Source organism: Oncorhynchus clarkii, chromosome 4 (assembly GCF_045791955.1).
Source record: "Oncorhynchus clarkii lewisi isolate Uvic-CL-2024 chromosome 4, UVic_Ocla_1.0, whole genome shotgun sequence".
NCBI lineage: Eukaryota > Metazoa > Chordata > Actinopteri > Salmoniformes > Salmonidae > Oncorhynchus > Oncorhynchus clarkii.
Window position 1 is genome coordinate 48,077,543 of NC_092150.1, and position 144,179 is coordinate 48,221,721.

General features: G+C 42.5%; 1 protein-coding gene across 7 annotated transcripts; it reads right to left on the reverse strand.

Moving 5' to 3' along the window:
- Positions 1–3,601: 3,601 nt before the first annotated feature.
- On the reverse strand, positions 3,602–102,802 carry LOC139406903 (ephrin type-B receptor 3-like). Of its 7 annotated transcripts, none has more exons than XM_071150048.1 (16): positions 102,066–102,802; positions 51,354–51,418; positions 46,834–47,539; positions 41,917–42,072; positions 39,660–39,995; positions 33,586–33,710; positions 31,895–32,057; positions 29,666–29,774; positions 28,114–28,166; positions 26,881–27,003; positions 25,098–25,345; positions 24,101–24,316; positions 22,393–22,542; positions 21,794–21,993; positions 17,874–18,029; positions 3,602–7,639 (listed from the first exon to the last, which is right to left on the reverse strand). In XM_071150048.1, the coding sequence occupies exons 1-16, from the start codon at positions 102,127–102,129 to the stop codon at positions 7,531–7,533; spliced, it is 2,979 nt and encodes a 992-aa protein (XP_071006149.1). In that variant the 5' UTR covers positions 102,130–102,802; the 3' UTR covers positions 3,602–7,530. The 7 variants fall into 7 exon arrangements, with proteins under 7 accessions (XP_071006149.1, XP_071006148.1, XP_071006145.1 ...); XM_071150047.1 differs by having other exon boundaries at positions 46,867–47,539; positions 102,066–102,707; XM_071150044.1 differs by having other exon boundaries at positions 7,329–7,639; positions 22,393–22,578; positions 26,797–27,003; positions 46,867–47,539; positions 102,066–102,707.
- Positions 102,803–144,179: the final 41,377 nt, after the last annotated feature.

Here is a 144,179-nt window from a genome sequence, read left to right on the forward strand (position 1 = left end):
ATATGCACATTATCGAAAAAAACATACATGTATTGTGTAACATGATGTCCTATGAGTGTCATTTGATGAAGATCATCAAAGGTTAGTGATTCATTTTATCTATAGTTCTGCTTTTTGCGACTCCTATCTTTAGCTGGAAAATGGCTGTGTGTGTTTTTGTGACTTTACTCTGACCTAACATAATCATATGTTGTGCTTTCGCTGTAAAGCAATTTTGAAATCGGACACGATGGGTAGATTAACAAGATGTTTATCTTTCATTTGCTGTATTGGACTTGTTAATGTGTGAAAGTTACATATTTCAAAAAAATATTTTTGAATTTCGCGTGCTGCCTTTTCAGCGGAACCCCTTGCCTAGAAAGGTTAAATAAATTAGCAGAAACATTTTTTAAAAACTATTTCTGCTTTGTCATTATGAGATATTGTGTGTAGATTGATGAGGGGAAGAAAAAAAAACATTTAGAAGAAGGCTATAACCTTGCCCATATTGATACAGATGAAAGATGGTATTACAGGCAATTTAACTTCTTGCTCCTACTTGAGACGCAGATGTCTCAAGTAGACACCTGGAAATGCAAATGCGCTACGCTAAATGCTAAATGTACTCGTTAAAACTCAAACGTTCATCAAAACGCACATGCAGGGTATTGAATTAAAGCTAAACTCGTTGTGAACCTAGCCAACAAGTCAGATTTTTAAAATGCTTTTCGGCGAAAGCATGAGAAGCTATTATCTGATAGCATGCAACACCCCAAAATGCCTGAATGCGACGTAAACAAAGATTTAGCTTAGCCGGCACTACACAAAACGCAGAAATAAAATATAAAACATTCATTACCTTTGACGAGCTTCTTTCTTGGCACTCCTATATGCCCCATAAACATCACTATTGGGTCTTTTTTTTGTTTAAATCGGTCCATATATACCCAAAATAGCTTTCTATGGAAGCTGTGTGATTCAGAAAAAGCGTTTCAGCGTTTTAAAACGCTGTGTCATTTTTTAAAATTAAAAAAGTAGACGATAAACTTTTACAAAACACTTTGAAATACTTTTGTAATCCAACTTTAGGTATTAGTAAACATTTATAATCTATCAAAATGATTACAGGGCAATGTGTATTCAATAGCTCCTCGTCTTCAAATCAATGGCTGCCAATGTGCACATTCAAAACATCCTGGTGGAGACCGGAAGAAATTGAATCCAGTTAGTTGGATTTACCAACAAAAAAGTCCCTGGAAAATGACGACAATGGCGACATCGTGTGGAATCTGTAGGAATTGCATGCAGATCCATAATTAATTTTGTGCCCTTTTAACAACTTATGAAAGTGACGCATGGAAATAATTTTTAGCTTTCAGAGAGCAGTTTTTCTTGCGCTTTTCGATGAAACACACGATCTGTTATAGTCACAGCCGTGATTTAACCAGTTTTAGAAACTTCAGAGTGTTTTCTATCCACACATACTAATCATATGCATATACTATATTCCTGGCATGAGTAGCAGGACGCTGAAAAGTTGCGCGATTTTTAACAGAATGTTCGAAAAAGGAAGGGGTAGACTTAAGAGGTTTTAACTTCTTGGTGACAGGGGGGCAGTATTGAATATCTTGGATGAATAAGGTGCCCAGAGTAAACTGCCTGCGACTCTGTCCCAGATGCTAATATATGGATATTAATAGTAGTATTGGATAGAACACTCTCTGAAGTTTCTAAAACTGTTTGAATGATGTCTGTGAGTATAACACTCATATGAACTCATATGGCAGGCGAAAACCTGAGACAAATCCAACCAGGAAGTGGGAAATCTGAGGTTTGTAGTTTCATTTAAGTGATTGCCTATCCAATATACTGTGTCTATACTGTGTCTACTTCCCAAGGCTTCCAGCAGATGTCAACAGTCTTTAGAAAGTGCTTTGAGGCTTCTATTGTGAAAGGGTGTCGAATAAGAGCTGTTTCAACAATTGGACTAGAATGAGGCCAATCAGTTGTTTACTGCGCGGTCACCGTTCCTTCTTTTTCCTCTGTAATGAATACGCTATTGTCCGGTTGGAATATTATTGAAGATTTATTATAAAAAGACCCTAAGGATTGATTGTAAACAGCGTTTGACATGTTTCTACAAATTGTAATGGAGCTCTTTTGACTTTTCGTCTGGATTTTGCGCTCGCACATTGTGCCTTTGGAACAGTGAACTAAACACGCAAACAAAACGGATGTATTTGGACATAAATATGGACATAATCAAACAAAACAAACATTTATTGTGGAAGTGGGAGTCCTGGGAGTGCATTCCGACGACGATCAGCAAAGGTAAATGAAGATTTATAATGCTATTTATGACTTTTGTTGACTCCACAATTTGTTGGGTAACTGTATGGCTTGCTTTTGTGGCTGAACCTGTTCTCAGATTATTGAATATTGTGCTTTTGCCATAAAGCTTTTTTGAAATCTGACACAGTGGTTGCATTAAGAACAAGTTTATCTTTGATTCTATGTAAAACATGTATCTTTCATCAAAGTTTATGATGAGTATTTCTGTTATTTGATGTGGCTCTCTGCAATTTCTCTGGATGTTTTGGAGGCATTTATGAACATGGCGCCAATGTAAACTGAGGTTTTTGGATATAAAATTAACTTGATCGAACAAAACATACATGTATTGTGTAACATTGAGTCCTGGGAGTTTCATCTGATGAAGATCGTCAAAGGTGTGTGATTCATTTTATCTCTCTTTGGTCGTAAAATGGCTGAATGCTTTCTGTGACTAGTTGCTGACCTAACATATGTTCTGCTTTCGCCAAAAAGCCTTTTTGAAATCGGACACTGTGTTTGGATTAACAAGAATCTTTAAAATGGTGTAAAATACTTGTATGGTTGAGGAATTGTAATTATGAGATTTCTGTTGTTTTGAATTTGGCGCCCTGCAATTTCACTGGCTGTTGGCGAAGTGGGACGCTAGCATCCCGAACGATCCCAGAGAGGTTAACAGACTGTTGTTGGACATAAAAGTCTTCAAGCTGTTTTTAAGGAGAAAGAGAATAATGTGGCCTTTAAGGTGGATAGCAAGAACTGGTGGAAGGTGAGTGGGAAGGGAATAAAAAAACATGTTTGGAATACGGTACATTAAAAACAATTACAAAAGTTAAGGCTGGGAATGGGGCTTGTTTGTTTTTGTCCAGATCACTGTCTTAAATGAAGGTGCTGTTGCAAGTATCAAGTAAGACTATTTTGAAAACCTAAGTGCTAGGACTGTGTTTATATAATGTCCTGAAGAGGTGCTTTCAGCAAAACATTGACAGCGCATCAATTGTCTGAAATATGTCAATTTTGTTAAGTAAACAACAGTCGGAAATGTCTTTAATTTCCTATCAGATTTTTTTAGAACTGTCTTTCAGTCTACGTTATGGTTTGCACATTTCTTAAACGTTGTTATAACTGTAAAGATGTAACTTTGTATTTGTCTTGGTATTTATTCTGATAAGAGAAAATGAAGACTGTGAAAATGAATAAATCATGTTGATAGTTTGTTACTTGTAAAATATAATATAGGCCTATGAATATATGAAATGTGTATACAAATTCATCACACCACTCAAAAGACTCAGACTGGTAAATCATTTAATTGCAAAAGGGTATTTTAAAAATATTTCTACAAGAATGCATTTTTTTTAAATCAATTTGTTGTTTTGTCTGCACCATCATTAAATATATCTCAATGCTTTAAAAGAGGAACAAAATAACTGCAAATCTCAAAGGTTTCTTCCTTTTCCTCTCAATATACATATACAACACTTGTAAACATCTCACTTTTTTCGATATGTATTTGGAAAGTGAAGAGAAGACAGGCATATTAAGTGAGTTTGTTTAATTTTTGTATATATATGTATATAAAACAGTGACAGATGAAGAAAAACATTTCTGAAAAATATTCTACCGGAAAATGTTAGGGGTTAAAAGTCGTGGGCTTAGATGGGGTGGAGTGTGGAAGGATTAGGGGATAGGTAGAGGAATTTGAGGCGAGTGTTAACTCCGTATACTTTCAGAGAGATGGGGTGATTGGCACAGAGAGATACTGTGTCTACCATAAATGTATAGTGTGCGGACTGGATTGGTTCAGTAGAAAATTATAATACTAGCACCTATATCCACACACACACACACACACACACACACACACACACACACACACACACACACACACACACACACACACACACACTCCATTCACATGTCAGCGCTAAGCAGAGATACTGGTGTGTAAGATATGATTACAAAAACACAGAATGATGAACAATCGTCAACTCTTGACAATTCAAGGTCCTAAGTATGAAACATCTGTTAGGAACATCTCCCTACAGTGTGAAAAATCTATTTGTTCCAACAATATGTTCAGAGTTGATGTGCAAAGCATTTAGTCATTTTAAGATATGTAGCTGCAGCATCAGAGCTCATCACTCATTCAGCTTTTTTTTCCCCCAAAGCAAAACCAAGACCTAGCACAGCTTCTGCAACAAATCAATAGTTCAACCTAGCGCTGAGCTGCCATTTTTCATGAATGGGCATGTCAAACATCTGATTGTATTCAGCCTTCTCCATTGTTCACATTCATCAACCGAGTTCTATTAAGTCATTGTCCTAGCTGATGTAGCATTTGTACCTCACCTCACTTTTAGAGCATTATTGTTGTTACCACTATCATTATCGTACAGTGCAACTTTTTCGGGTTAGTAAGCCCTTACATGGGACTCATTGAACTGGAAATGCCTCTATTTTAAAAGAAGATTAAATGAAATCAAAATAAGGAACACATTTTTGCATAATATCCTTGATGGCTTCAGAGGTTTCAAAAGAAAGTCTAAAAGAGTAATATTGCAAGACTTGATGCACGGTAGACAACAGAAACTTTCTGGAAAATAATCTGTGGGGACCAGCACTGCAAGTACCACTCTACCTAATACAGGTGGTTCATCCCATCCTTCAGCCCCCATCCCCTCTCCCCTCCTACTATAATACTGATGGTACGGTCCTAGGGGATGCAGCTGCTATCATTTACAATGAGCGCTCCAGATTGCTGCCTGTCTCCAGGCCAAGGTTGTTGGTCCCCGCACTGTACTAATCAGGCAGAGCCGCAGAGCCTAGACAGAATGATTGCAGCCTGAACAGGAAATAAATACAGATAATCATAGGCCGTCCATCCGTATGTCTGCGCTGGACTGTGAATGTATCCCTCGGAGCAGCAGATTGGCCACTGCATTAATCAGTCTGACAAACCGGGTCCAAGGGGCCACTTCTCTGAAAAAAGTGGACCATGGCCCAATCACGGAGGTGCGCACACGCTGAGCCCCTTGACGGAGCTCCGTCTACAGACCCATCGGTTTAAGAATGGTCTCTGTCACAGAGCTATACAGTGGGGGTAACGGACAATATCGAGATGTACAAACACACTTTTCAATAAAATCTCCATCGACCATTGGGTGTGTCAACTGTGTCAGGAAGTTTCATTTGGATAAAGGTGCATGGAAGACAACTACTGACAAGTTCACATGGCTACACAATATAATCTTCTTTACAGATGATTGAGAGAAGGAATGGTACAGCTAAAGATCCAGTCTTGGCGGTCACCAATACAATTTGACCTGAAACACAAGCTCAACATACCCACTAACACACGGAAACATACACTTGAAAGGAGAGGGAGGTTGTTGGTGCAGAGTGTATACCCCTCGTGGTCTAACCACGGTTTACCCCTTGAAATGCTAAAATCATTGCAGCTGTCCCTAACTTCTCTCTACCTTTCCCTTCCTCACATTCTCTCTCTCTCATTCTATTCATCTTCAATCCCTCGCTATCTGCTCATTTCACTCAGAATCAAACGACATCTCACAACAACACTTTCCCAGTTTCTCAAATAGCATTTTGTTTTCATGTTATTTATCTTATTTTTTGTTACAAAACATTACAGGCTGTTTAGAACAACAACAAAAATACATTATCCAATTTTATATGCACATTTTTATAATAATCAATAATTTGCCGAATCCTCTTGGGTCTTTTCGTTTCCTCTTGATTGTTCTTTAGAATAAGTCCACAGTTCAAATGGCCTCTTGTCCAAGTGGGGAGAAAAATAAATACACTGGGTGGAAGTATAGAAATTTAGCTAAAGTTTTAGATACATTATTTATCCAGGTATTAGTAAAAAGAAAGTTACGGTGTCTTTCGTGGTTGTCCTTAGTTTTGTACAATGCATATATATTTCCAAATGTTTGGATTTCAATAAAAAAATGTTAACAGTTGTCCACAGAATATAGCGTAATTGTTTCCGATATAATTGTTGCTTCTTGTCACTGTTCAGTTCATGCGTTAATTCTCCATGGTGGTGATGTAGCTGAAGCTGTATTGTACAGTATTTTGTTACACTCATACATTCGCATACACACAAACACACATACATACTCACGCACAAACACAAGCACACACAAAAGGCTGGTCGTTCTTTGTATTGAGTTGCCACAGTTCTCACCTAGCTCCTCCCTCCCCCATCACACAAAGCATCCAACAGGACTACTTAGCTCTGACCAGCCATCTTGAAACACAAATCTCCCCGAAGTGATGGAACAGAAAAACATAAATGGAAGGCTCATGTAAACAAATTAACAGCAATTCTTATAGTAAGAAAAACACAATTGATGAGACAAAATTAACCAATGGTCCAAAACTTTGAGAACATCCTGAGTGTGAGTTCCCCCAGGTTTTAGAAAAAGGTTGGTTCCATACCTGGTTAAGCCAAACTAATGTGGCCAGCTCCAGCTAAGCAGCTCTCATTTGACCTCTGTGACCCTCTGATTTGCCCTCTTCCTCCATGTCCTTCTTAGGCATGTGCCCTTGTACATAATAATACACCTTCAATATGAAGATGGGGAATAACACACACACCAACAATAAAACAATTTATATCGTTTTCATTTATCATCTTGGTGTCCAAACTTTTTTTGTGTGCAAACGCTCGTTCACGTTTCCTGCTTTTTGAAACACTTTATACTCCGTGTTCATCCTTTTACAACTGTAATGTCCGTCAGGGGGCTTTCCGACAGATGTTGGGGTAGGGTCAAGGTACAAGGAGATAGATTTTCACAGGAGGAAGACTAAGTTCAGGATACAAGAAGTGGGAGGGGAGGGTTTAAGTCCTGGCCAACCTCACAAACACACACGCACGCATGCAAACATCACCCCACACTGAAACAAGTGAGGCACGCATGGGTTATGGGTTCTCTGTCTTGTCTATAGACATTTCTTTTTTACAAAATAATCCTGTTTAAAGTCTTATCGGATGGAAAAACATTGGACTAATAATGTGGAACACAGAAACATAAAATGTTGGCGTGGAAGAAAAATAAGAAAAACACAAGTTCGAGGCACTGCAAGCCAGTTTTGTTCTCGTCTGATTGGCAGAGATGGTCAGGCAGCTAGGGTTTCCTATTGGCTCTCTCTCTGGCACAGTTCCTCCCCATTCTGTCTGTCTGTTGGTCCATCTCAGACCTGGACAGGCAGTGTTTGGTTCATCTGTAGTCTCATGTCCTGAATGCTGCCTAGAATCTTCTTCTGGTGGCCAGCCAATGTCACTCCTATCCGAAGAAGGTCTCTGAGAAGAGAGAGAGAGAGAGAGAGAGAGAGGTCAGGCATAAACAAAAATAGGTCTACTTGAATCCAAATAATTGTTCTGGTCAGGAAAACATTGGGCCCTAATTATAAGATGTAGACAGGGAGTCCTAAGCACGCCTTTCCTACTCACTTCTCAGTATTTGGTATTCAGACACGTAACGCGCTCTACAGGTGTGGCTACCTTGCACGCTCTGAATAAATGTCATTCATCCTGCTGAAAACCCTCACACTTGCTGGCCAACAGATTTTTCTTGTGGAGTTTTCATTCAATAGGCACCCCTTTAAATACGGTGTAGCTTTAAGTTAGAATTTTTTTCGACAGACTAGAATATATTAAGAGAATGGGTTAAATATTGGCTCTCGCTCAGGGGTGCGTGCTCAGTCCCCTCCTGTACTCCATGTTCACTCATGACTGCAAGGCCAGGCACGACTCCAAAACCATGATTAAATTTACAGATGACACAACAGTGGTAGGCCTGATCACCGACAACGACGAGACAGCCTATAGGGAGGAAGTCAGAGACTTGGCAAGGACAACAACCTCTCCCTCAACGTGATCAAGACAAAGGAGATGATTGTGGACTACAGGAAAAAGAGGACCGAGCACACCCCCATTCTCATCGACGGGGCTGCAGTGTAGCAGGTTGAGAGCTTCAAGTTCCTTGGTGTCCACATCACCAACAGACTAACATGGTCCAAGCACACCAAGACAGTTGTGAAGAGGGCACAACAAAACCTATTCCCCCTCAGGAGACTGAAAAGATTTGGCATGGGTCCTTAGACCCTCAAAAGATTCTACAGCTGCACCATCGAGAGCAGTGGTTGCATCACTGCCTGGTATGGCAACTGCTCGGCCTCCGACCACAAGGCACTACGAAAGGCCTAGTACATCACCGGGGCCAAGCTTCTATCCAGGACCTCTATAGCAGGCAGTGTTAGAGGAAGGCCCAAAAAATTGTCAAAGACTCCAGCCACCCTAGTCATAGACTGTTCTTTCTGCTACCGCACTGCAAGCGGTACCGGTGCACCAAGTCTAGGTCCAAGAGGCTTCTAAACAGCTTCTACCCCCAAGCCATAAGACTCCTGAACATCTAGTCAATGCTACCCAGACTATTTGCAGAGCGCCCCCCCCCCTCTCACCCCTTCTTTACACCACTGCTACTCTCTGTTGTCATCTATGTATAGTCACTTTAATAACTCTACCTACATGTACATCCTACCTCAAATAACCAGTGCCCCCCGCACATTGACTCTGTATCGGTACCCCCCTGTATATAGTCTCGCTATTGTTATTTCACTGCTGCTCTTTAATTACTTGTTACTTTTATCTCTTATTCTTATCTGTATTTTTTTAAACTGCATTGTTGGTTAGGGGCTCATAAGTAAGCATTTCACTGTAAGGTGAACCTGTTGTATTCGGCGCATGTCACTAATCAAATTTGATTTGATGTGAAAATATATGCATATTCGTCTCCTTTACGTATGAAAGAAAGGAAACAGTGGTTTAATTAATTCTGAAATTGCCACATTCAGTTCTTCAACGCATGGTAATGTTGGAAGTTTTGTGTACATACATTGCCTTCAGAAAGTATTCACACCATTTACTTTTTCCACATTTTATTGTGTTACAGCCTGAACATAAAATTGATTAAATTGAGTTTTTTTTATTTCTGGTCTACGCACAATACCCCATAATGTCAATGTGGAATTATGTTTTTAGACATTTTTACAAATTAAGTAAAAATGAAAAGTAGAGAACCAATAAGTATTCAACCCCTTTGTTATGGCAAGCCTAAATAAATTCCGAAGTAAAAAAAAAGCTTAACATTTCACATAATAACTTGCAAGGACTCACTCCATATGCAATAATAATGTTTAACATGATTACCTCATCTCTTTACCCCACAGATAATTGTATCTATAAGGTCCCTCAGTTGAGACAGTGAATTTTAACCACAGTTTCAACCACAAAAGACCAGAGAGTTTTCCAATGCCTCACAAAGAAGGGCACATATTGGGGAAAGTATTTTTTTTTTAAAGTTGAAAAAAAGGTTGAAAAAAAGCAGACATTGAATATCCCTTTGAGCATGGTGAAGTTATTAATTTAACTTTGGATGGTGTATCAACACACCCAGTCACTACAAAGATACAGGCACCCTTCCTAACTCAGTTGCACATTGATCTGATACTGGTACTCCCTGTAAATACTGTAGCTCCATTCTTGTGCATTTAATTCTATTCCCTCTTCTGTTACTATTTTTTATTAAAAGTTTTACTCTACATTGTTGGGAAGGGCTCGTAAACGAGCATTTCATCTGCAACATGTAGGGAGTTATTCGGCACGTGACAAATCAAATTTGATTTGCCGGTGAAGAAGGAAACTACTCAGGGATTTCACCATAGTGACTTTAAAACAGTTAGAGTTTAATGGCTGTGATAGGAGAAAACGGAGGATGGATCATTAACATTGTAGTTACTCCACTATACTAACATAAATAACAGAGTGAAAAGAAGGAAACCTGTACAGAATAAAAATACTCCAAAACATGCATTTTATTTTTCCTTTATTTACGTAACTAGGCAATTCAGTTAAAAACAAAATCTTATTTTCAATGACGGCCTAGGAACAGTGGCAGAAGGACCGATGTGTTCCTTGTCAGCTCAGGGATATGAACTTGCAATCTTTTGGTTACTAGTCCAACGCTCTAACCACTAGGCTACCCTGCCACATCCTGTTTGCAATAAGGGACTAAAGTAAAACTGGGAAGAAAATGTGGCAAAGACATTAACTTTATGTCCTGAATACAAAGTGTTATATTTGGGGCAAATCCAACACATCACAAAGTACCACTCTTCATATTTTCAAGCATGGTGGTGGCTGCATCATGTTATGGGAATGCTTGTCATCGGCAACATCTAGGGAGTTCTTTAGGATAAAAATAAATGGAATAGAGCTAAGCACAGGCAAAATCCTAGAGGAAAACCTGGTTGTCAGCTTTCCAACAGACACTGGGAGGCAAATTCACCTTTCAGCAGGCTAATAACCTATATCATGAGGCACTTGACAGAGCTTGAATACATGTTTTAATAATTGTACAGTCCAGATGACTTACCTAGAAAGACTCACAGCTGTAATTGCTGCCTAAAATGTATTGACTCAGTGGTGTGAATACTTATGTAAATTAGATATTTATTGGAAATGAAATACAGAAATTTGACATTTCAAAAAACATTTGTGTGTAGATATTATTTGTTTAAATCCATTTTTAATTCCGGTTTTATTAACATAACATGTGGAATAAGTCAAAGGGTATGAATTCTTTCTGAAGCCACTGTAGAAATATAATAGGGAGAATATTGTACAATAGTAGGCTATACCCTTGTCTATTGCCTGGACTAACCATGTGGCGTGTGATGACACGCCCAAGTATTGCGCCATGCATCAGGTTCAAACGTTTGCGACTTGGTCTGCGTTCCACTCCATAATGATTTAATTAGTGACGTGTTGACAGAGGAAGAAAATTAAGGTAAACAAAACAATGTAATTAAATGGAATGATAATATAGGCTATACCAACAGTAACTAACAGTAAATTGGCAGTTTAATACATGTGGTTATTAGGCCTAATGACGGTCGATACTGACAGTGGCTAATATTTAGCATGATAGAAATAGGAGACAGAGAACATCGGGGTAGCCATTAATTAAAACATTTAAGAATGCCCATTCCTGCAAGTTAAAAGGGAGTACAATTTAAATTCAGCGTAATGGCATAGCATTTCATAAACTTTACTGTGGGAAAGTTGATATGCTTCAGTTTTCTGCCTTATGACTGGTTTCACATTTGTCTCCAGAGATTATAATGTTAAATAGATATAGAGCAAATGTCATTTATATTTACAATTCCTTTATCCAAACGGATTACTCATTTACCAAGCTCTTATCAAAAGTTATTATCAAGCTGTACATTGCAGTGCTTGGAGAATGCTGTTATTTATATTGGAAAAAAGTTAAGTAGATGTTTTTTCCACTTGGAACAGTTAGGTTCGCAATAATTTATTCATGGTTTACTCACTCGTAATGGTGGTGGAATTATTAGGGAATAAAGTCAATGTCAGAATACAGCATATCTGTATACGCACCTCCGCCACACCTTAATTTATTCGACCCTCCCATAGGGCATTACATGGACTCGATTTGGTCCTGCTGTACATACAGCGTACACTACGGTCACAAGATGCAGGCCTCCTTATTCTCCCTAGAATTTCTAAGCAAACAGCTGGAGGCAGGGCTTTTTATGGAATGGTCTGCCTATCCATGTGAGAGACGCAGACTCGGTCTCAACCTTTAAGTCTTCACTGAAGACTCGTCTCTTCAGTAGGTCCTATGATTGAGTGTAGTCTGGCCCAGGTGTGTGAAGGTGAACGGAAAGACACTGGAGCAACGAACCGCCCCTGATGTCTCTGCCTGGCCAGTTCCCCTCTCTCCACTGGGATTCTCTGCCTCTACCCCTATTACGGGGGCTAAGTCACTGGCTTACTGGTGCTCTTCCATGCCATCCCTAGGAGGGGTGCATCACATCATGCCAGGCTTTTTTGCTCTATATTCAACTTGAGCGGGTTGAGTCACTGACGTGATCTTCCTGTCCAGTCTTGCGAGGCATGTGTGGTGGAGGAGATCTTGGTGGGCTATACTCAGCCCTGTCTCAGTTGGTGGTCTGTTGATATCCCTCTAGTGGTTTGGGGGCTGTGCTTTGGCAAAATGGGTGGGGTTATATCCTGCCTGGTTGGCCCTGTTCGGGGGTATCGTCGGACGGGGCCGCAGTTTCTATCGACCTCCCTCTGTCTCAGCCTCCAGTATCTATGCCCTGGGGGCTAGGGTCAGTCTGTCCTATCTGGTGAAATTCTCTTGTCTTACCAGGTTTCCAGTGTGAACTTAAGTATGCTCCCTCTAATTCTCTCTCTCTTCCTCCTCTCCCTGGGGCTCTGAGCCCTAGGACCATGCCTCAGGACTACCTGGCCTGATGACTCCTGGTGGTCCCCAGTCCACCTGGTTGTGCTGCTTCTCCAACTCAAATGTTCTGCCTGCGGCTATGGTACCCTGACATGTTCACCGGATGTGCTACCTTGTCACGGACCTGCTGTTTTCGTCTCTCACTCCTCTCTCTCCCTCTACCCGCTGTCTCGACCTCTGAATGCTCGACTATGAAAAGCCAACTGACATTTACTCCTGAGGTGCCGTCCTGCTGCACCCTCTACAACCACTGTGACTATTATTATTTGACCGTGCTGGTTATCTATGAATGTTTGAAGATCTTGAAGAATGATCTGGCCTTAATGACCATGTACTCTTATACCTCCACCCGGCACAGCTAGAAGAGGAATGTTCACCCCTCAGAGCCTGATTCCTCTCCAAATTTCTTCCTAGGTTCCTGCCTTTCTAAGGAGTTTTTCCTAGCTACCATGCTTCTACATCTCCGTTGCTTGCTGTGTGGGGTTTTAGGCTGGGTTTCTGTATCAGCACTTTGTGACATCTGCTGATGCAAAAAGGGCTTTATAAATACATTTGATTGATTACATTTGATTGACATATGCCAGTAGGTTTAAATGAGAACAAATACAGTTTGCCCTTGTGGAAACAGTTGCAGACCGCAGTTATCTGTGTACACCAATAAAATGGCTTCCTTGTGTAACAGTATAGCTTCTGTCACTCTCCTCGCCCCTACCTGGGCATGAACCAGGGACCCTCTGCACACAGCCACCCTTGAAGCATCGTTACCCATCGCTCCACAAAAGCTACGGCCCTCACAGAGCAAGGGGAACAACTACGTCAAGGGCTCAGAGCGAGTGACGTCCCCAATTGAAAAGCTATTATGGTGCACCCCGCTAACCATTTCACGTCGGTTACACTCACCCCCCTTTTGACCTCCTCCTTTTCCGCAGCAACCAGTCAACAGCATCCATGTAACAGTATAGCTTTCGTCCCTCTCCTTGCCCCTACCTGGGCTCGAAGGGACCCACTGCCTACATCAACAGCTGCCTCCCACGAAGCATTGTTACCCATCGCCGCGGCCCTTGTGGAGCAAGGGGAACAACTACTTCAATGTCGAAGAGCAAGTGACGTCACCGATTGAAACGCTATTAGCGCGCACCACGCTAACTAGCTAGCCATTTCACATTGGTTACACTTGAGTCATGTCAACAAAATGGTGACACTCCTCAGTGCACTGATACCTGGGCCAGATGTAAAATACTTCAATATCCTGGCAGGTGGACGAGAGGAGGAAAATAGTAATGGGGAAGGGAGGTTAATATTTTAACAGTGCTTTATGCCACTGTGGGCCAGCTGGTGCTTTTCACATCACTAAAACCAATCTGCCAGCCAGCCAGCCAAACAACCTGTCAGTCGAGAAAACAAGTTAGTTATTGAGAAAACCAAGCAAGTGAGGAAGTCAGTCATGGAACATTCTGTCAGTAGCCAATCGGTTATTTCTGCAACAGACTGTAAGTCAGTGTGTCAACTAGTCAGTGATCGAGAAAATAAAATAAGTTAGTAATTATGTCAGTCAAAGAACAATCAGTTAGTAGCCAATGACATTCATATAACAGAATAGACTGCCAGTCAGTGAGTCAACTGGTAGGTCATTTGATGGTGATTCGTCTAGTCTTACACAGTCAGTTAGATGACAAAGCTGTCTTGAAAGACAAGACTGGAAGAGAACAGTAATCCATCCTTTCAATCAATCAATCAATCTTATAGCAGTCACCTAGGTTAACTTGTCTTTTAACAGTTTCTCAAACTGTCTTCATAGTTCAAAAGAGAACAGAGAGAGTTCACGCCAAAATGCGAGAAGCAATGGGGGATATGAAAATATGAAAATGACACAAACACAGCAGCCTTATTAAAGAATGGCAGCTATGAAAAAAGCTGTAGCACCTGTTTGGCGGCAGTCAGTTAGACAGTGTAATCTAATCGTCTCAGCGGTGTTAGTTTAACACTAAGGCCTCATGTACTGGATTGTTAGGAATAATATCACAAGGACTCTCTTTTCCGCTCTTTAATTTGTTTTTCCCTTGCCGATAACGAAGGAGAGAGCAAACCACGGTCGGCATCTGGGGGAACGATTAGCAAACCACGAGGGCCCAGCGCCTCTCTGGATCCTCTCCGTTCACACAGACAAAGACACACCTAAATTCAACCTTGTACACCGACACCATGCCCTTTGCAAGTCTGCATGTCTCTGTTGTCCTCTGCTTTTGCACACAGACACACACACACACACACACACACACACACACACACACACACACACACACACACACACACACACACACACACACAACCTCTTCTATTACTTTTACTACGTATTTTGGACTTGAGACTTTTATTGTTATTATTGATGTTGAGGGAGCTAGCACATAAGCATTTCGCTGCACCTTTTGTACCTACTGTAAAGTGTGTATACGACAAATTAAATCTAATTTTATTTTGATTTGACACAAACGATTTTTCCTAAATGAAATCAATTGTGTTTTTGTTTCCATTACAATCCCTCATCACTCCAGCAACGGGGGATAAAATGATCATAAATGCAAGCCATTAGAGGAATTACCTGCCATTAAGAGCAGGAGAGAGCCACTGTACAGCACACTTGTCGGCATGCCAAATTGAAACAAATCCCCTATTATCCACCTAACGAGGATGATATACTGATCATTATTATCATAATTATTTTATTTGATCACAACTGGCCCCGTTTCCATGACTTCTATGACACACATTTCCTGTTATATAAATAACTGTTATATAAATAACGTGCCAAGCTGGCTCTGAAAACGTTGGTCATGTTCATTAGGCCCCAAATGAAAGAAAATTTACTGAAACAGGGAGGGACCAGGACTTGTCCAATGATAAACGTTCCTTTTCATTTCGCGTTGCAAAACCTTTTAACATTTTGTTTCCTAATGAACACGACCCAGTTCTGTGTCAACTCTAGGTTATTATTGCTGGAAGGGAAGGTGTCGTGAGGTAACATGCACTATGGAGGAGTGTTTGTAGTGTCCTTCAAGTCTCTCCAGGATGAGGGAGAAGTGCTTTTTCTCTTATTGTGTTTTCACTTCAGGGTCAATTAATGTTTGTGGACCCGTATCCCGAATGGTCTCTCACTAGTTGTACAACTGACTAGATATTTACCTTTTCCTTTCCTTTCCAATCACATACAATGATAACAGTAACAACTGCAGCCACCATTATTCCCAAAGCGACTCAATTTGTAGTGTTACTAACTCTGGAGAACAACGCTGTGTGAGAACTGGGCCTCTGTGAGTGAATATTTAAATGCAATTTGAATGTCTCCAGTCATGTAGATTTCAAGGGCCATGCTCTCATTGGCACCCTAAGGATGTCTACTCACATAGACATCATGTCTACAATGAGGCTGTTTGAATTCACCTGAGGTTACTTCTATTTGGTTGATTAAAATGGACTATTTCCAAACAACAAGGTGGGCCGACGCCAAAAACAGTGAAGTGGATCGATCTACTGTACGTCGAGGGAGGGGCAGATTGTTTTGCACATGACAATATTCTTATGATTAATGTCAAACTTGTTGCCACCTTCAATTCTTGCACATTTTTTTCAGAAAATGTATTCTGAACAAAAATATAAATGCAGAATGTAATAATTTCAACGATTCTACTGAGATACAGTTCATATAAGGAAATCAGTCAATTGAAATTAATGAATTAGATCCTAATCTATGGATTTCTGGGATCTTGATTTCAGCTCATGAAACATGGGACCAACAGTTGAAATGTTGCGTATATATTTCAACACTGTCTGCTCAGGCAAATTTGCTCAACCTAGAACCAATCAGAACTCCTGTACATATGCCTCGTGATAAAGGCAGCTAATGGCCTGCTTCTATCTAAGATGGAAAAACAGTGCCGGTGTGTTAAGAGGAACTAACATTAACTACCAAAGACTAAATAAGATAATTATTAGTTTTTGAATGCACATTGACCTTTTAGACAATTTATTGAAAACTAGCCAATGTTACAGTTGACTAGCCTAGCCAGCTAATACTATCAACATCAATGTGCCTGCTCAGGAAGCTAGTATTTCATCACTGTCAGTGAATAAAATGTTGAATTATGTTTTGGCAAGATTGTCTCATTTCAAGTTAGCTGCAGGCTTAAATTAACATTAAATCATATGATTTAACAGAAACCCAAATAAAAGCATGTAGATAAATGTGTTTGTGTCATTTATGCTAGAATGGAGGTTCAAAAATGACAGCTGCACAGGCATATTAGCCAATAAATATGGCGTAGCCTACTAGGGCTGTCCCTGACAAAAACAAATCTTGGTCGATCGAGAGTCATCCTATTCTTTTGACAAATCGATTGGTTGAAATGTTTCAACTTATTTTTCCATATATAGACAGAAACCCCATGTGTTTGAATAAAACCAACTACATATGCACTGAGCTTGTCTGATACTTTAAACCTCACTAGGGTAGCGGGCACATTTTTTATTTATTTTTCTGACTAATATTAACAGTGTAAACAAAACTAAATAAATAAGGGTAACAGAGAGTCTGTTCTAAGGAAGAAAATATAAAGCCTTTATTACAGCAGACTAAAAACATGAATGAATTGCAGTTTATTTATTGTTTAGGCTAATTATTCAAAAGCTCCCTTTGCTATTTAATTTAAAAACAAAAATTATTAATTGCATTTCAAAGCATGAATGTCTCATATGTTGTGTTATGGCATGATTGATTGATACAGTAGCCTATATATTGAATTTTTGACATTGCCAACAAACAGAAATGTGTTCAGAAGAAATTAATATACATATATATATAAAAAAGAGCTCCACCCTCGACAGAAATCGATCATCTTGAAAACTAAAGAAGAAAGCTTGCCACGACCCACCGCCTAAGTCACTCACCGCTTAAGTCACTCACCATAACAAGTCACTCTTGCCATATCAATGAGGCCTTTTGAACTGAACTAACCTGAATTGAGTTTGATTCATTTGAATGGACTATTCCTCGATTCACCCAATCACCCTGCTATCTTGCCACATCAATGGGGTCATTTGAGCTGAAACAAACCAATTTGCAAGTGAACCAACTCATGTCTCAATGAAGCCATTTGAACTCAACTAAACCAAATATAATTAATCGGAATCGACTCATTCTTCACTCACTCTGCTGTCATCTGGGCCACGAGATCGAAGGAGGCAAAGCCGGCATTGAGGAAGTTGTCGCGATAGCGGCTCATCTTGATGGCATCCAGCCAGTCTCCCACGGTGGTGAAGGTGGTGTAGTCAGGGACGCATCGGTCGAGCAGAGGCTGCGATGCCCTACAGGAGGGAGGAGGAGAGTGAGACAAAAGAGAGAGGGTTAAGGTCATGCCTCACCTACAGCACCAATGAAACCTCACTCCCAAACCCCAAAAACGCCACCTCGCTCCCTCCCTCGCTGCACTTGTAGGGTCAAGGGTTAATCGCCTCCGTCGCCTGACGTAACCACCTTTGGCTACCGTTGGAGACTGGCTTGGCCGGGCATGTGTGTGTGTGTCTCTTTGGCATGATGACCAATGCTAAAGAGGCAAAAGGTGTGCAAACAACACAATACGGCGAAAGTGGAAAGACATTTCCTCAAGAATCTCTTGGACAGCGTGGAGATATTTGTGGACTGTCAACCTGTGTGTGTGTGTGTGTGTGTGTGTGTGTTTGTGCACGTGTGTGTATGCATACACCTGCAGACACCCAACGAGGCCCTTGGACTCTCCAAAAAACCCAACCACCCCTGATTGATGTCATATATAGGGGGGCCACCTTGCAGTTTTAATAAACAGCAGTGGAAGTTTGAAAAGAGAGGGAGAGCTAGGGTGAACGAAGGAAGGTGGGGGAGAAAAGGACAGAAAGAAAAAAGGGGGAAGAAATAGGAGAAAGAGAACCTCTGTCTCTGTCTAGCTCTCTCTCTGACCGCTCTCTGCTCTGTTGATCCTTGTCGTCTTTTGATGACATTAGATTCACAATCAAAGGTGGATAGAAAAAAGAGAGGGAGCGAGTTAATAAGAGTCAATACAGAGGCTCCATTGAAGGGTTGACTGCTGCAAAGGGATAGGAGGAGTGCTCTTTAACAAGGCCTGCCCTTCAGTGCCCCGAGGGTTTGGGCTAGCCACCATCAACCATCAGACACAGTTCCCTCTTAATAGAGCATTGTTAGCCCCTTTCTGAAGTCTCGTACTGAAGTGGAAGGTGTCTAGCCTGATCCCAGATCTGTTTGTGCTATCTTGCCAACTCCTTATGGTCAGTGGAAAGACAGCCAAAACAGAGGATGTGGAATCAGGCTAGAAGTCAAAGGAAGCCCAAGGCACTGGGAGAGGCCACTAAGACCGTATGTCTCATGTTATGAGGAGCAGTCACCTGAGTGGATACTCCCAAACTGGAGCCCAACGGGCAAAGGTGTTGTGACGGTTTCCTCATGGTTTTTGATAAACGTTTTTTTGTTTGTCTTCAGTGTGAGTGGTGAAAGACACAGATCATTGGATTTTTCCGTGTCAGGCTACATGGGTATGCATTATGAGGCAGACAGACACACCTGACCGCACATCGCCGCCACCCCCCGCACACACACCACACACACGTACCACACACTCACTCGCACATGACAGGAGGACACCTCCACTTGTATTGTATAAACTATAACACGACTCCCAAACCAGTGACAAAAGTTAGCTTAGCTACCGCTAACCACTACAAAGCACTAATGTGCTGGACGTCATGGCAGCTCATCTCTCACTCACTCTTTCGCCATTAGGCTCGGCGGGGGGCACACCTCTCCACTGGCCATTTGAAAATATTTTTTGCAAAGAATTCAAATCGTCTTTTCGCCTCACTCTTAATCTAGCTAAATACTGGCTAATTAGTCTGATTTAAGCTTCCCAGCCATCGCCATAGCTCCAGATCCCCGATGGAATCACCCCCTATTCCTCCTCACCCTCTTCCCCCTTTGGGCTCTTTCCATGAAAACTACAGAGGAATGTAGCACGAGGATATCACTAAATATGTGAAACCATTGATCTAAGAACTTCCTTGTAGGAGCTATGGATGCCTTGAGTGCTTTATTGAGCAACGGTAATTCCACATTTGCATTGACAACCCTGGCCAGTTGTTTGGTGGCTTAATGTTTTAGCTATAGGAAGTACTGTGCACTGTAGGCATTGCTGAGACACTGACTCTCATGCAAGTCAATAAGTAAATTTGGAAAATTATATTTTTTTCAGTGAAAAGTGTTATCGTTGTCGGCATGACTCGGGTGACTCTAGTACCACAGTCACAGATAAAAAATGGCACCGTCACTACTAAACCCTAGTCCAGGGAAAATACTGTATTGCAGTAGACAGAAAACCAAAGAAACCCATTTCAGAGATATATATTTCTTCCTATTCTCTATAATGTAATCCATCACATACATAAAAACATACATTCATACACATATACATACATACATATAGTACCTGTCAAAAGTTTGAACACACCTACTCATTACAGGGTTTTTCTTTATTTTTATTATTTTCTACATTGTAGATGTAAACTATGAAATAACACATATGGAATCATGTAGTAATCACAAAAGTGATGAACAAATCAAAACATATTTTATATTTGAGACTCTTCAAAGTAGCCACCCTGTGCCTTGATGACAGCTTTGCACACTCTTGGCATTCTCTCATTTCAATTAACAGGTGTGCCCTGTAAAAAGGTAATCTGTGGAATTTCTTTCTTTAATGTGTTTGAGCCATTCAGTAGTGTTGTGACAAGGTAGGGGTAGTATACAGAAGATAGCGCTATTTGGTAAAAGACCAAGTTCATATTATGGTAAGAACAGCTCAAATAAGCAAAGAGAAACGACAGTCCATCATTACTTTAAAGACATGAAGGTAAGTCTATCCGGAACATTTGAAGTTTCTTCAATTGCAGTCGCAAAACCCATCAAGCGCTATGACAAAACTGTCTCTCATGAAGACCGCCAAAGGAAAGTAAGACCTAGAGTTACCTCTGCTGCAGAGGATAAGTTCATTAGAGTTATCGGCCTCAGAAATTGCAGCCCAAATAAATGCTTCACAGAGTTCAAGTAACAGACATCTCAACATCAACAGTTTAGAGGAGAACGCGTGAATCAGGCCTTCATGGGCGAATTAATGCAAAGAAACAACTAAAGGACACCAATAAGAACAAGCGACTTGCTTGGGCCAAGAAAGACGAGCAATGGACATTAGACCGGTGGAAATCTGTCCACTGGTCTGATGAGTCCTTATTTGACAAGAACTATCTTGTCTTTGTGAGACGCAGAGTAGGTGAACGGATGATCTCTGCATATGTAATTCTCAACGTGAAACCATGGAGGAGGAGGTGTGATGGTATCGGGGTGCTTTGTTGGTGACACTGTCAGTGATTTATTTAGAATTCAAGGCACACTTAACCAACATGGCTACCACAGCATTCTGCAATGATACGTCATCTCATATTTTGTTTTTCAACAAGACAATGACCCAAAACACACCTCCAGGCTGTGTAAGGGCTATTTGACCAAGATGGAGAGTGATAGAGTGCTACGTCAGATGACCCGGCCTACACAGTCAACCGACCTCAACCCATTTGAGATGGTTTGGGATGAGTTGTACCGCAGAGTGAAGAAAAAGTAGCCAACAAGTGCTCAGCATATGTGGGAATTCCTTCAAGATGGTTGGAAAATCATTCCAGGTGAAGTTGGTGGAGAGAATGCCAAGAGTGTGGAAAAAGGCAAAGGATGGATACTTTGAAGAATCTAAAATATATTTGGATTTGTTTAACACTTTTTTGGTTACTTTATACTTTTGTGTTATTTCATAGTTTTGATGTTTTTCACTATTATTCTACAATGTATGAGTAAATTAGTAGTTGTGTCCAAACTTCAGCAAAATTCCCAGGTTTTCTAGAAATCCAGGTGGGAAGATAACCGGGTTATGGTATTCTAGAAAATCTGTGAATTTGGGGATTTTGCAACCAGCACCAGATTAAAGTAGCTGCTAACTAGGCTGAGATGGGCCAGACTGTCTGACAGTTTATAGGCTTACCCAGAAGATTGCGTGTTGCTGGTGACCACCTTGAGGCTGGCAGCGTTGCGGATGAGCTTGTCCAGCGTTGCAACGATCTGGGAGAATTTAGGCCGAAGGTTCCTTTCCTTGACCCAGCAGTCGAGCATGAGCTGGTGCAGCGCTGTGGGGCAGTCCATGGGCGGGGGCAGCCGGTAGTCCTGCTCCACGGCGTTTATCACCTGGAGGGTTGGATAAGAGTTAGATTGACAAGTGGGATAGAATCAGACCTAGATAACAAAAAATAGAGATCAAATCTAGGGAATATGGTTTTGAATTATGAGACAAGAAAAGGATAAGAAACAGGGTGATGACTGGGGAGAGAAGGGGGGTTTAGAGTCAAGATAAGAAGAGTCAAAAGACAGGGAGAGGGAGGGAGGGGGAAGATAAGAGAGAGCATGAGAAGGGGGCAGGGGGAGAGAGAAAAGGGAAGGGGAACCAGTTAGGAAAAAGGAGGAGTCAGAGAAGGAGAGTGACAACTTGATGATGTGACAGTGTTTTTCGGGAACGTTGAATGTCAAACTAAGTCAACTTAAACAAAGTCAGTTCCAGTAAAGTAAATAAAAGCAAGTTCCACTCACGTCCTGGTTGCTCATGTCCCAATATGGCCTCTCTCCGTACGACATCACTTCCCACATGACGATGCCGTAGCTCCATACATCACTGGCCAAGGTGAACTTCCTGTAGGCGATGGCTTCGGGGGCCGTCCAGCGAATAGGAATCTTGCCTCCCTGTGGATATGCGAATGAGTAGGTGAGAGTGAAATACTGGGGATGGAGTCACACACAGTTACACACATACAGAGGGAGGAGAGGGTGAGACAAACTTACACTGGTTGAGACACGTTTGATTATGATAAGATGCCAGGTAAAACTGAGGTACACAAATACCATACACATACACACATAAACAAACAAAACCCTGAACACCAAGTTCATTGTGATTCATATTGAATGTACAGTACAATTTGTGATAGAATAAAAAATAAAAAGCAAAAAAGAACACAGTGACGAAAAATTGAAACAAACCAATTTATTACCATTCATTCAAGACTTGACATACACTATACTGTACATACAAAGTATGTGGACACCCCTTGAAATTTGTGGATTCGGCTATTTCAGCCACACCAGTTGCTGACAGGTGGATGAAAATTGAGCACACAGCCATGCAATCTCCATAGCCAAACATTGGCAGTAGAATGGCCTTCCTGAAGAGCTCAGTGATTTTCAACATGGCACCGTCATAGGTTGCCGATTTTCCAAAAAGTCAGTTTGTCAAATTTCTGCCCTGCTAGAGCTGCCCCGGTCAACTGTAAGCCCTGTTATTGTGAAGTGGAAACGTCTAGGAGCAACAAGGGTTCAGCCGTGAAGTGGTAGGCCTCACAAGCTCACAGAACGGGACCGCTGAGTGCTGAAGCGCATTGTGCATAAAAATCGTCTGTCCTTGGTTGCAACACTCACTAACGTGTTCCAGACTGCCTCTGTCAGCGCAATAACGGTTCGTCGGGAGCTTCATGAAATGGGTTTCCATGGCCAAGCAGCCACACACAAGCCTAAGATTACCATGTGCAATGCCAAGCGTTGGCTGGAGTGGTATAAAGCTCGCCGCCGTTGGAATCCGGTGCAGTGGAAACACATTCTCTGGAGTGATGAATCACGCTTCACCATGTGGCAGTCCGGCGGACGCGAGGAGAGCGCTCCGTGCCCGAATGTATAGTGCCAACTGTAAAGTTTGGTGGAGAAGTAATAATGGACTGGGGATGTTTTTTATGGTTTGTGCTTGGCCCCTTCGTTCCAGTGAAGGTAAATCTTAATGCTACAGCATACAATGACATTCTTGACAAATGCTTCCAACTATGTGGCAACAGTTTGGGGAAGGCCCTTTCTTGTTTCAGCATGACAATGCCCCCGTGGACAAAGCTAGGTCCATACAGAAAGGGTTTGTCGAGATCGGTGTGGAAGAACTTGACTGGCCTGCACTGACCTCAAACCCATCGAACACCTTTGGGATGAATTGGAACGCCGACTGCGAACAGGCCTACATTTGTGCCCGACCTCACTAATGCTCTAGTGGCTAAATGGACGCAAGTACCCGCAGCAATGTTCCAACATCTTCCCAGAAGAGTGTAGGCTGTTATAGCAGCAGAGAGGGGACCAGCTCAATATTAGCGTCCATGCTTTGGAATGAGATGTTTGACGAGCAGCTGTCCACATACTTTTGGTCATGCAGTGCAGATGCCCACACACACATGCATACACACACGACCAAAGTGTCCTACACACTAACCAGTGAGCTGGTGTAGGTGGGGTCCGTGGCGTCATCTTCGAGGAAGCGCGACAGGCCGAAGTCAGACACCTTACACACCAGGTTGCTGTTGACCAGGATGTTGCGTGCAGCCAGGTCCCGGTGGACGTAGTTCATATCAGACAGATACTTCATGCCCGCCGCGATGCCACGCAGCATCCCCACAAGCTGGATCACTGTGAACTGCCCGTCGTTGAGCTGGCAAAGACAGAGAGATAGAAAGAGAAATATAAGCAAGCATTATACTATAATCTATATTCAATATTTAGCTTAACTGTTTAACATACTTCCATTCCTACCTCTCTTGCTCTCTCATGGTTTCTCTCTCACTCTCTTTCTTATTTCCCCCATATCTCTACCTGTCTCCCATCTAGCTCTCCTTCTGTTTCTCCCTTGTCTTCTGTTTCACCCATTTCTCTCTACCCTCTTTCAACCCTTCCTTCCCTCCATCTCTCTCTCCCTCTATCTTCCGCTCTCTCTCTCTCCTTCTCAGTGTCAGACAATGTTTAATATGAGGGTGAGGCAGTGATTCATAGGCTAGTGAAATCTCTGTAAATGTCGGAGATTGCGAGAGGAGCGGCACATTTGTAAGATACTGACAACAGACAGGGGTTAGGTACATGTTTGGGTACTTTGGCAGATGATGAGATGATTACAGATACACATTTATGTGTTTTCAAGAGTATCAATTCTCTGGCTGTTTTTATATAGTGCATGTTCAATGGATTTAGTCCAGAGATTGACAGCAAGGTAGGCCTTTGTTATTATGAAAACATTTTTGGGGTTACAGTAGGTGGTGTGTAATGTTAGCAACTGTGAAATTATGTTTTCTTTTTGACAAACCCTGAGCGCAATGTTTCAAATAATTTGCTAATTCTAAACATATCCTTGTGCGTGTGTGTGTGTGTGTGTGTGTGTGTGTGTGCACCCATCAAATTATTATTATTTAGTACTGTGTATGTTCCACAGGTTCTCCTACCCTCAAGAAAGAGTCTAGCGCCCCGTTCTCCATAAACTCTGTGACGATCATGACTGGCCGGCTCTTGGTGACCACGCCCTCCAGTCGAATGATGTTGGGGTGGTCGAACTGTCCCATGATGCTTGCTTCACTCAGGAAGTCCCGCCTCTGCCGGTCAGTGTAGCCCACCTTGAGTGTCTTGATAGCTACAATGATCTCACGTCGGCCGGGTAGCTTGCAACGCCCGCGACACACCTCCCCAAACTCTCCTGTGAGAGCGAGGAATGGGAGACAGCGAGAGAGAGAGACGGAGGGGGGAAGAGAGAAAGGATAGAACAAGTGGAGGAGAGTGGGGGAGAGAGGGGAGAGGGACAGTTTACTGGTTAGAACCAAGGAGTCAGGGAAGGGAAGCGGGAGACTGCGAGAGAGAGGGGCTCGGGCAGTGTACGGTGGCTAGGAATGGCAGAGAAAAGGGGGGGATGAAAGGTGAGAGTGAGGGATGGCCGAGGGAGAACTAAAAACGTAGGGAAGAGTGGGTTAGCGTGGGTAGTTTGGGGGTGGTGGTAAAGCTTGATAAGAGAGTGTAGAGGTGGAAGGCTAGAGATATACGTGGGGTAGAGGGGTGGTTGGGGAGATTAGGATTCAGAGGAGTTAGGGGCAGGGGCGGAAGAAGAGGCTGGAGGCGAGAGAAGCTTGGGGTTCGTGGAGGCTTTGCGTTTAGGTCCTAACACGCCAAGCGGGTGCGAGAGTGTGTGAGAGAGAGAGTGAGTGTGCGAGCGACGGAAACAGGGAAGTGAGGGAACGGGGGAGGGTAAAGGGCAGGGGCAACAGGGTTTGAGGATTGTCACTAAAGGCAAAGGCTTGGAAGCAACGGGTTCAAGTAGCAGCAGTAGATGTTAAGCTGTGGTAGTGGTAGTAGAGCAGAGGGGGCTCAGCTGCAGGCGACATACACCTCAAAATCCAAATTCCCATCACCACAAGTCTTCATTCGACTCAGATACATGGCTAACTCTGAGTCGACAACAGTCCTGCAGCTTTTTAGCAAAAGTATTACTAATATTTCAAAATATCAAGATTTTAACTCTAACTAGTACATCAAAAAGGGGCGGAGGGATGGAGCAAGGGTGTAAACAGGAAGGACAGGAAGAAGTAAACAGGAAGGATGACCACAATAAGTGATGTGGTCAAGGGTCAAAGGGACTTTGGAGTGGCCCCCTTTAATAGTGGTCCTCAAGACTCTTAAAGAGGGGGATGGAGTTTAGAGATGAATGTCCTGGCCCTGGAAGGCTGCTGTTCTAGCTTATTGAATAGCCAATCAACTCTCCTAGATGACGATTAAGTCAGGTAGATTCAAGTAGGGGAGCTAATCAATTAAAGGGACTGATTAATGACAGTTGAACAAACAAAATAACTTCCTACTGCAGAGCACATCTCCGGGACCAGGAATGGGCAGTTCTTAGAGGTTAAAGGTTTATTAAAACAAAGAGACAAAAAGTGGGGAAAGGAGGTAGCAATCATTAAAGGCACTTAGGTGCCAACCTAAGGGGGAGCTACAGTTGTGAGTGAAGCGAATTAGGGGACACAACATTTTTTGCAAAGGTGTAAATGCATATTTGTGATTAGGGGGGCTGCTAGTGCTGGGTGGATGGGGGGGGAGCACGAGGGGAGGCGGGGATGGTTTAAGGGGGGGAGATTGGGACGATGAATTGAGTGAAAGTACCGCTTGGCGTGAAGTCCTCTAACGGTATGGCCTGGAGGTGACTAGCATTCTTCCCCCTGTAGCTCAGGAGCTTTTGTTGGTTACCTGCGCCAATGACTTCCTCGATCTTCACGCAGGAGATGTCGATCTCCTTGGCAAACTCGCGGATGGCCTCATTGGGGTCCTCGTAGGTGAAGGGGTCAATATAGACCTTCATTCCAGGTGTGACTATAGGGGATTCAATAGCGGAAATAATCACATGAATCAAGGCAGTCAAGCAGAAATTACCATTCAAAATTATATGTACAGCATTGATTGTTAATCAATTAAATGCATGAAGGCGGCCTACGTGTTGTAATGATAGCTTTGCTTCTAATGATATTGGCTGCATTAACATAAGATGTTACAGTCGAGGAATAACACCAATGAGATCCAAAACCACTACTCTCTCAGAAAAATGAGTTCCAAAAGGGATCTTCGGCTGTCCCCAGAGGTGAACCCTTTTTGGTTCCAGGTAGAACCCTTTGTTGGTTTCAGGTAGAACCCTTTTGAGATCCATGTAGAGTCCTCTACATGGAACCCAAAAGGTTTCTTCAAAGGGTTCTTCCGTCGTCTCAGTAGGTATTAAATAGAACACTGCGGCCCGCCCGCCTGTGGGGAAAACAACCCTTGGTTATCTTGATTACCCAATTGACTCACAGCAAAAATGTCACCTTTTATAAAATGCAGTTTTCTTGTTGTCTGCTTGTTTTCCTCATTTACAAAATTACATTTAAGAAAGTACATGTCTAAAAGATTACTTTTGAACATTTCCTGCTCCCAAGCGTTCTCACTACTTAGAAAAACGTAATATTGTAGGGATTCCCTCATGCCCCTTTCATTGTTTTTTTTACAATGGGGGTCAATAGGAAAGAATGTTTGTTTTCCCCAATTTGTGAGCGTGGTCGAGGGGAATTCCTTCTTATGACACCAAGCTTTATCTTGGCCAGGTTGCAGTTGTAAATGAGAACTTGTTCTCAACTGGCCTACCTGGTTAAATAAAGGTGAAATTTAAAAAAATTCAAAACAGAGTATGGGTTCAGCCGGTTAGGATCTAGACAGCAGCTTTTTTTCCTAAGAGTGTACCAATACTGCCTATATAATCTGTGCCTGTTAAATGACATAAACCATATTTTGACACATTATGTGGAAATAGGATTCTTGTGATATAACTGGCTTTTGACATGTAGTGTGTGGGTATACTGTTAGATGTAGGGACTAAGTCTAGCTGAGAGGGCGGCTGTTAGAATATGGATCATGTGGAAAGCTTATAATGGAGGACAGGCAGTAGAGACTTACTGTACTGCTGCAGTTTCTCTGTGTACTCTGACTCGGAGCCATTCCTCTGCTTCCTGTGGGGCAAACCAGAGTAAAAACACAAAGTCAGTCAAGTACCGTATGGTGCAATACTCAATGGAGCAGGATTGAGTGGAGATGATTTCGGCAATGCCGTGTCATTAGAAATAGAGAATACCACTGTATTGCTGCTCACTACGATATCTTTATATTTGAAACTAAGAAATTGAGAATTTCAGGTAAAACTACAAAATAAGATAATAAATTGGACAGCAAAAGTAGGACTCTGTTTATGTCTGAAATGGCAGCTGAGAGAAAACATAATGGCTCAACTCGAGAAGTGAAGGACAAAGCCTCATCCAATGGCATCCTCAGCTGTCTTCATCAACACCCAGCTTAACACTCCCTCCTGCACGCTGGTTCAGACTAATACACTGTTCACTCCCAATCCCCCCTTATTTATTCTGTTCATCCTCCTCTTTCTCTTATTTCTTCAGTATCAGTCCATTAATGCAGGGGAGATGGCTATAACAGGGCGAAGGGGGTGGGGTTGTTGAAATTACATGTTAATGTGGTTCCTTTGTTGTCTAACCAGTAACCGGGGCAATAATACCCGCCGGTGATTTGCATCTCATTTCCAATTCAAATGCAGTTACGGAATATGCCAAGGAGCCTCTGAGTTTTCCTTCTTTTTTTTCTTCTCTCGTGGCAGATGCTAGCGAGCTAAGCTAAGACAAAGAAAGAGACTATTTAGCCTGACAGGGCCCGGGCCTGTCAGAACGGGCGGCTCACAGTGAACCATGTCACTACGAGAGGCGGATGAGTGCCAACCAGTCGCCAAAAGGGAGGGTATCAAACTTGTATGCTTCTCCAACCTGCAGACTCCCAGTGGCATATGAGTACAGTAGAGTTGAAAGACCACGGCCAGGCTTTTACAAGAACTGAATGGATATTAAAGTTAAATGGACAAATATCCTACAAGTGAATAGGAATCAATAGGGATGGACTGTGTCCAGGTTATTCAGACAGGCAGCGTCCGAGTGCATATACCCGGGAACTCGATGACAAGGCCATGAATGCAGGCCTATTAGCTTCTAGCAGCTGAAGCTCATGCTCTGTTTCGTGGGATAGCCTAGCGAGGGATTGGGAGTGAAATCTGTATGGACTATCCACTGGATAGAGCTAATCTCCTACTCGCAAAACTCTTAGGTGGTAGCCAGTGCAGAGTGTCCCTGTCTTTCTGTTGTGTGTTTAAGGACGTAAACACATTCAAAAGTTGACATTTCCATTTAGTTTTTGTGTGGGTGTTTCAATCTGTAAATCAAATATGCCAGGATTTACCATAAATATGCGGTTTTATCACTTGCTAACATTGCTATGCTAACATTGTTTCATCCACAAACTGAAGTACGGCTTATTGTCAGCTATTATTGTGTGAGCTTGGTCAACTGCTTTTGATAATGAGCGTGGCTTCAATGTCGGACGTAGACACTTTTTCAACGTTATCTAAACAACAATGTGTTCACTGGGTAGTATCGACTATGTTTATTCTCACCTGAGGCAGACGATGGCAATGACGACGACAGCGATAATGAAGACTAGACTTGCGGTGGCAGAACCAACAATAAGGGGCAGCTGCTCTTGAAGAGACTTCTCGGGGTCACCTAGAGGTCAAGAGGTTAGAGGTCAGGGTTACCCATAGGTACCTGTCACCACTATCACATAAATACATACACACTACACCCACACGGCCCTCACACCCTCAGACTAGGCGAACTCCCGACATCACTTTGTCCTTGTGATGTATGCGTGCATCTCCCACCTGTATAGAATGATTTGAGACAGTTTGGTACAGCAGGACAATAATCCTGCTACAACAGGAATTTTTTATTATTATGGGGATTATTATTAGTGAACATTTTTGCAGGGGTTGATACATTTTTCCTAAGGGTAAATCAAGTCTGAAATTTCAAAGTGGAAATTACAAACTTCAGAAGCCTTTTTAAACCTCAAATAAACTCCAAGTAAAAACATTCCTGCATTGCAGGAACGTTTTCCTGCAACAGGGTGATGAAATTAAGATCCTACATCTGTATAGGCTTTCAACTCCTACACTTCAGCTACTCCTAGAAACCACTCCTACACCTACTCCTTGAAACCATATGCTTATGTAAAGACAGGCATGCACTTGTGTTAACCACTCTGCATCAGTGAAAATGGAAAGGCTATTGTCAGTTTGTCAGATTAAACCTTTAGATTCACAATACAGTACTCTAGCCTAACTGGCTCTAATATAAATTGGAATGACAGTCAAACAATGGGAGACATCGTCATAAATGAGGCACCAAAGGTTTATTATTTCAATGATAAGCCTAAAGAAGTATAAACCTTTTGTAAGGCTTTTGAGCCTCTACATATTTATAAGCAGGGGCACAGGGTAAGGAAGTGGAGGTAGGAAGAAAGTGATGTAATATGGTCAGTTCGATATAGGGGGCGCTCTTTTAATTTTTGGATGAAAAACGTTCCCGTTTTAAACAAGATATTTTGTCACGAAAAGATGCTCGACTATGCATATAATTGACAGCTTTGGAAAGAAAACACTCTGACGTTTCCAAAACTGCAAAGATATTGTCTGTGAGTGCCACAGAACTGATGTTACAGGCGAAACCCAGATAAAAATCCAATCAGGAAGTGCTGCATTTTTTGAAACCGCCTCATTCCAATGACTCCTTATATGGCTGTGGAGGAGCTAGGAGTCAGCTTACGTTTTCCACGTTTTCCCCAAGGTGTCTACAACATTGTGACGTATTTGTAGGCATATCATTGGAAGATTGACCATAAGAGACTACATCTACCAGGTGGTCGCTTGGTGTCCTCCGTTGCAATTATTGCGTAATCTCCAGCTGCAGTATTTTTCCATTTGTTTCTGATGAGAAGCCAGCTGCCACCACTGATAGATTATAGAATAGATATGTGAAAAACACCTTGAGGATTGATTCTAAACAACGTTTGCCATGTTTCTGTCAATATTATGGAGCTAATTTGGAAAAAAGTTTGGCGTTGTAAGTGACTGCATTTTCCGGTATTTTTCTTAGCCAAAGGTGATAAAAAAAACGGAGCTATTTCGTCTACACAATAATATTTTTGGAAAAAATTAACATTTGCTATCTAACTAAGAGTCTCGTCATTGAAAACATCCGAAGTTCTTCAAAGGTAAATTATTTTATTTGAATGCTTTTCTTGTTTTTGTGAAAATGTTGCCTGCTGAATGCTAGGCTTAATGCTATGCTAGGCTATCAATACTCTTACACAAATGCTTGTGTAGCTTTGGTTGAAAAGCATATTTTGAAAATCTGAGATGACAGTGTTGTTAACAAAAGGCTAAGCTTGTGTTTCAATATATTTATTTCATTTGCGATTTTCATGAATAGGAAACGTTGCGTTATGGTAATGAGCTTGAGGCTATGATTACGCTCCCGGATACGGGATTGCTCGTCGCTAGAGGTTAATCCAAAAGTGATTTACAATGAACACTTATACAACAGGCTATATGTGGCCCTCGCACGAAGCAAACCCACAACCTAGTGTTGCAAGCACCGTGCTGCTACCAAGTTGTGAGTCACCATAGCAACCACAAGAGATGTGTACCTTTTTTACAGCGTGTGAGAATTTCAGTAGTATTCTGATGCATGCTTGTGTCAATGTCGTCCCTGTATGTGTCTTAGACTGTTTGACAAACCCCAATTTCCGCACATGGGGAGAAAAAAAGTTAATTAATTCATACTTTTTAGGTTGGTGCTGAAGTCGGCGGGGCTGCTATAGCGGCCGTACCCAGCCACTGTGCGGGCCCGGACCTGGACCACATAGTGCGTGCCCGTCTTGAGCCCCTCGATGCGAGCAGAGCTCCTTTGGGCTGTCATGGTGTGGGCAATGGCCTCACCCTGGTCCTGCCAAACCAAACGCACAGAGAAGGGTTAAGAAATGCTTAAAAAATATACTAATCACACAACATCCCCTCAATCATATCATCCATATTCATCGCCTTCCCTCCACCCGCTTTGTGGCACATGCCGTGTCCAACAAATCTCACCGTACAGATGGCGAGAGGCAGCGCGAGGCGAGAATAGATGGAGAGCTTTAATCGGTGGGTACAACACCACAACAAACATAGAGAGAGACACTAACCAGGTATTCCATCCAACCTTTTTTTACCGATCACTGTACCTTTACACAGCCAATCTGTAAATAGCACACCGACTACCTCATCCCCATATTATTACTTACCTTCTTGCTCTTTCGCATCCCAGTATCTCTACTTGCACATTTTCATCTGCACATCTATCACTCCAATATTAATGCTAAGTTGTAATTATTTTCGCCTCTATGGCCTATTTATTGCCTTACTCTTACTCTTCTACATTTGCACACACTGTACATAGATTCTATTTTTATTTTATTTTGTGTTATTGACTGTACGTTTGTTTATGTGTAACTCTGTGTTGCTGTTTTTCTCGCACTGCTTTGCTTTATCTTGGCCAGATCAGTAGTAAATGAGAACTTTTTCTCAACTGGCCTCCCTGGTTAAATAAAGGTGAAATAAAAAATGTAATAAATTATGCAAGTAAAGTCCATGTCAAATAAAACATATCACGTCAGGCCTGATGGAAACAGTAAATATGTCAGTTAACATTCCATTTGTAAACTTTAATAACAGGATATGGTGTGTGGTCCTCCCACTATGGCTCGGGAAAGCATGCAGTTATATACAATTAGGTTATGATGAACTTCCACAGGGTGGTGAAAGTGCATGTTACTGAGCTTGATGCTTCTTTTCCAATGTATATAGAGGGTCTTATTTTGGTGACAAAATTATCGATAATTGGCTGCAGTTCGACAAATAAAAATGATATCGCTTTTATCAATAATAATCATAATCATGTACAGTAGGTAGCCAACCCGCACTGTATCTGCGCGCTGTTGGTTAGAGCGCACGTGCCAAGACCGGAGTGGGCACATTCACTATATAATGCAACATTTATTTTGACAAAATCACCAGTAGAGTTAAACATTTGAGAAAAAATGAAATGTTTTATTAATTACATGGGAATGTAACCCCAAAAGCATTTTTATGCCCACTATGTCATCACCCACAGCCTTTTATCATCAACAAGTCAATTTGATAGAAACAGAACTCAAGTAGCAAAATGTTTTTATAGAGATTTTTGAATATTTGCATGAGGGGGGTAAACAGGAATTGGGAGGGGAAGAAGGAATAAAGGCAGGAAGGAAGGATCAACTAAACGCCCAGCGGACAGAGTGACGGGATTAAGACTTTGTCATAAATGTTGTTGTTATTGTTGTGGTGTTGAATTATTTCCTACGGGGCAATATTATTACAGCATGCAACAGACGCAGAAATAAGACTTGTGAAATAGGATGTGGAATTAAGAAGCGTTGATTTACATTGTTGCTTACCTTCTCATGGTACTTAATCTCGTAATCCAGAATAATTCCATTGGGTTTTTCAGGGGGCAGCCAGGAAAGACTCATGGTGCTCGCTGTGGCCCCCATCAGGTGAACTGTGGGTACTGCAGATGGAGCTGTAAGAGAGGGGTAGAGGGAAGGAAATATGCACTTTAATTCAGTATTGTGTGTTTTTGGAGCTTTACACCCTTTACCCCTATATGCCTAAGCATATTGATGCTTTGCAGGGCTTTGTGATGTGCTGTGCTTGCTATACTTGTTAAGCTATGCAGCCAGCCACTCTCTCTCCCTATAGCTCTGCTGTTCCTTTTCCAGACAAGGGATCTGTGATTCTTTCTCAGCAACGAGGGAATCAATCAACAAAATGGTGGCGCTTAGTATTTGTAAGATCCAATACACACCCTGTGCGGCACACACACATGCACGTGCACACACGCACAAATACATGACCTCACCCACATCAGGTTCATTTCTCAACCCACTCTTTTATTTGTGACCTGTATATGACTACACACAGCAGTCTGTCTCTCACTCTCTTCCTTTCTCTCTAGGCATGTCCAGGCCTGATCCATCCTCACCTCCCTAGTTCCTACCCTATCATTCGCTTTTATTTACCATCCATTGTCACTTCAGTCCTTCTTAAGTATGCTCAAAAATGTCCCCCCTCTTGTTGATTCTCTTCCCCAGTTTCATCTGTCGCTTTTACTCCTAGTATTCTCCTCTTCGTCCCCCCCCTTCTCCCTCTCTCCGCCAATAATCTTTGTTAAACAGTTTCTAATCCCCAAGTCCGGTACTTTGAACCTTTGTTTCTCCTTGTCATTGTCACCACCACCACCCTAGACCTCCCTCTCTCTCACTCCCTCCACTCTTTCTCCCTTTCTTCCCTAACCCAAAGCTCCATCCCCATGTAGTAGCCTACCACCAGCCATCCATTCCTCCCTGAAAATCTCAAACCTCTCCCCATAGACAATAATCCCTGGGCAAACTCCCCAGGTCACTGGGAACCTCCTCCTGGCCGAGTCACTGGGGAGTAACCAGTAACCATGGCGGGCCTCACACGGCTTATCGCCTCTATTTATTTTTGGTTTTAAAAGGTGAATGCGGAGAGTGGCGAGAATGGTAGGGAATCTAAGGATAATCTCATCTGGGTGGTGTCTCTCCTTCCCCCCTGCTGCTCCCCCCTGACCTACACTCCACCTAGGGGGTGCATTGTGTGAAAGTGGGGGTGCAAAAGCTTGGAGGGGAGAGGGTGGCAGGAGGGGATCAGTATATTTTTTTTAATACATTTTCCTGCAATTCTATACTGTTTCTTAATATGTGGAATACATATTATTTGACAGAACACAACAATTTTTCTTAGGTTTTTTTACACAATTTATATTGAAAAATTGTTTTAATGACTAGTTTACTAATCTACCCACTTCCCTGAAAATCCCACCTCCAATAATTCATTGACTGGTCTGAAACCCTCCCAACCATGTGACTCACAAACATCCTACTCCTTCCCCACCCACAGTGATTGATTGACAAGCCAAACTGTTAAGAATGTGGCCAGGATAACGCATGACAATGAGGAAATGAAATCGAAAATGGGAGGAATAATATTGTTTTACCCAATAAGGATTTGAATTTGAATGTTGTAATTGGTTGAGAAAAAGCATTGTTAAATTGTTAGGTTTTCCTTTTCTTTTTGTCAGAAATAACGTGATCACAATAATTTTGTACAATAAAAAATGTGAACATTAATTATTTTTTTAAATGTAAAATAAATGTTTTCTCAATATGGCAATTATCTGGTAGGGTACTGAACAAGAACTATCAACTTGAAAATGCAAACTGGAGTACATACAAAAAAAAATGTGTTACTCATATACCGCCTGCATATGTTATTGTGTAGTCCTAATTTGATTAATAGAAACAAAGAAAAGCACTACATACATATCCTACACAAGTCCTACTGTAGCCTACCTGGAGAATCTTGAATTTTTAAGATGAGAGAAAATAAGAGGGTTTTACATTTGAACAAATCTGTAGCCTGCAGTTACAAGACAAGGCTACTATAAATAATTTTCAAATTGTCATTCTGTTTAATAGTGGCCATTTCAACAACATACCACAGTGAGTAGGCTACATATTTGACAACAACTTGTGAAGAAACATAATAATCATAAAAAGTATGAGAAATAACAAAGGTGTTGTCTCAGCAAGCATAATAATGTTCCAATTTTCCTCAGACCTGAATTTTTTTTGGCGCCATTGTTTGAAGCGCTGTCACCATGAAAATGTTTAAAAGCAACTGAAGGCAATACACAACTTCTCTCTTAAGAAATGGCCTATCTGGCATCAATATGAGTCAGAAACATTGAGTCTATTGTCAAAATTGACGACAAAGTGTAAATAGGAAAATGTTGGTCATAAAGTCAGTCTCGTCCAAAACTGAGTTTTGTAAGTGAGTTAGTTACGACGTACTTGAGGGTTTTGGTATGGATTACTTACATGCCCAATTTTGCCATTTATACCAATTTCCCAGAGACAACACATTGTGGTCCACCCCCAGCTGCCATGTGGAGTTTTTGGACAATGTTGTCAAGTTTGCATCTGGGTGCAACACATGCACATTACATTTTCGCTCAGCAAATAGGAGTGACAATGGGCTTCCATAAAGTTGGTGCCAACCTCCAATGCATTTCAACAATATTGCCATGAATGGAGATGGCCAGGAATGGTATCTGTTCATTATTATATTGGTACCAGCTAGCTATCTACTTTTCATTATACAACATTATTTGATAATGCTAGCAAGCTAGGCTAGCTATGATACAACAGATGTAAGGTGTACTGTAGCTAAGTAAACACATCAAGCTAATGTGTAATGTGATGTAGCATGTCAGAGGAAGATGAGCAAATCTCATGTTAGCTAGCTACCTTGTTATCAGCAGCTAATTGTAGCACATTTGCATTTAGTGTCAATACAGGGCAGGCATTGGATACTAGCTAATCATACGATGTAACCAATTTTCTTTCAAACTTTCTTTCAATAACGGTTGGCAGACACTAGCTAGCCAACTCATTTCATCTCGGACAGATATTGATAACTAACCCAGATTTGCAAGTTAGCTAGCATTTGGGGGTGTCTGCCACAACATGCAAGGTCTCATAAAAGTTTGTGTATTTTCTAGGGCAAAAATAAGTAAAGGATGGTACTTGTGGCTTTGGCTCTGGCAGAAAATAGCAAAACGTATCAGCAAGCATTCAGCAACATACACAGGTGGTTGCATAGAAACAGCATCAGCGTCACTAGCCTGAATCTATTCTGTACTTACAGTTCCTCTATTAGCATATAAATTACTTCCAAACTAGAGAGTTATTTTTTCTCACTATGTTCATTGAGTGATGATATTTTATTTAATTCACAGGCTTCAACCTGGTGGATTTGTTGTTCAGCAGCATCGTGGGAAACCTCCTGCCATATCAGGAGCTGTTACAGAAGTCTGAGGCAGTGGCCAGACACCAGTCCCGGTTCAGAGTAATGGAGGACACCTGGAATTCACCTAACCACCATTGATAATGTAATCAATTCTGTGTGTACATGTGTGTCTTGTATGTTGTAAGAAGGTGACCCTTTCCACTGTGCCAATGGATTACTCCAGGGCCAGAGTGAGAAATGACAACCATGCTAGCACGTGTTCCTTGTGAATCAGGATCTCTGATTGGCTATGTTCAACCGTGTATCTAATGTCTTCTACCATGACTGTATAGTCATAGTATCATCCTTTCAATACATGTGTCACTCATCAAGGACCAAAGAGATGCTTTTGAAATAGAGTTCTCTGACTGAAAGACTGGTTGATACAGATGTCTGAATTGGGAGAGACCTTGCACTCAGCATTAAAACAATACAAGACACATCTATTACTTTTTCTGATCTTTTTTTGTTATTATTTAATCAAATGTTATTATCAATAGTGGGGGACCCTGTGTATTCTTCAAACGTCAGGGAACTCCTGTCTTATACGGGACACCACACAGGAAGGTATAATATTTGCAACCTGTTATATTAGCAGAACCCTGCTTCTACAGTATTATGTGAGGTAATGGTTTATTCTACATGGAGCTGTTACACTTGAAAGTGATCAAAACACTTTTATTTAGAATAGCTACATAACTTCAGCAATTGCACTCTTCTCATATTACTCTGTATGCAAAGCTTCTTCCTGGTCAGTAGCCTTCAGAGTGGTATGAGAAGAGTGCCACTCTCCTCCGTATCACATCTGCCTGTAGTTATTGAACTCTGCCTGCTGGCCCGTGGGTTGAGGCAAACTCAGTCATATCCAGGATGGAGTGTCATGTACTCCACCTCTCCTGCCACCTGACATCACCTGTCCATAACCTGTAATACATTACATAGATGGAAGGAGCTTCATCCCCCACTGAAGACTTGAAGATAGAACCTCACCCAGAGAGCTGTGCATGTCAGTGTGTGGTTAGACAAACAAATCCTTAAATTTGGCCAGATAGACACATCGAATGCCATTCTAGTTCTGGTTAGACAGCAAATGTTGTACTCCACACACAACTTATTTGTATTTTCTAGGAAAGCGTAGTCATATATGTCTTTATAAGAACATCAATATGACATTTACAGCATAAAATGTTTTGTCCACTATACCAAAACCGTGTCGTGCTGGAGCGAAGCAAAACTTTTGAGTAGTCAAAACCATCTTGACGTGACGGGGGGAGGGGTGCAAAATGGAATCTGTTAATTAGTATATCATATATAATATGGACATATCTATTTCAATACAGACTAGCTCAAAACATTACTAATCATTGAAAATGAGAAATTACACGTTTGCACCCATATTTTGAGAGTGGGTCTGCAGCTGCTCCGTTTGCTCCATTGCTCTGGCGTCTATGCCTGTCACCCGTGTGGCACCCGGTGCCCGACCCTTGCGCAACAATGGGGGACTACGGAATCCCCACCGGAGCACCAGGCACAAACAGTGGGCCATTCCCATTCCTTTCGTGGGGCTTTGAGGATGGCTGTGGAGAGGGATAATCCCAGGGTCTGTCTGAGCCTGTCTAAAGAGCAGACACTACATAGAGACCCATACACAAACCCCAGCTATATATCAGAAGATATACACAATCCCTGGCTATTGGCCTACACCAGGGAAAACTCCACACAGAAACCAACACACAACCCCAACTACAAGCAGATTGAGCAAACTCTACATAGAAACGCAAAACCCCAGCTAAAAGGCTTATTGCAAGGGAAACTCAAATCAAAAACCAACAAATAAACCCCAGCTATAGGCCTACATAAGGGTAAACTCAAAACAGAGACCCAGACCCAAACCCAGTCTATATAGGCATACAGCAGGGAAAACTACACAACAATACACAATATAGACATCCACACACAAGCTCCATACAGCAAACCAAAGGCAGATTGCATCGGGCTTGGTGGTGCAGATTACTATGGTGGCCTAGTTACTGAAGATGCTGTGGGTTGACAGTGGGTTGATCATTGTGGGCAGAACAGTGTCGGTTCAATGCCTAGCCATACAAGCAGCACTGCCTCGCTATTGCTATTTGCGGTGGTGTGTGCCGAGCGCTGTGGGCGTGTGAAATTGTCCTTCTGTAAATCTCATTCAAATGTTTTTCTTCTCAATCTTCACTTAAAATACATATATTGTATGTAACCCACACCTACATGCAGAGGAAATGTATCTGAACAAATGTCTGCTTTTACCTGCCTTGTTGCTGTAAATCACTATCTATTTTTCCTTGAAGCAAACATCATCTATTATTGAAAAATGCTTCACCCTATCGTAAACATCACCGATTGTAGCACACTGCCATTGTGCCCTTGAGCACCGCTAACCTACTTCAAACGCTGTTCTGTAGCTGAACACGTTTCACTTCCATTCATTCTCAATCTGTACATGTGCCTTATCTTTTAGGTTAGGAACAACACAAGACATTCAAAAGACAACTGTCCGTTTCACAATGGAACAATAAAGTTTTATTCGATCCTATGGACTAGCCATGGTTTTACCTACCAGCCTGGTTGGTGGTAATGTTGACGGCGGAGAACTGCGGCGTGTATGGGCTCTTATTCGACACGCCGTTGACAGCCTGGATCTCAAAGCTGTACTGGGTGTGTGCCTGCAGGTTGCGGACCGCCACACGACGCTGTGTCAGGCCCAGGTGGCGCGGCGAGATGTCCACATTGTCATCGCAGCGCGAGCACATGCCACGCTCAGGCAGGCACTTCTTGCAGATGATGTTGTAAAAGATGTCACCTCGACCGCCAGAGTCGCGCGGCTCACTCCACTCCAGGACCAGGGAGGTCTCATTGACGTTGGAGATGACGCTGCGCGGCGCAGAGGGGATGGCTGTGGGGGAAGGAAAGAAGAAGAAAAAATGAAGAAAACAGTGTCAATTCATTTCAATTCAAATATGTTTTATTGGCATGACAGAAGGATTGACAAAGCAACAATATTGAACAATTCAACAGGACATGAAATATATTTAGAACAGGGAGTAGAATCTAATAGATTCTATTTCAAGCATACAGGCCAAATGCTGTTGGGAACGGGCAGAAAAAAGTGGATCCACAAAAAGGACAATGCCGGAGTTTAATTCAATAAGAGAGTTGAAAACAAAAAGAAGGGAGGGCCAGAAAGTAATGTTTGGGAAAGATTTGGTGAAGTGGTGCTAGCTATGTTATATGTGAAGATTTTTAGGCGCTATACAAATTCAACAGTCCCAGTCGGGGACTTCAAATAGGTCTATGGCACGTCAAGGGAACTGTAACCTACTGTTCAGATGAGTTAAATGGAAACTGAAATCTCACATATACATAATATTAACCCCTGCAGAATTAAGGATTTCTTACGGTAAAATGATAAATCAAACGTAGGGAAACATTTTGCTCGGGAACAGGAGTGGAGAAATATGATTTCTTTCTTTCAGCAACTTGAGAGAATGCAAATACACTGTTAGATATCATCTGCAGAGGTGCTATCTTAAACAGCATCATAACAGCTGACAGTATTTCAACCACATAACATATGCATCCAATACAAACTGAAATCTTTTCAGAAACATGTTGTGTCGTTGTCATAGATTTCTGTTACTTTACATCCGGTCAAACAGATGTCATTTGGACATCTTGCACAGCAAATCACTCCATTTTTTTTAGCGATTGCTATTTCTCCACAGTCCCTACATGTCTTTGCTCCGCAAAAGAAGCAGAGGTAACAGAGAACTTTACAATCAACTACATTAAAGCATTCATTCTCTCTATTTATGATGTTATTCTGGTGAGCAAGGGTTTAATTACTCTTCTAGGGCAACATATAATGACAGAAGAGAAGCTGCATATATCTAATTATAGACTAACAAATAGTCTACCAAAATGTTTCAAATTATATGCAGAAACATATATAAATCAGGCAAAAAAAATCCTGCAACCCCTGTCAAAAAAACCTTCCACCGTATCTGACTGTAGCCTAGAGCACATTTTCTATATTAGCAGGTCAGGGTCGGTTGCGGGCCTCAGATTTTCACATTATCACTTATAGTCGGGCGGTTGCGAATGGGTTATTAGCAATTGCGGGCGGGTGCGGTCGAACAAACAGCTGACCCGCGCATCACTTACGTGCACGCCTGCCTGTGCACTCCTGTGAGCTTGCATGAATATGTGTGCTTGTGGAAACAGCTAAGAGGGACAAGAGAGACTCTTGGCAGCGGCGTAGCAAATGTTATCAAATTATTGTGGCCTTATCTCTCCCTGCTCTGTGGGAGAATCAAACAAACCTCCTAACAACAAGAGAAAATAGGCCCTCTGTTCACCACAAGTGAAAGGATTTCTCCCTGTGTGTGTGTGTATGTGTGCTCTCTTTGCTCTTAACTAAGACACATCCACTAGATACATTCCTACACTCTGCCAGTGAGAGGTGGCAGCTGCACAGGCGGATAGGCTACGGTGTGCAAAAGGCAATGATAACGTTGGGATAGCACTTGGAAAACATTGGGAGAGTGGCTGTGTTTGTTGTACATGTGGGAATGTTCTCAGGCCCTTCAGAGAGTGCTGATAAAGGTAGTGAGTGAAGGTCATAGTCCAGCGAGAAATTAATCGTTTTTTGAGTGTCTTGAAAGAGGTCGGGAATGGCTTAATGTCTGCAAAAGTGAACACACAACAATACCCACAACCTCAGTGTATATCCAGGCCCTTGGTGTGATAGCATATTGTAATGTGTGTTGTTTGTTTGTGTGTATGCAAGACAGCAACTAAATGAGAAAAAAACGTACTGGTGCAGGCATTGTCAGGTGAGTCTGTGTCTGAGCGGTAGTAGCCGTTTCTGCAGGAGCACAAGCTAGCTGCTCCAGAGCTGGTCCGGCTGTTTGGTGGGCAGGGAGTACAGAAGCCCTCACCCTGTTTGGATTTGAACGTGCCCGGGCTGCAAGCTGAGAAAGGGAGAGATCAAAGGAGTGAGTCCAAAAGCCAGGAACTACACAGATAAGGTGGACAAGATTAACACAGGTGAATGAAAGCACTCATTTGAATCTCAAGAATAGCAAAATTGTACCTGTGTAAAGCTAGGTTGTAGTTGTTTGTATTTGCATTTGCATTTGCCGGTGTGTGTGTGTGCACATTGTCTTGGCACTCACTCTGAGCGTCTGTGATAAACTATGGCTTCCAATAAGATTGACAGCTCTCACTGCCATGTGTGTGTGTGTTTGTTTGTTTTTGTTTTCCTTTTTTCCGCCTCTCTGGAGAACACATCCCCCAGCAACATTACAGGAAGAGGGCATTTTAAGAAACACGCAGTCCTTTGCATAAACCTGTGCACAGATGCACACACTGTCATCCCAAATTACTAACACACCCCTCAGAACAAACACACACACTAGTGTGAAGCCTTCCTCTGAACTCCTTCTCTTATCCCTGATACACACACAAATGTATGCACACACACACATATGCATGCACACAGGCGTACACACACAAATATGCATGTTTGCATACACACATATGCACACTTGCACGCACACGCACACGCACACGCACGCACGCACACACACACACACACACACACACACACACACACTTCCATGACACTTGGGAACAGCCTTCACTTCACCGTAACATGCTCTCAATACTAAGAAGCTTTTCTCAAAAGTGTGTCTATCGTCTTCCTTTTTTTCAAATCAATCCAATTTACTGCAACACTAATGGATAAAATATCTGTCATAGAGTAAATTTGTTCTCAATGCTAAATGGTAAAAGTAAAACATTAATACATAAAATAAATCAATAAATAACGCCTCAAGCAGAGAGCGCATAGTTTCTCTGATGTGTAGTTATAACATTGTCGACCGGTGCCCTTTGTAGACTCCCTATCAATTTTTACAGGGCCTGTTTAGAAGTTTATTACTGATAAGTTATGAGCAAGCATGCAGGACAGGGAAGCATAGCATAGGCAGTAGATGGCACTGATCCGGAACATTCCAGCCGTCTCTATCTCTCACTAAACTGTCTCGTTAAAAGGTGAATAGAGGTGGGTATGTTAATAAAAAAATGGAAGGTGAGACAACAAAGTTGCTTAGCATGACCCGCTATGCCGCTAACTCACTCGTCAATGTCAAGGTTGCTTGGTTTTGGTTCAAACTGTTCATTGCTGTGTTGCTACTGGGTTTGTTTGCTTCCTGTGGAAAGTATCATTTAGAAATGAGGTCAGTGGTAGCACTGTGGGACTGGTTCTTGTCACATGTGTCACCGTTTCGCTGTGTGTGAAGGTATAATATTGGTACAAAGCCGCATTAGCTGCTGAGTGGTGTGCATTAACACTGAGTGTGTTTGTTCTTCCACCATTAATCAGACACCCACATCAACAAAAAGAGCTAACATCCTGGCATGATAACATTTTTACCTCAAATAACATTTGTCTTTTTAGTCATGGTGGTGAACGTGCTAGTTGTGCTTGTGAACTTTGCAACTATGCAAATACTTTTTTCAAGGTCACTATGAAGTTACAATGCGTATCATATTCAATCATATTGTCCTGTTAAAAATATATATATTTCGGTCAATGAGAACTTGAAAAGGCGAATATTCAAGTTTGATGGGGCACTATCCCAACTAAAGCTTCCTCTTTAAACCTGCAACCTGATCAAATTCCTCCTTTGGCCGCCTTTCCTTACAGTTCTCGGCTGCCAATGACTGGAACGAATTGCAAAAATCACTGAACCCGGAGACTCATAACTCCCTCTCTAACTTTAAGCACCAGCTGTCAGAGCAGCTCACAAATCACTTCACCTGTACATAGCCCATCTGTAAATAGCCCATCCAACTACCTCATCCCCATACTGTTATTTATTTTTTGTTCCTTTGCACCCCACTATCTCTACTTGCACGTTCATCTTCTGCACATCTTTCACTCCAGTGTTTAATTGCTAAATTGTAATTATTTCGCCACTATGGCCTATTTATTGCCTTACCTCCCTTATCTTACCTCATTTGCACACACTCGATATAGAATGTTCTATTGTGTTACTGACTGTATGTTTGTTTATTCCATGTGTAACTCTGTGTTGTGTCGGACTGCTTTGCTTTCTCTTGGCCAGGTCACAGTTGTAAGGGAGAACTTGTTCTCAACTGGCCTACCTGTTTAAATAAAGGTGAAATAAAAAAATATGTATATAAAAATGTGAATTATAGAGCTGTCATTCTCATTGAAAGCAAGTCTAACATGCTGACCACACCGCTTGCGTTGCTTGCATGAGCGTTGCAAAGTAAATTTACAGATACATGTTATTCAATCATTGCACCCACACTGCTCGTGCTCGTCAACAAGCAACTACGTGGCCAGGCGCTAAAATAGAACTTGGTTCTATTTGTGATGCTTGATGAACTGCAAGTCCCGCCTCTCCCATCTCCTCATTGGTTTTTAGGAGCATATACCCACGGCCATCTCTACATTGGTTTTTAGGAGCATATACCCATGTGGGTGATTGAAAGATGAACTGATGTCCACACTCCAGATCCCGTCGGTAGTGGTAATGCACCTTAAAGTTGGTTGCCAACCACCATATAAATTCCAAAGAAAAAGAAGAAGCCGGAAGGAGGAGAGATTACTAGAAAAAAAACGGTTACCATTTTATCTGTGGATTAATTGCCAGAGTAGAGGACCTTGTGCATTTCAGGTAAAATAACAACCCAATGTTTATATCCCATGACAAATTAGCTAGCAACAGCAAGCTAGCTAAATTGCCATACATGTTTAATGCTTTTTGACCTGTCCCCAAATATATATCGTTGGTTCAGAGGTTGTTTTGATATTTCAACCTGCGTGTCCTGATCGCGTCTGGTGTGGGTAGACCAAATCAACTTGCGCGCAGTTTGGTCAGCATGTGAGAAGCGATAGATATGTTCTATGTGCGCTATTTCAATGCTTTCCGTGTTTAAGTTTTGTTTTTGCGTCTTTTACTTTCAGTTTTGTACACCAGCTTCAAACAAGTTGAAAATACAATATTTTTGGTTATTGAAAATATATTTCAATAACCACAACAGTTTAGATGGTAAATGATTCACATGAACTGAAATTAGGTGAACCATTGGAATATCTGCATATTGCAGCTTTAAACAAGGTAAGTTGGTATGTGTGAATGATTGAAAGTGCTGATCAATCGCTTCCAGTGAGGTAAGAAGTCATCCCCCTTTGCTTTCATCTTCCCTCCCCTTCGAGCACCACTCCTGACAGGGCGAAGAGGGGGAGAGTGGAGGGGGAGAAGGGAGGATGAGGAGGAAAAGTCAGAAAAAATACTAATCCTGCAGGCTCTTTTTTTTGCAGATCTCTCCCTCCTCTCTCTCACTTCCCATCTCTCTCTGTTTTCTTTCTCTCTCTTTCCTTTCCTTCCCTCTCTCTCTCCCTCTCTCTGTCTCTTACCCTCTTATGCAGAGCAAAGGGCTTAAGGAACTGATTAGGATGTGTGCTGAAATTGGAAGTGAGGAAGCAAAAAATGAGTGGGTTTAAAAATATGGAGCGGTAGGGAAGGTTAAAGAGAAAAAAAAGGGTATTGATTGATTAATATTCATGTGGATGTCCTCACCGTGCCCTGGTGGGGCATTAATGAAAGCTTTAGATAAAGGAAGGGAGGAAGGGGAATACATAAAGAAGGAAAGAGGGGGAGGATAAGGAGAGAGGGAGAGAGAGAGAGAGAGAGAGAGAGAGAGAGAGAGAGAGAGATTTTCAGGTCGAAATACAGAGAAAGTCAGAGAGAAAAAAATACAGAGGTTGGCAGAGAGAGAGAGAGCAATGGCTTGGAAGAGAGAGCAATAGATAGATAGATACTATAGAGGGAAAAAGAGAGAGAGAAGGAGGGTAAGAAAAGACACGGCAGGGAGATTTATCCCCTGTGGTCGACTTGTTTAGAGAGCGTTTTTTTAGGCCCAGTCGCCAAGGCTTTGCGCTTGAGCTGCCAGAGGAGTTTTTAACCACACACCTGCCACTAGATTTACTGTGCCCACTCTCCATTAAAGGTGGGCACACATTCAATAACCTCCATTCAACGCCATATAGGGAGCTAGCTCCGTTTCTGTTCTTCTTAGACTTCAAGATCCCTAAGCCCCCTTCCCTACTTCACATGTTCTACCTTTTTTGATCTCTTTCCTGAATCTCTCATCCCTCTCCTCTTTCTGTTAGCAGGGTGGTATGAAGTACAGGCCTGTGTGTTTTTTTACACATTTGCACACCATGCTTTCACAATCAGCCGTGCCAAACGATAACTGACAGTGGCCTACCTCTCATCTCCCCTGCTCTCCAACGTTGCACTACTCCCCTTCCCCCCTGCCTCCCCACTCTGTCATCAGTACATTTGAGCCCTGGCCTGCTGTTTTAATTCACCTTGGTCTGGACTTCTGTGCACCTGTTATGGCCCTCCTAGATCTCTCCAGTTTGCTCCAGTGTCATATAGGTTACTTACAGCAGCGCCCACGCATTTTATTTATTCATCAACTCACTGTCTGGGAAAATTGAAGTCAGGAGAGTAGAGGCTCAGTTGAGAGAGTGCCACTGACTATATGATGTGTTGTGTTGTGTTTCTCGCTGTTTCATGATAGTTGTGTGTAAATGTACAGTATCTGGATGCATTTGGCACAAAATGGATGCCGTCAAAAGGAACAAGAACATTGGGTGATGACCCAAAAATGGCCGGTAAAAAACTCACCCTGACATTGTGTGTCCTTGATGTCACACTCACCCTGACACTGGGTGTCCTTCATGGCGGGCTCAAACCCATTTGCACAGGTGCACGAGCCAACAGGAACCATCCACTCGCCGTCCCCATTGCAGTATAGCTTGAGAGGCACAGACACCTCGAGAGCGTTAGAGACGCATGTCCCTGGCGCGATGACCAGCGACGTGGCCTCGGCCCCTGTGGCCGTCTCGGGGAACACGGCGAAGTTCGCAATGGTAGTTGAGCACTTCTTATAGAAGACCCGGACAGATATCAATGACATACAAGCCCCCAGGTCCTGGAATGCCAGGTAAAACCCAACCTTGGATAGAGGTCCGAAGCTCCGCACTTTCGTGTTCACCCTTCCCGACTCCAACATGGAGAAACTCTCATCGGGTGCGATGGTGTCCACCTTCACATAGGGGTTCTCCATCCAGAATGGACTTGTCGCCGTGGCCGAGTCTGAGTCGGACTCATAGTAGAAAAGGTTGAAGGTCTCCTTGCAGGAGCCGGGGATGTTGGGGATGCTGTTGCAGTCGCGCACTGTGAACTTCATCTCCACGTAGACTCGGAGGACATCTTTGCGTGGGATGAAGTCACTGCGCAGCCAGTTGTTCTGATTGCTCTCCCGCACGTTGCACACCTGGTACGTCCGGATGGGGTTCATTGCATCGTCGTAGCCACTCACCTCCTCCCACTGTGGATGGAGAAAGAGGGAAGAAGAGAGGGAGAGAGAGGGAATGAGAGAGAGAGATGAGTGAGTGTTAGGGTCAAACAAAGGTCAAATGTCCTATAATGTATGCATTCTTAAACACATTGGCACACATACACACTCTCACACACACATGATAGCTAAGGAATGATGTAAGGAGTGTGTTAAATGTATCCATCTCTAGTCTGTTGGTATAAGCCTTAGGTGTGGATGAAAGCAGCAGTACACAACACATCCAGGGTTTGTGAGGCACATAACATGATGTACAGTGCTCTGTTCTGGCCTCAGATACTAAGTACAATAACCCAATTCGGAGAGAGAAATTAGGTGAGGCGTTAGGCATTAGGAACGGACAGATTAAAGAAAAAATAAGTCAAATTTTCCGTTTGTGCCTTTTCAATTACACCCCGATCGGCGCTGTTAAGTCGAGGGCCTTTTCCACCCACACCGCGGCCTTTCATCTATGGTTACCACGGTGATGAGTCAGGAAACAAGGGACGGCGAATTCATCACAATTACGGTGGAGTGTCAACCCGGGTGCGTCCCAACTGAACAGCACTGGTTGTTTACCTCATTCTCCAGGTTCGTTGTAGTCGCTGCATCGCTTCACAAGCAATTACCCTTCAATTACGGAGCTACGATCCCATCGTCCTCTACAGCTTGCGAAAAGAAACGTGTAACCTTTTCTCTCTTTCCTTCCTACTTCTTTATCTCTCACAGTTGGGAGACAAATACATAAATTACTGAGGCAAAGCTCTGATTACGGGTTTCATTAAATGAAAATATGTATGCAAATTGGCAAATTTATAAAGTGTTATATACAGAAAATACATAAATGGCCTGTTTTTTTTTATGGTATCCAGGTTTAACTTAATGTGTTTCTCAATACATGGCTCCACTTGGCTGAGGATGTTTAGAACGATAACGTCAATCGAAACAAAACAGTCCGTTCAAGTTGGGCCAAATGGAAACATGCTTAGTACTAGAGAATGTCATCCCATACCCTGGGCTTCCTCCTACACTGTAGCTTGAATCTGTGCTCATCTCAAATGTATTCATTTTTTTTTTTACCTTTATTTAGATAGTGGGTTCCTAGGCTGTTACTGGCCCAACGCTCTAACCACCAGGCTACCTGCCGCCACACACTGTATGTGTGAGGTTTGCTGTTTGTATTGCACTGTAAAGAAGTCAGCCAGAGTTGACGCGGGCTATCATTCACACAAAGAGATGCCTCCCTGGCCACCAGTTCATATTTCAAAACTACGTTGCATATAATGACAGGAAATTCTAAACCTATGCTGGTATTATTTTGTGCATTATTTAATTGTTTATTAAATTATATTCTTAGCTAAATACATTACTATTTAATAGTAGTAGCCATAATACATAATACGATTTGATAGTAGTAGCCATAATACATAATGTACTTGCACCATGCAGGGATCTATATATTGTAAATGAGAACTTGTTCTCAACTAGACTACCTGGTTAAATAAAGGTGAAATAAATATGTAAAAAAATTAAAAAATATATGGAACCATTTTGGTTCAGTGAAGAAGAACCGTTAGTGTTCTGATCAAAGAACCCTATAAAAGGTGTATTTTATGTTTTATGGCTACTACTACTAAATACTAAAATATTTAGCTAAGAATATAATTTGCTAAAAATCAACTCAGAGTCAACTCTCAGGCAATATCTCAATAGTGGACAACAACAGTAATGGCAGTCTTTGGAACATGTACAAGAGCCACATTTGACTAGAAAGACAGAAAATAATGAAAGTTTTCTCTCTGAGGCTGAAGACTCTTAATTAGGGGCCTAATATGGATGTAGCGGAGGCAGGCTATTCATCCAGCAGGACCCTCTAGACCTGTGGAGAGAGGGGGGCTTAGCTGAGGATCAGGCCCAGAGAAGGCATTCATTTGTGAGCTATCTGCTGGAGTCGAGGCCGTCGGGGAATCAATAATCACCAGCCAGGTCAATGGGACAAGAGAATGCATGAAGTGTGAATGGGTATTTAGTTCAGTGTAATACATTGCCCAGTGTGCAAGAGGGAGATAGAGGGAGTGTGTGTGTGTGTGTGTGTGTGTGTGTGTGTGTGTGTGTGTGTGTGTGTGTGTGTGTGCGTGTGTGTGTGTGTGTGCATGCGTGAGCGTGTGTTTGTGTGGAGGTCAACCCCATGGGACACACGTACAGCACAGATGCGGATACTTCACGCCAGCCCTGCTTACCAAACCTGAATGAATTAAGTAGGTTGTGTGAAAGAGGGTCAAATTCTTTGGCATCAATTTGGAACAAGATTAATAGTTATGCAAGCTTTACAAGTCAACTCCTTTTTCCTTTTGTCCTTAACAGTCAAAGGCTCTACATTTTACTTTCAGATTCACTGGAACCTTGGTGCAGCCGGAACAGATGATGTGAGGGGGATGTGAGGACTCAGGCCTTCTTCCAGACCTGCATACCAACCAAGGCAGCTAGATAACACATAGTCAAAGATTAGCCATAAATGCTAGTTGTCACACTAGTTTCCTCAAAGCTTAGTGTGTAGCAAAGTTAACATGTGCCTAGCATGTACCAGCCTGTAAGCCCATGTGTGGTCTGCTAATAGAACCATGCTAATAACAGTCATTAGAGCTGTGGGCTCCTGCATGCTACACACTACATGCTGCATAATAAGGGATACACTGTATATATACACTATATATACTGTACTCGATACCATCTACTGCATCTTGCCTATGCCGTTCTGTACCATCACTCATTCATATATCTTTATGTACATATTCTTTATCCCTTTACACTTATGTGTATAAGGTAGTAGTTGTGGAATTGTTAGGTTAGATTACTCGTTGGTTATTACTGCATTGTCGGAACTAGAAGCACAAGCATTTCGCTACACTCGCATTAACATCTGCTAACCATGTGTATGTGACAAATAAAATATGATTTGATTTGACATGCTCTAGGCTACAGGCTGGTTGGTCGCTAGCAACACCTTGTTATCGGTTTCTGTGAAACCCCCTGGAGGCTACATACTGATCCCAGGGAGAGCCATTTACTCCGCTAGAGCTTGGAATTCCCCCTTCAACGGCCATCTGTTTGGGGAGAAATGGCATGCCCAATGTGCACGCGTGCACAGACACAGACACAGACAAGAAAAATCCAGACGCAGACATAAACAGACATACAATACAAGAACACACACACATACAGCTCACTTTACGCACACATTGCACACACATACACACGCTTCCGTATCTTGGGCAAAATGGTATGGGGCGATACTGTCTATCACACATACACAAACATAGGTCAATTTGTATCAGACCCTAGTAGCACCACGCTGCATCACACTGGTGTGTTTGCCTCTAGACCCGGCCTGTTATTGTCATGTGGAGAGGAGATGCCGCTCAGTCTATATCTGTGTTTGTCTTCCTACGTCCACACACACAGCTCTGTAACAGACTAATGTACGAAGCAAGAAGAGGTAGCCTCCCTACACAGAGAATGTGAAAGAGAGACAGTGACTCAGACCTGGACGTGTACCTTCTCACATACCTTCTCTCTTCTCTGTTAATACTGCTGCTGGAGTCACTATAATGAATGTTTTGTTAGGCAGTTAAATAAAAAATAAAAAACTTTACATAGACACACGTGCATACATACACACACATACACTGAAACACAGAGAGACACACATGTGTGATCAAACACACACACACACACACACACACACACACACACACACACACACACACACACACACACACACACACACACACACACACCAACAATTTACCCCAGTTTCAGGATGTGCGGTCCAGGCTAGTTCTGTTGTGGCCCACTTGGTGTCCATTAATGTTTCTGTAAACAGACAAAAGGAGACAAATACTTTAGCGAAAGAGGAACTAACACAGACGAAATCAAGTAAACCTTCAACAGTTACCAAGATAACGGCATCATAAAAATAGCAGTTCCTTCTGAAGTAATCTGCCATAATGAATTCCCCCAGAAGGCATGACCAAAGTAAGCTGAATCCAGCTAACTACCTTGTCCAAGGACAGGACAAGATATTAAGGAGATAGATATTAAGATGGTTACTACCGTTCAGTAAGCTGCTAAACTTGAATAAAAAATATATTTAGCGTGAAAAAACTGCGGAGGAACAAGACATCTAAGTGGGTGATGTTTCATTGCTCATTTTACTATAATTAGACATGTTTTTTCAGGGCCAGGAAACAACCATGAGTGTCATTGAGAGACTATTCCACTTCTTAAGCATGTGCAGATGAGGACACACACACACACACACTTTTTTATTTATTTAACTAGGCAAGTCAGTTAAGAACAAATTCTTATTTCCAATGACTGCCTAGGATCAGTGGGTTAACTGCCTATGGGCAGAACGACAGATTTGTACCTTGTCAGCTTGGGGATTCGATCTTGCAACCTTTTCGCTCTAACCACTAGGCTACGCTGCTGCCCCTTGGTTTATTTATTTAACCTTTATTTAACTAGGCAAGTCAGTTAAGAACAAATTCTTATTTACGATGGCCTACCCCGGTCAAACGCTGGGCCAATTGTGCGCCGCCCGATGGGTCTCCCAATCACGGCCGGTTTTGATATGCCTCTAGCACTGAGATGCAGTACCTTAGACCGCTGTGCCACTCGGGAGCCCCATATACTGTACATAACTTGAATAGAAGGCATGGATAAGGGTGTCATAAACCCCCAGTAGCACAAAAGGAAACCTCTTCACCCAGAAGAAAGGTCAATATACTTAAATTTCCCTCGCGTTTTAAAAACCAGCCAATCCCCTTTCACTCTTTTCTATTTCTCCCACCCTGTCCTCCTACTGTTCCCTCTTTCCATTGCCTAGGCAAACAGTCTCGCTGTGTGAGAGAGAGAGAAGAGAGTGTGTGGGGAGGGGAACACTATAAATTAGCTATTTTACTACCTGGCACTTGGGAAGCAGTACTAAGCAACTGCATGTGTTATTATCCTACCACTCTGCTGTCCTACAAGACGGTAAAGATCATGGAATTGTGCGATACCAAAAGTGAGCCAATGTTTGCATTGGCATAAAATGGAAAGATGTACAGTACCTTTTTTCCACAAAGGCCTTCCTTTTCCTTGAGAACTTTTCTTCTCTCTCTCTATCCTCTCTCCTTTCTCTCTCAATTAAATTCCATTTCAATCCAAATTGCTATAATGGCATGGGAAACTTCTGTTCCAAAGGAATAGAGACATTTCAAATGTAAATTATGTCTATATACAGTGTTGTAATGATATGCAAATAGTTACAGTACAAAAGGGAAAAAAGAGAAATATAAATATGGGTTGTATTTACAATGATGTGTGTTCTTCATTATTTGCCCTTTTCTTGTGGCAACAGGTCACACATCTTGCTGCTGTGATGACACACTGTGGTATTTCACCCAATGGGTATGGGAGTTTATCAAAATGTGATTTGTTTTTTAATTCTATATGGGTCTGTGTAATCTGAGGTAAATATGTGTCTCTAATATGGTCATACATTTGGCAGGAGGTTAGGACGTGCAGCTCAGTTTACACCTCATTTGTGGGCAGCCTGTCTTCTCTTGTGAACCAGTTCTGCCTACGGCGGCCTCTCTCAATAGCAAGGCTATGCTCACTGAGTCTGCACATAGTCAAAGTTTTCCTTAATTTTGGGTCCACATAGGCCTTCCTTTGGCCAGGTATTCTGCCACTGTGTGCTCTCTGTTTAGGGCCAAATAACATTTTGGTTTCGATAAGTTTTTGTTAATTCTTTCCAGTGTGTCAAGTAATTATCTTTTTGTTTTCTCATGTTGGTTCTAATTGTATTGCTGTCCTGATACCCGCTAATTATCAAAATACAGAAAAGAGCGTTAAATTCTACAACCACCTAAAAGGAAGCGATTCCCAAACCTTCCATAACAAAACCATCACCTACAGAGAGGTGAACCTGGAGAAGCGTCAAGTTGGTCCTGAGGCTCTGTTCACAAACACAAACAGACTCCACAGAGCCCCAGGACCAACTTGACGCTTCTCCAGGTTCAACTCTCTGTAGGTGATGTTTTTTTATGGAAAGTTTGGGAATCGCTTCCTTTTAGGTGGTTGTAGAATTTAACGGCTCTTTTCTGTATTTTGATAATTAGCGGGTATCAGCCTAATTCTGCTCTGCATGCATTATTTGGTGTTTTACATTGAGGATATTTTTGCAGAATTCTGCATGCAGTCTCAATTTGGTGTTTGTCCCATTTTATGAATTCTTGGTACATGAGCGGACCCCAGACATCACAACCATAAAGGGCAATGGGTTCTATAACTGATTCAAGTATTTTTTGCCAAATTGTAATTGGTATGTTGAATTTTATGTTCCATTTGATGGCCCTTCTTGCCTTGTCTTTCAGATCGTTCACAGCTTTGTGGAAGTTATGTGTGGCGCTGATGTTTAGGCTGAGGTATGGATAGTTTTCTGTGTGCTCTTGGGCAAAAGTGTGTAGATGGAATTTGTATTTGGGGTCCGGGCAACTGGACCTTTTTTGGAACACCATTATTTTTCTCTTACTGAGATTTACTGTCAGGGCCCAGGTCTGACAATAAATCTTTGTAAGGCACAAATAAAATATCTAGGTGCTGCTGTAGGCCCTCCTTGGTTGGGGACAGAAGCACCAGATGATCTGCAAACAGTAGACATTTGACTTGAGATTCTAGTAGGGTGAGGCCATGTGCTGTAGACTGTTCTAGTGCCCTCGCCAATTCGTTCTCTCTTTCTCTCTCTCTTTCAGTCTGTTTCAAGTGTTCCAGGTGAATTGACAGGACATACAGTATGACATGAAAAAGGGAGCTACATGTAATCTCCTTTTCCGACTGCAAATTCCTGCGTTGAAACACTTATGCTGACAAACGCAGATATTCTCGACCGCATCGAACACAAAGACCTCTCTCTGTCAGTCAGACTAGCTTTGTAGCATCTCTTTCTTTTGAAGAAACATCCCATTTATGTCACCCTGTTAGGTTTGAGTGATAGCATCTGAGAGAAAGTGTCAGTGTGTACATGATAGTATGTGTGTATCCTCTTTGCTTAGGACTTCCCCATCTGACTCACACATTACAGTGTTATTGTCAGACCACTTAGAATCAAGCAACCACACAGGGAGATGATGAGGTACAAAAGTATACAGTGTAAAGCTACTATAGTACCTAGTCTATTAAAACAGACCATGTACACCCTACATTACTGCTAACTTCACTGATAATGACAGTGTGTGACACACACACAGAGAGACAGTGCAAGGAAGGCCTGACTCAGTGTTAACTATGGAACACTCAAGAAAGGAGTGTATGAGCATGCAGTGGCCTAGCCAGTAGGTTCTGCAACTTTCTGTTTTGTTTGAGCTCTCGGCCGGTGTGTAAACAGTATATACTACGGCAAAGCCCCCTCATTGTGCCCAGCAATGAAGAGGCAATGCTGAGTCAATTGGGCAGAGCAATGCCACAATGACCCCATCATAACCCGGATCGTCATCACTTCCCAAAAGGCCAGCAAGAGGGCACACACCGAGTCCATCTTCACTATGGAACTGCAATGCAATCACTATGAACTCGACAGAAATGTTTTCCATACAAAATATAAGACAAAACCTAATTTTTTCCCTTCTTATTGGGCCATGGCAACAAAAAAAAGGATACACAGAGAGCTAAACGACTAACATGCTAGGCAAGAGAGCTCTTAAATCCCTGAACCAAAAAAACTGACAGACAGCTCTTGAAAGAAACAAACATACATAGCTCAAAAGTTTTTTTTCCATCATATCACCTTTTTAGCCCATTTTAACCTTCCAAATGTCCTTTTGAAGTTTTACTATGGGACACCACAATCAGAGAGAGTAAAGCTTGAGGGTCAGACAGAGGGTAAAACATTGATAGAGTAAAGCTATAAAAGGCGGTGTCATAAAGCAGTGTACTACATAGACTGGGGCCGTTGGCAATGGGATAGCAGCCAAACTGACATGCAAATGTATGCTTTTAATCCATCCATCCATCTCTCTTTCTCTACCTCTCTTTTTTTACATCCCTTTATTTCTCTTTCTCTCTGTCATTCTCTCTCACTCTCTACATCTCTTTCTATATCTCTTTATTTACTTTGTTCATACAGCATGTGAAGTTTTAGATCTGTTGACTGTTTAATGATGGATGGTACAGTAAGTCTGGCCAGAGGTAGATGTTTTCCAACCGCCTATACTGTACTGGAAGATCCCTGAGTCATAGGGGATTGCTGAATAAAAGTGTAATTTACAATGTAGGTTAGCTCTACCCTACCTAGATCAGCAATGTGTACAGTGAGGGAGAGGTGGGGAGGAGGAGTGACTCAAAAGCGGTGGTGCTCGCTAATAGCGTTTCAGTCGGTGACGTCACTCGCACTGAGACCTTTTGTGGAGCGATGGGTAACGATGCTTCGTGGGTGTCAGTTGTCTATGTGTGCAGAGGGTCCCTGGTTTGAGCCCGGGTAGGGGCGAGGGGACGGACTAAAGTTAAACTGTTACGCACGCACACGCACACACACACACACACATTAAAATACAGGCTTGCAGGCAGGCACACACACATACAGACTACCCGACAAGGCCGGCCCATATACTCTAATCCCCTAATGACAGAGCAGGCCTAATAACATGGGCAGCCATTGAAACACTCATTCCTATTGAGTCTGAAAAAACACACAAATATACACACACACACACACACAGCACACAGCACACAGGGTTACAAGCCTCTTCAAATATTTCTTTGTTCAAACAACCAGGCATCTCAAAAAAAGAAGAAAGGGGAAGAGGGAATGGGGGGAGAGGCAAAAGCACCATTATTGAGCCAGAAGAATGTGTGCTCGTTTCATAGGCCAAACCTATCTCTAAGGCTAGGAAGAGCAGACAGGTGAGGGATTATCTAGTAGTGTTTTGCTAGTACCTACACATTTTTGTTTTACAGTTGACCTCTCAACAGTTCAGTTACGGGAGGAGATATTTTCTAATTTGGTAGGGAATGTCAATGGATATTTGTTGGTGTTTCAGTAACTTCCTGAATGATAAATGTTGTGTTAGTTTAGTTACACTGATGCTAATTAGCAAATTCTCTAATTAGCTAATTTTCAGCAACTACACCACAGTTGCCTGCAAAATTTGGACGATTATTTTTTATTTTTTTCAACAAACACCGTTGAACACACACTTCAGCGTTTCTGTCTCGAGTCTTTCTCTTTTGCCAGTTAATTATCGTTTTTCTCTCTTCTGAGCTCCTTTGTTGTGTCATTCCAGAGAAACACACCGGCGCATGACAACTCGACTTCAACAAAGGTCAAGCCTGCACCGTCGCCAAACACTTCAGCTCTGTTTAGCCCCAAAAAAGTGAAATGTGTCAACAATAACCAGAGGATCCCCAACGTTAAACGTATTAGTGCTATATTAGCCAAATTGCTTTGTAGGCTGCTTTTGTTGCCGCTGCTTTTATCAAGCCAAGAGGAGAGGGGTGCAGCAGAGAGAGAGGAAAAAAGAGAGAAAGAGAGAGAGAGAGGAAAAATCCTATTTAAATTTGAATGGGGAAGGCAGCCTCTCTCTCTTTGTACTGCAGGAGAGTGCCATGATTAGGAGGGGACCCCCGTTTTGTGCTGAGCCCCCCTGCTTCGGTAATTGGTTGACGGGCTCGATGTAGGTGGCTGTGGTGTTCCCCCTGTTGCCCTCTGTGGAATTCCCTCAAAAGACCCCCTTCTACCCACCCCACTATTCCCCCCAAATCAACCCACCTCCCATGGCACCTCGCCCATAGCCCCCCTACTCTCACTCTCGCCACTTGCTGTCACTCATGCCACAATGGCTGTCACAGAGCGCTTGCCTCTGTGTACTAACAGGGTTCCACTGTCAATGCTGGGCAAATGAGCTCTCTCACTGTAGGGCTACACTAATGAACACAGTCTTCAGGGGCCACACAGTTTGTTGGCCCCCACATTTACTTGGCTTATCAAATGGATTGCAGACTTAATAGTGTTAAAGGTTCCTCTGACTGTTGCCTCATTGCTTGGTTGGCTATCCATTTTTATGCAGCGTTAAATAAATGGTGGCAGTGTGGTGATTACGATAAAATGTGATTAATACATTTAATTTCTTTGGCAGCCTAGACAGCGATGGCAACGGTAAAGTAGATAACGGGATAGAAGCAAAGTCCTTCATGTTTGTTCGCGTCAAAGGGAGTGTAGGGAATGAATGGGGGTCTGAGTTCACGTAGGCATCATGTAGGGAGAGGAGCCGTGGCCATTGGAGTTAAAATGAAGACTGGTGATTTGATCACGTTGGTGCAGTAGTCTCAGACATGGGCTTGTTCTCAAACTGAAACAGCTGAAAAGGGAAAGACTGACTCAAGCACAACATTCCTCTGTTGGTGTGTGGATTTTTGGAGAATGTGTGCGTGCGTGCTTTCAAAAGTTCATGAAGTCTGTACTAGTTCCTGTATTGCCAGTGGAATGGTCTCTTTTGTATTCTCTGCCATTCTTTCTTTCTCTCTCTCTCAGCCCCCCTCTCCACACTCCCCCTTTTCTTTCACTACGGCCTGTAATTACAGAGCAGAGAGGATCTGACGAACAGGTAGCCCCTAGGGCGGCTGTCTGCAAACCAGGTGTGTGTGTGTGTGTGTGTGTGTGTGTGTGTGTGTGTGTGTGTGTGTGTGTGTGTGTGTGTGTGTGTGTGTGTGTGTGTGTGTGTGTGTGTGTGTGTGTGTGTGTGTGTGTGTGTGTGCTCATGTTTGTGGGTAGTACTGCTGATGCTGACAGTATGATGATGGGACTTTAATGATAGTGTTCAGGTCTTGTCTAAGGAGAGGCTAACATGTCTAAGAGAAGACTAACTGCTTTTATGGCCATGTTTCACCGTATGACGTTACGCTGTAGGGCTGCGCAAGCACACACACACACCGAACCCCCCCCTGCTCTGCGATCAAGTCATCCTCAACCCCAAACTGATTTATGACATTCAGACCATGTGATTTCAAATCATCTAGATCCGCCATGTATTGGGCTCTACTTACAGGAAATCACACATTGGCTTGGATTTCTGAGGGACTTGGGATAAAACTTTCTTTCTTAAAAAAACAAGAGTTCTTTCCACTGGACCAGATCTTAAAAGATGAGTTCACAATTTTTTTTAACCAAATTTCTATTTTGATGTAAATGGCATGTTCTAGAAGGGTCCAGACACTTTTTTTGTGATTTCACTTCGTTTTGAGAAACAAAACTTCCTCATTGCTTGATCTGCAGTTTCCACTACCAGCTGTGCTGCTTCTCCATGTAGCTCGTGCTGCTTTTCCGTGTAGCCCGCACAGCACAGCTGGTATGGGAAACCCCTCGAGTCGCACATAATGGAATATGACGTTGTTCAATATTACACAATTTCACGTGTACAACATCTGCATCACTATATTGAGTGCTTTGCCGTTTCTAAGAATGTATTTGGGTGTTTTGGAGCCTTTGTTCATGTTTTTCCGTAGACACCATACTGCAGAACAAGCAATTGCGGGTGGAGGAAGTTTCTCAAAACCAAGTAAAATTGCTAAAATATTTTCTGGACCCTTCATTAACATACAATTTACATAAAAAATAGAGACTTGGTTCAAAAATAGTGAACCAATCCTTTAAAAGGGTTTCATTCCACTTTACCCAATTAAACTTTTCCTGCATTAATTTTTCTTTACTTTTTTAAACTTCTTCAGAGATAATGTTTGTCTTACTACTTCAATCTAGTAATTGCACACATTTTCCATTTCAGCAAACATGAACACAGCGCTGTATTTAGTCTAGTCATCAATCAATCTTCAAATCGGTGTGGGAGTTGTTTTCAAGTAGTCTCCGTCTGCCAGTATGTCTGTTTGATTCTATAATCTGATATTCTTAGCAATGACTCAACTGCCTGGGTTGAAAAAACCAAGGTAGAAGTTTACCCTTACCCATAGCATCTGCATATGGAAATGGAGATCTGAGCGCTGTGTGTGTGTGTGTGTGTGTGTGGCCACAAGTGTGTGTGTGTCTGTACAGCTGTTAGTTGAGCTAAGTCTAAACTCACACTACCTTCAGGCTACGAGACCAGGATTATGATTCATATTTAAACATACAGTTACCACAACCCCTGTGTTTTGATTGATTCATACTACTCCATAATTGCGACAGACAAGCTCACACACTCATTCTCAGGTACACGTTCCAAAATCCTATAAAAAGCCCTCCATGATACTGAAAATAGCCACGTGCTGCATGCTCCATAATATCAAACTGGCCATTACCCAGCTTTCAATCCTCTCTACCATACCTTTTTAACATCACTGACTTTGGTACCCATTCTCACAGCCATTCCCCTACTCCAAACAACATTTCTCTCTTTCATTAACCTTTTAAAACACATAGCGGCCGTCAAAGCTTGGCAGTCAGGTTTGGCTGTCAGGATAGCTAGGTATAAAAGTTGTGTGGCTATAAATGTGTGCTGTGCTCAGGAAGCAGCAAGCTGTCACTTGCACTAATTTAGCCATACAGACAACCAGCTAACTAGCCACGAAATAGAGATGAGAGTAATTCATATTTATCTCTTGGATTTAGGTTATGGTTTGTCATGTTTGCTAGTTACAGATATTCATAGGCTATATATTGCCTCGTTTTCCTATTATTTGACAGCTTGCTTAGCTGTCGTGTTATGGTAGAAGCCCCCACAGTGGAGCTCAAATGATGTTCAGTTGCTGTGAAATTTGTTTAAATGGCCAGTTGCTTGTTTTGTCCTGTTTTTACCGGTGCTATTCATTTGGAAACTGTCCCAGCTTTGTAACTAATTATCTAACTCTGTAGTTGTCTGTCAGGCAAGAGAACGAGAGTTGAGTGTAGGCAACAACATTGTGCTTTGCTCGCGACGCTGTCACTTGATCATCTCACTCCCTCCCTACAAAGACAACCAGCTAACTAAGTCATCTAACCATGGGTCTTGAGGTGTGTATACCATATATAGCCTTTACGGTTATAATCTAACTCTGCTGGTCATCTATGAGCATATTTTTGATTGTCTTTCTGTGTGCTCCATGATGTCTGAATACCCATTAGTCTAAAAAAACATACAATACCAGTCAAAAGTTTTGACACACCTACTCATTCAAGGGTTTTTCTTTATTTTTACTATTTTCTAATTTCTGAAAAATAGTGAAAACATCAACACTGTGAAATAACACATACAGTTGAATTCGGAAGTTTACATACACCTTAGCCAAGTACTTTTAAATTCAGTTTCACAATTCCTGACATTTAATCCTAGTAAAAATTCCACGTCTTACGTCAGTTAGGATCACCACTTTATTTTAAGAATGTGAAATGTCAGAATGATAGTTGAGAGAATGATTTATTTCAGCTTTTATTTCTTTCATCACATTCCCAGTGGGTCAGAAGTTTACATACACTCAATTAGTATTTGGTAATTGAGTAAATTGTTTAACCTGGGTCAAATGTTTTGGGTAGCCTTCCACAAGCTTCCCACAATAAGTTGGGTGAATTTTGGCCCATTCCTCCTGACAGAGCTGGTGCAACTAAGTCAGATTTGTAGGCCTCCATGCTCACACACATTTTTTCAGTTCTGCCAACAAATTTTCTATGGGATTGAGGTCAGGGCCTTGTGATGGCCACTCCAATACCTTGACTTTGGTGTCCTTAAGCCATTTGGCCACAACTTTGGAAGTATGCTTGGGGTCATTGTTCATTTGGAAGACCCATTTGCGACCAAGCTTCAAATTCTTGACTGATGTCTTGAGATGTTGCTTCAACATATCCACATAATTTTCTCGCCTCATGATGCCATCTATTTTGTGAAGTGCACCAGTCCCTCCTGCAGGAAAGCACCACCCACAACATGATGAGCTGTTTAAAGGCACAGTCAACTTAGTGTATGTAAACGTCTGACCCACTGGAATTGTGAATTGTAAATGAAATAATCTGTCTGTAAACAATTGTTGGAAAAAGTACTTGTGTCATGCACAAAGTAGATGTCCTAACCGACTTGCCAAAACTATAGTTTGTTTACAAGAAAATTGTGGAGTCGTTGAAAAATGAGTTTTAATGACTCCAACCTAAGTTATTGTAAACTTCTGACTTCAACTGTACTGTGTGTGTCTGTCTGTCTGTCTGTCTGTCTGTCTGTGTCTCTCTCTCTCTCTGTCTCTCTCTCTCTCTGTCACTCTCTCTCTCTCTCTCTCTGTCACTCTGTTCCTCTAGGTCAGTGAAAGTGAGGGAAGTGATGTGGAAAGTCAAGGCCCAGCAGCAGAAGGCAGGGAGGAAGACGAATTAGAGATGATTGGAGTGATAGAGATGTGGAGTGAGGAGGGAGGAGTGGAGCGAGAGGAGAGTGAACGGAACATTGAGAGGTAGAGGAGGAGGAACAGAAAGAGGAAGAGGGAAAGCACACCAGTGATGGGAGCCTACGTTTCCATGGAATGTGTCTGCCCCAAGTCTCTGGCTCCCGAGTCGCGCAGCGGTCTAAGGCACTGCATCTCAGTGCTTGAGGCATCACTACAGACACCCTGGTTCGATTCCAGGTTGTATCACAACCGGCCGTGTTTGTGAGTCCCTTAGGGCGGTGCACAATCGTTCCAGCGTCGTCCGGGTTTGGCCAGTGTAGGCCGTCATTGTAAATAAAAAAATTCAAATAAAAGAACAAATTGTTAAGTCTCACCTCGTACCACACAGCTTACGTTGTGCAATTTGTCTGTTTCATTTGTTGAATTTGGATCTGAAAACTGCAGGTACCTACTGTACATAGCTTCTCAAAGCGGTTGCGCAGCATATTGCTACCTATGTATGGTACCCTGAGGGCGGCGTCAGTAGACTAGTGTGGGCGACCCTGCAAAGGCCCCTTCCCAGAAACAGCATGCATTGGTCCTTGAAGGCATTCAAAATGCAGCTTGTGCATTCACTTTGGGATGGCTACAGTGGCAGGAAGCGGTGAGCCAAGAGTTGGGCACATGGAGGTTTGGACCGAGTTGTCACTCAAACCACTACCTGGTGTAGTTTGAAGGGCGCAAGAGAGGGTGTGTGGTATGCATCTGGAGTGGACGCAGGGCAGAGAGTGGGAGTTGTAGAAACCCCCTTTGTGTGCTCTACATGTTCTATTCCACTTTGCTGGATGGGGCTGTGCTTCCAGAAGTCCCAAGACATGTTGTAGGCTAAATGCAAACACTAAAGTGACCAGTGTGAAATAAGAATTTGTCCTACAAATCTTATACGGAAATTGTGTATTTCTTTTCGGATTGTCTCTGAACAGTAGTTATCTGTCTATCTAATACATTCACTGAATTAACTGAATTGTTGTCAAAGTAGGCTACTATTTCTACATTTTGTTTGAGGCCTGGTCTGTACTACATGTTATTGAGAGAGGTTATCTAGATTTGCAGGTCTCTGAATAGCTGTTTGCATTTTTACATTTTACATTGTTACAGAAGTAAGTGTCATTGTCAATCATATAGCCTACTTAGAATATTTCTGAATATTGTCCTCTGGTCACATTTTTGATTATTTGTTCAATATTTATAAGTATAATATATTTTGCATTGGTCATTTTGAGTGAGTCTTTACACAATAGAAAACACAATGAGTGTTATGAGTGTTATTCCTATTGACATGAATGTGGTGTCATATTAAAGAAGAAGTTAAAAGAAAGTTAATTTGTAATTGTCATTTGTTCTTGTTTTTGAGCTATGCCTGTTTGTATGAAAATATTTGGGAACATTTGCTTTATCTTGAAAATTCTCAGTAATCTACAAAAATATTATAGAATTCTATTGGGGTCTAAAGGGTTAAATGTGTTTCCAAAAAGGGGAATAGGGTGGTGGAGTAATTTATTGGATAACATAAGGGCGTAGTGATACGCTTTGATTTGTTTCTTTGTCTGGCCCAAACGGCTTCTGATGAATCCTCAATAGATCTAGCTAATGAGCAAAGCTGCTCGCCGTTAACAAGCCCTGATAAGAGGCATATGAGGAAGTGTGGACAGGAATATATGAGGCCTCAAGCCCCGGGGCTAGTTCTGTCTGACTGTCTCTGTCTGTGTGTATGTGTGTGTGTGTGTGTGTGTGTGTGTGTGTGTGTGTGTGTGTGTGTGTGTGTGTGTGTGTGTGTGTGTGTGTGTGTGTGTGTGTTTAAATTCAACTGGCACCTCTCTCTTACAGGGATTTTTGCTTTTAAGTGTGTGGGTTACGGTTGTGCCAAACCTCAGTGACACCGTCCCGACATATTTAGATCACAAACAAACACTCAAAATGCTTTATCAGCCAATATAATCCAAGAGCCAAGAATCTCCCCTTAGTTCACCTATACTCAAACCATCTCTCTCTCTCTCAATTCAATTAAATTCAAGGGCTTTATTGGCATGGAAAACATATGGTAACATTGCCAAAGCAAGTAAAGTAGATAACAAACAAAAGTGGAATAAACAATAAAAATTAACAGTAAATATTACACTCACAGAAGTTCCAAAATAATAAAGTCATTTCAAATGTCATATTATGTCTATATACAGTGTTGTAACGATGTGCAAATAGTTACAGTACAAAAGGGAATATAAAATAAAACATAAATATGGGTTGTATTTACAATGGTGTTTGTTCTTCACTGGTTGCCCTTTTCTCGTGGCAACAGGTCAAAAATCTTGCTGCTGTGAAGACACACTGTGGTATTTCACCCAGTGGATATGGGAGTTTATCAAAATTGGGGTTGTTTTCGAATTCTTTGTGGAACTGTGTAATCTGAGGGAAATATGTATCTCTAATATCTCTTTACATGTCTCCTTCATACAGTATATATATATATAGGCATGCTGCAAGGAGGCATGAGGACCGCAGATGTGGCCAGGGCAATAAATTGCAATGTCCGTACTGTGAGACGCCTAAAACAGTGCTACAGGGAGACAGGACAGACAGCTGATCGTCCTCGCAGTGGCAGACCACGTGTAACAACACCTGCACAGGATCAGTACATCCGAACATCACAATTGCGGGACAGGTACCGGATGGCAACAACTGCCCGAGTTACACCAGGAATGCACAATCCCTCCATTAGTGCCCAGACTGTCCGCAATAGGTTGAGAGAGGCTGGACTGAGGGCTTGTAGGCCTGCTGTATTTTGACCCCCCCTTTGTTCAGGGACACGTTATTCCAATTCTGTTAGTCACATGTCTGTGGAACTTGTTCATTTTATGTCTCAGTTGTTGAATCTTGTTATGTTCATACAAATATTTACACATGTTAAGTTTGCTGAAAATAATCACAGTTGACAGTGAGAGGATGTTTATTTTTTGTTGAGTTTATATACAGTTGAAGTCGGAAGTTACACCTTAGCCAAATACATTTAAACTCAGTTTTCACAATTCCTGACATTTAATCCTCGTAAGAATGCCCTGAATGTGAAATGTCAGAATAATAGTTGAGAGAACGATTTATTTCAGATTTGATTTCTTTCATCACATTCCCAGTGGGTCATAAGTTTACATACACTCAATTAGTATTTGGTAGCATTGCCTTTGGGTCAAATGTTTTCGGTATTCTTCCACAAGCATCCCACAATAAGTTGGGTGAATTTTGGCCCATTCCACCTGACAGAGCTGGTGTAACTGAGTCAGGTTTGTAGGCCTCCATGCTCGCACACACTTTTTCAGTTCTGCCCACAAATGTTCTATAGGATTGAGGTCAGGGCTTTGTGATGGCCACTCCAATACCTTGACTTTGTTGTCCTTAACTTGTTATGGCTGCAATCCCGTTAACGGGATAATTGTCATCAACAACCGCTGAATAGCATAGCGCTACATTCAATGAATATTACAAAAAATATTTATGAAATCACAAGTGCAATATAGGAAAACACAGCTTAGCCTTTTGTTAATCCACCTGTCGTGTAAGATTTTGAAATTATGCTTTACAGCGAAAGCAATCCAAGCGTTTGTGTAAGTTTATCGATCGCACGACAAAACATTAAGTACACTTAGCATCAGGTAGCTCGGTCACGAAAATCAGAAAAGCAATCAAATTAATCATTTACCTTTGATGATCTTCGAGACTCCCAGTTACACAACAAATGTTCCTTTTGTTCCATAAAGATAATTTTTATATCCAAAATACCTCTGTTTGTTTGGCACGTTATGTTCAGAAATCCACAAGAAAGAGCGCAGACAAATTCCAAATAGTTTCCATAATGTCCACAGAAACATGTCAAACGTTTTTTATAATCAATCCTCAGGTTGTTTTTAAAATAAAGAATCAATAATATATCAACCGCAAATGTCTTGTTCAGTATGAGAGGGAAAAGCAATGGCGCGAGCAAAACTCATGCGACCACTTGACGAGATGTTATCGTTCTGGCTCATTTTTCAAAATAAAAGCCTGAAACTATGTCTGACGACTGTTGACACCTTGAGGAAGCGATGGGAAAGGGAATCTGGTTGATTTCCCTTTAAATGGAGCGGAGGCAGGCTATGGAACATGGAGTTTTTAAAATAGAAGCCACCTCCTGTTTTGATTTTCCTCAGGGTTTCGCCTGCAATATCAGTTCTGTTATACTCACAGACAATATTTTGACAGTTTTGGAAACTTTAGAGTGTTTTCTATCCAATACTAATAATAATATGCATATATTAGTAACTGAGACTGAGGAGCTGGCCATTTACAATGGGCACCTTTTCATCCAAGCTACTCAATATTGCCACTGCAGCCATAAGAAGTTAAGCAATTTGGCCACAAATTTGGACGTATGCTTGGGGTCATTGTTCATTTGGAAGACCCATTTGAGACCAAGCTTTAACTTCCTGACTGATGTCTTGAGATGTTGCTTCAATATATCCACATCATTTTCCTTCCTCATGTTGCCATCTATTTTGTGAATTGCACCAGTCCCTCAAGCAGCAAAGCACCACCACAACATGATGCTGTCACCCCCATGCTTCACCGTTGGGGTGGTGTTCTTCAGCTTGCAAGCCTCCTTTTTCCTCCAAACATAACGATGGTCATTAAGGCAAAATTGTTATATTTTTGTTTCATCAGAACAGAGAACATTTCTCCAAAAAGTACGATCTTTGTCCTCATGTGCAGTCGCAAACCGTAGTCTGGCTTTTTCTCACGGTTTTGGAGCAGTGGCTTTTTCCTTGCTGTGCAGCCTTTCAGGTTATGTCGATATAGGACTCGTTTTACTATGGATTTAGATACTTTGGTACCTTTTTCCTCCAGCATCTTCACAAGGTCCTTTGCTGTGGTTCTGAGATTGATTTGCGCTTTTCGTACCAAAGTCCGTTCATCTCTAGGAGACAGAACGAGTCTCCTTCCTGAGCGTTATGACGGCTGCGTTGTCCCATGTTGTTTATACTTGCGTAGTATTATTTGGACAGATGAACCTGGTACCTTCAGGCATTTGGAAATTGCTCCCAAGGATGTACGAACGAGACTTGTGGTCTACATTTTTTTTTCTGAGGTCTTGGCTAATTTATTTTGATTTTCCCATAATGTCAAGCAAAGAGGCACTGAGTTTGAAGGTAGGCCTAGAAATTAATTAATGTCAATCAGAAGCTTCTAAAGCCATGACATCATTTTCTGGAATATTCCAAGCTATTTAAAGGCAGTCAACTTAGTGTATGTAAACTTCTGACCCACTGGAATTGTGATATAGTGAATTATAAGTTAAATAATCTGTCTGTAATCAATTGTTGTAAAATGTACTTGTCATGCACAAAGTAGATGTCCTAACCCGACTTGACAAAACTATAGTTTGTTAACAAGAAATTTGTGGAGTGGTTGAAAAACAAGTTTTAATGACCCCAACCTAAGTGTATGTAAACTTCCGACTTTAACTGTATATATATATATATATATATTTAAATAAAGGTTAAATATATATATATATTTATCTATCACTAAGCTGAATAAGCCTATGTGACATTTTAAAACCACTACATGAGCCATATAAAGCTGCATTCAATGTATTGCCCAGTGTTGGGTGTGGCTGTGAAAAAACACATTAAAGGCATTTAGTTTACTAATGCTGTTTACAAGTCTCTCTAGATGGGAGAGTGTGAGAGAGAAAAAAGGCAAAGAAGAAGGGAGCCAAGAGAAAGAGGTAGGTGGAGATTGAGGGAAGAATATAAAAAACAAGCCACCAGAATACTCAGAGAGAGAGAGAGAGAGAGAGAGAGAGAGACTCCCCTATTCCCCTATCTCTGTGTTCCTTTCATTACGACAGCGGAGGTTGGTGGCGAGGTGGCCTTGAGTGTTAGTGTTTAACGTTCTCTCCGATCGGTGTGGTCTTCTACTGCAGTCTGCAGCCGCCCAGCCCTCTCCTCTTCAATCTTCTCCTAGATTGCTCTCTGCTTATGCGGTGCGCTGCAGCTAGCGACTTGAATGGGCTGCAAAAAACACTCAAGCTGGACAGTTTTATCCCCATCTCTTCATTCAAAGGGGGGCTCCCGAGTGGCGCAGCGATCTAAGGCACTGCATCTCAGAGCCAGAGGCATCACTACAGACACTGGTTCGATCATAACCGGCTGTGATTGTGAGTCCCATAGTGCGGGGCACAATTGGCCCAGCATCGTCCGGGTTAGGGTTTGGCCGGGGTAGGCCGTCAATGTAAATAATAATTTGTTCTTAACTTCTTGATCCTACTTGAGACGCAGATGTCTCAACTAGGCACCTGGAAATGCAAATGCGCTACGCTAAATGCTAAATGTACTCGTTAAAACTCAAACCTTAATCAAATTCACAAAATTCACATACAGGGTATTGAATTAAAGCTACACTCGTTGTGAACCTAGCCAACAAGTCAGATTTTTAAAATACTTTTCGGCGAAAGCATGAGAAGCTATTATCTGATAGCATGCAACACCTCAAAATGCCTGAATGCGACGTAAACAAAGACTTTGCTTATCCGGCGCTACACAAAACGCAGAAATAAAATATAAAACATTCATTACCTTTGACGAGCTTCTTTCTTGGCACTCCTATATGCCCCATAAACATCACTATTGGGTCTTTTTTTCGTTTAAATCGGTCCACATATACCCAAAATAGCTTTCTATGGAAGCTGTCTCATTCAGAAAAAAACATCGTTTTTAAACGCTGCGTCATTTTTTAAAATTAAAAAAGTCGACGATAAACTTTCACAAAACACTTCGAAATACTTTTGTAATCCAACTTTAGGTATTAGTAAACGTTTATAATCTATCAAAATGATTACAGGGCGATGTATATTCAATAGCTCCTCGTCTGCAAATCAATGGCTGCCAATGTGCACATTGAAAACATCCTGGTGGAGACCGGAAGAAACGGAATCCTGTTAGTTGGATTTTCCAACAAAAAAGTCAATTGAAAATGACGACAATGGCGACATCGTGTGGAATCTGTATGAATTGCATGCAGATCCATAATTAATTTTGTGCTCTTTTAACAACGCATGAAAGTGACTTATGGAAATTATTTTTAGCTTTCAGAGAGCAGTTTTTCTTGCGTTTTTCAATGAAACACACGATCTGTTATAGTCACAGCCGTGATTTAACCAGTTTTAGAAACTTCAGAGTGTTTTCTATCCACACATACTAATCATATGCATATACTATATTCCTGGCATGAGTAGCAGGACGCTGAAAAGTTGCACGATTTTTAACAGAATGTTTGAAAAAGGAAGGGGTAGACTTAAGACTTGCCTAGTTAAATAAAGGTTAAATACATTTAAAAAAAAATTCAATCAAGACACTCGTGGTTGCTTCGCGTGATGTATACTTGTCTCTATCTTCTTGCCCTTTGTGCTTTTGTCTGTGCCCAATAATGTTTGTAGCATGTTTTACTATCATGTTGTGCTGCTGCGATGTTGTGTTGCTACCATGTTGTTATCATGTTGTGTTGCTACCATGCTGTGTTGTCACGTGTTCCTGCCATGCTGTGTTGGTGTCTTTAGGTCTCTCTTTATGTAGTGTTGTGGTGTTTCACTTGACGTGATGTGTGTTATGTCCTACATTTGTATTTTTAATTCCAGCCCCCGTCCCCACAGGAGGCCTTTTGCCTTTTGGTAGACCGTCATTGTAAATTAGCATTTGTTCTTGACTGAATAAATAAAGGTTAAAGGTTAAATAAAAAATAAAAAATAAAAATGCTCTGCTAACCCGACAAAACATTCATTATATGGACTACAGCAGCAGTATTAACAGTTAGCCTGGATGGGTCCCAGACAAAATATATGAAAATATGATAGCAGATTGCACCACGGCTATCCTAGGGGAATGGGGAACACAGACTGTCTGTGTGGTTGTATTGACCCTGGCTTGTCTCCCTCTCAAATCAATTCAAATCAAATGTTATTGGTCATATATACATATTTAGCTGATGTTTTTGCGGGTGTAGCAAAATGCTTGTGTTCCTAGCTCCAAAAGTGCAGTAATATTTAAAAGTTCACAACAATACACACAAATGCAATAGTAAAATAATGGAATTAAGAAATATATAAATATTAGGACGAGCAATGTCAGAGTGGCATAGAGTAAAATACAGTAGAATAGAATACAGTATATACATATTAAATGAGTAAAGCAATATGTAAACATTATTAAAGTGACCAGTGATTCCATGTCTATGTATATAGGACAACAGCCTCTAAGGTGCAGGTTTGAGTCACCGGGTGGTAGCCGACTAGTGATGGCTATTTAACAATCTGATGGCCTTGAGATAGAAGCTGTTTTTCACAGCTTTGATGCACCTGTACTGACCTCGCCATCTGGATGATAGCGGGGTGAACAGGCCATGGCTCGGATGGTTGGTGTATTTGATGATCTTTATGGCCTTCCTGTGACATCGGGTGCTGTAGGTGTCCTGGAATGCAGGCAGTGTGCCCCCGGTGATGCGTTGGGCAGACCGCACCACCCTCTGGAGAGCCCTGCGGTTGCGGGCGGTGCAGTTGCCATACCAGACGGTGATGCCGCCTGACAGGATGCTCTCAAATATGCATCTGTAAAGGTTTGTGAGGGTCTAATGGGCCAAGACAATTTTCTTCAGCCTCCTGAGGTTGAAGAGGCGCTGTTGCGCCTTCTTCACCACGCTGTTTGTAATGGGTGGACCATTTCTGATCGTCAGTGATGTCTACGCTGAGAAACTTGAAGCTTTCTCTCTCATATGTATGGCAGTCTCTATAGAGAACACACACACTGGACATGCATGCACACACACACACACACACACACACACACACACACACACACACACACACCATCCTTCTGCTTGCGCAGGGAGAACTTGGGACATAGTCTGACAAGCTCTGTCTGTGAAGGTTACTTCCCATGCTAATGCGAGGTTCCAACTGGTTTGTGAGTCAGCAACTTGCACAACAAACAGTGTGCTGCTATCACATGAGAGCACGTACACACTCGTACCCACACATAGATGACGGCCATCCCTGATACAGTACATGAGCCCCAATTTATACACGCTCGCACACACTCACACACACATACAAACACGCACCGATACAGGCTTGTCCACACAATGACAAAATCCTGCTTGTACTCTGTGTAGCTTAACACAGAACATTCCGGAGCTGGTCCAGGTATAAAAGAAAAGCAGCGAGTCTGAATGGGGACTGGCTCTAAATTAAAAAAGAGGGCTTAACTTCCAGCTTAACTGTTCTGTATGAATAGCTATTGAGTCTTTATTTATAACTGCCGTTATGAGTATCAGCTTTTGATATAGCCATCACGCCTACATATCGGATTGTCTTACAGTCTTTACAGTCCACTTGTAAAGTACTGTGTAATGATTGTGTTCAATCTAATTAGCGATCGCTGCTTCAACATTTCTATGAACAGCTGGTTGTCTGCAGTTGTCTGCAGTGGACAGCCGTGATGTGGTGGTTTCACATTTTCCACATGCCAGTGGCTTTCAATGACTTTATAATGGTCGAAAATATACCATGGACAGCTCAAAACCCTTGAGGTTTTAACATGTCTTTATTTTATTTTTCCTCTGGTTTGGCATCCCTCTTGAGTAACATAAACAAAACAAGAAAAGACCAGAATGTGAAATGCATGGGCTCTCAAGCTTTTAAGGAGGAACTATGAGACTATCCGTGCAACTGACGTTGATTTATTAAGACGTGCCAGCAAATCTTTGAGTCAATGATCACCCGTGAGCGATGTTAATTTTCGAGGTATGTCCTCATGACCTGGGATAGGGAAGAATGAAAAAAGCAATCCTAATTGGTCCAGCTTTACCACAGTGTAATAGATGAGTAATTATACATGTTTCTTTCTCTGTATTTATATCCCTTTCTTTTCAAACAGGCTGCTAAGGAGCTCCAGGGGAGGTGATAGCCTCGGGGTGAGCTAGCTAGCCAGAGCTCGACTGGCGGTTCTCACGTTAAGATCATTAAAGAGAGAGAAACAACAGAGAGAGAGAGAGAGACCCAACCAGAGGAGACCCAATTAGACCCAACCAAATCATGAGAAAACAAAATGATAATTACTTGACACATTGTAAAGAATTAACAAAAAAACAGCACACTAGAATGCTATTTGGCCCTAAACAGAGAGTACACTGTGACTGACCCAAACTTTATGATTTATTTATTTATTTTCCTTTTTGTACACCGTACAACTGTATATATACATAATATGACATTTGTAATGTCTTTATTCTTTTGGAATTTCTGTGTCTAATGTTTACTGTTCATTTCACATGCCAATAAAGCTCCTTGGGGGGGAGGGGAGAGAGAGAGAGAGAGAGAGAGAGAGAGCCAGCCAGCCAGCCAGGTTTTAGGCTCATGCATTGCAAGAGAGAGTCACTCAAAGTCACAGAACAGAAATCTCTTCTTGGGTGCAACATTCATAGAATGAAATGTGAGAGAGAGCTTGTGTTTACCTGCTCACTCATTACCCATTCAGGTCAGGAGCACAACAACAAAAGCAAGGTTAGGGCAGTTAGAGGCAGGAACGCAGCCAGCCGGGTCAAGGCGTTAGGGCTGTGTTGCTGGCTGCTGACACATGCTCTGGAACACACGCACACACGTACATTCACACCTATGTGCACGCATACACACAGTCGGCTAAGGAGGCTGACACGCACAGGCAGGCAGACACATACACACAGGTAACCATACACACACACTTAGAGGCATACATCACATGCTCTACAGAATTTGTGTTACAGACACCTGACACGCACACAACTTGGTTTGATTAAACAAACCTAAGCAGGGTTCCTGGCATCTCCTTTCCTCTTCTCCCTTTCTGCCTCTCACTCCTTCTCTCTCCTTCACGCATGGCACTCCTCCCTCTCTTTCCAGGTCCTCCCTTGGGGTGTATTGCCAGCTAACCAACCTGAGATTCAACACCCCCTTCCACCCCTTTCAGTTGGGCTTATGCCCATGCTATCTCTCTCTCCCCTTCTCTCTCTCTCTCTCTCTTTCTACGTTCGTAATTTATTTATATACTTAATGGCTTATGATGGCAAACAGCTGTGGGTTAATTATGAGGGAATTATATATTTATTTCCGGCTTTTTGAGAACTTTTTGTTGGCAAAAAAATATTATTTTCTATTTGGCATCATTAACTTTCAGAGGAGGGAAGATCATTATTATTTATGGTTATTTTGTTTTTCTTCTCCCAAATGGCTCTGCGAGATAAATCACGTTGATTTGTTTCTAGCGCTCCCCAGCATTACTTTTAGTAGATCGTGTCTGCTCTATTCCTAATCGCCACTCAGTTAATTAATCTCACACTTGGTTGCTGTAATAACTTGACTCGTTAGACCTTTCCGAATGGGCTTTGCCTCTTTAGCTCTGAGGCCCATCGCTAAAGTGCCAGAAACCCAGAGAGGGAGAGAGGGACAGGGAGAAAGAGGGAAAGAGAAAGACAGAGAGGGGGAGAGATATAAAGAGATAATGAGAGGAACAGGGAGAGAGAGGGGGCAGGGAGAGAGAGAGAGAGAGAGAGAGAGAGAGCGAGCAGACAGAATAATTTACCAACCAATACCATGTACAGTTTTGCCCAACCTTCCCAGATGACTTTGCAGTGCAGTTTTGCCATACCTGAGTCCCCTATCCCTGATCCCAGACCTGTGTTTTCAGTCTCTACTCTCTATCTGGTTTGGACCTCCTTTACAGAGCCTTCATTGCGTTAAGATCATCATTAGAACCATCGGACAATGTATTTTCATTAGTAACGTGGCTCCTAAAAAAACACATCTACGAGTGATCCAGACCACTCGTAGAGCAGCCAAAGTGCATGGTTAGATACTTTTTTTTTTACTTAATTCAGAGAAAAAAATGCCATTAAAAATAGAATCAAGATATTTAGGCTAGGTGTCTGTCTGACTGTGACCTCCGATAATTCCAAATACATATTTGCCAAAGTATTTCCAATTGTTTCAAACAATTGAAGGATACAATTATGCTTCAAATGAAAATGTAGATGACTGCATATATAGGCTATTTCAATCATTTTGCAATCAATAGAATTCTATTTTGCGACTAGGCTACTGTCTGTAATTTTCTGCCTCAATGTATTTCATGAATGTGCGACAACATGTGCGCAATAATGTGCCCAATCTGTGATTTAGTGCATTATTATTGGGTAAGCATAATAAGCCACCTCAATAGCCTACTTGCAGCCATAGGTGGTAATATCACTCTAGGAGCTGATCTGTCGTCAGCATTGTGGAGTAATTCTCATGTACATTTGAATGGAGAAAGCTGATCCGAGAGCAGTGTGCAATATCCTTTTGATCTTATCAGTATCGACACATTGTCTAAAGACACACTTAGTGAACGTTCTCTCTACGTGCTTGTTTGAGAAACACTTAAAAAGTTTGCTCGTAAATAACGATGCATCTGGAATGATCACTGCAATGTTTAAGTTACATCGCTCTGGTGCATCGCCACGACACAGAGATAGCTAGGGGCCCGTGACAGCAAATGAGGACGAATAAATCACACAGCACTTAGGGAGCCAGAACAGACACACTGACTCAAATCTTTCTCTGTATCCTTTGAGAGAACTTGGCTGTGTATGCGTGGGATGTTGTCTGTCTGTCTGTCTGTCTGTCTGTCTCAAATCAACGTTTATTTGTCACGTGCGCCGAAAACAACAGGTGTAGTAGACCTTAGTGAAATGATTACTTACAGGCTTTAACCAATAGTGCAAAAAAGGTATTAGGTGAACAATAGGTAAGTAAAGAAATTAAACAACAGTAAGACGACAGGCTATATACAGTAGCGAGGCTATAAAAGTAGCGAGGCTACGTAAAGACACTGTTGGTCAGGCTGATTGAGGTAGTATGTACATGTAGATATGGTTAAAGTGACTATGCATATATGATGAACAGAGAGTAGCAGTAGCGTAAAAGAGGGGTTGGCAGGTGGTGGGTGGCAGGACACAATGCAGATAGCCTGGTTAGCCAATGTGCAGGAGCACTGGTTTGTCGGCCCAATTGAGGTAGTATGTTCATGAATGTATAGTTAAAGTGACTATGCATATTTGATAAACAGAGAGTAGCAGCAGCGTAAAAAGAGGGGTTGGGGGGGCACACAATGCAAATAGTCCGAGTAGCCATTTGATTACCTGATCAGGAGTCGTATGGCTTGGGGGTAAAAACTTTTGGGAAGCCTTTTTGTCCTAGACTTGTGACTCCAGTACCGCTTGCCATGCGGTAGTAGAGAGAACAGTCTATGACTGTGGTGGCTGGGTTCTTTGACAATTTTGAAGGCCTTCCTCTGACACCGCCTGGTGTAGAGGTCATGGATGGCAGGCAGCTTAGCCCCAGTGATGTACTGGGCCGTACGCACTACCCTCTGTAGTGCCTTGCGTTTAGAGGCCGAGCAATTGCCGTACCAGGCAGTGATGCAACCAGTTAGGATGCTCTTGCAGCTGTAGAACCTTTTGAGGATCTCAGGACCCATGTCAAATCGTTTTAGTTTCCTGAGGGGGAATAGGCTTTGTCGTGCCGTCTCACGACTGTCTTGGTGTGTTTGGACTATTCTTGTTTGTTGTTGATGTGGACACCAAGGAACTTGAAGCTCTCAACCTGCTCCACTACAGCCCCGTCAATGAGAATGGGGGCGTGCTCGGTCCTCCTTTTCCTGTAGTCCACAATCATCTCCTTGGTCTTGGTTACGTTGAGGGATAGGTTGTTATTCTGGCACCACCCGGCCAGGTCTCTGACCTCCTCCCTATTGGCTGTCTGGTCGTTGTCAGTGATCACTGTTGTGTCGTCTGCAAACTTAATGATGGTTTTGGAGTCGTGCCTGGCCATGCAGTCGTGGGTGAACAGGGAGTACAGGACGGTCTGTCTGTGTTTGTCTGTCTGTCTCGGCTCCTAACTAATCGAAAGCTTGGGACTATAAGGTTCTATCTGCAAAAAGATGAGATAATTGGCTTTCAAGTTCCGAACCTCATTGGTTTGAATGGTGTCATTAATTATTATCTTGTATTCTTTTGAACATCACAACATGAATTGGGATATTTATAGTACAATATAGGTAGAGGCCATAGAACAGAACAAGGTGAACAAAATGTTTACAAAAATGCAGATATAACCTTTTTGTCCCAAGCTCTCATAATCTATTTTGCTGTTGTGTCAAGGCGGTCAGTCACAATCTAGCTGACTGGAACACTGTCTGTACAATTTGCCATTAAAACTGAGGTGGATGGGTGTGTCACTTGTAACTGTTGACCCACAAGAAGAGACCACTGCCAGCAACTTCCCTCAGATCAAGTGAGTCAACTGAACCAGAGTTGATGTATGCATCACTCCCCATCTCATATATCCAAGGACTGGTGCTGTTGTTTAGCTGGGACAGCTTCCATACAGTATGGTCCCATACCATATATCTGAATTAAGCGGGGACATACTGTAGGCAAACAGGTTGCAAAGCAGGAAGGGATCTCCTGGGTTGGAGGTAAAAGAAGAGGGGGCAGATACTGGAGATGTCTCCCTCTACCCCCCCCCCCCCTCTCGCTCCCCCCGCTCTCCCACTCTTTTTCCAATCTCTCTTGCTTTTTCTTCCCTTCTCTTCCTTTCAGCAGTAGAAGGAACAGGCCATGCTGGCTAATGTATTATTCACCCCTCATTGACGTGTAAAGCTGGTGGTTAGGAAGAAGGGTACTACTGTTACACCCCCCCCCCCCCCCCCCCCCACAGAAGCCCAGGTGGCAAGGCCCCATTGATTTATGTGCTGATAGACAGATGATCCAGCCTGGGCAGGATTGGAGTGAGTTAAGTGTGTCCAGTTTGTGTGTGTGTGTGTGTACATCACAGGAGGTTGGTGGCACCTTAATTGGGTTGACGGGCTCTTGGTAATGGCTGAAGCCGAATCAGTAGAATGATATCAAATGCATCCAACACATCAGAGCATGTGAGTGGAGGTGAGTGGAGTTGAGCAGTTGGAAATCCTGCTCATCGCTCATGGAGAGGTGCTTGTACACCGCTCCGGTGCTCCATGTACTTTCCAATCGCTCCACTAAAAACCACTCAGTGCTCGCAGAAATAAAAACAGACGCTCCAAATTCGCTCCCTTCATTAAAACCACAATTTAACCAACACCCATTGATTTTGTGACTCCCAAACCATATGGTTTTGAATGAAAAGTATTTGAATAAACATGACAAGGTGAATGTAAGAAGCACACATCATTTCAAATAGTCTACATGTCATATTAAACATCATAAAAACACTCAAAATGGGTCAGGAGGGTCAGGAGCCAGAAAGGGAGCCTAAGAAGGAACGAAAAGGGACATAAAGTGTTCAGCATTTAAACAACATTTCGTTGTATTAAATCGTTATAGTCTATAAATTGCACATATAGGCTGTGATTTACTTAGAATAAAATACAAATGCGATGGTGCCTGGAGAGAATATCCTCTCCACACGTGCAGAGTCACTGGGAATTTCTTCTTTTTTTATAGGTAGGTCTAAAGTTTTTAAGCTAAATAACCCAATCAAAACGGAAAGCTCCTTGAACGTGGGAATATGCCAGGCTTATTGGGACAAAATCAATGATGTATAAATATTATAACAAAAATAAACTAAAAGTTTATAATTTTTAGTTTATAAATACACACTTAGTTATCTACCCACCTTGTTCCTTTCGTTTAGCGTGTGCACATAGTAAGTACACCATCATGCCTTTGCGATACGAGTCTTTTCAGATTCCACAATGATTCTCAAGTTGTTGACACTACATCATCACACTCCCTCTCTTGTTCTTGGTCCTCATCTTTGTAAGTCACCTTGATTTAGCACCTGTGTGTTTTATCAGTTTCTTTATGACAATATTTAGCAAACTCCATGACAGTAGCTAAAAGCAAGGGGCTATAACAGCACACAAGTAGACTACAAATGAATGATGAGTCGGGCATGCCCTGAACTGGTGAAGTGAGCGTAACTGGAGCGCTACTGGAGCAAAATTGGATCGGGCGGGAAGGCCGACGCTCCAGCCTTAGCGAATCTCGCTTCATGCTCTTCAAATTGGGCACGCTCATGCTCTGGCATGTTGATGGTGAAGCCTCCAGATGAAACACACATGCATGCACACCACATACTCTGGTTTCCATGTGTTTGATGCCACTCCATTTACTCTGTTCCAGCCATTATAAAGAGCTGTCCACCCCTCAGCAGCCTCCTGTGGTGTGCCTGCAAGTGTGTGTCATCTGGAGACCACACCATCAACATGCCAGAATAACCGAGCTGAAGCATTATAGCAGTCAAACAGCAGAGGTGATCATGTGCAGAGGTGTCATGCCCATACGGTCTCCCTCAGATTTGCCCTGTTTTAAAAATACACACTAGCATTCAAAAGTTTGGGGTCACTTAGAAATGTCCTTGTTTTCGAAAGAAAAGCTCATTTTTGTTGTCCATTAAAATAACATGAAATTGATCAGAAATACAGTGTAGACATTGTTAATGTTGTAAATTACTATTGTAGCTGGAAACGGCAGATTTTTTATGAAATATCGACATAGGCATACAGAGGCCCATTATCAGCAATTGATAAGCAAAAGATCCTTAGAAACCCCTTTTGCAAATATGCTAGAAAAGCAGTAAAGAGGCAAGAAATTGGCAGGAAACTGAAGGTCTCGTAGAACGCTGTGTACTACTCCCTTCACAGATCAGCGCAAACAGGCTCTAACCAGAATATAAAGAGGAGTGGGAGGCCCCGATGCACAACTGAGCAAGAGGACAAGTACATTAGAGTGTCTAGTTTGAGAAACAGATGCCTCGCAAGTCCTCAACTGGCAACTTCATTAAATAGTACCCGCAAAACACCAGTCTCAACATCAACAGTGAAGAGGTGACTCCCGGATGCTGGCATTCCAGATGAGTAAATTGTATATTTTACCCAGATTTGAGTAGAGATGCCAAGAAGCATATTTTGTTCATTTAAAAAAAGATACAGACAGCTCAAGAGGTATGCTTAGATGTGCAGAGAAATATACATATTTTTAACATAGAATGAACAATTATGGTTATGCTCTAGATTGCAGGAAAAAGCTGTTCTGGGGTTTTGAAAAATTCAACTTCCGGCCCGGTGCCAGAATAAGTGACTAAGGGGGCTGTTGACATCGCAAAGGGGGCACATTTTTGGGGGTTCTTGCACTGGAATTATTTTGAACTCTGCTTATATAATCACGCTATACCCTAATAAACATAATGTTAAAATGCCGAGACTCTGTAACTCTGTATCCCTCTACAGCAATGCCGTTGCGATGGGCAACCTTATTACAAACAGTCTATGTAAATGCACTGTACACACAGCTGTATTACCAAAATAATGCAAACTAAATGCTGAAAGTAGAATATTCTAAAGTTTGGTATTCTAAAATTTGGATTAGAATACCGGCAACTGTGAATGTGAACGAATGCAAACAGAACAAAACAGCGGTACAGAGTAGATGTCCTAGTAAACAAAATATATGATCGATAAAGGCATGAAACAATTTATATTTAGGCTCGTTACATTAAAAGTAAACACAAAGCAAATGGAGATCAAATAACCAAAACATAGCCGACACACTACTCCAGTGAGATGCCGCCATGCACAGCTGTCTTTCCAAATGAAGATGCTTCAAACATGGAAAATCATGCCGCTTGCTCACGTTGTGATATGGTAAAACACACTTATGTGAAACAAATTCTACCCGCATAATCAATTAAGCAATGCCAGCCTACCATAAACACATTTCCAATACGTAAAGTTCCATTTACTGCAATGAAAACCTATAAGCTACCAAGAAAACCATAATAGAATGTAGCCTTTCTATGATGAAACATATGGATAAGTAGCTATACCAACAGATGTAATTTGGGTTCTTGCATTGGAACTTAATTGAATTATGCTTATATCACGCTATACCCTAATAAACAAAAAAGTTCAAAAAATGCTTTTGATCAGGAAGTGACAGGTTCAATGGCACAAAATATTGCTGCGCTCTATCAGCACCATAGGCAGCGCCCTACACACTAAAGCAAGATTTGATTAAAAAAACAGCAAAATTGTTTCAATATTGCCTTTAAAAAAGATTAGCAGATTCCTTGATGCTCTGTGAAATTTCCAGAGTAATCAATAATTCTATTGTCTCTAAAATCTCCTTGCAAGATCCCCCTCAAATGCAAGTTGGTTTAGCTGAGCTTTCCTCGTGTGTAGCATGCTTCTTCTGTGCTGACTGAACACGTTTGTCAAATTGGAATGTGAATTATCGCATGTGGATGTCCCAAAAGGGACAATCGGCGACAAATACATGCGATTTCTTGCCAGCTGCCCATCATTAACAAGTGTTGACACCAATCTTCCCATAGCACTTCAAACTAGTTTTTATTTCCACAGTGCAGTGCATTTCAAATGCTCTTTGCTTGATGCATGCCTAGCAAATACTTTAGTACTATCAATAACATTCTTCCAGTTAGGCTAAATAGGCTAAATAGGCTAAGGCTAAAGCTTTTTACTGCTAAGAGTGAAGCAGTTTCAACTGTAAACATGACCCTGCCCTTTTAAATCAAAATCAACTATTACAGGCAGCGGCTTGTTACTTTATTCACCTAACCTACCACAGAGATGAGAAGTGTTTTTTTCCGCTTTTTTATGGAAACCCAAAGGAGTCATACGTAACCGCCCATTGGATTTCTATAGCACCCCGGCTGCAACCTGGTCTCAGAGCATTTTGTATTTAAATCCGAAACCCTCCATTTAGTATGATATGTTATTTTACCAGGTAAGTTGACTTGAGAACACATTCTCATTTACAGCAAGGACCTGGGGAATAGTTACAGGGGAGAAGAGGGGTATGAATGAGCCAATTGTAAACTGGGGATGATTCGGTGACCGTTATGGTATGATGGACAGCTTGGGAATTTAACCAGGACACCAGGGTTAACACCACTACTCTTATGATAAGTACCATGGGATCTTTAGTGTCCACAGAGAGTCAGGACACCCGTTTAACGTCCCAGCCAATAGACAGCACCCTACACCGGAATTTAGACCTGAGGAAAGAATGCCTCCTACTGGCCCTCCAACACCACTTCCAGCAGCATCTGGTCTCCCATCTAGGAACCGACCAGGACAAACCCTGCTTTACTTCAGAAGCAAGCCAGCAGTGGGATGCAGGGTGGTATGCTGCTAGCTATCATATAGTATGTATTAATCTGAGAATGTTCCTCATCAATTTTTGTATGATATGTTATGAATTCCAATTTGTATGATATGTTATGAATTTGCAAAAGGCACAATATGTTTTAGACTTATTGCTGCAATATCTAATTTTGGGGGGTGACTTGTCCAATTCACATAGAAATATTGAGCTATAGACCTGTCATTCTCATTGAAAGCAAGTCTAAGAAGTGGTAGATCTGTTCTATAGGCACAAGTTTTATCCTTCCCGTTCTTAAATTTAGTTTCTGCATCTTTCACTTTCGGTTTTGTACACCAGCTTGAAACAGATGAAAATATAATATTTTGGGATATGGAAAATATATTTCACAGTGGTTTAGATGGTACAATTATTCTCCACACAACGACTGATTGTTTTGTCACATAAACTGAAGTTAGACAAACTATTTAAATTTTAGCAACCAGGAAATGGCAGAGTGATTTCTGCATATTGCACCTTTAAGTAACCTTATGTCTTATGTAATCATACCAAACGTAACATATCATACTAATTTGAGAGTCCCAGATTTACATTTACTATGTTATGTCTAGTCTATCAGACCAGGCTGCCTACACACAGGAACACAGTGAAGCAGGGATCCAGATTTTTTGGGGGGGGCCAACCTGTGACTCAATCATTTTAACTTATTTGATAACTTATTTTATGTAAGGACATAAAATTAATCAACTAAAGTTTGAATTGTGTGGGTTAAACGCCCTTTAGCCCCCTCGTGGACCCGGGCCCACCTCCCAGCCATCCTCAAGTACTTTCTGCCCCGGTTAGATTTTTTGGGGTGCATGACGCCCCTGGTTCTGTGTGTGTGTGTGTGTGTGTGTCAGTGAAGGCTGCTGAGGGGAGGATGACTCATAATAATGACTGAAACAAAGCAAATGGAAACAATGTATTTGATACCATTCCACTCATTCCGCTCCAGCCATTACCATGAATCCGTCCTCCCCAATTAAGGTGCCACCAACCTCCTGTGGTATGTGTAGCCCCTGAGGCAAACATCCTATGAAGCCTGTACCAGTCTATCTAGTGGCTAGTGTGATTGAGGGCAATAGAGGCCAACGTGCAGCAGGGACGCAGAGGGGGAGTGAGGGAGGGAGATAAAAGGGACAGAGGGAGCAACTGTGGCTATATGGCTCGAGGGATAAATAACAGATGTCAAAGGACTGGAAATGTCATTTTATATCCACCCAGAGTTGATTACTGATCTATACATGAACTGTTTTGACAGCTCACTTCAAGTTGTTAAGTCAATATTGCCTGGTAGGCTGCCAATCGAACTGGGTGATGGTACGGGATGTGATAGTGGATAGACTGACTCACCCACACACACTCAATAATATACACTCAGGGATGGAGGAGGACAAAGGGTTACGTAACCCTGACAAAAAATAGGGTTAATAAGTGCTCTTGGTGAGCGAGAAAGATTAAACCGGTTTAGGTTTGATCAGAGGTATCTTTCTAAAAAATCTCTCTCTCTTTAACACATAAAAACTTGCATACCTTAGATTCTCGTTTGGTGGTGACAGTCATAATTACAGACCTTTTGACCACACCCATGTTCCTGTCATCAAATCAAACTTTATTTGTCACATGCACCGAATACAAGTGTAGACCGTGAAATGCTTACCTACAAGCCCTTAACCAACAGTGCAGTTCAAGAAGAGTTAAAATATTTACCAAATAAACAATAGTAAAAAATACTAAAAAGTAACACAATAACAGGGCTATATGCAGGGGGTACTGGTACCGAGTCAGTGTGTGGGGGTACAGGTTAGAGGTAATTTGTACATGTAGGTAGGGGTGAAGTGACTATGCATAGATAATAAGCAGCGAGGGAGTGGGGGGGTCAATGTAATAGTCCGGTGGCCATTTGATTAGTTGTTCAGCAGTCTTATGGCCATTGGGTAGAAGCTTTTAAGGAGACGTTTTGGTCCGAGATTTGGCACTCCGGTACCGCTTGCTATGCGGTAGCAGAGAAAACAGTCTATGACAATTTGATGGGCTTTCCTCTGACACCGCCTATTATATAGCTTCTGGATTGCAGGAAGCTTGGCCCCAGTGATGTACTAGGCCGTACGCACTACCCTCTGTAGCAGTTGCCATACCAGGAGGTTATGCAACTGATCAGGATGCTCTCGATGGTGCAACTGTAAAACCTTTTGAGGATCTGGGGACCCATGCCAAATCTTTCTCCTGAGGGAGAAAAGGTTTGGTTGTGCCCTCTTCACAACTGTTTTGGTGTGCTTGGACCATGATAGATTGTTGGTAATGTGGACACCAAGGAACTTGAAACTATCGACAAGGTCCACTACAGCCCTGTTGATGGGGGCCTGTGTTAATGGGGGCCTGTTTGGCCCGCCTTTTCTTGTAGTCCCTATAGGCTGTCTCATTGTTGTCGTTGATCAGGCCTACCACTGTTATGTCGTCAGCAAACTTAATGATTGTGTTGGAGTCGTGTTTGGCCACACAGTCGTGGGTGAACAGGGAGTACAGGAGGGGACTAAGTACACACCTCTGAGGGGCCCCAGTGTTGAGGATCAGCATGGCAGACGTGTTGTTGCATAAACTTACTACCTGGGCACGGCCCATCAGGAAGTCCAGGATCCAGTTGCAGAGGGAGGTGTTTAGTCCCAGGGTCCTTAGCTTAGTGATGAGCTTCGTGGCCACTATGGTGTTGAACGCTGAGCTGTAGTCAATGAACAGCATTCTCACATAGGTGTTCCTTTTGTCCAGGTGGGAAAGGGCAGTGTGGAGTGCGATTGAGATTAATCAACTGTGGATCTGGTGGGGCCGTATGCGAATTGGAGTGGGTCTCTGGTATCCGGGAGGATGCTGTTGATGTGAGCCATGACCAGCTTTTCAAAGCACCTCATGGCTACTGACATGAGTGATACAGGGCGGTAATCATTTAGGCAGGTTACCTTCGCTTCCTTGGGCACAGGGACTATGTTGGTCTGCTTGAAACACGTAAGTACTACAGACTCAGTCAGGGAGAGTTTGAAAATGTCAGTGAAGACACTTGCCAGTTGGTCCGTGCATACTTTGAGTACACGTCCTGGTAATCCATCTGGCCCTGCGGCTTTGTGAATGTCTGGTATGCTCACGTCACTGGGCAGCTCGCATCTGGGTTTCCCTTTGTAGTTCATAATAGTTTTCAAGCCCTGCCACATCCAATGAGCATTAGTGCCGGTGTAGTAGAATTAAATCTAAATCCTGTATTGACGCTTTGCTTGTTTGATGGTTCGTCTGAGGGCATAGTGGGATTTCTTATAGGCGTCCGGATTAGTGTCCCGATCCTTGAAAGCGGCAGCTCTAGACTTAGCTCGGTGCGGATGTTGCCTGAAATCCATGGCTTCTTTTTGGGATATGTAATTTACGTACTGTCACTGTGGGGACGACGTAGTGGATGCACTTATTGATGAAGCTGATGACTGAGGTGGTATACTCCTCAATTCCATTAGATGAATACCGGAACATATTCCAGTGTGTGCTAGCAAAACAATCCTGTAGCGTAGCATCCGCATCATCTAACCACTTCCGTATTGAGCAAATCACTGGTACTTCCTGATTTAGTTTTAGCTTGTAAGCAGGAATCAGGAGGATATACTTACGGTCAGATTTGCCAAATGGAGGGCGGGGGAGAGCTTTGTATGCATTTCTGTGTGTGGACTAAAGGTGGTATAGAGTTTTTTTTCCTCTGGTTGCACATGTGACATGCTGGTAAAAATTTGGTAAAACTGATTTTAGTTTGCCTGCATTAAAGTCCCCGGCCACCAGGAAAGCCGCATCTGGGTGAGCATTTTCTTGTTTGCTTATGGCCTTAGAGTTGGTTGAGTGCGTTCTTAGTGCCAGCATCAATCTGTGGTGGTAAATAGACAGCTACGAATCATATAGATGAGAATTCTCTTGGTCTATAGTGTGGTCGACAGCTTTTCATAAAGTACTCTATGTCAGGCGAGCAATACCTCGAGACTTCTTTAATATTCGACAATGCGCACCAGCATTCAAGTTATTCACTTCTAATGTTTTACCACCCATTAAAACTCAGACACACCGGTAAGATTGCCAAACGTTTACCTGCCGACAGTACTTAGCAGCTCTGAACAGTGTCGGCAGTCAATCTCATTTGTGTTCACACAGCAAAGACCTTGGAAATCGTCAGCCACTCAACCTTGTTAAAATACTCCAAACCAGAAGGTGGCAGTAGCGTTGTTTGGCAATGCATATCTGTGCATATTGCCAATTGTCTAGATTTTGAAGCTACTTTGCTAATGATGCTATTTTGTAGAAAGCCCTTGTTGTTACTAGCCTGATGGCCACAGCTACATAACTACCTAGCAAGATGATGAAGAAACAATTTAATTCACTCTCCATATTCCATACTGTAGTAATCCCCATAGTAAGGTAACTGAACTAAATGACTATCTCATCGTAGTACTCACTTCTGTCATCATGAAGTGCTTTGAGAGACTAGTCGAGGATCATATCACATCCACTCTACCTGTCACCCTAGAACCACTCCAATGCCACCCCAACAGGTCCACAGATGATGCAATCGCCATCACACTGCACACTGCCCTATCCCATCTGGACAAGAGGAATACCTACGGAAGAATGATGTTCATTGACTACAGCTCAGCATTCAACACCATTGTACCCTCCAAACTCATCATTAAGCTTGAGACCCTGGATCTCGACCCCGCCCTGTACAACTGGGTCCTGAACTTCCTGACGGCCCGCCCCCAGGTGGTAAAGGTAGGAAACAACATATCCACTTCGCTGATCCTCACAAGGGTGTGTTCTCAGCCCTCTCCTGTACTCCTTGTTCACCCATGGCCAAGCACGCCCGTGGCCAAGCACGCCTCCAACTCAATCATCAAGTTTGCAGACGACACTACAGTGGCAGGCTTAGTTACCAACAACGACGACACAGTCTACAGGGAGGAGGTGAGGGCCCTTGGAGTGTGGTTTCAGGAAAATAACCTCTCACTCAATGTCAGGAAAACAAAAGAGATGATCGTGGACTTCAGGAAACAAAGGGAGCACCCCCTTATCCACATCGACGAGACAGCAGTGGAGAAGGTGGAAAGTTTTAAGATCCTCGGTGAACATATCATCGACAAACTGAAATGATCCACGCACACAGACAGTGTGGTGAAGAATGCGCAACATGACCTCTTCAACCTCAGGAGGCTGAAAAAATGTGGCTTGTCACCAAAAACCCTCACTAACTTTTACAGGTGCACAATCGAGCTGTATCACCGCCTGGTACGGCAACTGCACCACCCACACCTGCAGGGCTCTCCAGAGGGTGGAGCGGGCTGCACAAAACATTGCTGGGGTCAAACTACCTGCCCTCCAGGACACCTACAGCACCAGATGTCACAGGAAGGCAAAAAAGATCATCAGGGACAATAATCACCTGAGCCAGTACCTGTTCACCCCGCTTCTATCCAGAAGGCAAGGTCAGTACAGGTGCATCAAAGCTGGGACAGAGAGATTAAACAACAGCTTCTATTTCAAGGCCATCAGATTGATAAACAGCCACCACTAGCACAGAGAGGTAGCTGCCTACCTACAGACTTGATATCATTGGCCACTTTAAATAAACGTAACACTAGTCACTTTATTAACGCCACTTGAAGAATGTTTACATATCTCACATTACTCATCTCATATGTACAGTATATACTGTATACTGTATCCTTCACTATCTATTCTTTACTATCTATTGCATCTTAGCTGCTCTGTCACTGCTCATCCATATATTTTATACTTATATCTTCTTATCCCATTCCTTCTTATCCCATTCCATTCCTTTGTGTGTATTAGGTTTGTTGTGGAGTTTGTTAGATATTTGGTTTTGTTGTTGAATTGTTAGATATTACCTGTTAGATACTGCTGCACTGTCGGATCTGGAAGCATAATCATTTTGCAGCACTCACAATAACATCTGCTAACCATGAGCATGTGACCAATCAAATTGAATTCGATTTGATTTACTGCCAGTGCCAGCCCATAGACAAATATTTAGCTAGCTAGCTAACATTAGCATATTTGCTAGCTAGAACAACCTAGCTAGCTAGCTAAGGACACTGCACTAACCCGGCAGCTAACACAGGCAGCTGTTTCATGAAAACTAGCTAATCCATTGTGACTTAATTATAATGTCAATAATAGCTACAGTGGTCAATAAGCTTGAGGGAAGTATTTAGTATTGTGTGCATTGTATCATTGTATCTGTGCACTTGGCTACCATCCCATAGCCTTCATTGCATATGAAGTGAGACTGGATCATCCCATGGCTATATGGAGAAAATGCCCGATTATCCTTTTTTTGTTAGCTCCCCCATGTGGGGGTTCATGCTCTCTAATTGGCTCAAAGTCAAGTGGTTGGCCACTGACGAACATTGCGATTCTACAAGTAGAATCGGTAGGTTTGTTGCTACTGAGTCTTTCAAGAGAAGGAACGGCCTCCCACTGTGATACAAAGTCTATCGGCAGTGAGTTTCATGCTATAATGTTGACTTCCAATATTTTACCCTTCTGCCTCACTGTGACCCCAAAACACTGCCCATGGCAAAGCCAACAGGCAAATTAATAAAGATCATATTCTGATGACTTGCCTCATCATTCAGTTATAGCTTTCAGCTATTTCTGTGACCACAGCTGAGAGCTATAAGAACTATGACAAATTAATTGGCTACAAATGAATTGGCTATTCAAATACAAGACTGCTTTCTTGAAACAGAGATGTTCATCTCAATGTGACTTGCCTTGTTAACTCAAATAAAGTATTCTAAATGTACTATACCTACCTATATGCCAGACAAAATATGCAACCTAATTCAATGAACACACACATACTGTAGTTGCCATCTACCTTAGACACACACACAAAAACATATATATGAGAGCTCTTGATGGTCTGGGTTAGGTGGGGTTCGTTTGGGACTGGCCGAGTCAGTCCAGACCACAGGGCGTGGATCAACCCCTGCCTGATTAGTCATAGGTAGCTTCCCAAATGGCACCCTATTCTCCATGTAGGGCACTACTTTCTGTTGGGGTCTGGTCAAATGTAGTGCACTATATAGGGAACATGGTGGCATTTGGGACGCAGACTAGACCTGACCCTGAACCACAAAGAACCACTAAGAGTGGGGATGAAATATTGAGGCCAAAAGCACAGGGGCCTGTAAATCTGACTCAGAACCTGTGTTTATAGCTCTAAAAGCCACACCATACAAGGCTGCGATGGATAGACGGACGCACTCACTGTCCCTGAGCAGTGATGTCACCACCACCACCAAAACTAGGCAAACTTAGCTAGTCTGCGTGGGGGTAAAGTTTTGGTTACATGACTGACGTGGTTTGTGCGTGTGACATCTTATTGACCCGCATTGTCAGGGGTGCATGATTTTTTCAACCTGCTCGTCTATGAATGAGCATCACAAACAAAGTGTGGAAATGAGATGGCAGAATGTTTGTGCCACATCCTGACTTTCTCTGTTAGCACTTATGCTGTGGAGGAAATCAAAGGGTGTGACACCTCATCCATTTTATCTCTCTTGAGGTTTGTAGTCAAATGACACCAAGCACACCAAGAGGAGGATCTGGGAGAGGGGATTAAATACTGTAGCTTAAACTAAATTAAAGTACCTACTCAAAAAGTACCTGCATACGACTCCATTCAATATGGGTGTCCAGATGGAAATAAAGTTCCATGAGGGGGAAATTCTCAAATTTGCTCTCAAACAAGCAACACAAGACCAGAAGTAAAGGTCAGAAGTGCGATGGCATGTTCCGGCTGACGGTAGATGTTTAGAATGTATGGATCGTCGAGAAACTCAGTCATTAGTGATGGACTAATTAGGGTTTAGAGTCGAGTTACCTCGCGGTCTCCAGCAACGATTGAAGCGAAGATTCATTAATAAGTAAGTGCAGTGGCAGCTTTGCCGCTTAATTAGCAAAGCAGAAAAAATGCCTACTCCCAAGAGACCAACCCAGTCTGGTATTAAGAGGCTGGGCTATCAACAGCACTCACCTTCCTCCCTACAGCATTGATTGATGGAGAGCTAAATTGAATCTCTAATCATCACCACACTTTTAGCCCGCGGTCCCATAGGGATTCAGAGAGGGCAAAAGTGTCTTTGGGGTTAATGTTTTCAGATCCGTCTTCTGACACCAATGGTATAAACATCGACCCCCTTGTTCACTGACCATTCCCATCTGGTCGGGGGTTATTTGACTCTGCTGTGTGTTCCTGCTCGCTTTCCTGTCCCTGGCGATTGTTTTCACACTATTCACCATTCTGCCGGGTATTGAAAACCTGCTACACCTCACGTGCCTCGCACTTAGGCACCCTCCGACACCCTACAGCAACAGATTGAATTACAGCCCATTGAAGACCTTGTGTGTTTTCCTCCATTTGTACTAATCTCTCTTTTTGTGATGTCTGACAACTGAGGAACCTGTTCTTGGAGAAGCCAAGGGCGATGGGGACAGGTTGAAAGAGAACGCCATTGCAAACATGTCATGTAAGTGTCGGTGCTTGAACTCAAACTGCATTTTTTGCATACAGTCGCCATCATTTCGTGTTCATGGGAAACAATGTCACAGAACGAGGCAGAGAACCGCAGACTCCTCTTTCCACTTCAATAGAGGAAGTGAGTCATCTGACTGTCAGCCCTTATCAACAAGTGGACACATCAAAGGACCATGGGGCAGTAAATATCCCTGTCTCCTAGCTTTTGGGATTTCTATATCACAAGGCTGGCAGATAACGGGAAGGGAAATAATATTACTACAATTAGAACCAAACTATTGAAGGATGGGAATCAGGGGTACAGTAAAGGGTGGGAAAGGACAAAATGAAAGAGTGACGGAGGTGAAGAAAGAGAAAGTAAACAGAGGAGAGAACGGGAGGCATTGTCTCCGGTTTGTTTAAAAGTCTACCTGTTTGAATGAGGACCGGTGAACCTTTCGTTCTTCCTCTTTGGCAAACCACAGCGCCAATCTGTCTACCCAGTTACAAACTCAGGGCCTAAACGGCTGCCCGTGGATAAGCCCGTGGAGTTGTTCACGCGCTAAATCATCACAGAGATATACAGCCCTATTGTTCCTGGAATTAAGCGACAATAAAAGTTATTGGACAGTATAATCTCATAAACGGTTGAGCAAAAGCAAACAATGCCGTTTGAATTTTTGCCCTAGCACTACACAGCTGATTATCTTGCAGTCTCTCTATCTATTTCTCTCCTTCTATCTCTCTTGCAGTGTCTCTGTCTCTCAGACATGGTCAGAGATGCTGTCTTGTGGCACAATGTTGCCATTGATCGGCACTTGGTTGCTTTGTCAGATTCATTAAAAACAACCGCGGATTCCTTCCAGCCTGCATCACAGCCCATACTTTTCATCTGGTAACCTGGGTGGTGAGTGAGAGAGAGAAAGAAAGAAAGAAAGAAAGAAAGAAAGAAAGAAAGAAAGAAAGAAAGAAAGAAAGCTGGATCTTTCTTCCTAGGTAAAAACTGGATTAAGCTAGTCTAATTGAAGATGAGAGGATATAGTAGATATGTAACACTGGTCCAAGGTAGGAAATACAATCTGCCTTCTCTGATGCTCACACCTTCCCAGAGCCCACCACCACCACCTTCAACCCCCTTTACCTTTCCTTCCTCACCCCCTCTTCCTCACTCATTTTACCACAGCTCCCCCCAAATCTCACATGGGTCACACTGTCCCGCATTGTCAACACTTTCAACACCTTTTTAAATTAACTGTCTTGCCAACACTGAACCAAGTGGCTTTCTCTCTGCCTCTCTCTCACTCTCTTTATTTCTCTGTTGCTCTCTTTCTCTCTCTCGGTTCAGGTTCAGCTTCAGTAACTGATAAGCCTTCGACTGCGGCTCAGTGGAGAACCAGAGCGCGAAGCTCAACCCTGCAATCATACATCTCGCACCCAGTATGGGAGGCTTCTCGCAAGGCAGGGGGTTTGTGGATAATCCCTGTAGAAAAGGGCTGCCCTGGGTGAGCACTCTCACTGCCTGGCTGATATATGTCACTTTGCAGATGTAGCTATCTGCTGGACCCATGCCTATAGATCAAAAGGCTTTGATACACCATATCTGTGAGCTGGTGTGGTGGTTTAGTCACCATATGGTTTCATCTTAACTAGATAAAAGTAGATATCGTGTTTTTATCACTCTCTCTACTGTCTATGTCTATCTCCATCTCATCAAGCACCATATTCCAGTGGGTCCAGCAGGGGTCTTTCAACTGTCTGCATGTTTCAAACCCCTTGCAGGTATTAGAACATCTGCCAATGATAATAATAAAAGTCACATCAGGTTTGATCAAACCACGCTCAGAAATGTAATTCTTTCAAATGGTACGCCAAGATTGAATCCTTCAAAAAGATATCTTCACAAACACTTGACAAGGACACTCATTCGCTACATGATTAAAGCTTGCTGTAGATAAACAATCTACAGAGTAAACATGAATATATAAACAAATCACAATGACAAGACATCTCCTATAAGGCTATTTTTATTTAACCTTTATTCAACTAGGCAAGTCAGTTAAGAAATAAATTGTATTTTACAATGACGGCCTACCCCGGACAAACCCGGATGACGCTGGGCCAATTGTGCACTACCCTGTGGACTCCCACAGCCGGTTGTGATCCAGCCCAGGATCGAACCAGGGTCTATAGTGACGCCGTTAGCACTGACATGCAGTGCCTTAGACTGCTGTGCCACTCGGAAGCCCAACTACAGATGGGGGTCCTTAGATTTATATATTAAACCTATTGCCTTGGATTGCATAAAGGTACAAATCTGTGGTTCTACCACTGAGCAAGGTGGTTAACCCACTGTTCACCGGGCGCCAAAGACGTGGATGTCGATTTAGGCAGCCCCCCGCACCTCTCCGATTCAGAGTGGTTGGGATAAATGCAGAAGACACATTTCAGTTGAATACATTCAGTTGGACAACTGACTAGGTATCCCCCTTTCCATAAAGCATCTCATTCCCCTATAATAGATAAAGTTCTCTCAATAGCCCCGTGGGGGACAGCACTCTGTGCCCCCAACAGGGGCTTCCGCCACTGAAAATACCAGTGGTGTAAATTGTTTTTACTTAAGTAGTTTTTTGGGGTACTTTACTTTACTATTTACATTTTTGACTACTTTTACTTCACTACATTCCTAAAGAAAATATTGCACATTTTATTCCATACATTGTTCCCTGGCAACCCAAAGTGCTAGTTACATTTTGAATGCTTAGCAGAAAAGAAAAATAGTGAAATTTACGCACTTATCAAGAGAACACTACGTCATCCCTACTGCGTATGTTCTGGCGCAGTCACTAAACACAAATGCATCTTTTGTAACTAATGTCTGAGTGTTGGAGTGTGCTCCTGGCTATTCTTAAATTTTAAAAACAAGAAAAGGGTGCCGTCTGCTTTGCTTAAAATAAGGAATTTGAAATGATTTATACTTTTACTTTTGATACTTAATTAAGAATACTTTTAGAATTACATTTACTTTTGATAATTAAATATATTTAAAACAAAATACTTTTAGACTTTTACTCAAGTAGTATTTTACTGGCTGACTTTTACTTGAGTAACTTTCTATTAACGTATCTATACTTTTACTCTGGTATGACAATTGGGTACTTTTTCCACCACTGGAAAATACACTATGGTCACACACACACTCAGAGACAAAGACCAAACAATCAGAGAAACACACACACTTCACAGCTCCCTCAGTCCCGTCTCCCCAAATGGAGAAGTGTCAGATTGGCTAGGCAGTAAAACAATGTCTGCCTCAACTCAACACCAAGGCATTTGGTCTTTTAGTGCACCGGATGCACGTAAAGACGAAAGATGCCTCACTGCATTTTTGTCTTTGTCCCCTAACTTGGTATGCTTATTCATGCATTTAAAAGAGCATAGGGCATTGAATGTTCAATGCCCCGTCTTTAGCATTCAATGCAAAGGTTAGCGGAACTCTTCCCACAGACAAAACCTTCAGGAGGTCATAGTGGGGAGTGTGAGGATTATCGTCACTGTAACGGCCATTGGCGGAAGAAGGTGAGGACCAAAGCGCAGCGTGGTACGTGTTCGTCATTTTAATAATGGAACTGAACACTGATTAACAAAACAACAAAGAGAACAACCGAACAGTTCTGTCTGGTGCAGACACAAAAACAGAAAGCAACTACCCACAAAACCCATGTGGGCAAGAGCTACCTAAGTATGGTTCTCAATCAGAGAAAATGACAGACAGCTGTCCCTGATTGAGAACCATACCCGGCCAAAAACAAAGAAATACAAAAACAAAGAAAAAGGACATAGAATGCCCACCCTAGTAACACCCTGGCCTAACCAAAATAGAGAATAAAAGGCCTCTCTATGGCCAGGGTGTGACAGTCACTCTCGACTATCGTACATTCTATGCAAGCTGCATCACGTTGAGAAACCCTGTTTAAGTCATTAAGAGTGAGTACTGTCAACATTGGTAAGTGGTAATAGGGGGTATGGTAAAGTCTGCACCCATTCATGAGAAGAAGCTTCCTTTTAGCAGTGTGTGTTGTTTGAAGTGTAGATTGGGAGCAGGTGGAGCTGGGTGTTTTAACTCGGATGGAGTTTTAGTGCCAACTGTAACTCTCGACTCCCACGCCATGAAGACACACAGGCACATTGGACATACACACACACACACCACCATTCACACACAATGCACACTCGTTTCACACATCTAGTTCCATTAATCAAAGTGGACGTTCACACCTAGCGCACTAACCACGACTTCAGTCAGTGCCTCCATGATCCCCTATCATCACACCTTCTCTTTATGGCAGTCATTTTGAAAAGTAGCTAAATGTGTGACCAGTCTTTAAAAATGTATCCAAAATACAACCAATTGTCTGGAGCTAAAGCTTACATTAAACTATTTCAATATGTTAAAAATATCTTCTTCTTCTTTCTCTTACATTTTAACAAGACTTGCGAAGCTGAAACCAGGCGCTCAATTTTGGAACGGCCGACAGATGTGACTGTGTTTTTGAAAAGACAAATATCAAAGATCCCTTTCTGCTCTATCAGCAAAATTGGTTACAAGAGCCTGTAGCTCGTAAAAAATGGGGGGGGGGGGCTGAAACGGATCAAACCACTGTGCATTGCAGAAGGAGAAGTCAGCTCGGCTCTCGCCAAGTGACTCTCGGCAGAGTAATGACCATGGCATGCTCATAAAGTGTGTTCGTCTTCTCCCCCGAGCGCCCCCGACCTACATGTGAATAGCACATTGGCCCTGAACTGCTAGCTGGCGTCGAGTGATGCTCAAGCACCCTTCAGCGCTATTGGCTTGTCTGTTTGTATCCTTGCATGAGTGTTTATGTGTGTCGACAGGCATGAGTGGCTGTGCATGCATATTTCCCTGTACAATAAATACACATCACCACTTGTTTCCTTTTTCATCCTTAATTAAATTTTTATTCAAACAAGCATTGCCCCAAAGGTTTGATTTTGTTTGGGAAGCCATTGTTACTGAATAAAAAGACTGGCTTGGTTAAGATGCAGTGACTTCCTTGTTTCGAACCGACAGAAGGTCAAAAGGCGTAGGTCCTCAGTTGCAGCAGAAGAAAACACACTGGGGCCTAACAGAGCCACGTTCAGCAGGCAAACGTTGTGGAACGATGCAGATAGAAATGTCACGAAATAAAGACGACACGATTCCTTATTCTAGACGTCAGATTGTAAAGTTTGTTCTACATAACATTTTCTATCTGACTGTTCTACAGCGTTGTTCCCTGCTGAACGCACCCCCATTCTAACCCAACCGAGTTGTCACACATGGTCATTTCAGATGCGCTTTATGGACGTCCGATGTGGAAGGGGCCTATAAAATGCCTACTTTGATGGAAGTTAACATTATGTATAGCATTTCACCAGAATTTTGAAACTCATTAATATGGTTCCAGTTGGATGGAAACTATTATTTAAAACAAAAGCAGACTAAGGGGCCAAGTGGTAACACACCCACCCTGCACGCACATACCCACACTCACTTTTAGTCACTTATTTTCGGTTGATAAACTTTTATAGTCGACTTGAAAGGGAAAAACCTCAGAGAAAGCACCTTCTGACTTTGACAGTGACTAAAGAGGTAAAGGAGTGGCGCTACTACCCTAACGCCAGCTGCCATCATGTGACTTTGTTTAGGTGGCTTGAGCTGTCTCTGTTGGCTTCGGCAGTTGGCACTGTGATATAAGACATGGCCCTAAAGCCGTGCCACAGCCACCCATCTCGCTCTCTCCAAGCGGAGTGCAAGTCCCCCCTCTCTCTCTCTCTCTCTCTCTCTTCTTCTCTTTCTTTCAATCCCCATCTTTTTTTGTCTCCCTCCTCTCCCTCGTTCCGCTCGGCTGGCTGTAGACAGCACCAGTGGGAATTTGGCAGTGGGCAGGCCCAGACACATTTGCTCCTCACGCTCTCAGGAGCGGGTGTCAAAGACCTTCTATTCGACAAGACCCTTCATCAGCTGCAGGACAGCCCTTTAGAGGAAGAAAGGGGGATCTCCGTAAGCACACACACACACGAAGGTCTGCAACCAACCACTTATACGTTAATTAGCCAGCCATTCACTTCACAGCACAATAAATCCACCCAGAATATTCTGTCTTTATGGCATCCAAAATGTAGGCTTTACAGTAACCCTAATAGACCCACTGTCCATATTGTCCATCCAAAAAGGTCACCTAGTTTTCTTCTATGACATAGAAGTTCCTGGTGTGCAAATGTTGTATATGGATATGTGAGCAAACGTTCATGTGCTACGTGACCGTACCATCAGCATTCACATCCCACTGGGCACACACTGGCTGAAACAATGTTGAACCAACGTGGAATAGATGTTGAATTGACGTCTGTTCCCAGTGGGATGTGACCATTCACATAAGCACTCCTGAGTCCCATAGCATCAATAAGCCTGTCAGCTCTCTCTCTCGCTGCACAGCCACAGCCCCCCACCAACCAAACCCCATCTGAGCTCCTTACGCCAATCTGAACCAAAGACACTGAACATCTGTTCAACATGGCCTCTCCTTAGCATGTGACCTTCAACTCAATGGGGCCCTATCTAACCTATACCGTGTCAGAGTGTGGAAGATGCCACTGTTTTCCAGTTGTCATTCTTCTCTTATGGAGGATTTGACAGTTGTAAAGTCACAATTGATTCACAATTCCAGGCTGAATCATGATTTGACAATTGTGAAAATAAATTGGATTATAATGATGGAATCATAACATTGTAGTTTTACAATAATTATACTACTATTATAAGTATCATCATCACCACTATCATTCCTAATATTATTGCCTTAGATTATAAGTGCTCAATTACTCTAAAATCCAACAAATTTGGATTCAATTGTTTACTTAATTACATTGCTTTTGAATTTGACAAAAGTTCATATTATTCTTGACAGAAAAAAAAAATTCACATGGAAAAATATACCTACACAATTATTTGTTATGCATTAATAATACTCTAACAACAGAGTACTGTATTTTTAATAATGGCCAAACTCTACATGAAAAGAACATGTTCAATAAACAAAATTAGATGATAAAATAGGCTACAACTATAATTCACGGAATGGAAAACAGAGACCATAACTGTATATTAATAAACCTTAATGCTATCAATTTATGAAAACCCTAGACTTCATAAATAAACTAGGCTTTTTGTAATCAATCATTCTATACTAAAAACTGAAATTATTCAAATATATTTTCACCCATGTAATTCAAAAAGTCAAAAATCATGCAAAATGTAAAAGCCTATATGCGCTCATGGCCATTGTGCTGTCTTGCTCTCGCAGAGTGGCCTACGTGGCAATTAGATTGGCACACTCTATCCGCCAGACCATTTGATTCCAACCGCCTGTTAAGAAATTGCCTTAATTGGTGCACTTGAACGTTTCATCCTGTGGACTACTCTGCAATAAAGACCTGCACTCCAATAGATTGTAAGGCCAGGGATATTCAACTGGTCAAAAGTCGCAGCCATTTGGTTCACAGACAATAGGAAGGAAGCCAATCTCTTGCATCACTCTATTGATTATCCGGTTAAAGGCCTAAGCGGCGCGGTTGTCCTAAATCAATATAGCCACATCGATTGCGACACTCTGGCTATAGGGAAGTTTAGACAATTAATACTTTCAATAGTTCACCACAGCATGCCACCATGGCCTACAACAGTTTTTCAAAGTATTAACGCAAAGTCAAAAACGTATTGATAATACATTAAATTATGATATTATTAGCATAGGCTATACATATAATTAAGCTATTTTAATACGTAAAATACTCGTAAGTGTTATAATTATTAAAAAAATATATATTACAAACTGCATAAATTATTTAAAACGTCTAAAGCATTCAATTAAATCCACTGTACTTTTTAGCCCTGTCTCATTTTGCTTTGGTCAGTATTTCGTTTAGGTCTAATAAAGTATATCTTTAACAACAACAACAATAACCAGTGGACAAGAATCTACATTCTGTCGATTATGTCATATTCAGAAGTGCCCCAGCAAGGTCTCCATATTGAAAGTGCTAGTTGCGGCTTATTGTGAATTGTTTTACAAATTCTGCCGTCCAATTTCCCCCTCGGCCCCTAAGAGGGTTTGGTTATAACAGTTTTTGACCTTAGTCCCAATCATTTATTTTGTCCATTCAATAATGCCCATTATGATCCCTAACGACGTTTGATGAGCATTTGCCTTTGAATGCATTGGCCTATGTAACATGGATTCTCCGAGGTGGGCGCTCAGAAATGGATCTCTCTGGACGCACTACAGGGTCAGTAAAAAGTTAACAAAAATCCTAGTTCATTCAAACAGAATAGCATGTTCTAAAAAAAAGCTGGGTAAGGCTTCCCTTATTTAACACAGAACAAGTGTGCCGAACAAAATGGGTCAAGCAATAATAATGCTGATGAAGAGCCTTCTAGGCACGTTGAAGAGAGAAGGATTAAACCTGAGAGAGAGAGAGAGAGAGAGAGAGAGAGAGAGAGAGAGAGAGAGAGAGAGTCGCCAACTGCAAATTAAGGACAGGAAATTAGACCTGCAGAGGTGTGATCTTGGGCCCAGCATAAAAGCACAAGCTGGTGCGTACGAGGCTCGCCGCCGATTGACGCACACCACAATCAAACATAAATAGCAACGCTACGAGACAGAACGATTATGCCATGGGCATGGGCTAAATATGGTGAAAAACTCATCAAAGAAAATAATCAGCACTTTAGTTGGGGGAAATCCATACAAAATCAGAACGATTATGCCATGGGCATGGGCTAAATATGGTGAAAAACTCATCAAAGCAAATAATCAGCACTTTAGTTGGGGGAAATCCATACAAAATAAACTTGATACGGTTTGCACCTGTAGGCCAATCTACAAACGGCAAGCAGTGACAATAGTAAATCAAGCCTGTCCCAGTCAATTGCACGGCTTTCAAAACACTGGTGCTGTGAGGTTAGTTTATGCACTGTCTGGGAATTCATGAACTGAGGAGGGAGGGTGGGCTAATGGAAAAACGAAGTTCAACGTGCTTGAATTGAAAATGGTTATCCTTTCCCTAGAAAAACAATAGGCTGCAAAGTGAAGGATGGGACCTATAAGTGAAATTAAATACGCGTCAAAGTGGGTAAACGCGGTTCCAGATTGCCTGCAAATCGTGATAGATGTTGTTGTGTGTGCTGTGTGCACCGCTAACATATCTGCTTCTGCCTCTATCTTAAACCTCTATCATAAACATAATTTACAATGGGGAAAGAGATTAACGAATCCCCCAGTGCACTAAAATGCCATCGGGACAAGTTATGTCTCCGATGGAGCTCCGAGAACCGATAGCCACAGTGCTTCATTCAAACAACTCCCGGTTGTTGGCCACTTTATCTATGTAGCCATGTACAGTACAGTAGGCCTCGTGAGGCTTTAACAAGATGAGACTTTGGCTTTGTTTTCAAAGTATTTCAAGTACAACATTTCAAACAACTACAAACAACATTAACTTGAAGTCAAGGGAATTTTAAAGCCAACCATAGTGCGTAAAAACGCCCAATAGGCCTAGAATACTAGGCTATTGCCACAATATCCATGGCTCATTTTTGCTAAGCAAAAGATTAAGTCACATGGTCACACTATGATGTTTAGGCGTAGTTCATGTGTCCAGAATTAGGTCACACAATATACCTATTGGGGTATCAAATTATTTAATTCATCAGGAATATGTTTCATTAATAATTTAACATATTCAACGGAATCGTGAACGTGGATGCTGAGCATACGAAAAAACATGACCTATAATGCAAAAATTCTAAAGGTGTTTTCTTTTCAATAGGCTATGGGAAAAGTTTTCTCCAAAACGGTGCAATGTTACTTTTAACTTGTCCCTTGTTAGTAGCTGCTGTAAATTGGGTAAAATATGGGCATTCTCTCGTTTATAGTTCCTGGTCAGACCAGACGCTCCGTGTGGTCGTGTATTGTTCCCCGGGCGGTCGCTTCTCCCGAAATCCCCATATAGTATGCTCCCTCTCAGAAAAGTCTCCAGCGCATGTCATAAATCACCTGCCCATTTTAAACGCTTAGCTAAGCCCCGAACCAGGTCAGCAAAGAGAAATGTATGGCAGCACTTATGGTGGAAATAGGTTGTTCTAACGACATACATCAACTTCAGCCAAAAAATGACTATTTGCATTGCCCCCCTCTTTTACACCACTGCTACTCTCTGTTGTTACCATCTATGCATAGTCACTTGAATAACTTTACCTAAATGTACATATTACCTCAACTAACCGGTGCCCCCGCACATTGACTCTGCCGGTAACCCCTTGTATATAGTCTCACTATTGTTATTTTACTGTTGTTCTTTTAATTACTTGTTACATTATCTCTTATTCTTATCTGTATTTTTTTTAAACTGCATTGTTGGTTAGGGGCTCGTAAGTAAGCATTTCACAGTAAGGTGAATACCTGCGTATTCGGCGCATGTGACTAATACAATTTGATTTGAACATTTGATTTCAAAAGCTGCACCCATCATTTCGGTGCCGTTATATACCCTGACACACCACTCAAAATGAGTGCCTCCCACTAGGCATATCTTGAATGCTACCTCGTATCAGTGTAATAACAGGCCTAATATAGTCTACATAGGCTAGGTGAATATGTGAATTTCAGTGCACATACCAACCAATTCATAATTTACCGCTTCTTTTTGACATAAATTGGTCTATAGTCTACTTTATGCAGAATGATTGCGGGCACCAATGAAACAACAACGTTTATCAGATAAGCCGTGTAGGCCTACATTATTTTGACTCACGCTATAGCCTACTTCACTTTACCACAACTTCAAAGGCCGACTTTGAATACAACAGAACAACCGATTGTTTAAAACACTGTCTAAATATGATAATGTTATAATCCCGCACAATTATAATGTCATTTTATATTACGATCTGAAATTGGGTCAAGGCTCGCTCGTAATCAAATAATCCCAAGAATCATAAAACAGTGCATGCTATTCGGTTTCACTCTCAAGTATAATCGAAGTTCAACACCGTAGAAAGCTTATCTTATCAGTGTAAATTCAAAGGAGTTGAAAATGTATTGACAAGTCATGAAAGTAGACAAGAAAGCTGTGGGAGAGGGCCATTTAGTAAAAACTATGGCACACTGTCCTACTTTTCTAGTGGCAACAGTAACACAAACCAGCCGGGTAGCCTACAAGCCGCCTTGCTACGGCAATAGCCTACAAGCTGTAGGCCCATTCAAACCCACTGTGTGCCAGATCTGTTTCCCCATTCTACACCAATGAATAAATGGTCCACTGTTAGGCAATAAAAAGCTTTTTGCTTTCATATGTTTGCTGCTTGACAGAAAAAGTGTACTACTTTCGCTAAAATTGCTCTACATATTAACGAATGAAATTAAAATATATTTCACAGTAATTGTGTAGACAAATAGTGTATTATCCCAATTTACAATGACTCAAACGCTTGGCTTGCAATTAATCATAAATCAATAGCAAATATAGCTAGCTACATTTAGGCTACACCTTGATGTAATGGTTTGAAAGCCAAATCTGCTAAAAACGTAATTACTTGATAGGCTTCTTGTCAAACTGATCCACTATTTTATGCAATGATGAACCTTCCAAAATACTAGAATACATTTTAATGTCTGGGGCACCAATTGCGCTGCATACCCGCGGAGCTGCAACCTACATAGAGCTCCGACTCCCTGTTGAGATATAGGCTAGTGTTGCGCTAATATCCTTAGGGTAAGAATGAAAAAGCAAGCATCAAGAAGAATGAGTGATCTTAAGCGGAAAAATACACAACAATCCTTGAAATGATACGACTGTTGAGCATTACAAATGTGTATTGAAAATCGGCTTGGGGTTGTTTGGGGTTGTCTGCCGTTGCGCAAAGCTATCTGTGGGAGCGAGTTCATATCTGTTCAAAATGTTCTCTCAGAGCCTGATAAAAATAAATCGTTTAAAATGCTAAAATATAAATACGAGAGCTATAGGTCGACGAGGGATAAACTTGTGTTACTCTGATTCGGCTACTACCAATGCGCACTGCTGTAGCCCATTGGCGGACCTCATGAGAGCTTCGGCGTTAAAACCCAGGGCGAACAGGGTCTTAACGAAAAGCATAAACAATAATAAACCACAAAAAATATGAATGTGTCTTACCTTCAACAGCTGACGCCATGGCAAGCAAGAGGCTGCATAAAACCAGAAAGTAATCCATTGTCATAAAGCGGTCAGTCCGGACATTAAATAAACCCAGGGGAGAGCGGGAGGGAGGAATACAATCCGGTGTTCCGAAGCTCCACGCACCCAGTCTAACCGCGTCTGGCACCCAAACCCAGAGTTACCTCCATAAAACCAACAAGATAAATATCAATATGAAGGAGGTATGAGAAGCTTTGTGCAATCTAGGAGCCCTCTCCTTTTCAATAATTTTCAATGGGTTTATGCAAGAAACGGGAAAGGGCAAAAGTTGTTCAACCCGTAAACTTCGCATTTGGCAATCCCAACAACCATTCAGTAAATATCCCCGATTATGTTTGCTGTTATGATTACGCAGGGAAATGTAAATCCGTTTCACCGGGTCCGTCGGGAATATTCCTAATACTTTTTGAAGTCAAGACGTTTGATATTTCCACACTTCTTGTATTAATACCATAATGCAGTCCAGCTATGTCTGTAGTTTAGCCTACCCGTTTATATGATCAAGTGTTATTCCCGGAAAAAATCTCCTTGGTTAATATATTGTAGAAATGTCCCTGAGCGAATTATCGGCGTGGCTAGAGAAAGTTTATACTCCGCTCGGTGTGTACATTGGAATTGAGCACGATCGTGCAGAAACAAGGGAAGAGTGAAAGAGAGAGACCGGGAGAGAGAGAGAGACCGGGAGAGAGAGAGACCGGGAGCATAGGAGGAGGGGTTATAGTTAAAGCAGCTGTCAGTCTCTTATACGGTCACACCCCCACAACCAGCTTGTTAAACTGATGCTCCAGGGCCACTGCCTTTCTCGGGAATCCCAGATCAGGCGTTTCAGCGCGGACAGAGCGCCCCCTGCGGGATACTCATGTTATAGTGGTCGATTTAATGCAACACTACGGAGTTTCTGCTTATTTTCTTTTTGATGAAATAATTTTCAGCTTTTGCAGCAATTATGTGTCTAAAACAGAGTCGAATATTCAGGGTTTTCAATGGACATTGTGTGTTATCAAAATACAAAGCCCAATGAACACTGGGATTTTCTGTAAGTATAATTGTGTGCAATTCTCACCCAGTGTACAGACCTACACTTTCAGAATCTCGGTTTCTGAAGAAATACAAATTATAATATGCGGAATATAAAACAAAAAGTTGCATTTTGATTCGCTGTAGTTTACTGAGAACAATAATTAGGCTACACACTTGAAGCACATGGATAAAAACTCCAGTTCTGTTGTAAATTAATATGAAGACATCTAAAAAGCTTACAAACTGTACCGTATAGTTTAGTGAATCACTATTGTTGCTTTAGCCTCTAATCTTCATTGGCATATTGAGAAGGCACATTTGAAGAACAGTCAGTAGGCTATGACAATGAGCACATGGCGATTTTTCTTCTTCTTCAATAAACCTGGAATAGAGGTTTCTCTTTCTTTTGAAAACCAAAGAAAATAGCATCTGGGATGAGTATCTTTTAGTTCCGTTGCCTCAAATTTACAGCGTTTAAGGTGCTTTTATTGCATAATTGTGTCATTTATTTTCATTAATATGTAACAATAACCTATACAAAATAGTTGAACATCATGCCAATGCCAATGATGAGCCCTTCTGTCTTCGAATTAGAGAAGAAAACAAATCGAAATTGTATTTTGTTATTAATACGTTTGTTCATAATTATGAAATACACTACTTTGAGTGGTAGCCTGATACATTAAATGCATGCAAAACGGAAGTTAAGGTGTTAAAGTTAACCATAGACCTATGTCTAGCCTCTGCAATAACATTTTATTGTGCTTGAGAATGCTTTGATTAAAATGACAATTTAGCGGTCCAAAATGGTGCACAACTGCGGATGTAACTCCTCCTGCCTCTCAATATAGGAAAGTTCCTTGAACGACTACTAATACTATTTTATTCGAGGAGCCTAAAGTTAGCATATTTTACATTGATTTATTGCATGTTAGGCCTTCTATTTATATATGCGTAACTATTATTTAGCAGTAAGATATTATCATGGGACAAAATCCATAAAAAAACAAATCCATAGGCCTAGTTTGTTTTTGAGACATAGGCCATATCGGAAATGATTAAGGCCGAAATGAGATAGGTCTACACCACTCAAGTAGATAAAAAAGCCTTATATATATTTATGTATTTAAAAAATATATATTTCAGTGATGACTTCAGGAGCGAGAGTAATGGCTTCACAAGGGTGGTTTCCTCTCCATCCCAAAACTTGGCTCCAGATCTGGCCCTTGCCTCGTCTTCTCCGGCTTCCTCTAACCCAGGGCCCGCCGCCGCAGGGTCTTGATAATGGCCCGGTGTCAGTGGAGACAAGAATGGAGGATAAAGCCAATGTTAACTGGACTAAGACTTACATTTTGTACCGGAGTGGCAGTTCTTCAAAGTTATGCAAAACTAATAGCCTACTTCACTAACCATGTATACATAAATTAGGTTGAGATATTAAGTTTATCTCATGAAGCCTATTGTTGCTAGCTTTTTGCAATACCAAAATGGTATTGATTGACATTTTCCCAATAGTTTTGAGAGGCATTGGATTGTTTTCACAATAATAATAAAAAAATAGGTTCAATAAAGATACTAGAAATCAGAATGGCCAATAATATATTCATGATTTGGCTTTACAGTTTGTATAATATCTAAGAAAATAAATAAATACAGATGAGAAAAATGTCCAACATGACCTATCAGCTATGGCTGGTCACTCAAAATAGATAGGGATTATCTTGATTGTTGACCAGTTGCTGTAGCCTAGATCAAGCAAATAAAATATAATTAGCTAATCATATGTTTGGTATTTAAACAAAAAGCGTGTGAATTGAAGTCGAAATTCAGCTCGTCTCTTGAGACTGAGTGCACAGCTGAAGGCCCAAGCAAGGCTTGACTGTCATTTCCTGAGCAGGCAGATCGCTCAAGAGTGACTTCGAAATTGGATGTCTATCCATGTCCTGATGACGTTGAGAAATGCCTTCAAAACTGGCCACCAGGGGCAACAGTGAGCAGCACTATTACCATTAAGTAGGCTTGGGTTTTGATAAAGCATTGTGGACGGGGTGTTGGATTAGCGTAATCCCATGACTGGTTGAATGTTTGATCCAAGTGGTGGACACTCATTTAAAAAACTTTTTTTTTTAATCCTATCCTATCCCAAACCCTTACCTTAACCATTTGAAAAGAGTGCCTAAACTTAATGTTATAACCCAATCCAAAACCTTAACCTGTGGAGCAACTTTAAAATTTGACGTTTGGAGAAATGGAAAGATACTGAGCAGAAGGAGTCAACCCAGGGTGTCAAAAACACTTTGAAATTTGATGTTTGGAGAAACATGTAAAAACTTCTAATTCTGCAGTGAGACTGTGAGAGCTTGTTGTTCCTGAGAGGTGTAAGGGTCGAAGATAAAAGTAAGGCAGAGTGTTGTTGTCTGTATGGTCGCTGGCTGGGCTCGCTGCAGTGTTTGATGTCTCAGTGTTTTTATTGACACTGGGGTTAAGCACTGTCACACCTCCGTCAGGAGTTAAGAATAGCTTGGAGAACACCAAAGTCTGGCTCAACTGACTGTTCTGTACGCCAGTTGATTTTACAGCATCTCCTAGAGCTTTTTCAACTTGATTAAATTGAGTTGATTGATACAACTTTTGTATTGAGTTTTGTGGTGAAACATGAAGTGTAGTAGGCTAGTCATTGTAGTCATACTTTTTGGTCACTTTAAACAATGCCACTTTATATAATGTTTACATACCCTACACTACTCATCTCATATGTAAATACTGTATTCTATACCATCTACTGCTTCTTGCCTATGACGTTCGACCATCGCTCATCCAAATATTTATATGTACATATTCTTATTCATTCCTTTACACTTGTGTGTATAAGGTAGTTGTTGAGGAATTGTTAGATTACATCTTAGATATTACTGCATGGTCGGAACTAGAAGCACAAGCATTTCGCTACACTCGCATTAACATCTGCTAACCATGTGTATGTGACCAATACAATTTTATTTTATTTTATTTGATGGCCTTTTCAAATTCTAAACTTGAGTTTGTTTGCTTTTTAATTTTGAATAGTTGTAGGCTATGTAGTGGAGTACCTCCTTTGTATCATCTGTTCAGGGGTTATATTTTTGATATTGTGTTGTACAGATACACATGTTGTTTTCCATTATGTCATATAGGCTATATTCCATTGGTCACACCCACAGAGATAAACAATCATTTATTTATACTGTAGTTTAAAATTATCATAATACCCAAGGCTGTAAATATAAAGTTATAATGCTGAAGTTTAATATCAACATAATGCCCAAGGCTGTAAATATAAAATTATACAATTTCTTAGGTCGGATGTGTTATTACATTCACCTCACAGTGCCATGTGAGTTTTTCCACGTGTTTTCTTTTTTAGTCATGGCATGGCACTACAAATGAGTATTGTTGTCATATATCTTCTCTTTCCCACTCTCTCTGGGATCAAAATCATGAAGAAAAAAAAGCTTGCTCTTATATATTTTCTTTTTACCTACAGTACCAGTCAAAAGTTTGGACACACCTACTCATTTATGGGTTTTTCTTTATTTTACTATTTTCTACAATGTAGAATAATAGTGAAGACATCAAAACTATGACATAACACATATGGAATCATGCAATAACCACAAAAGTGTTAAATAAATCTAAATATAATTTATATTTGAGGTTGTCAAAGAAGCCACCCTTTGCCTTGATGGCAGCTTGCAAACTCTCAACCAGGTTCATGAGGTAGTCTGGAATGCATTTCAATTAACATTTCTTAGGTCGGACATTCACTTGTTAAAAGTTAATTTGTGGAATTAATTCATTTGAGCCAACCAGTTGTGTTGTGACTAGGTAGGGTTGGTATACAGAAGATAGCCCTATTTGGTGAAATTCAAATGTGGCAAGAACAGCTCATAAGGCAAGAACAGCTCAAATAAGCAAAGAGAAAGAACAGCCCATCATTAATTTAAGACATGAAGGTCAGTCAATGCAGAACATTTCAAGAACTTTGAAGTGCAGCCACAAAAACCATCAAGCACTATGATGAAACTGGATCTCATGAGGACTGCCACAGGACAGGAAGACCCAGAGTTACCTCTGCTGCAAAGGATAAGTTCATTAGAGTTACCAGCTTCAGAAATATCGGCCCAAATTAAATGCTTCACAGAGTTCATGAAACAGACACATCTGAACATCAACTGTTCAGATGAGACTGTGTGAATAGGCATTCATGGTCAAATTGCTGCAAAGACACCACTACTAAAGGACATCAATAATAAGAAGAGACTCGCTTGGTCCAAGAAACACGAGCAACGGACAATAGGCTGGTGGAAATCTGTCCTTTGGTCTGATGAGTCCAAATTTGAGATGTTTGGTTCCAACCCTGTGACTTTGTGAGACACAGAGTAGGTGAATGGATTATTTCTGCATGTGTGGTTCCCACCGTGAAGCATGGAGGAGGAGGTGTGATGGTATGGGGGTGCATTGCTGGTGACACTGCCAGTGATTTATTTAGAATTCAAGACACACGTAACCAGCATGGCTACCATAGCATTCTGCAGTGATACGCCATCCCATCTGGTTTGCGCTTAGTGGGACTATCATTTCTTTTTCAACAGGACAATGACCCAACACACCTCCGGGCTGTGTAAGGGCTATTTGACCAAGACGGGGAGTGATGGAGTGGTGCATCAGATGACCTGGCCTCCACATTCACCTGACCTCAACCCAATTTAAATGGTTTGAGATATGTTGGACAGCAGAGTGAAGGAAACGCAGCCAACAAGTCCTCAGCATATGTGAGAACTCCTTCAAGACAGGTGGTACCGGTACAGAGTCAATGTTAGGGGGCACCGGTTAGTCGAGGTAATATGTACATGTACTGTAGGTAGAGGTAAAGTGACTATGCATGGATAATAAACAGAGAGTAACAGCAGCGTAAAAATGGGAGTGGGGAGGTAGGGGCAATGCAAATAGTCCAGGTAGCCATTTGATTAGCTGTTCAGGAGTCTTATGCCCTGGGGGTAGAAGCTGTTAAGAAGCCTTTTGGACCTAGACATGGCACTCCGGTACCTCTTGCCATGCGGTAACAGAGAGAACAGTCTATGACTAGTATTTGGCAATTTTTTGGGCCTTCCTCTGACACCACCTGGTAAAGAGGTCCTGGATTGCAGGGAGCTTGGCCCCAGCTATGTAATAGGCCGTACACACCACCCTCTGTAGTACCTTGCGGTCACAGGCCAAGCAGTTGCCATACCAGGCTCTCGATGGTACAGCTGTATAATATTTTGAGTATCTGAGGACCCATGCCAAATTCTTTCAGTCTCCTGAGGGGGAACAGGCATTACCGTGCCCTCTTCACAACTGTCTTGGTGTGTTTGGACCATGTTAGTTTGTTGGTAGTCCACAATCATCTCCTTTGTCTTGATCACGTTGAGGGAGAGGTTGTTAAATTTAAATTGTTTGCTATATTGTAAAATAATGTTTTACTCCAAAGTAAATTGATTTCTTTGTGTAGCTGTTGGCTATGTTCCCTAATTATGGCAACCTTGTCCCAGTGCTTTCTTGAGTAATAATTTTAAGTTTTGTAATTTTAAAGTCACAATCAGAAGTTTGTGTTTCAGCCCAAAAGCATCCCGCTACTTGATTTGGTAAAGCTGAGGGACGGGACTGGAATTTTGACCATTCTCATAAACAGAGCTATGGTTACAAAGACTGACAGTTTATATGGTCAACTTGATAGTTTTTAAGACATGTTTTGAAACTCTGGATTGTTTGTATAGAATGACTCATAAAGACAGAAAACATATCAAATAGTGCAACAACCATTTTATATTATGATATAATAAAACACTTGTCCTAAACTCATGCATAAATGATATCAATAAAAAAGTTATATTCTTCAAGAACCAATGGATATGTATAATTATAGGTGCACTACGCAGAAATTGCTCTGCCATTTCCTGGTTGCAAAAACTCAGATAGTTCAGTTTATGTGACTAAACAAGCAAGTATAGTGTAGGGAATCATTGTACCATCTAAACCGCTGTGAAATATATTTTACACGAAGGCCTTTGCAGACTATACGATTTTAACCGTCTTATGCCACAATTTTGCAGTCCCAGACTACATTTCTAGGTCATGGGCAAATTCTTAGGTCGTAAACAATTGTTGGACATCTTGGCTCGTTCAGTGTGACAGGGTATAAAGTCTGCAGATGAAGTACCGATACGTGCGGTCGTAAGCTCAAACAAAGTTCTAGCAGAGTCAGAATTATTTTGCCTTTATCGTGTAGTGTGTGGCGTGTTACGAGCCGATCTCTATGACTGACCAATAGGAACACGGCTGACAATAATAATAATATGATTATTGAGAATAGTCAGATTAATATTATAGTTTGATTTAAACTTTTAGCCTACATTGCTGTGCAATAAGAACGATTTCCTAATAATGATAAATGCACAAAATTGCCAATCAAAATAAATGTTCTACCACAGCAACCATATTATTTTGTGGAAGCCTATTTGATTCTGAGTTCGGACACGTTTGAAAACTATTTCTAAGATGAAAACTTTCAGTTTTTCCAAACTCACTTCACTCGTGCATAAGCATAGAGTGAGGCTTGTGCTGGTGGCACATGCGCAGATCAAATACACCGCTGCAGTTGACATAGCCTCGCAAGCCAATTGCAGAATGTGATTACAGAACTGAAGCAAATCAAACAATCTGGCCAGGTTCATATCAATATTTTAATTTGGAAGCATCGGACAATGTGACATGTTATAATCGTAAAATACAATGGCCTCCCGAGTGGTGCAGCGGTGTAAGGTACAGCAACGCAGTGCTAGCTGCGTTACTACAGATCCTGGTTCGATACCGGAGTGTGTTGCAGCCGACCGCAACCGGGAGACCCATGAGGTGATTCACAATTGGCCCAGTGTTATCCGGGTTTGGGGAGGGTTTGACCAGCTGGGATGTCTTTGTCCCATCGCAATCTAGCAACTCCTGTGGTGGACCGGGCACATGCACGCTGACACGGCAGCCAGGTGTATGGTGTTTCCTCCGACACATTGGTGGGCTGGCTTCCGGGTTAAGTGTGCATTGTGTCAAGAAGCAGTGTGACTTGGCAGGCTTGTGCTTTGGAGGACGCACAGCTTTCGACCTTCGCCTCTCCCGAGTCCGTACAGGAGTTGTAGCGATTGGACAAGACAGTAACTACCATTTGGATATGACGAAAAAGGGGGTAAAAATATATTTAAAAATGATCCGTTTGAAGCTGGTGTACAAAACCAAAACTGAAAGCTGCAAAAACGAAACTTAAGAACAAGAAGCATAGTAATAGCGCACATACAACAGCTCTACCACTTCTTAGATGTTCTTTCAATGAAAATTACAGATCTATAACTCACATTTCTGTGTGAATTTGGTCAGGTCACCAAAAAAGTTACATATTGCAGAATTCATTGAAATGACAATGGAAGAGCAGAAATTCATCTGATTGTGCCTTTTGTTTTGGAGAGCTTTGGACACAAAGAAAACAATGTTACACTGTAACATCAAAGAGAAACAGTATTGACAACTGTAGCTAATGCAGTCTGATCTGTAGGCTAGGAATATTTTATATGTTATAAAACACAAACAATTTGTTCATATGTCTGAATTCCACAATGACTTCCAATAAACTACAACGTCTCTTTGAAAGAATATCTGTTTATAACTGCTTGGGACTTGCGTAAGAGGATCTGTAGAGGCTTTAAAAGGAGATTGTCTCGGTTGTAGCCAAAACCATATTGCTAGCCTTGAGTCTCCTGGTCTTCATTAGGGGGCAAAGGAGGGGATAGCTGGTTCACTGTTACCACCGGTGTTGTTCACGTTTACATCTCGAACGCTAACCTTGCCTGTGGGAAAGGGGATAAGACTATGGGAAGGGGGGTAGAGACTACTATAGGGACCAGAGAGATAAATACTTTGGGTGTAAGTGGGCTCTTTAAAAGTATGGCCTGTTGTTGGAAAGTCTCAAAGAGTGAATATGTTGTGCCCTTAAAGGAATCCTCTAGATCAGTGCAAAGACTCTGTGCACTCTGCCCATGATTACAAGGATTAAAACTCTTACTGGGGAGGCCTGAACTTGAATTCTTGCTGACGTAAATAAATAAGTGTCTTAAACCATAAATATGGGTTGGGTATGAACCCATACTCCAGAGGGCTGTTTGTATGAACGGAAAGTCCGACTTAATAAATCGGTCGCCCTGAACTTTACAGCTTCAGTCGGTTTTATGAAAACTATTATAGTCAGGTTTATTTTTCTAGCTGTTTTTTTTAAGATTTGTGTTGTTATTTGGGTCCACTTTGACTCAGTTTTTTTGGGGCTATGAATGGCAACAGTGAAACGATATATAGCCAAAGTTATATAATAGTTTATTTTAAAGGGTCTGTTTTTCGTAAAGCAGCAATATTAACCTCTTTGTAAAGGGGTCTGCCGAGTGACTCCGCCAAGAATGCCACCCCCGCACCTGGTGTGCATTAGAAACTCAATAAGTAAAGTGGCAGACATTTTATTGCCATATGGAAATTTTTCAAGCTTACACGCTCCCCCTCAAAACCCCTCCAACCTCTCCACCTCCACTCCTTCCAGTCTCTTGCCTTCAACCTTCCCCTTCCAATCCCAGAAACCTCATTCCTCCCAACTCCGCTTTCCCCTCCCTCGGTCAGCCTGGACTGTTTAATGGCAGCACTAATACGATGTGGATGTGAGTGGATCACTTTCCTCTCAGAACATAAGGAGTGGCTTGGTTGGGCTCATGTGTGTGGGTGTGTGGGTTAGTGTGTGTTGGGGCGGCGGGTGGGGGCGGGGGTTCTGGAAAATCTCAGAGAGGCTTTGAGCCTGAATTTTAGTCTGAGGAAGGGGAGAGAAAAAGGGAGAGAGGGACAGTGACCGTTTCACGGGGCGTCTAATCCCTGGGTCTCCCCCAGCAGCCAGGCACTTAGGGCTGAATCACAGAGGCCCCACTCCTTGTCTCGCTGGACCAACCTCCTCCCACCCCCACTATTCCCCACCGTAAATCAGCATTTATTTCCCTGAGCCTTCTTTTTCCATTGAAATGTGCAGTCTGATCGTGTGGGCGTGTTGATCATTTAAAAAATATATTTACATACACAGCCCTGTTTGGCAGATACGATTGTCTAAACTCTAAAGCATACTCCACTTACCCCTTCAAAGTAGGAGGATGCATATACAAATGAAGATGGCTGGTCATTGGTCAGAATAGTCAGATCTGATTGTGATGTCATGCTGTGGGCCAAAAACTCCATCCCACTTGAACAGGCTGAAATTCCAGGCGCATTTTCCAAAAATATATTATTTTGACCTCAATGTGGAAATATCTGGAAAAAACAGTAAATTATGTTTTTGACTGGACTGCCCCTTTGTACTGATGGGGAGTTTGTGTGAATTTGAGAAAAACATCTAATGAGAAAAACATCTAATCTCAACTTAATAACCACTGTTTCGTGGAAACAACTCCAACACTGTCAAAGATTTCTGAGGTGAAATTCCAACTGGTTGCTGGGCAGGTTTGGATGCAGCTCCACTCGTCACTTGACCGATATCAAAGGTTGAATAAATAATTACTGGCTGCAGACCAACAGCATGATAGATAACATTGTTCAAAGTGTCCAAACAAAACGTCAACAGAGCATCCTCTTCCTCGCAGTCCTCTCCACTTCCCTTTACCCAGGCTCCTGGGCTGACCTTTGACCTCCACATGTGACCTCCTGTGACCTCCATATGTCCAGCTGCAGACACAATCTCACAGCAGTTTTTTACCCCCGAGAGACCACGGTAGCCGCGGCACGGTGGCAATGCTCTCTCTACTGTAGGTCACGGGAGGTCAATGTCAACAACTCTCTCATCCCGCTGGGGAAATAGCTTCTTAAGGAGGCCAGAGGGAATTCAATGCCATTTCGAAATGCATCAAAGGAATTGTGATGGTATGGTTATCACTCCATTATTACTGCATTATAGAAAAGTGAAGTCATTGTGGTCGATAAGTGTTTTGGACGTAAAATGGCATTGAATGCATTGAATTGAGGTGTGTTGTGTGATTTTCTGTGTCTGAGTGTTATTAGTTAGGTCAGGGGGTTATGGGAGTCATCAAAAGGTTTTTCAGAAATACCTCAATACTGTAGAACCCCTACAGTCGTCACAACGATGCACCAAACCACAAAAGTGCATGGTTTGAATTTGAGCAGAGCTACTTTCTCAACATGGCTTCCCTGCTGTTACCCTCTGTATATGATCAAACCACCCATATCCTGACCCAGTATTACACATAATGGGAAACCTAGACCTCAACCCTCTCTGGACACCCCATAGGGCTTTTCACACTACTGAGCCAAACTGACCAAACCTAGAACAATCTGTTCTGAGCTGGCTTGGTTACGCATCTGCCATCGCTGAAATCGTGATCAGAAAGACAATGTGTAAAGTTTTTTTTTAAAGTTTGGTGGAGTGTGGTGCGGGTCTGCACGGTAGTGTGAAAAGGGTATAGGAAAATAACATTACTGCTTCCCTGGGTAACGCAAGTATTTGTTATGGCTCTCTTTTACTGGAGACTGATCTGCAAGCCGAACAGGACATGCAATGTAATAAAGCTTTGCTTTAAGCTTCATCCTTCAGAGTCGGCTAGCTGGCTGGATGACGTATTATGTGGTCAGCAGTGAAACTGTTCGGACACCTGGAGATATTGGGAAAGATGTGTGTTTGCATGAGTGTGTCCTCATCATCTTAGTCTACCAGACAGGATATACAGAACTCCCTATAAGGAGTAGTTATCATGTTTAGCACCGACACACTACAGGTAAAGCCAGTCATAAGTACAAGGGAAGTTCATTCACTATTTCTGTGTTATACTATTGCACTAAGGGATGGGAAGTGAGTTTTTTTTTTTTTTTACGTGTTATTTCTTACATTGGTACCCCAGGTCATCTTAGGTTTCATTACATACAGTCGAGAAGAACTACTGAACATAAGAGCAGCGTCAACTCACCATCAGAACGACCAAGAATATGACTTTCGCGAAGCGGATCCTGTGTTCTGCCTTTCACCCAGGACAACGGAATGGATCCCAGCCGGCGACCCAAAAAAACGACTTCGTAAAAGGGGGAAACGGAGCGGTCTTCTGGTCACACTCCGGAGACGGGAACATCGTGCACCACTCCCTAGCATTCTTCTCGCCAATGTCCAGTCTCTTGACAACAAGGTTGATGAAATTCGAGCAAGGGTAGCATTCCAGAGGGACATCAGAGACTGTAACGTTCTTTGCTTCACGGAAACATGGCTCACTGGAGAGACGCTATCGGAATCGGTGCAGCCAGCTGGTTTCTCCACGCATCGCGCAGACAGAAACAAACATCTTTCTGGTAAGAAGAGGGGCGGGGGCGTATGCTTCATGGTTAACATGACGTGGTGTGATCATAACAACATACAGGTACTCAAGTCCTTCTGTTCACCTGATTTAGAATGTCGACCGCATTATCTACCAGGGGAATTCTCTTCGATTATAATCACAGCCGTATATATTCCCCCCCAAGCAGACACATCGATGGCTCTGAACAAACTTTATTTGACTCTTTGCAAACTGGAATCCATTTATCCGGAGGCTGCACTCATTGTAGCTGGGGATTTTAACAAGGCTAATCTGAAAACAAGACTCCCTAAATGTTATCAGCATATCGATTGCGCAACCAGGGCTGTACAAACCTTGGATCACTGCTATTCTAACTTCCGCGACGCATATAAGGCCCTGCCCCGCCCTCATTTCGGAAAAGCTGACCACGACTCAATTTTGTTGATCCCTGCCTACAGACAGAAACTAAAACAAGAAGCTCCCGCGCTGAGGTCTGTTCAACTCTGGTCCGACCAATCTGACTCCACACTCCAAGACTGCTTCCATCATGTGGACTGGGATATGTTTCGTATTGCGTCAGACAACAACATTGACGAATACGCTGATTCGGTGTGTGAGTTCATTAGAACGTGCGTTGAAGATGTCGTTCCCATAGCAATGATAAAAACATTCCCAAACCAGAAACCGTGGATTGATGGCAGCATTCGCGTGAAACTGAAAGCCCGAACCACTGCTTTTAATCAGGGCAAGGTGACCGGAAACATGACCGAATACAAACAGTGTAACTATTCCCTCCGCAAGGCAATCAAACAAGCTAAGCGTCAGTATAGAGACAAAGTAGAATCTCAATTCAACGGCTCAGACACAAGAGGTATGTGGCAGGGTCTACAGTCAATCACAGATTACAAAAAGAAAACCAGCCCCTTCACGGACCAGGATGTCTTGCTCCCAGGCAGACTAATTAACTTTTTTGCCCGCTTTGAGGACAATACAGTGCCACTGACACGGCCCGCAACTAAAACATGCGGACTCTCCTTCACTGCAGCCGACGTGAGGAAAACATTTAAACGTGTCAACCCTCGCAAGGCTGCAGGCCCAGACGGCATCCCCAGCCGCGCCCTCAGAGCATGCGCAGACCAGCTGGCTGGTGTGTTTACGGACATATTCAATCAATCCCTATCCCAGTCTGTTGTTCCCACATGCTTCAAGATCTAAACAAATAACACTACACTGACAATAAACAATCTCTGACAAAGACATGAGGGGAAACAGATGGTTAAATACACAACAGGTAATGGATGGGATTGAAAACAGGTGTGTGGGAAGACAAGACAAAACCAATGGAAAATGAAAGATGGATCGATGATGGCTAGAAGACCGGTGACGTCGACCGCCGAGCACCGCCCGAACAAGGAGAGGCAACGACTTCGGCAGAAGTCGTGACAGTACCCCCTTCTGACTCACGGCTCCAGCCGCGCGTCGACACCGGCCTCGGGGACGACCCGGAGGGCGAGGTGCAGGGCGATCCGGATGGAGACGGTGGAATTCTTTTAACATGGAAGGATCTAACACATCCTCCACCGGAACCCATCATCTCTCTTCCGGCCCGTACCCCTCCCAGTCCACGAGGTACTGAAGGTCCCTCGCCCGACGTCTCAAATTCAAAATGGATCGAACAGAGTACGCCGGGACCACCTTGATGTCTAGAGGAGGCGGAGGAACATCACGCACTTCAGCCTCCTGGAGCGGGCCAGCCACCACTGGCCTGAGGAGAGACACATGGAACAAGGGGTTAATATGGTAATTAGTGGGCAGTTAACCTGTAACCTATAAAATACCTCGATACCTCTCTTCAGGAGAACAGCCCAACAAACCGCGGACCCATCTTCCGGCAGAGCAGGCGGAGGGGCAGGTTTCGGTTCGAGAGCCAGACCCTGTCTCCTGGTGCGAACAAAGGGGCCGCTGAAGGTGGACGTGGGCTGCCTCCCAGGTTTCCTCAGCACGCCGAAACCAATTGTCCACTGCAGGAGCCTCGGTCTGACTCTGATGCCAAGGAGCCAGAACCGGCTGATACCCTAATACACATTGAAAATGAGTAAGGTTAGTGGAGAAGTGACGTAGCGTGTTCTGGGCCATCTGAGATGGCCCAGGGCACGAACTTCGCCCACTCCCCCGGCCGGTCCTGGCAATAGGACCGCAGAAACCTACCCACATCCTGGTTAAATCTCTCCACCTGCCCATTACTCTCGGGGTGAAAACCTGAGGTAAGACTAACCGAGATCCCCAGACGTTCCATGAACGCCTTCCAGACCCTTGATGTGAACTGGGGACCCCGATCAGACACTATATCCTCAGGCACCCCATAGTGCCGGAAAACGTGTGTAAACAGGGCCTCTGCAGTTTGTAAGGCCGTAGGGAGACCGGGCAAAGGGAGGACACAACAGGACTTCGAAAACCGATCGTGGTGTAACCCTGTGAAGGTGGAAGATCAGTCAAAAAATCCACCGACAGGTGCGACCACGGCCGTAGAGGAACGGGTAAAGGTTGTAGCTTACCTCTGGGCAGTTGTCTAGGAGCCTTGCACTGGGCACACACCGAACAGGAGGAAACATAAATCCTCACGTCCTTAGCTAAAGTGGGCCACCAGTACCTCCCATCAAGACAGCGGGTGTTTAGCCCCCTCAAGCCAATGCCTCCACGCCTTCAAGGCTTTTACGACAGCTAACAGCTCCCGGTCCCCCACATCATAGTTTCGCTCCGCCGGGCTGTCCAAAAGCCCTGTTCGCCTCAGCCGACCACTGCAAGTGCACCGGGCCCCCCATTAGCAGTGAGGTAATGGGAGCAGCAATCTGACCAAAACCCAAGATAAACCTCCGGTAGTAATTGGAAAACACTAAAAAACGCTGCACCTCCTTTACCGTGGTTGGAGTCGGCCAATTACGCACGGCTGTAATGCGGTCGCTCTCCATTTCCACTCCTGAAATTCCACCCGGGCGGTGCTCGTCGACCGAAGAAGGAAAGGCAACGACTTCGGCAGAAGTCGTGACAATATGATGATTGAATAGTACCTAGCGTTGCAAAATTTTACATAAATCCTGGTTTATTCCCTCCTGATTCCGGGAATCTTCATTTTGGGAAAATTATCAGATTTTCCCCTAATAGTACCTATTAAAGATAGCACCTCTAAAAATATTGGTACAAGTGCACAGCCAAAATACATCAGGATAAGTCTGGAGCGTTTGAAAGAAAGACTAATGTTGTTTTCAGACAAAGTTGTGCTTCGTCTAAAAGATCCAACATGAACCTACAGTACACCTACAGTATCATCATTGATGATATCTTCAATATTTGGGTGTGGGAGTGAAACTAGTTCTGCTGGAGGCTATACACACACAATCTCTCACCAACATCAACGACAGCCATGATTTACAACATGTATTTGTTGATACCTCTGGTATCAGAAAAGAGAGCAACCATAATCAATATCATATCATGTGTTATCATGTCAGTTAACTATGATAATAATAACTTTGTTATAACTTATTAGCTTCTTAATACCTAAACATTTGTTGGCTAGTTAAATCGGACACATTGACAGAAATTATGATTAATGTGCATTTTCAACAAAAACAACTGTTCAAAAGTAAAGTAAACTTTCTTTTTATACAAACAGAGTAAATGGGTTAATAAAACAATATGACCCAATCTTTGTAATCGGACCAACTTGTTTTGTACTGTATTTACACCAGGGTAGTCCATCCGTCTTTCTGTATATCTACCCACCTCTGGGGATGCTAATTTAAAGTGTAAACCGTCAAGTGCATAGATATCCTGGAAAAGAGAACAGTTTAGTAAATCATTCTAAAACCATTCCAAAATTACAATAATGATGACTATATGCTAGATATGAAATGCACAAGTATTGTTTCTCACACAAGTTTATTGCTCCCCACACTAACTTTATTTATTTATATGATTTATTCAGAATGTTTGGTTGTAGGCCCACCTCCTTCAACAACAATTCGGAGTGCGCCAGTTTTCATGCAAAGTTGGAATTTATAAAAACTGAACTCTACGTGAGAATGTGCTTATCCTCCCGCAAATTTTAGACCATGCGTACGCACAATTTCTAGTGGTTAAGGTGTTGCATTGCAAGAAGACAAAAGTAGCCTAGTACCAGAACATACCCTGTGCAGGAATATATGACGACACTCTTATTCATAACAAAAAAAAAACAGGTAGTGTCACGACTTCGGACGAAGTTGGCTCCACTCCTTGTTTGGGCGGCGTTCAGCGGTCGACGTCACCGGCATTCTAGCCATCGCCACTCCATTTTTCATGTATCCATTTGTTTTCTCTTGTTCTCTGCACACCTGGTTTTCATTCCCCAATCAATTCATATGTATTTAGTCCTCTGTTCCCCATCATGTCTTTGTGTAGGATTGTTTGTGTTACGTATATATGATATTGTGGATATTGTTACGAGCATTACTTTTTGTCTATGTTCTGTGCTTTGGACATATTTTATGTTACTTTGTGCTGTCATTTTGACTGGAATGAAAAGCGCACCTGTTCACTACACTCTGCTCTCCTGCACCTGACTTCACCTCCAATACAAAATCCTAAAATAATCCTACACCTACCATGGAGTCAGCAGGAGCAGGTACCCCGGAGTCGAGGAACTCGTCCAGGAACACGCAGCTATGCTATATCATCTCGGTGCCATGATGTGTCTCGTTGTCCAGACCATGGACCACTGGGAGAGACAGGTCGTCTCTCCAGCGCCTCGACCAGCTCAACCGGGGTTATCTCTACCCGTCCCGTCCGGATCCAGCTCCAGTGGAATACGTCTCTCCCTTCCCAGGGAGTATGATGGGACGGCAGCACAGTGCCAAGGGTTAATTTTACAACTGGACCTATACCTGGCCACTGTTCACCGAGCTCCCTCAGGTAGGGAGAGAGTATCCGCCCTCGTCTATTGCCTCTCGGGGAGAGCTCTGGAGTGGGCAAAAGCCGTGTGGGGAGAGGAAGACGTGGCATTGGACCACTTCGAGGAGTTTACCTGTTTACCCGTCTTTGACCATCCGCCCGAAGGTAGAGCGGCGGGTGAAATACTCTTCCATTTGAGGCAGGGGACGAGGAGCGCACAGGATTTAGCGCTGGAGTTCTGGACCTTGGCCGCCAGAGCAGGATGGAACGAGAGGGCCCTCATCGATCACTATCGATGCAGCTTATGTGAGGACGTCCGACGGGAGTTGACCTTCAAGGATGCCACCACCACCTTTGACCAACTGGTGGATATGTCCATCCGGTTGGATAACCTGCTGGTCATCTGTGGACGTCCTGAGGGGGCTCTGTCGGTTCCATCTCCCAGCACTCCCGCTCCGGTGTCCATGGAGTTGGGAGGGGCTGCGTGTAGAGAGGCTGGAGGAGGGGCCTTCACGTGCACCATCTGTGGCCACACTACTGGTCGGTGCCGGGTTGGTCCCTCTGGGAGTCGAGGCAGCAGGCAGGGCACTCTGACGTCACCCCAGGTGAGTATGCACCACCCTCATCCAGAGACCTCTGTTGTCCACCTGTTTGTACCTGTTTGTTTCTCTGAGTTCTCCCCGCATTCCCAGCATAAGGGGCTCGTCGATTCAGGCGCAGCTGGGAATTTTAATGACAGAGCGTTAGCACTTAGTTTAGGGATTCCCATTATTCCTGTGGATAGACCTTTTCTGGTTCACGCTCTGGATAGTCGACCAATAGGGTGTGGGCTAATCAGGGAGGCCACCATCCCCCTGGCCATGGAGACGCAGGGGGGTCACGATGAGAGAATCAGTCTCTTTCTCATTGACTCTCCTGCGTTTCCTGTGGTACTAGGGCTTCCCTGGTTGGCTCGTCATAACCCAACCATTTCCTGGGAACAGAGGGTTCTCACGGGGTGGTCGCGAGAGTGCTCGGGGTTTCCATTGGTGCTACCACGGTGGAAAGTCCAGACCAGGTCTCCACCGTGCGCATTCCCCCAATTTGGCTCTCACCTTCTGTAAGAAGAAGGCGACTCAATTACCCCCTCATCGACGGGGGGATTGTGCGATAAATCTCCTGGTAGACGCTGTACTTCCCAGGAGTCATGTGTATCCCCTGTCGCAAGCGGAGATGGTGGCTATGGAGACATATGTCTCCGAATCCCTGCGTCAGGGGTACATTCGGTCCTCCACTTCACCCTATTTTTTGTGTATGATGGAGGTCTGCATTGATTATAGAGGTCTCAATCAAATCATGACGATTGAGTCAATGCACGGGGCGCGCTTCTTCACTAAACTGGATCTCAGGAGTGCGTACAATCTGGTGCTTATCTGAGAGGGAGACGAGTGGAAGACGGCGTTTAGTACCACCTCAGGGCATTATGAGTACCTTGTCATGCCGTACGGGTTGATGAATGCTCCATCAGTCTTCCAATCCTTCGTAGACGAGATTTTCAGGGACCTGCACGGGCAGTGGTGTATATCGATGACATTCTGATTTACTCCGCTACACGCGCCGAGCATGTGTCCCTAGTGCGCAAGGTACTTGGACGACTGTTGGAGCATGACCTGTACGTCAAGGCTGAGAAATGCCCGTTCTTTCAACAGTCCATCTCCTTCCTAAGGTATCGCATTTCCACATCAGGGGTGGAGATGGAGAGTGACCGCATAGCAGCCATGCGTAATTGGCCGACTCCCACCACGGTAAAGGAGGTGCAGTGATTTTTAGGGTTTGCCAATTAATAACAGAGATTTATCCGGGGTTTTGGCCAGGTGGCTGCTCCCATTACCTCGCTGCTGAAGGGGGGTCCTGTACGTCTGCAGCGGTCGGTTGAGACGGACAGGGCTTTTGGGCAGATGAGAGCTCTGTTTACCTCGGCTCCCATGCTGGCCAATCCTGATCCCTCTTTGGCATTCATAGTGGAGGTGGACGCGTCAGAAGCTGGGATCGGAGCAGTCCTCTCTCTGCGCTTGGGCATGCCACTGAAGCTCCTCCCCTGTGCTTTCTTCTCGAAGAAGCTCAGCCCGGCAGAGCGGACTATGATGTGGGGGACCGGGAGCTGTTGGTTGTGGTTAAGGCTTTGAAGGTGTTGGGGCATTGGCTTGAGGGGGCTAAACACCCGGACTGACCACAGCACCCTGGAGTACATCCGGGCAGCTAGGAGACTGAATCCTCGTCAGGCAAGGTGGGCCATGTTCTTCACACGTTTTGTGTTTACCCTGTCCTACAGACCAGGTTCACAGAATGTTAAGGCAGACGCACTGTCCCGGCTGTATGACACAGAGGAGCGGCCCATGGATCAGACTCCCATTCTCCCAGCCTCCTGCCTGGTAGCACCGGTCGTGTGGGAGTTGACGCAGACATTGAGCGGGCGTTGCATACTGAGCCCGCTCCTCCCAGTGTCCCGTCAGACTTCAGTACTTTCCATCTGCTGTCCGTGACCAGTTGATCTATTGGGCCCTCATGTCACCCTCCTCTGGTCATCCAGGGATCGGTCGGACGGTGGGCTGTCTATCTGGGATGTATTGGTGGCCCACGTTGGCTCGGGACGTGAGGGTTTATGTTTCCTCCTACTCGGTGTGTGCCCAGTGTAAGGCTCCTAGACACCTGCCCAGAGGTAAGCTACATCCCTTACCCATTCCACAACGGCCTTAGTCACACCTGTCAGTTGATTTTCTAACGGATCTTCCTTTCTCACAGAGGAACACCACGATCTTGGTCGTTGTGGATCGTTTCTCTAAGTCCTGTCATCTCCTCCCTCTGCCCAGTCTCCCTACGGCCCTACAATCTGCGGAGGCCCTGTTTACACACGTCTTCCGGCACTACGGGGTGCCTGAGGATATAGTGTCTGATCGGGGTCCCCAGATCACTTCGAGAGTCTGGAGGGCATTCATGGAACATTTGGGGTTCTCGATCAGCCTTACCTCGGGTTTCCACCCCGAGAGTAATGGGCAGGTGGAGAGAGTGAACCAGGATGTGAGCAGGTTTCTGCGGTCCTATTGCAAGGACCGGCCGGGGGAGTGGGCGGCGTTCGTGCCCTGGGCAGAGATGGCGCAGAACATGCTCCGCCACTCCACCACTAACCTTTCCCCCTTTCAGTGTGTATTGGGGTACCAGCCGGTTCTGGCACCGTGGCACCGGAGTCAGACCAAGGCTCCTGCGGTGGACGAGTGGTTCAGACGCGTGGAGGAGACCTGGGAAGACCCTAAACCTGCCCCTCCGCCTGCCCTGCCGGAAGCTGGGCCCACGGTTTGTGGGGCGATTCATAGTCCTGAGGAGAGTGGACGAGGTATGTTACAGGTTACAGCTTCCCCCGATTACCTTATTAACCCCTCGTTCCATGTGTCTCTCCTCAGGCCGGTGGTGGCTGGTCCGCTCCAGGACTCTGAGGTACGGGAGGTTCCTCTGCTTCCTCATGACTTCGAGGGGGCCTCGGCGTACTCCGTCCATTCCATCCTGGATTCAAGGCGCCGGGCGTGGGGCCTTCAGTACCTCGTGGAGTGGGAGGGGTACGGTCCGGAGGAGAGGTGTTGGGTAGCTAAGAGTAACAAAAATAAATGTGTTTTATCATTGCATTTTAAATGAATATTTCCTATTATTTATTCAATTTCCATGATCATTGCAGAATACATTCCTCACCTTTTCTGACTGTCATGGTCTTAAATTCGCGAAATAGCCAATAGGCCTACAAGTTAGGATAGACTACCATTCGCCCCATCTCTCATTTAATTGGACCCACTTCAATGTAGTAAATACTGTAGATAAGCTATTTCAAGTCCTTTGCTGTATTTGACACCATCTGAAGCGCAGTTTAACGGTAGAACAGACAGTTTACCTTTACATTGACGTTTGTAGGCTACTGCATCTGAAAACAGTAATGTCAACTTTCTTGAGTATACAATATTTAATTTATAAACATAATACATATACAGTATCATAACCATTTCAGAATAAATTCATCACCTTTTCTGGCCATGATGAGTTCATATTCCCGAAGTAACCATACAACAAATTTCCATGCTCATCTCTCATTGTGCCTATTGGGTATTATAATTTAAAGTGATTGCTTTCGAAAGGGAGCATGGATTATAACATACCGTCAAAAAGGTAGTTGATCTTTTGCATTATTAAGGTGTGTAGGCTACCACGTTAAATAGGCCTACTGTAGGCTAGTTAAAAATATAATTTGAGTTAACAATGTTTCAGAATTTGCAGCATATTTAGGTTCGGGAAAAAGTAAATTCTAAACATTATTGAATTCAAACAATCTGTTTACAGGTCCACAACAATGTGCAATTGTTTTTGTCTGTCAGACAAGGTCAGATACAGCAAATGTCACCGCAAAAGAAAACATTCTGCCAACCCCTCTAAAGACATTTGATCAAGTTTGACATGCATTGCTATTTCCTTAGATACCGTCTTGGCCAAATTCCAATATTCCCAAAGTATACAGCAAATAAGGGTGTTATTGACAGCATGAAAGGTGAATGATGGGCGTTTTTCAGGTGTAGTTATAATGCTCGTTCACGGGCGCACAGTTTCACGATAGGTCTGATTTATAACGGGAAACATGCGTATGTACACTACATGACCAAGAGTATGTGGACACCACCTCCTCATGCGCATTAATATGGAGTTGGTCCTCCCTTTGCTGCTATAACAGCCTCCACTTTTCTGGGAAGGCTTTCCACTAGATGTTGGAACATTGCTGGGGGGACTTGCTTCCATTCAGCCACAAGAGCATTAGTGATGTCAGGCACTTATGTTGGACGATTAGACCTGGCTCACAGTTGGTGTTACAATTCATCCCAATGGTGTTCGATGGGATTGAGGTCAGGGCTCTGTGCAGGCAAGTCAAGGTCTTCCACACCAATCCAAACAAACCATTTCTGTATGGAGCTTGCTTTGTGCGCACGGGCATTGTCATGCTGAAACAGGAAAGGGCCATCCCCAAACTGTTGCCACAAAGTTGGAAGCACAGAATTGTCTAGAATGTCATTGTATGCTGTACCGTTAAGATTTCCCTTCACTAGAACTAAGGGGCCTAGCCTGAACCCTGAAAAACAGCCCCAGACCATTATACCTCCACCAAACTTTACAGTTTGCACTATGCATTGCGGCAGATAGCGTTCTCCTGGCATCCACTAAACACAGATTCGTCCGTCGGACTGCAAGATCGTGAAGCGTGATTCAACACTCCAGAGAACGCATTTCCACTGCTCCAGAGTCCAATGCAGCAACGTTTTCACCACTCAAGCCGATGCTTGGCATTGCGCATGGTGATCTTAGGCTTGTGTGCGGCTGCTCAGCCATGGAAATCCATTTCATTAAAGTCAAGAGGCAGTTTGGAACTCGGTAGTGAGTGTTGCAACCGAGGAGAAGCGATTTTTATGCGCTACATGCTTCAGCACTCGGCGGTCCTGTTCTGCGAGCTTGTGTGGCCTACTACTTCACAGCTGAGCCGTTGTTGCTCCTAGACGTTTCCACTTCACTTTAACAGCACTTACAGTTTACCGGGGTAGTTCTAGCAGGGCAGAAATTTGCCGAGCTGGCTTGTTGGAAAGCCAGCTATGATGGTGCCACGTTGAAATTTACTGAGCTCTTCAGAGAGGCCATTCTACTGCCAATGTTTGTTCATGGAGATTGCCTGGCTGTGTGTTTGATTTGATACCTGAAATAGCCGAATCCACTCATTTGAAGCGGTGTCCACATACTTTTGTATATATAGTGGATTGCGTGCCCCAAGTTTATAAATCTCGATGTTTTTGTGCGTGTGAAGTCTTTACAAATATGTCACACCCAAAAATTTTGTTTTAAATTTACACAACGGTTATAAATGACGCCCCTGGTCCTTCCAAGCTAAAACCTTACTGTTGATGTCTCCTCGAAGTTGTAGCAAAATCAAATCAAATCAAATTTTATTGGACACATACACATGATTAGCAGATCTTATTGCGGGTGTAGCGAAATGCTTGTGCTTCTAGCTCCGACAGTGCAGTAATATCAAATCAAATCAAATGTATTTATATAGCCCTTCTTACATCAGCTAAAATCTAAAAGTGCTGTACAGATACCCAGCCTAAAACCACAAACAGCAAAAAATGCAGGTGTAGAAGCTCGGTGGTTAGGAAAAACTCCCTAGAAAGGCCCAAACCTAGGAAGAAAACTAGAGAGGTGCCAGGCTATGGTGGCCAGTCCCCTTCTGGCTGTGCCAGGTGGAGATTATAACAGAACACGGCCAAGATGTTCAAATGTTCATAAATGACCAGCATGGTCAAATAATAATAATCACAGCAGTTGTCGAGGGTGCAACAAGTCAACACCTCAGGAGTAAATGTCAGTTGGCTTTTCATAGCTGATCATTCAGAGTATCTCTACCGCTCCTGCTGTCTCTAGAGAGTTGAAAACAGCAGGTCTGGAACAGGTAGCACGTCCGGTGAACAGGTCAGGGTTCCATAGCCGCAGGCAGAACAGTTGAATCTGGAGCAGCAGCACGGCCAGGTGGACTGGGGACAGCAAGGAGTCATCATGCCAGGTAGTCCTGAGGCATGGTCCTAGGACTCAGGTCCCCCGAGAGAGAGAAAGAAAGAGAGAAAGAGAGAATTAGAGAGAGCATACTTAAATTCACACAGGACACCGGATAAGAAAGGAGAAATACTCCATATATAACAGACTGACCCTAGCCCCCCGACACATAAACTACTGCAGCAAAAATACTGGAGGAGGGGTCAGGAGACACTGTGGCCCCATCCGATGAGACCCCCGGACAGGGCCAAACAGGCAGGGTATAACCCCACCCACTTTGCCAAAGCACAGCCCCCATACCACTAGAGGAATTTCTTCAACCACCAACTTACCATCCTGAGACAAGTCTGAGTATAGCCCACAAAGATCTCTACCACGGCCCAACCCAATGTGGGGCACCAACCCAGACAGGAAGATCACATCAGTGACTCAACCCACTCAAGTGACACATCCCTCCTAGGGACAGCATGGAGGAGCACCAGTAAGCCAGTGACCCAGCCCCTGTAATAGGGTTAGAGGCAGAGAATCCCAGTGGAGAGAGAGGAACCGGCCAGGCAGAGACAGCAAGGGCGGTTCGTTGCTCCAGAGCCTTTCCATTCACCTTCACACTCCTGGGCCAGACTACACTCAGTCATATGACCTACTGAAGAGATGAGTCTTCAGTAAAGACTTAAAGGTTGAGACTGAGTCTGCATCTCTCACATGGGTAGGCTGACCATTCCATAAAAATGGAGCTCTATAGGAGAAAGCCCTGCCTCCAACTGTTTCCTTAGAAATTCTAGGGACCATTTGGACGGTCTTGTGACCGTAGCGTACATGTAGGTATGTACGGCAGATAGGACAGATAGGTAGGAGCAAATCGGACAGATAGGTAGGAGCAAGCCCATGTAATGCTTTGTAGGTTAGCAGTAAAACCTTGAAATCAGCCCTTGCCTTAACAGGAAGCCTGTGTAGGGAGGCTAGCACTGGAGTTGAACAATTGGTTTTAGTCAAGATTCTTGCAGCCGTATTTAGCACTAACTGAAGTTTTATTTAGTGCTTTATCCGGGTAGCCGGAAAGTAGAGCATTGCAGTAGTCTAACCTTGAAGTAACAAACGCATGGATGAATTTTTCTGCATAATTTTTGGACAGAAAGTTTCTGATTTTTGCAATGTGACTTATATGGAAAAAAAGCTGTCCTTGAAACAGTCTTGATATGTTCGTCAAAAGAGAGATCAGGGTCCAGAGTAAAGTTTTATTTGAGACTATACAACCATCAAGACTAAATGTCAGATTCAACAGAAGATCTCTTTGTTTCTTGGGACCTAGAACAAGCATCTCTGTTTTGTCCAAGTTTTAAAGTAGAAAGTTTGAAACACAGGCTTCTAGCAAGGGCAATTTTGGGGCTTCAACATGTTTCATTGAAATGTACAGCTGTGTCATCCACATAGCAGTGAAAGTTAACATTATGTTTTCAAATGACATCCCCAAGAGGTAAAATAAAAAGTGAAAACAATAGTGCTCCTAAAACGGAACCTTGAGGAACACCGGACTTTACAGTTGACTTGTCAGAGGACAAACCATTCACAGAGACAAACTGATATCTTTCCGACAGATAAGATCTTAACCAGGCCAGAACTTGTCCGTGTAGACCAATTTGGGTTTCCGATCTCTCCAAAAGAATGTGGTGATCGATGGTATCAAAAGCAGCACTAAGGTCTAGGAACACGAGGACAGATGCAGAGCCTCGGTCTGACGCCATTAAAATGTAATTTACCACCTTCACAAGTGCAGTCTTGGTGCTATGATGGGGTCTAAAACCAGACTGAAGCATTTTCTATACATTGTTTGTCTTCAGGAAGGCAGTGAGACTCTGCGCAACAGCTTTTTCTACAATTCTTGAGAAGAATGGGAGATTCGATATAGGCCGATAGTTGTTTACATTTTCAGGGTCAAGGTTTGGCTTTTTCAAGATGCTTTCACGAGCTTCTTTTGTTGGCACTCCAATATGTCCCATAAAAATCACAATTGGTCCCTTTGTTCGATTAATTCTGTCCATATACAGTGGCTTGCGAAAGTATTCGGCCCCCTTGAACTTTGCGACCTTTTGCCACATTTCAGGCTTCAAACATAAAGATATAAAACTGTATTTTTGTGTGAAGAATCAACAACAAGTGGGACACAATCATGAAGTGGAACGACATTTATTGGATATTTCAAACTTTTTTTAACAAATCAAAAACTGAAAAATTGGGCGTGCAAAATTATTCAGCCCCTTTACTTTCAGTGCAGCAAACTCTCTCCAGAAGTTCAGTGAGGATCTCTGAATGATCCAATGTTGACCTAAATGACTAATGATGATAAATACAATCCACCTGTGTGTAATCAAGTCACTGTATAAATGCACCTGCACTGTGATAGTCTCAGAGGTCCTTTAAAAGCGCAGAGAGCATCATGAAGAACAAGGAACACACCAGGCAGGTCCGAGATACTGTTGTGAAGAAGTTTAAAGCCGGATTTGGATACAAAAATATTTCCCAAGCTTTAAACATCCCAAGGAGCACTGTGCAAGGGATAATATTAAAATGGAAGGAGTATCAGACCACTGCAAATCTACCAAGACCTGGCCGTCCCTCTAAACTTTCAGCTCATACAAGGAGAAGACTGATCAGAGATGCAGCCAAGAGGCCCATGATCACTCTGGATGAACTGCAGAGATCTACAGCTGAGGTGGGAGACTCTGTCCATAGGACAACAATCAGTCGTATATTGCACAAATCTGGCCTTTATGGAAGAGTGGCAAGAAGAAAGCCATTTCTTAAAGATATCCATAAAAAGTGTAATTTAAAGTTTGCCACAAGCCACCTGGGAGACACACCAAACATGTGGAAGAAGGTGCTCTGGTCAGATGAAACCAAAATGGAACTTTTTGGCAACAATGCAAAACGTTATGTTTGGCGTAAAAGCAACACAGCTGAACACACCATCCCCACTCTCAAACATGGTAGTGGCAGCATCATGGTTTGGGCCTGCTTTTCTTCAGCAGGGACAGGGAAGATGGTTAAAATTGATGGGAAGATGGATGGAGCCAAATACAGGACCATTCTGGAAGAAAACCTGATGGAGTCTGCAAAAGACCTGAGACTGGGACGGAGATTTGTCTTCCAACAAGACAATGATCCAAAACATAAAGCAAAATCTACAATGGAATGGTTCAAAAATAAACATATCCAGGTGTTAGAATGGCCAAGTCAAAGTCCAGACCTGAATCCAATCGAGAATCTGTGGAAAGAACTGAAAACTGCTGTTCACAAATGCTCTCCATCCAACCTCACTGAGCTCGAGCTGTTTTGCAAGGAGGAATGTGAAAAAAATTCAGTCTCTCGATGTGCAAAACTGATAGAGACATACCCCAAGCGACTTACAGCTGTAATCGCAGCAAAAGTTGGCGCTACAAAGTATTAACTTAAGGGAGCTGAATAATTTTGCATGCCCAATTTTTCAGTTTTTGATTTGTTTAAAAAGTTTGAAATATCCAATAAATGTGGTTCCACTTCATGATTGTGTCCCACTTGTTGTTGATTCTTCACAAAAAAATACAGTTTTATATCTTTATGTTTGAAGCCTGAAATGTGGCAAAAGGTCGCAAAGTACAAGGGGGCCGAATACTTTCGCAAGGCACTGTATATCCAAATGTCCATTTATTTGACGCGTTTGATCCAGAAAAAAACAGCTGCCAAAAAAACGCAACGTCACTACAAAACATTTCAAAAGCCTATAAACTTTGCCAAAATATTTCAAACTACTTTTGTAATACAACTTAGGTATTTTTAAACGTTAATAATCGATCAAATTGTAGACGGGGCTATCTGTGTTCAATACAGCAAGTAAACAAACCATGCTCCTTTTTACATCTTGCGCAACTCTCAATAGTGTAACTTTGTTTCAGGATGTGCTTCTTCTTCGTTGCACAAATTAATAACCTCAACCGAATTCCAAAGACTGGTGACATCCAGTGGAAGCGGTAGGAACTGAAAACAGGTTCCTATGAAATATCCCTTGGCAAAGACAACTCAGGGAACAGTCAAAGGCAAAAAATAAATAAATTCTGAATAAAGTCCTCAGGGTTTTGCCTGCTACATAAGTTCTGTTATACTCACAGACATGATTCAAACAGTTTTAGAAACTTCAGAGTGTTTTCTATCCAAATATATGAACTACTAATAATATGCATATCTTATATTCTTGGCATGAGTAGCAGGAAGTTGAAATTGGGAACGCTGTTTATCCAAAAGTGAAAATTCTGCCCCATGGCTTTAAGAGGCAAGGCGATACCCGAGGGGAACTCCACCCCCCCATTCAGCTGAAAAGGTGGCGCAGGGAATTCTTTAGAAATATTTAACTTTCACACATTAACAAGTCCAATACATCAAATGAAAGATAAACATCTTGTTCATCTACTCATCATGTCCGATTTTTAAAATGTTTTACAGCGAAAACACAATATATATTTATGTTAGACCACCACCAAATCAAAGGAAAAGCGCAGCCATATTTTCCAGCCAAAGATAGAGTCACAAAAGCAGGATTAGAGATAAAATGAATCACTAACCTTTTGAAAATCTTCTTCAGATGACACTCATATGACATGTTACACAATACATTTATGTTTTGTTCAATAATATGCATATTTATATCCACAAATCTCGGTTTACATTAACGCCATGTTCAGAAATGCCTCCAAAATATCAGGAGGAATTACAGAAATACTCATCATAAACTTTGACTAAAGATACATGTTCTACATATAATTAAAGATACACTGGTTCTTAATGCAACCCCTGTGTCAGATGTTTTAAAAACGTTACGAAAAAAGCATACAATGCAATAATCTGAGACAGCGCTCAGACGTAAAAGTATTTCTCCGCCATGTTGGAGTCAACAGAAATACGAAATAACATCATAAATATTCCCTTACCTTTGATGATCTTTCATCAGAATGCAGTGCAAGGAGTCCTAGTTCCACAATAAATCGTTGTTTTGTTCCATAATGTCCAATACTAGTGTCCAATTAGCTGCATTTGCTAGCACTTTCAGCTCATGTATCCAAAAACTGACGCTGGTCCAGGACAACTCGCACGAAAACTTCAAAAAGATATATTCCAGGTCGAATAAACTGGTCAAACTAAGTAGAGAATAAATCTTCAGGATGTTATTTTCATATATATCCAATAACGTTCCCACCGGATCATACGTTTTCAGCTGCAGCCAAATGGAACGACGGAGAAATGGAACCACAGAGAAATGCGCCACAGGGAAATTGCATTCTGCAAAGACCGTGACTATTTCCCCTCCCATTCGGTCGAAGTTAACACCAAAAGCTCCATTCCACGTTCTACTGAATGAGGACATGTAGTGGAAGGCGTAGGAAGTGCTAACAGAGCCATATCTTGTTGGGAAAGGAAGGGGCGATGACGTCAAAGTTGACCCACATTCAGAATTTCACTTCTTGTTTGGAAGATTGCCTGCCCTATGAGTTCTGTTATACTCCCAGACATAATTCAAACAGTTTTAGAAACTTCAGAGTGTTTTCTATCCAATAGTAATAATACTATGCACATATTAGCAATCTAGGACAGAGTAGGATGCAGTTCACTATGGGCACGCATTTCATCCAAAGTGAAAATACTGCCCCTATCCTCCACAAGTTAAAGATGAACTTCTTGTGAATCCAACCACGATGTCAGATTTTAAAAATGCTTTACGGCGAAAGCGGTATGCTTTCGCCGTAAAGCATTTTTTAAATCTACGATTATTTGAGAACATCTAAAATATTTTAACCGGACAATAACTTTGTCAATATAAAAGGTAAAAAAGAAATGCACTCTCGGGATTGCGCTTGAAAAAGCTCTGTGACACGTCAGGGTCCACTCATTCAGACTGGTCTTACTCCCTCTTTATAAGAATACAAGCCTGAAACAATTTCTAAACACTGTTGACATCTAGTGGAAGGCATAGGAACCGCAAATTGAATCATAAGTCAATGGATACTATAATGGCATTGAATAGAAAACTACAAAACCAACAACAAAAATCCCGAATGGATTTTTCTCATGTTTTCGCCTGCCAAATTAGAATCTTCAGAGTGTTTTCTATCCAATACTAATAATACTATGCATATATTAGCATCTGGTACAGAGTAGGAGGCATTTTGCTCTGGGCACGCTATTCATCCAAAAGTGAAAATGCTGCCCCCTGTCCCAAAAAGGTTAAAGATTGCTGTACACCAGCAGAACCCATCCAACTTGAAGGAACTGGAGCAGTTTTGCCTTGAAGAATGGGCAAAAATCCTAGTGGCTAGATGTACAAAGTTTATAGAGACATACTTTCATCCCAAGAGACTTGCCTCTGTAATTGCTGCAGAAGGTGGCTCTACAATGTATTGACTTTAGGGGGGTGAATAGTTATTATGCACGCTCAAATTTTCAGTTTTTTTTGTATTATTTCTTGCTTGTTTCACAATCAAAAAAAATTTACACCTTCAAAGTGGTGTTGTGTAAATAAAATTATACAAACCTCCAAAAAAATCAATTTTAATTCCAGGTTGTAGGGGAACAAAATAGGAAAAATGCCAGGGGGGTGAATACTTTCGCAAGCTACTGTATACATCAACACAGCATCAACAATAACATCAGTTTTCATTTGACCACACAGAACATGGTTGAGGGCACATACCCTCTGTAGACTTACCATGGTCTCAACATGGTCTCTGCAGACACTCCATGCTCTCTAATCTCACCATGGTCTCTGAAGACTCATCATGACCTCAGCATGTTCTCTGTGTACTCTTCTATGGCCTTGGTCTCCAGCCCGGATAGAGAATACAGCCGACCACAAGATGGTGTGGTGCCTGGGAGGAGGTCAATGGCACAATCATAAGGACAGTGCGGAGGAAGAGAAGTAGCACGTGCCTACTGAAAACTTCCAGGAGGTCATGGTATTCAGTTGGAATGGCAGGAACATCCAAAGCATTGCTACCGCCCTGAGGAGGACGTCTCGGGGACGGCTGTGCTGCTTTAAAACAGTAGGAATGGCAAAATGGGCTCCAACCCAGGATGGAGCTCGTGGTCCAGTCAATAACTGTGTTGTGTTTTTGGAGCCATGAAAATCCCAAGACAACAGGAACATGGGGAGATGCAATGAAGAGAAACTGTATGGTCTCACTGTGGTTTGTTGAATTCTGCACATCAACGGGCACTGTACTATGGGTGACTCTGAGCGGCCGTCCAGTGCCCTTGCATAAATGGGGACAGAGAGCGGTTGAATGGGAATACCTCATTTAGAACCCATGGTAGTATCCATAAAACTTTCATCAGTCCCAGAGTCAATGAGCACTCGGAGAGACGTAGATTGGTCTCCTCACAGCAAAAGCACAAAAAAGGAGTGTGGGTGATGGGAATTAGGGATCTCCCAGTCTGGCTCACCAGAGTACTTGTACCCAGAGACAAGGGTTTCTTAACAGGGCAGGTAGCTATATCATGTCCTGCCCCTCCACAGTACAGACAACAGTTTGAACTCAGCCTACGTGAGCATTCCCAAACCGATACCCTAGCTCTTCCCAGTTGCGTAAGCTCAGGAGTATCGAAATCACCCGTCGTTGATGATTCTCGGGGAACCTCGGGTGTTTTCAGCTCTCCTCGGAAATACACACTTTGGGGATTTCCAGATTCCTTAGATTGAGTGCCATCAGATGAAGGAGTGTTTCCGAAGTCCGAACTCCTCTCACACCGGCGTTCTCGTAGGCGACCATCAATCCTAATCGAAAGGGCGATAAGGGAATCAAGGTCCAGTGGTATTTCCCGAGCTGCGAAGCTCATCCTTTATCCCCTCCGACAGTCCATGGAGGAAGGTGTCGAACAGAGCCGATTGATACTCCCACACAGCTGTTGCCCAGGAGAGCACCCTTTCAGACATTAGTGTGTTTAAATACGCTATCTTCGATCCGTCCGACTGGAATAAAGAGGGTTAGAGTTCGAAGATGAGAGAGCACTGGGAAAGGAATGCCCGGCAGATACCAGAATCGCCTGCATAACATTTCGGAGGAGGTAATCTGGGCTCTTGGGGAGCCGGGGTAGGTTGAACCAATCTACCACTAGCAGGAAGGTTACTGGGTGGTTGGGAGATGTCAGATGTGACGTCAGATGTGACATGCTGCCTCTGCGCTAATTCACTGATTTGCTACTCTATCGCCTTGAACCCTTGGTCGTGGCGTTCCGTCAGGGAACGAAGCCCTTCCTAAAGGTCTCGAAGTAGCTCCTCATGCCTCCCAATGGTGGCTCCCTACAGGGAGACAACGTGACAGAGCTGGTCCAAGTCTGCTGGATCTGTCATGGCCAGTTCGTACTATAAGGGCACAAGGCGTGACCCAAATGCAGACACAGGAGGCAGATGGTAGAGCTCTGATATTTATTACAACAAAGGGAGTAGGCAAAAGCAGGTCGGGGACAGGCGAGAGTTCATAAACCAGGTCAGAGTTCAAACGGTACCAGACGATAGGCAGTCTCGAGGTCAGGCCAGGCAGGGGTCAGAAATCAGATCGGAGTCTCAAGGACAGGTGAACCAGATCAGGGTGTGTGTGTGTATTGTGACTGGATTACCTCCCCCCCCCCAGGGATCTTGCCCTGGTTTCCATGTCGTAGCACGCATCTGTGTGATATACAGGCCACAAATTCTAACATTGAACTGAACCCCATCTTCACTCTCACCTACCGCGGCCACACAAGGGGCTTTTTAAGGAAATAAACAAGAATACAAGGTAATCTCTGTAAACTTCCTCAAAATAACAAAAGCACATTGTAAGGGAAACATTTTAATTAAGTACTGAACTGATATCAACCAGACCAAGAAAAAAAATTCACACACAAAATGACAAATATCAACAAATGGAATATTTTTCCTGATTAAAATTAAGAATAATATACAGCGTAGTCTTGGAAAGTGTTAAACTGTTATGTAGACATACTTGGTAATAAATACATTGTATATTGCAGTGGTGAAATTAAAGCAGTGGTGTTGTAAGGTGCAGGAGTCTCCCTGCAATTCATGCAGGTGCACCAGCGAGGTTGTCCGGTGAACCTGGGATAGCGCTCCGGTACTCCATGATGTCAAAAATCACTCCAGATGGACAGGAAGCGGCAAGCTAAAGCACATCTCCACTTTCTTCAAAGGACAGGTCTGGAAATTTTGCCTGCAATGATAATACAAAAACAAACATGAAATTACAGAATGCAGCCAAATATTGTGTGATATTTTTTTACAATGTTGTGAAAGATTTTGTGGAAGATTTTTACTAAATGTAATCTTTCCCAGACTCTCTTCTTGCAGTCGTGCGGCCGTTCAAGGTCTTCATGTCCAAGTAAAGGAGTCAGAAAAGGGCAAAGCACTTGCCTAAGCCATGTTTTTTTTCCATGAATGCAGAGCTATGACAGTCAAAATATATTATTTTACACTGCTTTTTGAGTGACAATTAATGTACTAAACTAATGATAACCAATGTATAAGATATTGCTGTCTTGTACCAGGCAGGGAAATTCACGGAAGCTATTATCAACCATGTAGGTAAACTGTAAGTTATCTAGCTAGCTACCTTGACATTGCTAACGTTAGCTACCTTTCAGGCTGAGAACGTGAATATTATAACATGTATAACATTTTAGTACTTGTTCTGAAGACATTATTGTTCAAATGGAGTCGAGTTATCTTTAATCTTGTCCATAACTATTTTTGCATTTGCATCCACAGTCTCTAATTTCCCAACTGTTGGGTTGTCACTAGTTACCACAGTCAAGAAGTTGACATTGGCTGCAATGGGTGTCCACTAGATAACAAAGCCACAAGGTTTCAGAGCGGATGTTGATGCTACGTCATCCCAGCAGTGACTAACAATGAGAGTTGGGCTTTTCAGAGAGGTGCCAAGATGGCGGCTTGAACAGACGCATTTTTACCGAGCTCCGTAACAAACTTAAGAAAGATTGTGAAAAAAAACAAGTTTACAGTCATTACTATTTTTATTTGTTCCTTTACTGTGACTGGAATAATAATTGGATAATTTATTTTGGCATGTCCAGGCAAAGTCGTGACAAAAAAAGAAAGGAAGAAGTTAGCCGTTCTATTGCTAATCAACAAGAGAGAAACGTGCTTATAGACAACTGCCATAACTACACTTGCCCTGTGGATAATATAATGCTTTCGAATGCTGTTGAAGATTACGAATTCCCCACTTTACCGGTTACTCCGTGCAAACCTCCACCCGCCAAAAAACCCAACATGAACTCTGACATCATGGCTACCCTCTCCTTACTCATCAACTCCAGGTGTGACGCCATTGAGAAAATGGTAGGCGCAAACACCATGGTTATCGAAGGCTTGAAAAAGACTGTGGAGTTTGCATGTGGTGAAATCAAGGATGTGAAAACGAGAGTGGCAAAAGTTGAAAAAAGTGTGGAAAAGGTGGAAAATAATAACAATGTCTATCATAGAGGTCTCACTGATCTGGAACAATACACAAGAAGATGGAACCTGAGACTCTACGGATTGCCAGAGGTGGAGAATGAAGATGTGCGAGGAGAGGCTATCCGCATCTGCCAAGAAGTTTTGCCTGCAGAGAAGAACAAAGTTGGTGATACCATCGACGTTGTGCATCGCCTCGGCAAGAAGCAACAGCAAAACAATTGAAGACCAAGGGGTATCATCATCCTCTTCACTGCCAGATTCTACAGGGATGCTGTCTGGAAAGCTGATAGGAAGAACGCCTTCCTTCAGAGCCATGGTATGCGTTTCACCGAGCATCTCAGCCCGGAGGACATAGAAAGAAGGAACAAGTTGTGGCCAACGATCAAGATAGCACGAAATAAGGGAAAGGCTGCTTACTTCGTCTGAGGACGAGGCTTCATCAACGGTTCAGAAATCCATATTCCTCCCTAAAATCTCACCAGAATGAACAGGTTGATGGTTTCAGCCATGGTATTCTCATTTTCCTTATGTTGTTTACCTAACAAGCATCAGGTGACTATTTTTCAGGAATACTCAGGTACTTCAATTTATTAGTTTGTTCTTGTATGACCAGAATACCTATTTTGTTTACAAACTGACGAAGAAGATTGAAAGCTGTATTTATTTTTTTATGTATACAGTAACTAAGATATTGTTTTAAAGGGCATACAGGTCTGCTCTGACTTTACACGGTTATTGTTCTATTTAGTTATTAATACTTATTTTTTTTAAAGGTCTTAGGAACGTGTATGTATTAAAAAATATATATTAAATGATTTTATGATCAGTTTTCATATGCACTTAAAATAGTAGGTACCCTTTTATTTATTAAAATTTTTATTTTGTATTTTATTTCTCAGAACAATTCCTGATTACCTAAAGAGGGTTTTTTGTCTATTTTACTACCTGAACCCTTGGTTTGGTCTTGAGTTGAGCCGGATAACGTCTAGCTCAAAGGTTATGGAATAAGCTATTTTCACTTTAAATGTACTTAAATGGTGCAGATCTCGGTTCCTTATTGTTTACGTTCACTGCTCCTACGTCTTTGACTCATCCTACTACATTTTATACTTTTATATAATATTTGTTGTTTTGTCTTTGTCTATAGTTTCTCTTAATGCTAGGGGGTTAAGAAACAATGTGAAGCGGAAGACCTTATTTTTATTTGCTAAACAATTTCAAACAGATTTTTGCTTTTTTCAAGAGTCTCACTCAATTTCGGCTGATGCCAACTTCAGGAGGTCACAGTGTGGCAACGATATTTGGCTTTCCCATGGATCTGAACGCTCTGCTGGTGTCACTACAATGAAAAATACCTTTGGTGGTAATATTCTACACTCGGAATGTGACCCCTTTGGTCACTTTATTTGTCTTATGATCAGTTACAATGACAACACCAAACACCAAACATGAGAATGATGAGTTGCTGGAATCTATAGAGAAACATATACTTAATTGGTTATCTAAATTTCCCAATTAGTTATTATTGATAGGAGGGGACTTTAACATTACTATAGATAATTCAACTGATAGATGTCCCCCAGGTAGGCCAACCAATCATGATTTGGGTTTAATACTTTTTATGGAAAAGTTTGATCTTACTGATATATGGAGAGAGCGGTTTCCGGCCGACAGATCATTCACTTGGAGTAACAAAAAAGGTTCCAGACAATCCAGAATAGATTTTTGGCTTATATCCAAATGTATTGATAGTGAGTGTGTTACTTCAAATATTTGTACTATTCCCTTCACAGACCATAGGGTTCTTTACATTGATATCAAAATATTTACCCCTGATACTAACCTGGGTAGAGCATCCTACTGGAAGCTAAATAGCTCATTATTAAATAATGATATAGTTAAATTTGAGGTTAAAAATCTGCTCTCACACTTTTGGGAAAGGGCTTGTGAAGAAAAATCTTATTGCATGAACTGGGAGCTCTTTAAATATGAGGTGTCCAAATACCTTAGAAAATATGGTAGTAATCTTGCTAAGACCAGAAGAGCTGAGGAGGAAAAGGTGATCATTAAGATAACTTCCCTTTCTCAGAGGTCCCCAGCCGGCCTCTCGCGAGAGGAGAAGATGGAACTAATTGAGTTACAAAATAAAATGGATAATATATATAGATTAAAAGCAGAAGGAGCCTTTATTAGATCTAGGAAAAAATGGATTTAGGAGGGAGAACAGATTCATCCTATTTCTTTAGACTTGAGAAATTTCACTCTAAAAATAACACTATCCATAAGTTAAACATTGATGGTGTTATTACAGATAACCAAAAATTAATCGCTAAATACTGCAGCAATTTTTACAGAAAATTGTATAGCTCTAAGTACTGTCAGAAATCCACAGATATGTTTTTTAACTCACTTAATAATGTTCACTCTCTCAGTGATATAGAATCTAAACAGTGTGGTGAACCCATCAAAGTTGAAGAGATAAGAGTCAATCAAACATCTAACGAACAATAAATCACCAGGTGTTGATGGAATTACATCAGAATTGTACAAATTATTTTCTTTAACAAGTAGCTCCCTTCCTATTTGAAGTCTTTTTAGAGAGTATTAAAAACAATGTTCTCCCTCCTACTATGAGTCAGGGGTTAATAACACTGATACCTAAGCCTAAAAAAGAAGTGCTGCTCATCGATAACTACTGTCCAATTTGTCTTCTTAATAATGACTATAAGATATTAGCCTTACCACTTGCAAAAATAATTAAAGAAGTTCTGGATGCAATCATTGATGAAACACAATCTGGCTTCATGAGGAACAGACATATTTCTAACAATGTCAGACTTATATTAGACATACTTGACTACTCAGACCTAATATCTGAGGATAGCTTCATATTTTTAGATTTTTACAAAGCATTTGACACAGTAGAGCATCAGTTTCTCTTCCAGTTTTTTTATGACAACAGTACAGTTATATATTTTTTGCTTGTCTGTACTTTCTCTTGTTTCTGCTATTTGTTTTGAACATAAATGCCGCGTGCCACGTTTTGTGTGAGCGTATTCTTGTTTCCAAAGGGTGCCGACTGCAAAACCTGACAGAGCACTGCAGTGAGTTACCAAGGTCACACACCTCTTCTCTCTCTCTCACTCTAAAAAAAAAATCCTCAACCAAATTGGAACCGTGGCAGCCTCCTCCCCAGCGCTAGGGGCAAAGGTGCTCTAGATTAAAATAAATCAGCAAATTGAATTCTACACTCGATGAAACAAACACATTCGCTGGTGCACGGGTGTCTATTCGCCTGAGACAAAATGGCCAGCTCCAGGCAAGATACTGTCCCACCTCTGAACGATGTAATATGCAAAATGATTAATGAACTGTTATTGCAAAATGTGTCACTGAGTTCGAGATAGGGCGAGGCGACCCCAGCACAAGTAAGTTGAAAAAGTAGGCTCATTTGAGCTACGGTCTACAGCTATTTTCAAAGCTGGGAGTAAGTTTAGCATAATTTCTGATATAAATGAATATGTGCTGGGGTTACTTACTTGAGTGAGAGTTTGTTTTTTAAGTTTAGCTATGTATTGAAGTAGACATGACAATCGTTCATCTGCTTCATGAAAGTACTTTTAAGTGGTTGCATTTGTCAATTGCATCAAATGATAACTTAGGTATTACAATGACTTAACCAACACAGTTATCACAATTGCACACACCCTCAATTCATACAGCTGTATATTTCATACTTTGGAGACATGCCTTTATCAATAGCTGTCTGTGTCCCTCAGACGATCTCACCATCTGTTTCATTGCCACTAACCATCTCCTTAACCACTGGGCCACACTGCTGCGACAATCCACATTAGCTTAGGGCTACATTGGCCTAAGAGAGCATCAGTAGGGGCATGCGGGTAGTGGCAGATCGGTTGGGCACCGGTGCCCACAGATAAATCTCTGCTCCCATGGTATGATGCATGATGGGAACACCCAAGGGGCACATCCTGTGGGCAGACTGCGTGACCTGTCTCCGCTACTAGACCAGACAAAGGTCCAGGCAGGCAGGAATGTCAGCTTCTGTCAGCTGCTCTTCCAGTACACATGAACAATTAAGGCTATTCCTCATCATTCTATCTTCTTCACTTCCCTCCTCCCTTTCACTCATGCACGCACAAACTGTCATAGCAGAATCAGATTTTTTTAGGTAACATTTTTATAGCATGCTTATGTGGAAAAAGTTACTTGGGCCCAGAGAGGGGAGAGGTCAGGTTAGTCTTATCTGTGAGTGTGTCTGTAACAATTCCTAAACCATGTGAAGGGATGGTGTGATTAATGGGGAATCAGTTAGGTGGCTCCACAATGTCTGTGTGCCAGTCACTTCTCTCTGTAAGCTTGTCCAGGAGGGGTTGTATTTTTTATGGGAGTATCTAGAAAATGACAATTGATATACAGTATACCATTGGATGAGGTAATGTCTTTGTACTATGTTGTACCAAGAACGAGATACTGTAAGAGCTTCGGTTTAGGAGACCAAACTGAATGATAATTTATAGCTAATGCTATAAATTATGGAATACTCTTTTTTCTGGTAAATGGTTCTTTGTGTAATGTTCCTAAGATCTGTTATTTGTCATGTGAGTTTTGATGGGTGTGTCTTGGCTATAAATTATACTAAGGACTGTTATGTAAGCACTCTCAGAGAATTCATTTATGGACACTGAATTGATCTGAGACTCACAGGGCTATGGTGAAGCTCATATAATTAAAGATGGACTCTATGATAACTCTGACTTGTGTGTGGTTTATTCTCTCATGATTTGGTAATACAGGACATTTCCAGTTCACATACTTTTTCTTGCCACTGTATCTCCACTAAATAACCCATCCAGAAAATCATTATTTTTGCAATATTTTTTTACCTCTTTTTCTCCGGGGGTCCCGGTACAGAGTGCGGTGCGGTGGCACCGGTGTTGAGTTAATTAAGGTAATATGTACATGTACTGTAGGTAGAGTTATTAAAGTGACTATGTATAGATTATAACAGAGAGTAGCAGCAGCATAGCATAGGGGGGGGCAATGCAAATAGTCTGGGTAGCCAATTGATTAGGAGTCTTATGGCTTGGTGTTAAGCTGTTTAGCTGTTTAGAAGATTCTTGGACCTAGACTTGGCGCTCCGGTACCAGGTGTGAAAGGGCAGTTTGGAGTGCGGGTCGCCGCCCCCCCCCTCTGACCCCTGCTGTCTCAGCCTCCAGTATTTATGCTGCAGTAGTTTATGCGTCGGGGGGCTAGGGACAGTCTGTTGTATCTGGAGTATTTCTCCTGTCTTATCCAGTGTCCTTTGTGAATTGAAGTATGCTCTCTCTAATTCTCTCACTCTTGCTCTATTTTTTCTCTATCTTTCTTTCTTTCTCTCATTCTCTCTCGGGGGACCTGAGCCCTGGGACCATGCCTCAGGACTACCTGGCCTGGTGACTCCTTGCTGTCCCCACTTTACCTGGCCGTGCTGTTGCTCCAGATTCAACTGTTCTGCCTGCGGCTATGGAACCCTGACCTGTTCACCGGACGTGCTACCTGTCCCAAACCTGCTGTTTTCAACTCTCTAGAGACAGCAGGAGCGGTAGAGATACTCTGAATGATCAGCTATGAAAAGCCAACTGACATTTACTCCTGAGGTGCTGACCTGTTGCACCCTCGACAACCACCGTGATTATTATTATTTGACTCTGCTGATCATCTATGAACATTTGAACATCTTGGCCATGTTCTGTTATAATCTCCACCCGGCACAGGCAGAAGAGGACTGGCCACCCCTCATAGCCTGGTTCCTCTCTAGGTTTCTTTCTAGGTTCTGGCCTTTCTAGGGAGTTTTTCCTAGCCACTGTGCTACTACACCTGCATTGCTTGCTGTTTGGGGTTTTAGGCTGGGTTTCTGTACAGCACTTTTTGACATCAGCTGATGTAAGAAGGGCTTTATCAACACATTTGATTTGATTCTAATAGAGACTGCATCATCTGTTGGGGCGGTATGAAAATTGGAGTGGAACATGTTGGTATTACAGACTCAGACAGGGAGAGGTTGAACATGTCAGTGAAGACACTTGCAGTTAGTCAGCGCATGCTTGGAGTACACGTCCTGGTAATCCATCTGGCCCTGCGACCTTGTGAAAGTTGACCTGTTCAAAAGTCTTATTCCCATTGGCTGAGGAGAGCGTAATCACACAGTCGTCCGGAAACAACTGATGCTGCCAGTGTTACTTGCCTCGAAGCAAGCATGGAAGTTATTTAGCTCTTCTGATAGACTCGTGTCACTGGGCAGCTCATGGCTGTCCTTCCATTTGTAGTCTGTAATAGTTTGCAAGCCCTGTCATGTCCAACAAGCATATGAGCCGGTTTTGTACGATTAGATCTTAGTCCTGTATTGATGCTTTGCCTGTTTGATGTTTCGTTGGAGGGCATAGTTGGTATTCTTATAAGCGTCTGGGTTAGAGTCCCGCTCCTTGAAAGCGGCAGCTCTACCCTTTAGCCCATTGTGAATGTTGCCTCTAATCCATGGCTTCTGATTGGGGTATGTACAGTATGTACAGTCACTGTGGGGACAATGTCATCGATGCACTTATTGATGTCAGTGACAGATGTGGTGTACTCCTCAATGGCATCAGAAGAGAGCGGAAACATATTCCAGTCTGTGCTAGCATAACAGTACTGTAGCATCTGCTTCATCTGGCCACTTTTTTTAAGGACCGAGTCATTGGTGCTTCTGGCTTTAATTTTGCTTGTAAGTAGGAATCAGGAGGATAGAATTAAGGTCTGATTTGCCAAATGGAGAGCACGGAGAGCTTTGTACGCATCTCTGTGTTGAGTAAAGGTGGTCTAGAGTTTTTTTACCCACTGGTTGCATTTTTTCCCTCTGCTGCACATTTAACATGCTGATAGAAATGAGGTACAACTGATTTAAGTTTCCTTGCATTAAAGTCCCAGGCCACTAAGAGCGCCACCTCCCTGTTTGCTTACGGCGGTATACAGCTCATTGAGTGCGGTCTTAGTGCCAGCGTCAGTCTGTGGTGGTATGTAGACAGTTACGAAAAATACAGATAAACTCTCGGTAGATAGTGTGGTCTACAGCTTATCATGAGATACTCTACCTCAGGCGAGCAAAACCTTGACTTCCTTAGATATCGTGCACCAGCTGTTGTTTACAAATATACATAAGCTGCCACCCCGTGTCTTACCAGATGCTGCTTTTCTATCCTGCCGATAGTGTGTAACCCGCCAGCTGTATGTTATTAATGTCGTTGTTCAGCCACAACTCGTGAAAAATAAGGTATTACTGTTAATTAATGTTCTGTTGGTAGGATATACGTCCCATTTATTTTTCAGCGATTGAACGTTGGCTAACCGTATGGATGGCAATGGCAGATTAGCCATTCATCGCCTGATTCTCACAAGGCACCCCAATCGCTTTCCGCAAAATCTGTTTCTTTCTCCTGCGAATGACGGGGACCTGTAAAACAGGCAGCCATCCTCTCCGGCCCCATTAAAGCCACTTGATGTTGAAATGTTAAAAGGACCAGTTTTACTTACTGATGAGCAAGCTATCTGCCCATATCTGAATTTCTC

What these genes read in the sequence shown, in the direction of transcription:
- LOC139406903 (XM_071150043.1), bottom strand. Translation starts at nt 102,129, where the DNA reads ATGACAATGGATTACTTTCTGGTTTTATGCAGCCTCTTGCTTGCCATG. An exon ending in CATTACCACCAACCAGGCTG is followed by an intron (nt 33,711 to 39,659) that starts GTAGGTAAAACC and finishes CCTCTCTTACAG; the next exon opens with CTCCATCTGCAGTACCCACA. An exon ending in AGATTAAGTACCATGAGAAG is followed by an intron (nt 32,058 to 33,585) that starts GTAAGCAACAAT and finishes TTGGTTTGGCAG; the next exon opens with GACCAGGGTGAGGCCATTGC.